This window comes from Plasmodium brasilianum, chromosome 8, assembly GCF_023973825.1.
Source record: "Plasmodium brasilianum strain Bolivian I chromosome 8, whole genome shotgun sequence".
Classification (NCBI taxonomy): domain Eukaryota; phylum Apicomplexa; class Aconoidasida; order Haemosporida; family Plasmodiidae; genus Plasmodium; species Plasmodium brasilianum.
The window spans coordinates 1-144,179 of NC_090121.1; the positions used below are offsets into that span (position 1 = coordinate 1).

At 19.1% G+C, this 144,179-nt stretch overlaps 21 protein-coding genes and 1 pseudogene across 22 annotated transcripts; 6 read left to right on the forward strand and 16 right to left on the reverse strand.

Annotated features, from left to right (window-relative positions):
• On the forward strand, positions 1 to 2,643 carry MKS88_002199 (uncharacterized protein; the record flags this gene model as incomplete). Its single annotated transcript, XM_067215191.1, has 1 exon — positions 57 to 2,643. A coding segment is annotated over one exon (2,587 nt), but the record flags the coding sequence as incomplete, so codon positions are not given.
• A 7,013-nt stretch (positions 2,644 to 9,656) lies between these two features.
• MKS88_002200 (fam-l protein) lies at positions 9,657 to 10,209 on the reverse strand (the record flags this gene model as incomplete). Its single annotated transcript, XM_067215192.1, has 2 exons — positions 9,657 to 9,995; positions 10,123 to 10,209. 2 exons carry the CDS (start codon positions 10,207 to 10,209, stop codon positions 9,657 to 9,659), a joined length of 426 nt encoding a protein of 141 aa, XP_067073642.1.
• Positions 10,210 to 12,838: 2,629 nt separating this feature from the next.
• On the reverse strand, positions 12,839 to 13,660 carry MKS88_002201 (fam-m protein; the record flags this gene model as incomplete). Its single annotated transcript, XM_067215193.1, has 3 exons — positions 12,839 to 13,002; positions 13,091 to 13,424; positions 13,574 to 13,660. The coding sequence occupies 3 exons, from the start codon at positions 13,658 to 13,660 to the stop codon at positions 12,839 to 12,841; spliced, it is 585 nt and encodes a 194-aa protein (XP_067073643.1).
• A 3,501-nt stretch (positions 13,661 to 17,161) lies between these two features.
• MKS88_002202 (uncharacterized protein) lies at positions 17,162 to 18,164 on the reverse strand (the record flags this gene model as incomplete). Its single annotated transcript, XM_067215194.1, has 2 exons — positions 17,162 to 17,935; positions 18,069 to 18,164. The coding sequence occupies 2 exons, from the start codon at positions 18,162 to 18,164 to the stop codon at positions 17,162 to 17,164; spliced, it is 870 nt and encodes a 289-aa protein (XP_067073644.1).
• A 3,725-nt stretch (positions 18,165 to 21,889) lies between these two features.
• On the reverse strand, positions 21,890 to 23,115 carry MKS88_002203 (uncharacterized protein; the record flags this gene model as incomplete). The annotated part of the gene is made up of 3 exons (XM_067215195.1): positions 21,890 to 22,033; positions 22,208 to 22,948; positions 23,095 to 23,115. The coding sequence occupies 3 exons, from the start codon at positions 23,113 to 23,115 to the stop codon at positions 21,890 to 21,892; spliced, it is 906 nt and encodes a 301-aa protein (XP_067073645.1).
• A 5,186-nt stretch (positions 23,116 to 28,301) lies between these two features.
• On the reverse strand, positions 28,302 to 29,150 carry MKS88_002204 (uncharacterized protein; the record flags this gene model as incomplete). The annotated part of the gene is made up of 2 exons (XM_067215196.1): positions 28,302 to 28,943; positions 29,064 to 29,150. The coding sequence occupies 2 exons, from the start codon at positions 29,148 to 29,150 to the stop codon at positions 28,302 to 28,304; spliced, it is 729 nt and encodes a 242-aa protein (XP_067073646.1).
• A 3,262-nt stretch (positions 29,151 to 32,412) lies between these two features.
• On the reverse strand, positions 32,413 to 33,423 carry MKS88_002205 (fam-l protein; the record flags this gene model as incomplete). The annotated part of the gene is made up of 2 exons (XM_067215197.1): positions 32,413 to 33,210; positions 33,337 to 33,423. 2 exons carry the CDS (start codon positions 33,421 to 33,423, stop codon positions 32,413 to 32,415), a joined length of 885 nt encoding a protein of 294 aa, XP_067073647.1.
• A 2,645-nt stretch (positions 33,424 to 36,068) lies between these two features.
• Positions 36,069 to 37,018, reverse strand: MKS88_002206 (PIR protein; the record flags this gene model as incomplete). The annotated part of the gene is made up of 3 exons (XM_067215198.1): positions 36,069 to 36,239; positions 36,374 to 36,853; positions 37,013 to 37,018. 3 exons carry the CDS (start codon positions 37,016 to 37,018, stop codon positions 36,069 to 36,071), a joined length of 657 nt encoding a protein of 218 aa, XP_067073648.1.
• A 3,782-nt stretch (positions 37,019 to 40,800) lies between these two features.
• MKS88_002207 (uncharacterized protein) lies at positions 40,801 to 41,745 on the reverse strand (the record flags this gene model as incomplete). The annotated part of the gene is made up of 2 exons (XM_067215200.1): positions 40,801 to 41,535; positions 41,665 to 41,745. The coding sequence occupies 2 exons, from the start codon at positions 41,743 to 41,745 to the stop codon at positions 40,801 to 40,803; spliced, it is 816 nt and encodes a 271-aa protein (XP_067073649.1).
• Positions 41,746 to 43,740: 1,995 nt separating this feature from the next.
• MKS88_002208 (uncharacterized protein) lies at positions 43,741 to 44,642 on the reverse strand (the record flags this gene model as incomplete). Its single annotated transcript, XM_067215201.1, has 2 exons — positions 43,741 to 44,424; positions 44,556 to 44,642. 2 exons carry the CDS (start codon positions 44,640 to 44,642, stop codon positions 43,741 to 43,743), a joined length of 771 nt encoding a protein of 256 aa, XP_067073650.1.
• Positions 44,643 to 48,306: 3,664 nt separating this feature from the next.
• On the reverse strand, positions 48,307 to 49,547 carry MKS88_002209 (PIR protein; the record flags this gene model as incomplete). The annotated part of the gene is made up of 3 exons (XM_067215202.1): positions 48,307 to 48,471; positions 48,608 to 49,387; positions 49,530 to 49,547. The coding sequence occupies 3 exons, from the start codon at positions 49,545 to 49,547 to the stop codon at positions 48,307 to 48,309; spliced, it is 963 nt and encodes a 320-aa protein (XP_067073651.1).
• A 10,042-nt stretch (positions 49,548 to 59,589) lies between these two features.
• On the reverse strand, positions 59,590 to 60,199 carry MKS88_002210 (uncharacterized protein; the record flags this gene model as incomplete). The annotated part of the gene is made up of 2 exons (XM_067215203.1): positions 59,590 to 59,804; positions 60,016 to 60,199. 2 exons carry the CDS (start codon positions 60,197 to 60,199, stop codon positions 59,590 to 59,592), a joined length of 399 nt encoding a protein of 132 aa, XP_067073652.1.
• Positions 60,200 to 69,368: 9,169 nt separating this feature from the next.
• MKS88_002211 (uncharacterized protein) lies at positions 69,369 to 69,674 on the forward strand (the record flags this gene model as incomplete). Its single annotated transcript, XM_067215204.1, has 1 exon — positions 69,369 to 69,674. The coding sequence occupies one exon, from the start codon at positions 69,369 to 69,371 to the stop codon at positions 69,672 to 69,674; it is 306 nt and encodes a 101-aa protein (XP_067073653.1).
• A 5,458-nt stretch (positions 69,675 to 75,132) lies between these two features.
• On the reverse strand, positions 75,133 to 77,707 carry MKS88_002212 (annotated as a pseudogene). Its single transcript has 3 exons — positions 77,698 to 77,707; positions 76,404 to 77,506; positions 75,136 to 76,263 (listed from the first exon to the last, which is right to left on the reverse strand). Coding segments are annotated over exons 1-3 (2,241 nt in total).
• A 9,984-nt stretch (positions 77,708 to 87,691) lies between these two features.
• Positions 87,692 to 88,601, forward strand: MKS88_002213 (fam-m protein; the record flags this gene model as incomplete). The annotated part of the gene is made up of 2 exons (XM_067215205.1): positions 87,692 to 87,778; positions 87,918 to 88,601. 2 exons carry the CDS (start codon positions 87,692 to 87,694, stop codon positions 88,599 to 88,601), a joined length of 771 nt encoding a protein of 256 aa, XP_067073654.1.
• Positions 88,602 to 91,528: 2,927 nt separating this feature from the next.
• MKS88_002214 (fam-l protein) lies at positions 91,529 to 94,081 on the forward strand (the record flags this gene model as incomplete). Its single annotated transcript, XM_067215206.1, has 4 exons — positions 91,529 to 91,580; positions 91,671 to 91,732; positions 91,918 to 91,972; positions 93,906 to 94,081. The coding sequence occupies 4 exons, from the start codon at positions 91,529 to 91,531 to the stop codon at positions 94,079 to 94,081; spliced, it is 345 nt and encodes a 114-aa protein (XP_067073655.1).
• Positions 94,082 to 99,599: 5,518 nt separating this feature from the next.
• MKS88_002215 (STP1 protein) lies at positions 99,600 to 102,219 on the forward strand (the record flags this gene model as incomplete). Its single annotated transcript, XM_067215207.1, has 3 exons — positions 99,600 to 99,620; positions 99,753 to 100,844; positions 101,062 to 102,219. 3 exons carry the CDS (start codon positions 99,600 to 99,602, stop codon positions 102,217 to 102,219), a joined length of 2,271 nt encoding a protein of 756 aa, XP_067073656.1.
• A 5,127-nt stretch (positions 102,220 to 107,346) lies between these two features.
• MKS88_002216 (uncharacterized protein) lies at positions 107,347 to 107,923 on the reverse strand (the record flags this gene model as incomplete). The annotated part of the gene is made up of 2 exons (XM_067215208.1): positions 107,347 to 107,637; positions 107,846 to 107,923. The coding sequence occupies 2 exons, from the start codon at positions 107,921 to 107,923 to the stop codon at positions 107,347 to 107,349; spliced, it is 369 nt and encodes a 122-aa protein (XP_067073657.1).
• Positions 107,924 to 111,555: 3,632 nt separating this feature from the next.
• MKS88_002217 (uncharacterized protein) lies at positions 111,556 to 112,417 on the reverse strand (the record flags this gene model as incomplete). Its single annotated transcript, XM_067215211.1, has 3 exons — positions 111,556 to 111,971; positions 112,076 to 112,199; positions 112,328 to 112,417. 3 exons carry the CDS (start codon positions 112,415 to 112,417, stop codon positions 111,556 to 111,558), a joined length of 630 nt encoding a protein of 209 aa, XP_067073658.1.
• An 8,728-nt stretch (positions 112,418 to 121,145) lies between these two features.
• Positions 121,146 to 122,586, reverse strand: MKS88_002218 (uncharacterized protein; the record flags this gene model as incomplete). The annotated part of the gene is made up of 3 exons (XM_067215212.1): positions 121,146 to 121,322; positions 121,597 to 121,815; positions 122,542 to 122,586. The coding sequence occupies 3 exons, from the start codon at positions 122,584 to 122,586 to the stop codon at positions 121,146 to 121,148; spliced, it is 441 nt and encodes a 146-aa protein (XP_067073659.1).
• Positions 122,587 to 127,311: 4,725 nt separating this feature from the next.
• Positions 127,312 to 127,980, forward strand: MKS88_002219 (uncharacterized protein; the record flags this gene model as incomplete). Its single annotated transcript, XM_067215213.1, has 3 exons — positions 127,312 to 127,457; positions 127,645 to 127,804; positions 127,885 to 127,980. The coding sequence occupies 3 exons, from the start codon at positions 127,312 to 127,314 to the stop codon at positions 127,978 to 127,980; spliced, it is 402 nt and encodes a 133-aa protein (XP_067073660.1).
• Positions 127,981 to 133,199: 5,219 nt separating this feature from the next.
• On the reverse strand, positions 133,200 to 138,473 carry MKS88_002220 (cytoadherence linked asexual protein; the record flags this gene model as incomplete). Its single annotated transcript, XM_067215214.1, has 8 exons — positions 133,200 to 134,675; positions 134,846 to 135,612; positions 135,777 to 135,935; positions 136,164 to 136,481; positions 136,621 to 136,683; positions 136,820 to 136,873; positions 137,003 to 137,578; positions 137,681 to 138,473. The coding sequence occupies 8 exons, from the start codon at positions 138,471 to 138,473 to the stop codon at positions 133,200 to 133,202; spliced, it is 4,206 nt and encodes a 1,401-aa protein (XP_067073661.1).
• Positions 138,474 to 144,179: the final 5,706 nt, after the last annotated feature.

The window sequence follows — 144,179 nt, forward strand, 5'->3', positions numbered from 1 at the left end:
GAATACGTGCCATACTATTTTTATGACTTCTTCCTCGCACACTATTCTTTTCAAAGTAATTATAATAATTGCTTAGATAAAATTGAAGCGTTAAAAAAAATGAATGATAGTATAGGAAATAATGAAATGAAAGCGGAACAGATAATAGGTAATAATTTTTTTTTTTGTTCATCTGAAGATAACACATTCATCATTAAAAATAGAAAATTAATAATTTATGATAAAAAAGAGGAAAAAACGCACATATATTGTAATAGGGAAGCTGTTCAAAAAGGAATTTTCATTCACAACAACTATGATAAATACGCGCCAGACGCATTATGCACCACTACAGATAAATGTAGTACACATTACGATAAAGCAGTTTTGCATTATAATGAGGTAAACCATATGAACATTGATTCATTTATTAAGTTAAGTCTAGAAAAAAATTTTCGCATGAAATATGTTACTACTGTTCAATATTGTTTATTCCCATTTTTTTTAAAGAATTTTGATGTCCTAGTTCATTCATTTAAAGGTACTGGAAAAACGCTAGCTTATTGTATACCACTTTTACATAAAATAATAGTCCAAATAAATAATTTGAAAAGAAATTGTACAATAATAAAAGAAAATTATGTTCTTGCGCTTGTTGTTTGTCCAAATATAATTTTAGTTGAACAAACTTATGCAATTATTAAAAAATTAATTATGTACCATCCATGTAATATCATATGTCATTATATACATGGAAGAAAATATATGAACATGCAAGACGAAATTAATGAATTAAAAAAAAAAAAGCCACATGTAATTGTAACAACACCTGTATCTTTTATAAATCATATCAAGTTTTCAACAAATTTTTCAAGAATGTTTTTTTTATGTGATACATTAATTATTGATGAAGCTTATTTTCTTTTAAATCCAAACTATCTTAAAAATATTTTAATTATAAAAAACGTTTTACCTAAAGGACATCAGACAATTTTATTAACATGTCTTGTTAATAATTTTTTAAAGCATTTAGCATATAGATTTTTACGATTAAATTATGTGCATTTAAATTTTGTTGACAATTGTATTTATGACAGCAATATTTTTCATGCAGCTGCTCTCATGAACATAATCAATTTTAATTCAAATGAAAAATTAAACTACATTAATTATATTAGTAAAAATAAAAACAGCCGCCTTTTCCAGTTGCACCACGAGCTTAATGCTAAGTTGATAACTATGTATAGACATAACATATTGAACTGCGACGATTTGGGAAAACTCTGGCATTGCAAAGACGCTACGACATTTTATCAAAACGTCAACGCGTTTAACTCGTATATAGTGAACAGCTCTGTAGGCAGTTCATCTGATAAGCAACTGGACTTTCAAAATGATTTTTTGGCGGGGCACAAAAGCGGTAATAAGAGCATTAGCATCAATAGCAGCCGTAGCGGCAACATCAGTAACAGCAGCTGTAGTACCAAGGTTGATATTGGGCAAGGTGAACAAATCAAAGAGCATTTAGGGAATGACGCACCTGATGGAAAGGGAAAAAACAGTAACACCGAACACAGTGTAAATGAGAAAAATAATTTAAACTTGTGCGATAAAAGAAACGAACTGATGGATGAAAATAACAGTAAAATAAATACTAAAAGAAAAATAAAAAGACGGACGGAAGAGATTACGGAAGAGATTACGGAAGAATTCATATATAGAGGTACTCAAAATGATGAAAAAATAAAAAAATTAAAATTAAATAATAGTGATTATAATAATTACACAGTTTATAGTAAGAACTGTGTGAAATATGAAGAAAATAAAGGGAAAAATATACCTACGCACATATTTTTAAAACAAGAATATTTAATATACGAATCGGACAAACTTGCTTTAATATTATTCAATATAATTTGTAAAGAGCTTTTATCAAATGATAATATAAATATTGTTATTTTTATGCCAACAGTTAAAATGGTACAATTTTTTTATGTCATTTTTAAGCATTATATATTTAAGGGGTACATATTTTTACTTTATTTAAAATTGAATAATTCGTTAAAAAAAAAAAATTTATTTTTTATATCCCATTATTATGATAAGGAAAATGTAAATTTTTCTGTTTCTTCTGATCCTTTTGTTTCCATTGATCATGTCTTACCTAATTCGTCAATCGAAAATTCCAAAAAGGAAGTAAACGATTTAGGTAAAGGAAAAGATGCATTTTGTTACTTTAGCGAGGAGATTTATGCTAATTGTAGCAAAAGCAGTGAACAAAGTGAAATTCAATCGGACTGTTTAAATGAACAAAATGAATATAAACTTCAGGATGAAGAAGAATTTTGTTATGAAAAAGGAGGAGAAAACAATACAATATATCAAAAAGAATATGAACAATTGAAAGATATGTTAATTTCCTGCCTACACAGCAAATTGAGCTTGGATAAAAAAATATATACATTGAATAATTTTAACAATTCAGAAAAAAAAAAAAAAATTTTATTTTCTACCTCTATGGTATGCCAAGGAATTGAAATAGATAATGTAGACTTAGTAATACAGATAGGTGTGTGTGCAAGTATTGATGAATATATTTTAAGGACAAACATTGCTACAACAAAAGCTATGCAAGGAAGAAGCTTATTATTATTAAAACGATAACTTTACTTAGGAACATTATCATCTATCGATTTTGTTATAAATTTTTTTTTTATTTTTATGATTCTTAAAGCTTTATGCTTTTATCCAACGGTTTTTTTTTGTTCAGAATTATTACAACACTTCTTAAATTCTGCGGGTGCCTTTTTGTGCCTTTGGTTGGTTGTGTGTGTGTTTTGTGTGGTGGTTTTGTGGGTGTGGTTGTTGTGGGTGGTGTAGAGAGGTTTGGGGGGTGATAGTTGTTGTGGACATTAAATAATGGGTTATGTGGTTATGGGAGTGTGGATAGTGTCAGTGTGAGGGTTGTTGTTAATACCAAAAAGAAATAAAGGGTGGAAGGAGTGGGTGTGGGTTCCCCTCTAATTCGGTTGGGAATTGGTAATGGGGTAATTAGTGGTGAGGGGCTTTCTTCGTGGGGGGTGGGGGTGTGAATAGCCTGTGGGGTGGTTTGTGGGTGGTGGTGGATGTGCGATAACAGAATATTTTATACTTAATCAGGTCTATTATAGATATAAATGTTAAGTTAATATTTATTGTGAAAGAAATTAACGTACCTATATAATATTAACATAAATATTATAAAGATATAAAATCTGAATATAGTCAAAACTCAATTTTAATCAATTATTTTATAATATTATTGATATTCTTAAGGGAGCTATTAATAATTTTCTCCATTCCTAATAAGTAGATTATCCCTATTATTAGTTACAATAGATGTAATTTATATACCTAACATAAAATATCGAATAAAAAAAAAAAAATGTATATATTATCATAATCACTAATATGAATATATAATAAAAATATTTTGTATTTAGTTTTGTAATATTTATTTCTCATTATAATTTTTATTTCAAAAAAGTGCTTGTTAAAAATACATTAATATAAAAAATAAATATGAAACAAAAAAAAAAAAAAAAAAAATTAACAAAAATAATAGTAAAATTTTCTCTATTCTGCTCTATCTTGTAAATGAATTAATTATTTATATACATAATTACATGCCAGAGTTGTTTATATACAGTCTGCATTAATACATATATACATTTCCTAATGTGCTTATTTTTTGGTGTAGAATATTATAAACATGGGTATCTACGAGTAATTCCACGTCAGAATATTTATACATATATTCATATATAAAGGGTGCTACTTCGATTTAGACTAAATTAACTTTTACATTTGTATTTATACGTTTGCATTTTTTACATTCTTGTTTCATATTTCCCAGTTCTTACAATAAATGTACAATATAAAAAACCCTCTAAAAAAATTATCTATAAATGTATTCAAAAGTTTACAATTTGGACGCGATATAGAATAGGGATACACTTGAATTATTAATTTTTACAAATTAATTTAAACAACTTCCTGTATAGGTCGATTAATGTATATTTTTGTTCTTAATCGTTTTAATTATTAACAATATTAAGAAAGCATCTCTTTCAATAAACTTCATGCATTGCTGATATTCTCCTTTCGTTCATAAGAATTTTATCATATGTTTTATACTTTCCTATTCATATAAACATACAATTACATGCAAATAACTAAAACGGGAGAACATCAGAAGGTAGTCAGAGACATAACGAGTGAATAAATTTTCAAAACACAACATTTGTATATATATATTTATTTATTTACGTGCTTCCTGTTATGACTTTTCAATATAAACAATCTAACACGCGCAAGAAAAGCTAGTACATGAAAAAAAAAAAAAATATATATATAAACATGCTATATGCATACGTAAGCATAGATCTATGAATAATGATATTCGATGAGAATACACAACATGAACGAAATTGGTAACCCATATTTTTTCATTTATTTATATACTTAAAATTACTTAATGACGATAAATACCCTATTCGATATATTTTATTTTAAATGATTTTAATATACTTTGGTGTCTTTATAGATGTATTCTTCTTATGAGATCTTTCGTTCGTTTCACATATGTACGGTACAACATAAAAAAAAATCTACATATATATATATATATATGAAGCTCATCCATCAAAAGGAACTGCAATAATGATTTCATAAAACGAAATAGATAAATGAAGTTGTAAAAAATATATTTTATTTGTTTTATTAGTTATTATTATTTTTATGTACCGTCTGTTTACGCAGGAAAACACGCCTCTATCAACCGTATTATAAATATAGATAAATAATTCAATATATTTTTCAAGTTTAAAAAAAAAAATACGTCTTTTAAAATGTATAAATATACATGTATTAAAATATATAAATGGATACATTACATTATGTAAGTATACATATTTATATATAGGCACGCGCCCATGCGCATTAACATACATGTATGTTCATCGCCAATGTATATATACATGGTATATCATAATAGATGACATATATAAATTTTTTGAAAACAATAGTTATCAACTTTTGTATCTTTAATTCCCAACAAATTATATAATTAATTGCTCAATTTTTCTATTTTTCACCCTTTCATTCATGCTAAGGAAAGAAAAAATAATTTAGGAAAATGTTGTAAAGAGATACACAACCATTTTATTTCTGTCTCCTTTTCATAAAACACTTGTGTGTATATCCATTTTCCTTTTTAGAAAAACATCTTTGTAATTCCTGTTTAAACTTAAAAAAAAACGGAAAAAAAAAATTATCTTAAAATGTCCAACTATACATATACATTGTGTATCAGTATTAATCATATTTTATTATATTTTACCTTTTTTTATTTTACTGGAGCCACTTTTCCATGGCCTTATCAGATAATGTTTATCTCCTTTTTTATTCCTCTTTTTTTAACATAACCTTCTTTCAGGATGATTAATTTATCTTGATAAAGATACAGTTAACCTATAAAAAGAAAGCGTATTATTCATGTACACAGCGATAATTCCCTCAATTCTCATATTTTATATTTATTAGAATTTATGCATTTATATTTCTTTAATATTTAAGACTACAACGAAAAGCAATATATCAAATGCAAAAAATAAAATAAGTATAACAATTAGTATTACGTACTTTAATACAATTATTATAACAGTTCTATCTTATACTTACCATACATTGACTTTTTTACAATTGTAAAGCTAAATTTATAATTTATCATATTTTTAAAAATTTATACACAAGGAAATATTATTACAATTTATTAATATATTATTTTTTTATTTTAATTTTTTACATACTAACTTCAAAAAAAAAGGAAGACAAAAAGTTAGGTTAAAATGAGATAAATGGGAGAAATGAAAATTTGAAATAAAGAAAATTTTAGGGATATATATACATGTACATTTTATATTATATCCTCATTCATACATGTATATACATAAAAAAAGTTCAAAAAAAATGAAATAAAAAAAGATAAAACTCTATATATAAATTGAAGAGACTCCAAAATGAAACAATATGTATATAGTAAAATCAAACAGAAATTAAAATATACACATCGAAGTATATAATAGATATGAGAAAAAATCTAAAAGAACAAGAAAAAATCAATCGTTACTAAATTTTTATTGTAAAATACATAAAAGAAAAAAAGTGAAATTTTTTTTATGTTTATACCTTGTATTATATGCATATTCTTCAATTTATCGTTATATTTAAAAAAAAAAAAAAACTTATTATAACATTAGAACAATGCTATATATTGACATACAATGTTATTTTATATATAAAACTTTCATTAAAAGAGTGTATTATATGTTGTTTTTTTCATATGGTTATATATGACAGTTCAGTAACTTATATGTCTGTCTATATTAAAATGTAAAAATAAAAAGAAAGAATATTTTTAAAAATTCATAATATATGAATTGAATTCTTATATAATACTCTAATAATACATATGTAATTTGTTCACAGATTTATATTTTATTTATTTATTTATTTATTTATTTATTTATTTATATATTTGTTCTCCTATACTAATTTTTGTATATTGCAATTCTCCATAATTAACAATTAAAAAAGTTCCTTTTAAATATCGTTTACAGCTGTTTTTTAAATAATATACTTTATACGCTTTGCTTAAATTAATGTATTACTTTATTTCGAAATGTCACATTTTTTTAAATTATAATATTATCTAAATTTGAAAAACATCATAGACGAATATAAAATGATTGTGCGTTACTATAGTAATCCTGTTTAAAAGTCAGTGCAACTAGAAATAATAAATATATGTAACTTTGTTTTCATATAATATAAAAATATAATTTTTATATATCAATATCAGTTGACACAAAAGGAACCATAAAAATCATAATCAAAAATATATTACACCACATCATTTATAATTACAATAAATAATAATATTTTAATTATAGTATTCTTTGAAATATATATTCTATGAATTAGGTGGAAACGTACAAATAATTACAACAAATATGACTTCTTATGTGTAATGTTCCTTTTCTATAATTTTCATCCTATATTCAATTAAAATAATTATATAAAAATATAGAAATATTCAAATTGTTCTTTGATTTATCCACAGTATCTTATATTTACATGGTTGTCTGTAATAACCTTCGAAGTCTAGTATATAATTATAATTCTGATAATATTATTTTATAGAATATTTGTGTAAAACTCGTAAAATATTTTAAACAGTTTTTATAAATCCATAAATCATTTTTATTATAACATATAATCTAAAAGAATTTTAAATTCATGTATACATCAAATTATTATGAACAATATAACAATAAATATATAGGTTATTTTATGACATAAAAAAAATGAAACAATTGTAATAAATTTCATTTCGATATTTCTTCTCAAATTTTTAAGTAAATAAGTATCGATATTCTCAGTTTTTACATTGCTTTTAATTAAACAATAACCATATAAAATAGAATCGATTCTAATTTAATTATTTATTTTTTTTTAATATAGTTGTAAATGTAAAAGTAAAAAAATACATTATCACAATAATTTATGCCATATATATGCTTATATTATATTCATAGAAAAAGATATTCTATTCAAATAAAAAAACATTTAATGTTAATAATATATATATAAATATATATGTTTTTCATTTAAACAATAATTAGAAATATTTTCTCTCTCACACAGAATTTTCTATATATGATGTTATTATGATCTTTAATATATAAGTATGCATTTATATAAAATGGTAAATTTATGCGTTATTTAAGAGATTCCACGATATATTTTTAAATTTATTCTATTATTGTAACTAAAATATAATTAAAGGTATATTATGAGTTTGATTAGAAAATATGAAAAATCAAATTTAATATGTGAATTGTATTTATTAATTTTACTCAAAAACGGTTGATAGCAGAAACTTATGCTTTAAATTTTTTAACTAAACGGTAAAAAAAAAAATATATTAAATTTTAAATTATACCTTATTTAAAAATATATAAGAAATATAAAAAATATTACACATTCATAAGTTATATATTAAAACAAAATATTCTTTAACATTTATTTTGTTGAAAAATTGTCATTATTTTTTGAAGAAATTATTAATTAATATAAACTTTATTATTATATACATTTTAAATTATTTTAACAATTTACATCATATATATATGGAAGGAGTGTAAAGAGCACGAATATGTAATTTTTTATTTACAAATAATTACATGTTTTTACAACTGTATATATTTTTTTTCATTATGCTTAATTAAAATTTATATTTTACCCTCATATAATGTATTTTTCTAAATTTACTATTACGAAATAAACATAAAAATAAAACTAAATTTCGACATACTAATTAATAATATCTGATTAAATTCAAATCTTTATTTTAATGATTCAATGACATAGGATATGTGTAAAATTCGTAATATATTTATATAAAAATTTTCAATATAATATATATAAAAATAGTTTTTAAATATTAATTAATAATTCATTTAATCATTATAATAATGCGATATATGCTTTTAACTCTTTAATTGCAAATAATTAATTTTATAAAGATAGTAATCTATTATAGATCATTCATATTATAATATGATATTATTTTTTTTTAAAAGTAAATAACAAAACATGCGTATATACACATGTATCGGAACAAAACACTTTCAGTATATTTCATTAAAAATAAAAAAAATCACGTTAATTTTTACCCAAAAAATAACAAAAAATATTTATAATTTAGTCAATATATAATAGTTTTACTGTGAAATATTGAAAATTAGAATGTACAATATTTTATAATTCAAACATTAACACCCTATTTAAAGACAATTATATAAATTGTCTTATAATATATGAATTATAATATAAAAATATATATTTTTCATAAGAATCCATTGACATAATCACATATATTTACTAGTTCATAATGTATATTTAATAATTCTATAATAATTGCAGAATATACATGTTTAGAAAAAAGAAAAATTTTAAATTCACAAAAAAACAATGAACATATATTTTAACTGTTGTATCCTAAAAATACCATATGTATATGGATGCAATTATAAAATATAAGAAATTATGGGAATGTTTATTAGGCATATTAATAGGGATGATACATATATATCAGTTCATATTGAAGATTACACAAACTAACATATTACTTATTAGAGGTTTTACCTTTTCCTGAACTTAATTTCTTGATATTTTTTTACTTTTTTATGGTAGTAAAAAATTCCTAATATAATGCTGATACCCAGTATTAGGAGAGGTATACAATAAATTATATAAATTAGAAATGGTTTAGTTATAAAAGTCCAATTTATAGGAGTTGGACTTCCTTTTTTCATAATCTTAACCGTTTTCTTATACCACAAAAAGTCTAAATTTAGGTTCCGCACGAAAGCACGCAAAGGCCTAGACCATTTAGTTCCATGTGCGTCTTTCAGTACTTTTATCAATCTCCCAATAATTCCATAACCACAAGAAAAATCTAATATTATTGAGATTGATAAAAACAAGAATAAGAATAAAGGTAAACAAATTCGTACTTTGTATTTTTTAAATATTATTTTTCTGAAAAACTTATTAGTAATAGTTCTGTTGTTTTAACGAAAATCTAAGTAATCTAATTCTTTGAATATTTTTTTTTCTATACGAGAATATGCTCTTGTTTCAAACATAAAAGATTTATTTTTCATATGTTGCTTATGACCTCCTTCATTCACTAATGCGCTTCCATTTGACTGCTTTTTTGTTTCTGTGGTTTTTTCTTCATTATTAGATATGTACCTTTTTTCGTTTGATGGATATTTTGGTATATATTCTTGTAAATATACAGCACATGAATCCTTATCCTGTTTATAGTTTGCTAGTATCCTATATCTGCTTGCATCTATTTTTTTTTCAAGCTTGTAATTATCAACCGCAGACATCTTAAATACACTCTAAAAAAAACAAAGTATACATTTGTTATTTAATGAATGAAATATTCTATGCTAAAAAAGCTTATTAACGAAAATAAAACACTAAAAATGGTAATAACCAAAATATTTTCAAATAATATTTTCATACTACGTCATTTTTAAAATAGTATGTCCAGGATAAAAGTATAAACGCATAAATTTTAATACGTAAAAGTATCATCATTTTTTTTTCCATGATATAAAATTTTAATACTATAACTTATTCAAGAAAGAATAAATAAACAATAGTATAATATTATTTTAATGTTAAAAAATAATTAATTATATATTTAGTATTTTTTTCATTTTTCTTTTATGTATTTATGATGCGATAAAAAAAAAAAGTACATATAATATATTTAACAGTAGACACAATGAAAAATATCTTTAATAATATATAATAAAATTCTTATCTTTATTTTGCTTTTAATAAATTAATTTTTATTAAAAAAAATAATTTGTATACATTTATAAATATTCAAAAAATATAGTTTAATTATTTAATGTGGAACAATAATTAAATATTTTTTTATTCATCACTTATAAATATGTTAAAATAAAAATAAGTTTACTGAATATTTCCAAAAATATATTTCATGTAGTAGCATATAGAATGTAGAGAATATAGGCAATGAATTTTCCCTGTATTTAGATAACCAATTTTAGCAATATTTTTATTTTAATAATTCTAATTTTAAAAACCATTTGTTTTCAAAAATTGGAAATTAATGTTTTATAATATAAATTATTATAATATTCTAATAATAATAAGGTTAAATAAAGCATAGTTAATACAACAGTTTATATTATATTAATTACGGTAATTTAATTATTTAATGATCTATAATGTATCTAGAAAAATATAATTTACTAGATATTACAAAATATATAATTTAATATATATTTAAAAATTCAATAAATGAGAATTTTTTATTTTTGTATAATAATTTTTGTAAATTACGCTTTTAAATTAAGTTTAATTCATATTACTTGTAAATGGATTTTTTTTAAATTCTACTCTATAATTTATTATTTATTTCGTTTTTTAAATAAATAAATATATATATATATACTTAGAAGAAATTTTAATATTATATAATAAAATAAAAGTAAGAATATATATTAATACTTACATAGTTGCATAATTATCAAAATATCATTGTTTCATTAATATATTTTTTTATTCAATAAACAATAAAAACACATATATTTTATTCTTTACGTTTTATTACATTAAGCAAATATAATTAATAACTATAAAATACAATTAATTAAGGAACTACGTAATAGTAATAATAAAATATTAAAAGTATGTATAAACTTATATATTACAACAACTTTGTCATACACCATATAAATAATAACGCACATGCATTTTATAGTAAAAACGAAATTACACTAATTTGTGGTGAACCGTTCTTAGAAGTAACTTGAATACTAACTCGTGCATCTAAGCCAAAAATATATTTGTATATATGAATTGTATATAAGAAAACAGTTTGTGTTTTTTGTTTTGTTTTATTTCATTTACAAAATGAGAATTTAAATATAAGAGAGTTCTTATCAGTGAGTATAAACTATATGTATCATTTTGCATTCTTGAAATAATATTAAATCTTTACTTATATATTTATAAAAGACCATGAATATAGTACAAATATATAAATAAATACCTACATATAATGAAATGCTTGTACAAAATATATATTTATTTCGATTACTATTGATGATAATTTAGATTTTTACAGATATATATATTATATTTTTATCATTGTACAATTATTAGAAATCAAATCCCCCCCAAAAAAAAAGAATTTTACGTATTTAATAATAATATATGATTAAAATTAACTCATTAACATAATCATTGAATAACATAAAAAATAATTTCATAATATATAACTTAAGTTTATTAAATGCCAAATTAATATATATTTAATTAATTTTCACTAAACTTAATTAACACTCTAACTTGGAATAATAATAAAATAATTGGTGTTAACTCTTTTCATAATTGTTATTATATTTAATCCCTCAATTAGTAAGAAGTTATAAGCATAATTAAAAAATATAATTTTTTTTTATACATTTATAACTGTACATTTATTAAATCTATAAAAAACAAAATATCTGTTAAAAAGGCGTTTACAATTAATATATTTTATATTATATATTACACAAAACGTATTTTATAGAATAAACATGTTTTTTACTAAGCAATATATATCAATACTTAAATACATAAAAATTAATCTCTATATTTTTGATTCCTGTAATTAAGTGCAAAACAAGACTCATTTATTTTTAATTTAAAGCTAATATTATATTTTTCTTATTATATGAAAAAATAGTCAATTTATAATAGAGTCAGGTATATAATATAAAGAATCATATACTAGTACAAATATAAATTATCACAGATCTACAAAAATTATATAAAATATGCTAATAAATATTCATTTAAAAACAAAAACATAAATATTCCTACAAATATATATAAAGTTGCAAATATACAAATTATGCCATAAAATTATATTAGGCTACCAAATTAATTTAAAATATAAATTATAAAATATTAAAATATTTAATTTCAGAAAAAATGAATATAATGTTTTATTGTTAGATATCAAAGAGACCACGTAGGAACATGTGCATTTATAATATATTAGAATTATATATAAGGTTCTTAAGTATATCACTGAAAATATTAAGGCTATTTTTACTTATTAAAGACGTTCTTACACATATATACATATTCTCTAATATAAATTTAACTCAGTCATCAACTTGATTTTTTTATACCTTTCGTTATTGCAAGAGATCTTCTAAATGCTTATCAAAAATAGGATATCTGTCATAGTGATATGTATCCCAAAGGCCATTATACTAGTATAGGGTTGTATTGTGTATACATCTTCCAACATTACAATTAATTTTATAAGTTCTATAAGCTTCTCGTTTACATTATTTAAATATCCCATTCTTCTTACTGTTGAAGAAGTTATTCATGACAAAGAAAAAAGAAAAAATATAACTCCAAATCCATAGCTTCTACATTTTATTTTTTAATGATATACCACGAAATCTCCTCTTTTTTTCAATCAAATCATCATAATTTCTTTTTTTAATCCATTTTTTTTCAAAATGAAAGTGTTTTCCATCAAAAATTTCATTATTATAATCTACATTTTCTGTATAGTACTGCGACTTATTTAATAAACTTTTATTTGATTTTTTATTTTTTCTTTTCGTTACTTTTTCATTATGAGATATGTCTTTCTGTTTATCAATTTCAGCATTTGGGAATCTTTTTTTTAAAAGTATATTATTTGAATCTTTGTCATGTTTATATTTTTCTAATAATCTATAACGTTTTATATCTATTTTCCTATCATACTTACAGTTTCCGTCCTAAGATTTGCCAGATATACACTAAAAATTCAAAGTAAATGATTATAATTAATAAGAATAAATAAACTAATGGTAATATATTGTAATGATTAATACAAAACAAAAAAATTATAAATAATAAATATTATACTTATATGATATTGTTTTACCACATAATTACTAAAATTGCTTATCCATGATAGAATGATAAACTTAGCAATTTTAATAAATATTTTTATATTAATTTTGTGTCCCATTATATATATCTTTAATACTATATTATATTAAGGAAAATGTTAACAAAAATATAATGTACTTCCAATAACAAACAGTTCTATATTTATTAAATTTTTTTTTTTTATAATACTCTCATAAAAATATAATAAAATATATATAATTATAATTAATAATACTACATATAAATAGTAACATAACTTTAGAAATATATTGTATAACTAATAATGTTATATTAATATAAATATAAGTTTTATAAAAATAAATTAACTAGAATTTGTTCGTATATAATTAAATATATATTTAATTTAATGTAGTGTATTAATTAGGTAATGCTTTTATTAATTATTTTCGGAATAAAATAAGAAATAAGTAAGGGTTTTTATATTGTATGTAAATATTGAGTTTATCTACTACATAGAATGTGCAGTACATATATAATATATTCTTCAATATATTAACGTAATAATTAATAATTTTAAGGTTGTTATCATAATAATAATTCTAAATTTGTAAATATTGTATTTAGGAAAATCTAGATATATTTTGTAGAACATTAATTATTATAACACTATAAAAATAATAATAACAAAATAAAACAAAAACTTTGTGTATTATTACAATTATAGTAGGGGAATTAGTTTCTCCTTAATGAATATATTTTATTGTGTATAATTCTCTTAAAATGATGAATTTAATCTATACTACCTAATCTATAAAGATATAGACACTATAAAGCAAACAGTAATTCATTCTTTATATTTGTGCTATTATTTTTAAAAATTACAATTTTTAATTTTGATTTATTCTATCATTTCTCAATGAAAAATCGCTATATTGGAGGACATTATACTTTAATTTTTTATTTATTATATATATATTTAGAAGAAATACTAATATGGTAGAAAAAGGATAAAAAACAAATGTTGTTAAAGATAAAATGTTTATAGAAATATTGCATGCAATTATATTAATTAATGAATATTCCAGATGAAATGAATTTACAATTAAGTATAATATATATAATGAATAATTTGCACACAAAAAATAGGATAAGACAAAATAATTTACTAAAATGTATGTTTTAGTAATTTTTCTATTAATTTCAGAAGGTATATATTATTTTTTATTTATTCCTTTAAAAATATGTTATGTCAGGAGCAAATATTAAAGGTGTACTAAAATAAATAAACATAAACATAAATATAAAAACAAATAATCATTTATTAAAAAATTATAAACAAAAAATATATTATACCCAAATACTTGCCTTCTTTATGTGGAACTCAAACAGTGATAATTATGAAAAAGTTATACTCACAAGATATTATTGTAATAATCTGAAATATATCGTTATATTGTAGTTATCTTTAAAATAAATTATTTATACAAGGTAATAATAAACGGCATTAGAAAATGTTAAAATATTACAAAAATTAATATCATTATATTTTTATAGTTTTACATTATTTATACTTTTACCTCAACATATATTCAACCTCCTTATCTATCTTTTTATGTTACAAGGATTTCGGTATTTAACGTTTTATATCACATAAAATATTGCCATATAAAGTATAAGCCATTCCATTTTTAAAATGTTTAAAAACAAATATATACGTATTATGAGATTATTTATGAAAAATAAATTCTCTACCTCATATATTCCTCTTAAAAATTTAAATATAAATACAAGTTTTTTGTTTTTTCTATATTTATTATTTCTAAACAATATTTTAGTATTTTCTTTTAAAAATAAATCATATTTTTTTAAATTATTTATGATTTTACTCAATTAAGCAGTAATATACAAATATATTAAGTTCCTTATAAAAAATATATTTTTGTCCTTAATATATATTTACACAATAAATGAATTATGCTACTATATATATGTAGTAGTATAAATATCTTATTATATCAGCATTCACCTCTAGATCCAATATTTTTTTGTTTAATCCTATCTTATAAAATTATTATGTATACTAATATATTTTATTTTTAGATGGTAATGTGTTCAACACTAAATGCAAATAGACTAATTCATTTTTTACCTTTAGTATTATTGTCTAAAATGTAATAAAAATATTTTTACTTTTACAAAGAAAATTTTAAAAGATTTTTTCCTTTTTTTTTTAAACAGTAAGTAATTTATTAATATTTCCAATATAAATTTTTATACTTATTTAATAAAATCTTTTAGAATAAAATATTGAAATTTTTTTAATAAAGCTAAAATAAAACATATCTAATTAAAAAAAAAACAATATAATATGCATATGAATTATCAATAAAAAAATAATGCTTCATTTAATATAATTCTATCTAAAAATTTACATTATAAATATAAATGTATTAGTATTTGACAATATAGTTTAAATATATTTTTTTTATAAACCTTTAAAATAATAATAACTCTTCAATTGATATATATTTAGACATAAAAAAAGAGGAAATAAATATAAAATGTTACTTGCAAATTATTAGATTAATGCAGAACAAATTAATATTTATCCATTACACCTAACTATAATTTACTTTTTTAGTGATGTATTGATATATTTAAAATTTTACTATTATGAAAGGCAAAAAAAAAAAAATAATTCATATTATCTATTAATATATAAGTAAATTTAATTCATTAATATAATCATTTTATATTTTAAAAAATAAAAAATAATAACATGAAATATTTATAAATATTCAGTATAATATATATTTAAGTAATTTTTTAAAATTAAGCTCAATTATAAAAAATGAAAAGTGTTTAGCCATACATTAACTGATCATATGTAGAAATCCTAAGTTAATCGATTATAAACAAAAAAATATTTAATAAAAATAATAATTTTATATATATATATTTTCCCTTTAAACCATTAAAAAAAAAATAAATGTTTGTTAGAAGGACGTTTAAATAAATAAGTTCTATAACACAATATTTATAAACATATTTATATAATAAATATTAAATATTTCCTTATATAATATACATGTATCAATACAACAATATACTTTCACATTTAAATGTTAAACGAAAAATGTAATACATCCTTTTTTAATATAAATCTAATTAAACATTTATCTAAATATATCAACAAATAACCATTTTAGATTAGAAAGAGATCAAATAAAAAGAAATATTATTATAGTTAAAATGTAAATCACCACAAAATGTTGATAAAATTGTATAGATTATCTTTTTATATAGTAACAATAACGTACAAAAACATATACTTATACGAATTTACTGGAATACATTAATATACCCTAAGCCATTATTTACATTAAAGCTAAAACTATAATTTAAACTACAAGTAGAAATATATTAACACATTCTAATTCACAAAAAAACTAAGATAGAATTTTTTTAACTTGTTCATCAAGAATTCCCTTATCTGTATGTTCATATACAAGAATTAAGCAATTATTGATATGCTTATTATATATATTTATATATATTGTAATAATTAGTTCACTTGATTATTTTATTACAGAAAATAGTATGTAACTCATTATTAATTTTATCTTTGTCTGAACTTTATTCTTTCATATTTTTTAACTTTTTTATGATAATAAACAACCCTTGATATAAGTGTTATACCTAATATTAAAAACGGTAAGCCATATATTAGAATTCTAAATAATCTTAATAATACATGCAATTCACTGATATTTCCAGACGTTACTCCAATGGATCTCCAAAACCCTTCTACTACATCTTTCAGCGACACATAAACAGGATTCAACCACCCATTATTTTGTCCCGATTTTTTTAAAATATCCGAAAATCCTATTGTACCCCACAACCCATTTTTTCCATCTGCCAAACCCCACGATAAATCTACTATGGGCAGCACTGATAACAAAAAGAACATTAATAAAGGTAGAACAAATATTAGTACGCATTTTTTACGTATTATTTTTCTGTAAGACTTATTAGTAATTGTCCTGTTGTTTTTAAGAAAATCCATAAAATCCATTTCTTTGAATATTTTTTTTTCAAAATAGGAATAATTTTTTGTTTCAAACATACACTTGTTTTTTTTCATATATGATTTACAGTTTCCTTTAAATTCGGATGGACTTCCATTTGAATGTTTTCTTTTTCCAGTGTACCCTTCCATATTATTAGATATATCTTTATTTTTCTTCATTTCATTATTTGTCATTTCCTCTTTTAAACCTAAGGCATTTGAATATTTATCCTGCTTATATTTTGCTAGTAATCGATAATTTCTGGTTTCTGATTTTCTATCAACTTCGAAGTGCTCATTCATAGACTTGCTAAACGGCCTCTAAAATAAAAGAGAAATGCAAATATTTACCATTTATTAGAACCTAAAATCTAATAAATAAAAAAAACTATTAATAAATATAGAACACTAAAAATAAAAACAATACAAATATCCTTAAATAATATTATCATACTACATCATTGTTAATATGACAGATCCTTGTTAAAAGGATAAACACGACAATTTTAATAAGTACTATTATCTTAATTTTTCGTTGCAAGGTATACATTATTATTATTTATTTTATATATTAAAGAAAAAAAACAATAATATTATAATATATTTGCAAATATAAAGTATGCTGTATTTGTTGAAAAAACTTTTTTTTAATGCTACGTGAATACTTAATCAAATATATATAACTATAGTGAATATTATGTTTACAAAAAGAAATAATCGAGTCATTGTTATACAAAATTTTTATGTTAAAGTTATTAAAAATAAAAATAAATGTACATTTATATAAAATAACTTGAATGCATTCACAATAATTCAGAATATATTATTTAATTATTGAACTTGATACATCGATTAAATAATTTTTTATTTAATCCTTTTCACTATAAATTAAAAAGAAAAATATATGTTCCGTTAATATTTATAATTATTGAGCTTATATAGAATATATAGTAGGATAGAATGTATATATAATACATTTCTCAAGTTATTAAAACATTAAATACTAATTTAAGGGATGTTATCCCATTAATAAAGCTAATATTATAAATCTTATATTTTACAAGGACATGCTAATATTCTTAAAAATATTAATAATATAATCAACATAATTGTTATAATAATTGATAAAAAAATAACATTATATATTACGATAATTATTACAGATAGTTTAGTTACTTCTTAAGAACGTACATTACTTTATAGAGTATACTGTAATTAAAAAAATATAATGAATTTTGTACTATATAATTCATGAGAAAATATGTATTTTAATAAAAAACAATGACTAATTTTTTATTATTGTAAAATAATTTTTAATAATTATTATTCTTAATTAAGTTTAATTTATATCATTATTTCTAAATGAAATGATTCCAAATACTCGACTCAGTTTTTTTTTAATTAAATATGTGTTTAGAAGAAATGTAATAAACAAAAAATAGTAATTCTAACATAAAATATATTAATATCAAAATAAACGTAATTCAGTAATATGTTTTCTTGACTCTGTCAATAATAAAAATACATATCCCATTCGTTATCAATTTATTTTATAATATATATTTAAGTAATATTTGTAAAATTAAATTAAATCAATAATTACGTAACCACTCTAACCGTATCATAAAAATATGTATCATTTAATTTATTTCTGAAATATTTTATTGCATAAAATTAACTCTCTCTTACATACATTACTAATAAAATTTTAAATTATACTAATATATGATAAAATTTTTTATCTGTATTTTTTTTCAATGAATAAAACTTTTTTATATGCATATTTACATTGATTGGAGGTAGTAACATAATTAGTTAAAGTGTTACAACATTTAATACTAACAAAAAAAATAAAATAAACGTAAAATTATTATAAAATAACAATTTTAGAATTTAGTGTAACCTTAAGAAAAAGACCAATAAAATATCATTTTAATAGAATAACTTAAAATATAAAATAATATTGTTAAGAAATACGAAATGTTAGTATATAAAATATTAAATAATATATCTTAAAATAATCTTTTATATATCGATATTTTTTATTAAAATATTATGTAGAATAGATCGAATTATTTTTATTTTATTCATGTATAAATAAACACTTCTCGAAATTACATATAAAATTATAACTCATATGAGACTAATATAAATGAAATTAAGGTAATATTTTACGAAATGTTCCATTAAAAAAAGATATATTAATATCCCAAGGTTTTTATTCATTACTACTTGTAACATATTGTGAATTGTGATAATCTTAAATATATTATATAAATAGTATAATATTAAATTGATAATTATTTTCCTAAGAAAAATTACCCATATAGAAATTAATTAAAAAAAAAAAACATTACATTTCTAAAGTATATATATATTTATTTAATATATTTAAGTTATTTATATATTTTGATTGTTTTGTAGCATCTGTGATATATTTCTATTACATATATTTAATTTTAACTTAATTTATTCTATTTACTTTTATTCGTATTATTCAAATTTTGATTAAAATATGATTCTTGATATTTTTTTCATTTTTTAATATTTATATATTACTAATATACCAACTTTATGTTATATATTTTCTATAATTATATATATTTTAATCTTTAACAATTTTGTATTCTATTTTAATGTAATTACACTATTGTTATATACCTTTCTCTAACAAAGGTATCAATTAATTCATTATTATGTATAAGTAATTCTGTTCTATTATACAAATTATTATATATTTTATTACTTGGAATTTTATTTGTTTTCTTTTTATATATTATTATTAAATTTAATAATGCAATCTTAAGACATATCAAATATATTTTATTAACATACATTTATACTTAAATAATATATTATACATTGTTATGAAACAGTATATATATATATAATATAAAGCTAATATACAATATAATATATTTAATATTTTTTTATTTAATATAAGTTATCTTTATGCTTAGCAGAACTTTTTATATCAAATAAAAAAATATATAGATAAACTTTAGATAATATATTAAATGATTTCGTCTGAAACATGTTAATTAGGATAATCCTTTTTATGGATAAAAATACTCAAATTTTATTGTTCTATTGATTGTCATAAAATTTTCTCGATTATCTATACTTTTTCTATTTTCGTATAATAATTTTCTTTAATAGGAAAATATAATGTACATAATGTATATATAAAGATTATTCATGAATAATTATATAATAAAAATTACTTAAATTATATTTACCATTTTTCCTATTTCACCTATTATTATGAGCTCATAAAGTACATACATTTTCATATTTATAAAAAAACTTGTGTCATATACTGTATTGAATCAGACGAAATTACCTCTATAATTAACCTATTAATTTTATGTTCCATAATATACAATATATATAACCTCATATGTTATTGTTTATTTTATATTCTGTTATTCGTATATATTAGATGATATGTTATGAAAAATATTCTTTTTTAATATTATAATAATATTTGTTTACACTATATTTTTCTATTGAATCAACTGTATATATTATTCTTTTTACTACATTAAATTATGAATACAATTATGTCATTGTACAAAAAACGTATTAAATTTTGATAAACTTCATAACTGAAAATCTTTCATATCTTAATTTTATCTTGAATTATATGTAAATTGGCAACCCAAAAATATGCCAAATACTAATTTGACCTTTTTCATTTTTTTACTTAGTTCTCAATATATGTCAAATAATTGTCTTTTTTATAGAGATATATCAAATGCATATACTTTTTTATATTATGCTATAATATCATATACCACACTATTATTATAATAAATTCTATTCATATTGTACAATTTCTAAAATTTTTTTCTTTCTATATTTTGTAAAATATCTCTATTTCTTTGTGCGTCATTATATATATAGGCTTTTAATTTTTTTAATATACAGATATTCTATATTATTTCTTATTATTCTATAAACAAATAAGTTTCTGTTAAATTATCTTGTATTATGAATTTACTTTTTTAGATGTAACCCTTTTATTTTCATCATATATATCCATATTCTAATGGATTTTAATTTTATGAATTCTTTTAACAGTAATATATTTATATTAATATATTATGTCAATATGTTTTTTATTATTACAATCTAATATTTTCATCTATATATTATTTTTTTTTAATATCTGAATTCACAATAAATATCTAAACTTATTTATCTTTTAATGTAACATAATATTCCATGTATTAGTTCAACTAATTTTAAGTGTTTATTTTTTTAATATGTATTTCATAATGGATGATAACGTATATGACGTCTATCTGTGCGATAATTTTTATTCAAATGTTCTTGTATATACTCTTCGTCTTCGTAAAACTGAATTATTGTTTTTTTCAATAAATGAGATTTTAACCATGATTTAAATGGAGTAAACTAATTATAAATTAAAAAAATATAATATATAATATTTTATTATAATAATAATTAACATGCAATAACATAAATTGTCGTTATTAATGTAAACTATTTTTGTTTTTACGTGCAATTTGTATTTACTTTACACAAAATGAATAAAAAGAAAAAAATTCCTAGAAGTGGGAAAATAACTGCCATGATAATATTAGAAAATGGAAGAGAATATTTTTGTTTTAAGGTTTCAGGTGGTCCTTCTTCTCTAGATAGTTCAAGATGTTCTTCCATACGAACAGAAGTTTCTAAGCTTTTTACTGTACACAATAATCTTTGTAAATTTTCATGTATATACGGTTCTTTAAGATATTCAAATACCTTACAATAGCCAATATTTTTTCTATCAGCACTGTTACAACTATTTTTTGTACTAATATATATTTCATAATTTCCATTAATATAATTGCTCAAATTTTGATTGCATATAAAACTTTTATCCTTCAGGTATGTCTCAACTGTACTATAATTTGTAGCATAATCATACACACTTTTCATTTTATCAAAATCCTCCTTCAAATGAGGAAAATTAAATAAATCACATCCTTCAATTTCATTATCTTTCTTAATAATTGTTTTTATTTTAGGAATAATCTCACTAATATCATTATTGACTTTTTTGTCTCTCAATGGTAAATTAAATAAACGATCATATAACCAGAATTTCACAATTGTACAAGAATCATGTTTGAATTGACCAGTAAATGACAATTTAGCAAAATTTTCGAAGATTCCTGTATAATTCTCACAAAATTCGAAAACACCATCGTAATTATTTAACTCATTGTCTAATTTTCCACATTTAACATCGGATGTATAGGACTTATTAATATTTAATTTATTATAATTAAGTGTAGAAGGAAGAGAAATGCCTAAATCATCCTGATAATTGATAAAAAATAAACAATATATATATATATTTATAATAAAAAATCTTTAATTTGAATAAAATCTTTTTTTCTGTTTCTGCACACTATATTATATTAAAGTAAAGAGATATAAAAGAATAGTTTTTAATGAATATATACCTCATCCGACATTATTAACATTTATCCTATTTGATAAAATATATACTATGGGGACAATAATAATATTAAAGAACTAATAAGTCTTTATGTTTAAAAAATTATAACTCATGACTTGTGTACCCTTGTTTTATTTTATTTTATTTTAATTTTTATAAATAATAGAATATTTCTTGAAAAAACATATTTCTCAATTTTAAAATATTTAAAAATCATAAGAACATAATTATGCAATTATATAATAAAAATATTTAAAAATAAAAAGAAACAATAATAATATATAATAATTAATAATCAATACATGTTTACAAAAAATGGTGAAAAATAATTTTTTAAAAATTTTATTTATATATATATTTATCAATTTTTGCCACATTTTACTTTTTTAATGTAAGTATTCTTTTTTATAAAAATATACAAAATACATGATTCCAGTAGATATATGTATATATATTCATTCATCATTTTAAATACTTATTTTATTAGAATAAGCCAATTCTTTAACATTATAAAAATGATCTTTATATTAATTTGGCAACTGTTTCTTATGTAAGTATGCGCTTTCACTATATTAATTATGGTTATATATAACTTATAATGAGTCATATACAGATGCATATAAAATTAAATTATAATTGCTTATAAATTAACGTAATTTGCTTATATAAATATCTTTCATATATATTGAAATAATGTAATTAATCATATTTTTATAATAAGAACTAAAAAGAAAGTAACATACGGTCATCCCTGTATCATTAAATTTATTTTTAAGAATAAATGACTATAATATTCAAAATAATTTTTCAATATCTCTCTATTTCATCCATTTATTATACTCAAAGTTTATTAGTATTATAATACTATTATAACATAACTTGCCAATCATACATGTTACTATATAAACAAATTTATTATTACGTACATTTCTAATTAATTGTATGTTTTTTTATTATTCACAAATAAGTTAAAAAATAATAGTATTATTATAGAAGTTATGATATCTAATAATGATTCTTAGACCCCTATATAATGAAGCTAACAAATATATCTATTATATATATATATTATGGATTTTTTTTCTTATTTTTAAATACATTTATTACTTTTTTTTTTTTTTATAAACTTTAAAAGGATTAATAATACGAATTTTTTATAAGAAATATAACTAAATTGTATTTTGCAAAGTTATCTTTTTTTTTAACCAAGTTATATAATGCAATGAAAATATTAATTAAAAGCAATAAAAAATATTTCATTACACTTATATTTTTTTAAATTCTATTATGTATTTTCCATATTTTAATATATATCATTGACAGTAAATGTTCAATACTATTCTTTAATAAAGTGAGTAAACCATTTAGCAAGTATAATCAACATTAAAAATAATTACTTAAAATATAATTCTAATATTTATGCTTCTATTTATTTTTATTAAAATATATAATTTTTTATTGATATTTTTTGTTATCAATTTATTTTTTTTTTCTTATAATGTATATAAGCTTATTTTTTTTTGTCACTATTAATGTTGAATATAATGAGCAATTATATAATTCAAAGCAAATATTAGTGATTCAATTTGTTTATATATGTATATATTTTTTCTATCATTTATTTATAAAATAATTCATTCTATTCAATGCATCAACAATTTCTTTGTTGATTAGTACTTACATCACCTAAAATTTTGAACGTTCATGGACGTTTTTAGAAATAATATTATTTCTTAATATGTTATTAACGCATTATAACAGTTTATTTTTAAATAAACATTAAATTATATATATTCTTTCTAAAATTATATAACATTACTATTAATAATTTAAAGATAAATTTATCATTTGCATATTAATGTAATATATATCATTAATGCATATACTCAAAAAAATATATATATTACACCACAAATTTTGTCTCATATTATAAATATAATTATATATATATATAAATGAAACTAAAGCATCAAAGAACAAATTATTATATAGTAATTTAGTGTTATATTTTGATTTCACTTTTTCAGTTATAATAAATAAAAACCTTATTTATTCTAAAAATTATATTTATAAAATTATCTGTATATAATACAGAATTATTATTTCCCTTTATGTTCATATAGCACAACACAAATAATAAGTTTTTACTATATTAAATTAAAAAAATAATAATTTCACAAATATTATATCCATATTCACTATAAAAACATAAATGAATTTTTAAAAATGTATATGTATTCCCATATATATTAAAATAGTATAAAGATTTATTTTATATTTTTTGTTGTAGTAAAATTATTTATAAATTATCACTATTTTTTTCTAAATCCTTAATATGTAGTTACATAAATTAAATCAAAATATATTAAAGGATTACGTTATTAAATATAATGTATTTAAACAATTCAAAATTATTATATATATTAATGAAATGATGGTTTATTCATAGAATAAATAATAATATTATTCAATGAATTATGCACATTTAAAAATTAACAAATTACGAAAAAAATGAAAAAAAGAAAAAATATGGTATAATTATTATACTTAAAAACATATATATATTAAAAATAATATTTGTGTATTAAAGTTATTTGTATTATCCTATAAACAAATCGTAAGATAAATGATTATAAAAAGTAAAATTAATAAATTCATATAATATATTATATATTATTAATTAATTAATTAGTATATTAAAATATTTGAATTAGAATAATATTTTTAATTCAGTGATCTCATTTAATAAAGTTTCTTACTTTTTATATTATATAGAGCTCATTATATTAAACATTTCTTTACAACTACCATAGTTAGTGTGAAGATGTACTTATAAATATTTATTTTCATATATATTAATATCTGTAATACATCATCTTTTATCATGTGCATTATAGTTCGTTTAATTATTATAATGATTATATTATTTCTATAGATATACTAATACTCCATAAGACTTTAAATAGGTATTTTCTGCATTTACTACATTAAATAACAAGAATTATGCAAATATGAACAATACACAAAATTAATTTTCTTTTATTGCACGTTTTTTTCATCATCCTTATAAAAATTCTCTATTATATATTAAATTATCACTTGGTGTTACATTTACTATGTTATATTACAAGCAATCTATATATTATTTATGTAATTTACTGATTTGTACCTTATCAAAGGTTTCCTTTTTATATGTGTTTCTTCTTTATAGTTAGAAATAAGTTATCTTTGACATTCCGTTCACTTTATGGAAGCCTGAAAAATGAATTAATTTTTTTTATTCTATGCCCTTATTAAAAGTATCATAAAAAGTGAAGTTAAAATTAGTATGCATTATTCTGCTACTTTATGTTTTCTTCTCGAATGGTTTATAAATTCGTATATTTGTTAATATACATTATCCACAATTGTTTTCTTTTGCTTATTTCAGGAATTATGAGATAAATGGTGCAATATGGTACTCAAAAAAAAAAAAAAAATGTACTCTCAAATTTGCATTATTTATATGATATCATTATCTATTAAAATTTAAAATACAAATTGTTATACACTATTAATAATTTGAATGATTTTTTCATTGACATTACCAAAAATAAATTATGCTAAAACTATTAATAATATCATAACCATTCTTATTAATATGGTAAATGCTCTATATTCCCTTTTGCTTAATGCTAATTTTTTTTTTTTCATTTATTAGGATATGATATAGTAATATTATTTCTATAGTCCTAAAAATATTTATTTCCTAAATATACGTTATTATATGTATTAGAAAAGCGTAGGTGTATCGTATATATTTTAACCCTCAAATATATGTCAATATATGTTTTATTACTACAAAGTATACTCTTAATGAAATATTTGTAAAAGTATTCCTAAAGAAATATTACTTTTTAATGATTTCAAAATTCATAATTGTTAATATATTATATAATGTTTTTGTTTTTATATTTATTGTAATCATTATACATATTTATCAAATTTTAGAACAATATTAATAAATCTTATTTAGATATTTTTATAGGTGCTCCATGGATCTTATAGACAGTTTTATAAGTATTAATTCTTTCATATATATTATAAAGATGAAAGCTTTCTTATAAATAATTTAAATATGTAATGTTAATCATAAAATTATTAAAAAAAAAAAACATTCGTAATAGCTTAAAAATAATCGAGATTTTCGTACTTATATGCATATGTATTTCTTATCAATAAATGTTTGTATTTAAGAAACAAAATTACAACGTAATAATAAAAATTAAAACAAAAATTATAGTAACCAAATAAATAAATAAATAAAATTTTTATGAATAATATGCTTTTCTTTTTTATGAACAATAAAATATTAAAATAATATGATTTTTCCTTAATATAATTCAATATATAAATATAAAATTTTATTCCTTTTGAATGAAATATCATATCTTTATAAAGTCAAAATTAAATAGAATAATAAAATTATATATATTTTTAATTATTCTTTTAATTTTAAGTGCCTAGAATACTGAACTTAATACACTATTATAAATATTTCATATTTAGTTAAGGTCACTATTTTATCATATATTTACAACACCACATTTATTTCTTACAAGAAAACAAGTAAACATATATTAGAAAATTTTTTTACAACTACATTTTATAAAGTATTTTTCATCAAACATATAAAATAAGTATTCTCTTTTAATTATATACATATGTATATAATATAATACATTCACCTTTTTTCACCAAGTACAGGAAAAGACACATTCATTTTTAATTTTTGAAAGTATAAGACTTATTACATTTACACATAAAATAATTCGTTCTATCTCTACAAAAACATAAAGTAAAAAAACATTTTCAAGTTATCCAAAATGAAATGGAACAGTACATAAATAAAGTCATATAAACTATGCCTTTTTATATATTAATTTTAAGTTTCATACATATAATTTTCAAAATAATATTCAGTAATATAAAAGTACATAAATCATCCAAAATATTATGCTATGAGAGAAATTCTTTAAAATACGAAACGAAAAACATTAAAATATTTAAATTAACAAATAAATATATAAGAGCTTATTTATACAGTTGAGGATCATATTGATAAGCTGCATGTATATAGATTTATCATATTTAATCAATAATAGATATCATTTCTATTAGAGAATAACACTAAAGAATTTATAGAATCTTACAGTTATGAAATACTACTTTTCATAGAGAAGGATATTCAGTATTATGCATCTTACTCTTTATATGTTTTAATTTTCCATACTTTACAATTTCTCTGTGCAAGCATATCATTATTATAATACCTATAAGCACAAATATCGAACATAATATAAACATTCCATTATACCAATCTAAAGTAAAATTAAATTTTACACTTTCATGATCAAATATATATGAAACACCTCCTATTATTCCAATTATTAAAAAGAAGCTAGTCGCAGCACTGATAATACTTTTATTTACTTTTATATCATTTTTTAAAAACAAAAAATCAGAATTAGTAAAATTCCTAACTTTATTTTTATAATATATTTTGTCTAACACTCTTTTTTCAAAATATGAATTTCCTCTATTGTATACTGAAGCTTTACTTTTCTTAGTCTGATCATAGCCTACTGTATTATTTAATGGACATTGAGGTGGTTTTTTATTTTTTACTTTTTGTACTTTTGCATTATTAGTTGTACACTTTTTTTCGTATTCATTGATAGTTGGTATATCTTTCATTAGGCTTGTAACAATATAACCTTTTTTTTGCTTACTTTTTGCCAGCAATCGATGAGTTCTCTTATTTAGCGTTACTTCAATAGTGTATTCCCCATCCACATATTTATTAAAGTTACTCTAAAAAAGGAATATTAAATATTCAAAAAATTAAATAATTTTACAGTTAATCAAGTATTAATAAAAATAAAATTCAAAAAATACGAATAATATAAATATTTCTAAATAAAACCATCATACCATATCTTGATAAAAATGATATATGAAACTTAAAATGATATACGAAAAAATCTTAATAAAAAAGGGTAACTTAATTTTTTGTTCCATGTTATAGTTCCTTAATACTGAAATACATACAATATACTACAAAAATAAAGAACAATATAATACTTCAGCAATAATAAGAGTTACTGAGTTAATTTTTTTAATTTTCCTTTTGTTATTTCTTTATAAAAACATAAAAAAATATATAAAATTATGGTACATTTTTACTTCATGCACAAAAAAAAATAAAGAAATTACATTTAGAAAGCCATTATAAAATTTTAACTGTAAAATTATTTATAAATAGTTAAATTTAATAATATTTATATAATTTTAATTTATTCATATGTGTTCAAAATGTATAAGTTAATTATATAACTTAGAAGAATTATAAAATGAACTTTTCTATAAATCAAATTCCAAAAAAAAAAATATATGTTTTTTCTTAATATTTAAAATTATTCGTTTTATTTACCATATGTAACCTATAGAATAGAGATATTATACTGTTCTATATATTAGAAAAATAATAATTAATTTCAATTATACTATCCATTTAATAATTATAAATGTATTCCATTATAATTATAAAAATGTGCTTATTATCGCTAAAAAATATTTTCTGTTTTAAAAATATAATAATAGTAATAATAAAAAATAAAAAAAATTTTACAACCTGTTGTAATACATAAACAATATAATATTTTTTAGATGATACTTTAATAAATATATTCTATTATACTTTATAATTTATCCAGAGAATATAACATACAATTTACTATTTCATATAAAAATGAATACATATTTTACAGGGAAATAAAAAATATCTTTTTTTTTTTATCATAAATTTTGAAAAATGGAATTTTTGATTATGCTTTTTTATACTTTTATTTTTATATAAAATGTTTTTTAACAGTCTAATGCAGTTTTTTTTCTCTAAATTATAAATATATATAAAAAAAATATTAATATGAAAAAAAGAAATAAATAATAACGAAGATTAAAATAACATTAATATATTTCATGCTAATTCATCAATTTAATAATATTTTAAATAAAATAAATTTTAAAATAAGTATGATATAAAAGTTATAATACATTCATAAATCGGAAAGACTAAAGATAAAATTTACTGAGATATGTGATTTAGTAATTTTTATGTTGACCGTTTTAAAAAAATTATATTAATTTTTATTTATTTTTTTTTACACTTGCATGTCAGGTACAAAATGTACAAATATATATTAAACAATTAACATAAATAAATAGTATTCTGTTAAAAACATATTTATGAGAAAACATATGACGTGTTTAAATTATTCTGATCTTAACATACAATAACAGAACTACAAATAATTATAAACATATTATGTGTATAAAATATTATGGTAACTAATTAACATTATAATATTTCATTTTACATCTAAAATATTAGTCTCTTATGGAAGTAATTAACAAAATAAAAAACTAAAAAACAGTTAAATATTTAATACTTTTTTGAATTTCCAAAAAAAAATTATAAAAATTAACATAATTATATCTATGTGTTTTAAGCGATTTATAGTGTTCTTGCAACATTTTCATAAGCATTGACATAGTTACATTGGTATTTTTATGATGAGTTGATCATTTCAATTGTTTGTTTAAAGTAAATATTTCCATATAAAATACACATTAATCCATTTTAAGAATTCATAATAATACATATATATAACTATTAAAAATATACACTATATATATAAAAAAAACTTACTAAATATTTACTTATATAAAGAATTTATCAGTATTACAAAGATTCACTGATTCTGAATATACTTTTAGTCTTCTTTGTTTCTTAGTTATATATATATTTGTCTGAAATACGTTATAAAATGAAATTATGATGTACAAATAATTTATTGTTCATAATATATTCAGTTTTCTGCATTGTATATAACTATACAGTGTATTAAGAATATGTATATATATATATCAGTCTTGCAATATATTTATTATTCAAATGAATATTCAATATTTTTTGAGTTAATATATTGTTGTAAATACATCATTTATATTAATATATTGTTCTTTTAACGAAAAATGTTAAATGTTTATACATATAATGTATTTCACATTTTTATCTTGAATATTTTTTTCTAAGATATGGTAAAAATATTTTTACAATTACAATATAAAATTTGTTTGTATTTATTCAGTAATACATAATCCTTTTATATTTATACTGTAAAAATGTTACCCTTCTTTGTCTATAACCTTAGACTTTAAACATTATTATATCCATATAATAATATATATCTTAAATAAAATAACCTGTTAATAAAATTATATAATTTATATGGGTCTTTTACATTATCATGATTTCCAGATATATATGTTTCTTCATATGCCCTTATTATTCTTATTAATCCATATAATAATTCCCCCTCTAAATATATACATACGTTAGCATGCATATAATAAGTTATTTAAAAAGAATATTGCATCCTATTTATATTATACATATAATTTACACTTGATCCCCCAAAAAAGAATTATTTGTTCAAACATTTTTTTTATTTATATATATTATTTATTTAATAACCTTTTCATTTATTTTACTCTTTACATAGTTTCGATAGCATTATATATTATACTAAACAAAATTCTTATTTAATAAATCATACATATTAATATGATAATTTATTTTATTCACTTTTATATGTAACATCTATTTGCATTAAAATATTAATCTTTTTTATTATATAAGTTTCGATATATAAAAACATAACTTTTGTAGTTAATTTTAATGAACACTATATATATGTAAGGGAAATAGAGTATAAACAGTTCATTTCATTAAATGCAAAAAACAGAATTATATATTTAAAAAAAAAAAATAATAGTTTTTTTAATTTTATCAAAAATTAATAACATTAGACCAATAAAAAAGAAAAAATACAAAACTATTTCATATTGTTTAAATATAAATTAACACTTAAATTCTGTAAAAGTATATGATTTGTCCTATTATATATAAAAGTTAACGTGCATATATGTATGTTTCTTCAAATTTATTTTAATACAAAAATGTATCTGTTAACAATAATATATTATTATGATAAATTCATACATTAAAATAAGAAATGAAAAAATATCAAATATTCAAATTCACAAAAAAATAATAAAAATATATTTTTTAATGTTGTGTATCAAAAATGCTATATTTAATTAGATGAATTTTTTAAATGTAAGCAATTATATTTATGTTATATAAATAAGGATATTACACTTATTATTTAATATTTATAACTTCTTTACCGAAAGAACTATATCCTCACTATATATTTTATCTTTTCCTGAATTTAACTTTTTCGTATTTTTTAACCTTTTTATGATAATAAAAAATCCCTAATATAAATGTGACACCTAATATAAATAAAGGCACAAAATATATTAAAAGATTAAGTAAGCGTCCTAATATGCAAGCGCTATTGATTGTGTCACCAGTGCACAAAACACATGTACGGGTAGACCCCCAAATTTTACTCTCACTCCAGAAATCTTTTAACTTCTTTAATATGTCTAGAATGGGCGAAATAATACCATTACTGGCCCACGATTCTAAAAGTTCCTTTGTTAAACCAAGCTTAAACAGTAAGTTCTCTTTACCTGAATATCCCAGTGAAAATTCTGCTATGACTACTGCAATAAAAAACAGGAACAACAATACAGGTAAAGAAAATTTGAATACTAACTTTTTTCCTATTATTTTTTTATATGTCTTATCATTAATCGTCCTGTTGTTTTTAAGGAAATCTACATAATCTAATTCTTTGAATATTTTCTTTTCCATATGAGAATACTTTTTTGTTTCAAATATACAAGATTTATTTTTCAAATCTTCCTTATGGCCTTTGCTATTCCTTAATGAACTTTCATATGGCTGTTCCTTTTTCGTTGAGGTCCCTTTTTTATTATAACATATATCATTTTTTTCGTTATTTCCATTATTAGTTATATTTTGTTTTAATCCTACAATACGTGAATCCTTGTCTTGTTTACATTTTGTTAATAATCGATAAGTCCTCATATGAACATTTCTTCCATATTTGTACATCTCATCCAAACGTTTGTTAAATGTACACTGAAAAAAGGTAATTATATATCATTTAAAAGAATAAATAATTTCATGTAAAATTGTTGTATTTAAAAAAGAACATAAACAAATATGTACGAATAACGCAAATTTTCCTTAACAAAATTATCATACCACATAATTGTAAAAATAACATATCCTACATAAAAATACAAACGTAAAAATTTTAATAAAAAGTTTAATATTTAATTTTTGCTCCATTTTATAAATCTTGAATGTTGTAATGTATTCAACATAAAAACAATTAACAGTAATATAATATCCTCTTACATATATGATATACTATAATTATTTATATAATTTGTTTTTTTTCTTAGAATGTTTTTATTAAAAACAAAATAAATTAAATATAAATGTTATGTTTTTTACAACAGAGTATATGAAAAGAAACCTTAAACATATACTATGAAATATTTATATAAATGTTCTTTATAAAAAATTAACGCATTAGAAAAATGTAATTTGTATACATTGATGCATATTAAAAATATATAAAATAATTATTTAAATATTAACGTATTTTTATAATTTTTTATTTAATCCTTTTAAAAATAAAATATTAATGTAATATATTATTTTTTTATATTTCAAATTATAGACTTTATATAGAATATGGAATGTACAGAATATAGAGAATATATTGTTTTATATATGGAAATAATAATAATAAATTTTAACAATGAATCTTTATTAATAATTTTTATTTTTTAATAATAAAATGGAAAAATATTTTATTGTTATAAAACATTAATAATAATAATAATATAACAAATATAATGGTAATTAGGAAAAAAATATTTTGTACACCACTCTATGATATATTAATTATAACATTCTCAATTATTTACAGGATGTAATATATTTAAAATGTAGAATATAGATTGTACTATCAAATAAACAGAACAATATATTTTTTTAAGGTAAATGAATTATATTTTTTTTATTTTGGTATAATAATCTGCGAAAATTATAATTTTCAATTAAGCTTTATTCCTGTTATCAGTAATTGCAATATTTTAAAATACATTGATTAATTTTTTTCCATTTTTTTTTAATTAATATATATTTTTAAAAGAACTGTTAATATAAGGAAGGAAAGTGGATAAAAGGAATAAACAAACATATGTTTTATTATAACAATGTTCTCTACAGGTGTTACTTAAAGTGGATTTTACCTTCCATATAGAAGTATTAAATATAATTTCATATAAATATATAGTATGATATTATAATTTTTCGTGCAAATATTGAATATATTATATTAAGTATATCTTTAAAATCTTAGCTTTATAAAAATATTTTTATTAATACCACGTTTTATAAATTCTGATACATTACCTAGTTGTCCATAATATGTATTATATATGAAATTCTTTTTTTTTAAGCTTGAATGTTTTACATGGTGATTATGAATTTTTAAAAATATTAATTTTTTATATCAATTAAAAATCATGATACCATTTATTTTTTATTTCAATAAAATATATTAAAAGTTATTAAACTTTTTCAACTTAAAGAATTATTCATCAATACAGAAATTTATATTTTCTTTTAATAATTTGTGGTAATTTTGGATAACAATATAATTCATAAAATAATTCATTTCCTATATATGTATATTCTCTTTATATATAAATAATGCATAAAATATGAACTAATACCTCATATATAATTAATAAAGGTATATTAAAACAAATGAAAGACATTATAATTTTTCATTATATGCGGATATATATTTGCTGTCTATTTTCTTTTTCTTATTTCATATTTTTCATTTTCTGATATATTTATGTAAATCGAATAAATATATATATAAAAATATTTCATATGTACATGTAGGAAATAAATGAAAATATATTCGATACAAATGAATTAGTAAGAATAATAACTCACTTTATATTCAAATAAAAATATACAGTTATACGTTTAAAAAATATTAAGATAATTAAAGCATAATAATACTGCTATGCTGTATGTATAATATATAAGATGAAAAATAATAGTATAATTATTGTTACATTAATGTATTTATAAATATACATTAGTTTTATTCATTATTATAGCTATTATATACAGAATAAATATATGAATAATATAAAGAAATGTAAGTGAGAAATATGATAATATGAATTATTATATTTATTTCTGTATTTATAAAAAATAAAATATATGTTATTTATATATCTTCTTAACAAAATATAAATTCTATATATTATATAAATAATTAACTAATTTAAATTCGAAAGTATATTATTCGAAGCTTGGAATATAAAACATGTTTAATCATGTTTTATTTTTAATATTTGGAATTATTTTAGGAACGTAATTATAATTTTTGCTTTAAGATTAATTAACATATCCTATTTATTTTATTTGGATATTCAAGAAAATAATATTGGACTCATAAAAATCATAACATATAAAACTCCTGATTATATAAAAAATAGGATTTCCCATATGTTATAATGAGAATAATTGTCACATAAACTTTTTAGTTAAATATTATGCAGAATTATATAATTAATAGATTTATAGTTCACAATAATTCGCTTAGGAAATATATATTTTATTAAAAAAAATACGATATATTCATCATAAATTTTTATTTTAATATATAATAAAATAGAAATTGTTGTACTAGATTATGTTCAAAATAGTATTAACATTAATATCTTATATTAATACGTATAAAATATTATTTTCACGATATTTGTATATTCTAATTATATGTCTACTATTTTATTTTTTATAATTTTTACTGCATATATAAATATTTATGAAATAACCTTTTCATTCCTTATATCAATATGAAAATAAATCTCTTATTGTGTATTATATGTATATTGCTAATTTCCTGCAGAATTATAACCTATCCTAATTCTTCCGTCTTCTGTGGGTGAAATCACATTTTCAGAAGATCTTTCTAATAATTCACATGATTCCTCTAGAACGATGTTCTTCGTTATTCTTTTATTTTTATTTAGACAATTGTGAATCCATAGTCCAATGGGACTAAACTATTATATAAAATAAAAAAGAATGAAATATGTTATATATATATATATATATATAAATAATATTATTTTATTCAAAATTATGTACATTTTTTGTCCTAAATTTTGATAATTTTTAACGATAATTCTTATAATACTTTATACAAAAAATAAAATGTAATCAGAAAAGTTCCCAGAAGCGTAAAACCCACAGATAAAGCAGTCTTCAGCTCAGGTGAAACAGAACATTTATAGATTGTTGTATTTCTTTTGCACGAATATCTGTCCTCTATATCTTTTTCTAATTGTATCCAAAGTTCTTCAATGTATTTTTCCCATAATTTTATATTACCTTCGCATTTGGATCCACTAAATATATAATCAATTTTTTCTTTATTTAACCATTCATTCAAAAAATCACAGTACTCAGTATTACTAACACTATAACTTGTGCCTATCATTGTTCTTATTACTTCTATATTTTTATAATTGTGATCAAGCTTACAACCAATCTTATATAAATTTTCATTATCATTCTTTAAAGGATTTAATAATGTAAATGATTTTGATAAAACTTCAAGTTCAACATCATCTTTAAAGTAACTCAAAATTTGATCCTTCTTACTTGCTTCTAAATTCTGAAAAGCAAAAGTAAAAAAGCAAAATGAAATAAAAGCACGAGAATACAAGTATATTAAAAATATTAAGATATTAATACTAAATAATCTATACATTATAATATTCAAATTAGTTCAGAAAAATTATTAGGTAAATTAAATGTATAAATTCATACTTACAACCATCTTTAAAAAATTCTGCTAAATGTGAATACATTAACAATCAGAAATTCTAATATTTCCACATATAGTTGTTCATACATTATGTAAAAAATCTGTCAATATTGACATTTTTTACTTTGACGTCTAAGAAATTAAAATATAAATTTTTTATTAATTATCAACAATGAAATGGACATAACATTTTTAATAATACTTCTTTTAAGTAGTGAAGGAATGAATAACAAATTTTATTATAAAAATATAAGGAAAAATGATATTTATATATTTTTTTGTATTAACTACTTATTCTATATATGTTAAAGAATGAATAGATATTTATAAAAAATTTTAATACAATACTTCTTACAATGAAATTGTATTTTATCTAATAAACTTATTTCATATTTACTTTTTAAATACCATTTATTTATAATAATAAAAATAAAAACGATGTTTTTTTTTATTTAATAATAGTTCATATACAATGAATAACACATAATTATAGTAAATATAAGTGCTTTAATTTACCATTTATTATGACATAATTAAGAAGAATGTATAGAAATCGTAAATATATTATATAAATGTACTTATAATAAGAAAAATATAATATAATAACTGAATAAATCGATAATTTTGTTCACTTATCATCATGTATAATTTAAAAAGTTTATTCGTCCAAATTCTTCTATCTCACTAGTATATGCATATTTTAATTGTAAAAGCGATTGCCTGATCAATTTATTATTTAAATCTTTTAATTATTTTATGCATATGTATAAATTATATTCATGAATATAGAGATTAATATATTATATATGACTTTCTAAAAAAAAATTTCATAAAAATAATTAAAAAAAATTATTTCGGATTAATTATATAATTTTAAAATGATAATAACTTTAATGTTGTAAAAAACAGAAGAGCCAATAAAACATATTTTATTACATAATATCCAGAAAGAAGTATAAATTTCTTTAACATTATTATTAATCCTATTATCAATTTTTATAGTGATTCCAACATAAAATATATTAAGTTAAATATACTGATATTATATGCATTAATGAAAATTTGTAAATATTGAAATTTTAAATTTCGAATTTAAAATTATAAAAAATTGTGAATATTTTAAAATTTCGTGTTATATTTTTCTATATAAAGATATAGGATAAAATATTATGCGTGACAAGGTATAATTCTTGGTCTCTTCCAAATACATAATATTTTTAATATTACCAAATATGGCTAATAAATATATAAAGCGTTATTTTTATAAGTCTTTTTTATGTTCATAATATCTTCTAATTTTGCCTTCCATGTATACTATTTTTTTATTAAAAATTGAATTTAACCTTTATATAATATTCTCATATATAAAGTATATTATATATACTAACATAACATTACTTATACTTTTAGTTAATTGTAAAACTTCAAAGAATACAAAAAAGGTAAAAAGCATTAAAATTATATTGACTCTCTATTTTAGTAATGAATAAGACAATTCCTAAAATATAATTTCATCAAATTGTATTTTAAAGCATTTTTTACTAAAATTCTCCAATTATTTTATTTATGTTCTTTTTTTTAACCAAAAATAAAAAAATTTTTTGATTGTAATTGATTCATTATCAAAAATAAAACATAGGATTTCTAAAATAAAATTAAAAAAAATATATATATATAATCTAAATATCCCTATTTTTTAAAATTCGTACATTTTAAATTAAACTTACGCATATATAAAAAATAAATATATTTATTTTCATTTATATATTTAGACGATGCAAACATTTTTACTAGTTTTTACTTTCTCCGTTATTTATATGATAAGTTTTTTTAAATAAATTAATAAGGATGTTAATATAAGAATAATACAAAATTTATTTACTAAATCAATTATTTATGTATATAACAATGTTCTATTAAAATATAATGACTAAAAAATTCTGTGTAATCATCATTAAATATAAATATATATTAATTTTTGAAGAATTAAATATTTTGGTGTATATTTTTCAATATATGTAATAATTAAAAAGAATAAAATTTAATTTACTCTTACTTTATTATTAAGAGTATTAAAGTAGACCATTTAAAATTTTTTTGCTAATAATGTAGTAAAAAATTATTTAATGTTTAAAGCAAAATAAAATGTATAATTTAATATAACATAATATTTTCTCTATAAATAAATTAGTATCTCTTTAAAAATATTTTTTATTAAATACATTTTTCAGATTAATATATACATTTTTAGACTATCAACTTACAGTTCATATAATTAGTGCGCTGTTTTATATTTATTTATTGTGTTCTTATATTATTAAATATGGAATTTAATTATATTCAGAATAGCATTATATCATAATTTGAACGTTAATGTTATATATTTTGTAATTCCATTTCCATTCATCATATAATTTTTATATATAAATTTAAGAATAGTATAATTATATATATTTTTTCCTTATTCATAAATATTTTTCTATTAATTTAGAACATTTATTCATCTTAATTTTTAATATCGTTCGTTCGAAGGAATTTCTACATATATCTGTTATAATTTATATACTTTCATTATTTATATTTGTCTTTTTTCACTCTATTTTTAATACAAATAGAAATAATAATATATTAAAATTACAAAGAATATGTAAAAAGTAATATTTTAAGATTTTAATATTAATAAGTTTAAGTAACCTAAAATATCTTATAATATCATATACCCCTAATAGTTTATATAATATAAAGTTATTTCATTATATCTAATGTAATCGTTAGTGGTATACGAAAATAATAGCACAGATCTTATCAAGAAATGCTATATAAAGGTTACATTATTTAGTCTAAAATTAATGATATTTAGAAAGTATCCAACAAATTAACTATTAATATTTTCTTAATTATAGTTTAATAATTTAATCTTTTAACTGTATAATAAATTAATATATAGATTATTTAAATATAAATTTTATATACGTTATATATTCAAATAATTTATTAAACATTGAGTAAGCACCACAATTAAGTACACAAATAATGTAAAATATGGTTTATAAACTTTATATTAATGATTTAGAATACTCAAATTTATAAGCAGTTATAAATTATCCATAATTAAAAAGTACATTGTTTTATTATATATTTATAATTTCACACTTAGACTATGTACAAAATTAAGTTGTTAAACAGACATTTAGAATTATTACTTAAAAAATATTTTGCATATAACATATTTAATAGAATAAATAATAAGATTTTTTTTTTTGATTAAAAAAAAATATACATATGTACTACTCCAACAAAAATTATTCATATTCATAAAATGAATACAAAAAAGCGTCATATTTTTTGTTAACATGACTATAATAATACATTTACTTATATAACATAAGAAAATTATCATTTTAGACGTGATATAAAAGAAAAAAAAAAAGTTTAGTCAAATTGAAAATGCCATACCCCATTAAAATTACATAAATTATTCTATTATACATTAATTTTAACGGAAATATATATATATTATTCATGTATTCTATTCTAACAAGAAAATGTATATGTGGAGAAAACATATTTAAGTAAGCTGAAGTCATTGCATAAAATATAAATTAAAAATTATTCAATCAGTAAAATATTAAAATTAACAAAAGAACTAATAACATAATTTTTTACTATTTCCCGAAAAAACAGCGGTATATTTAGGATTATTTATGTAAAATAAATAGTTAGTTTTATGGTTGGTATGTATACCACAAAAAGTAGTATTATACTTTAAATTCATCTCTACGTAAAAACACATATTACTTCTTATTTATTCTTTTTCTGAACTTCATATTTTCATATTTTATAACTTTTTTATAGTAATAAATAATCCATACTATAAAAATGACAACAAATATAAGGAAGGGTACACAATAAAAGAAAATAATTGACGCACATATCTTCTTTGAATTGCTCCATCCATCTATCATGAACAAGGTACTCAAAATACCATTTACCGATTGCACACCATTATCTGTAGTTAAGTATAACAATCCTAACGAACCCAATAGACCACCACCTACTAATTTCTCTAATAAAAGATCTAAAATTGGTATCGTCAATACCAAAAAAAATAATAAAAGTAAAATAATTCGTATTCTGCGTTTTTTACGTGCTACATTTTTATATACCTTGTCGTCGATTGCCTTGATGTTTTTAAGGTAATCTATATAATCAAGTTCTTTAAATAATGTTTTTTCAAAATTGATATGTTTTTTTGTTTTAGCTATACCAGATTTATTTTTCTCAACATTTTTTTGGTATTCTTCAATATATAATGTACTACCACATGAGGGTTTGTGCTTTCCATTTTTTCCTTTTTTACTATTAGATACACCTTTTTTCTTTTTCACTTCATTATGTGGCATTTCTTCTTTAATATTTGCAATATATAAATCCTTATCCTGTTTATATTTTTCTAATAATCTATAATTTTTTGTATTTAATTTTTTAAGAAGTTTGCATTTCTCATCCAAATTTTTACATAAAAAGACCTAAAAAAAAGAAAAATATAAATATTCTTATTTAAATGGAAAAGTATTCTGATTTTAAAAAAAAGCATTAATAAATATAAACAATTAAAATATAAATGATACAAATAACTTTGAATAATTCTACTACACCATGTCATTATAAACGTGACATATCCATGTTAAAAGTACAAACGTTGAAACTTTAATAAATAACATAATTTTTTGCTCCATCATATAGTATTCTAATATTTTAATATATATATAGAAAGAATTATATTTATAATAACGTATTATACATTTAACGATAAATCGCACTACATATATTTTTTCAATTTTTTTTATTATTTTTTCAAAGAAAGGTAATAATATATATATATACCTAAAATGCATTTAACAGTGCAAATAAAAAAAAAAATTCCTTTAAAAAAATATTATAAATATTTAATATTTACCTTATAAACAAAAAATAACTTTAAATAAAATGCTATAATTTCAATTATTCCATATATAATCAAAATGTATAAGTTAGTTATTTAATATAATCAAGTTATTACCAGTTTTTTTGATAGAAAATTTCCAAAGTAAAAAACAAAATATGATATATAAATATGTCGAAATATTCATTTAATTTACTGAAAAAAGCGTATAGAATATAGATATATTGCAATATTTTGCATATTAAGATAGTATTTTCTAATTTTAATGATGTTTTTTAATTATTATTTCTAATTTTTAAGATATTACACTTTGAAAAAAAGTGTTATCTATTATATAAAATATTAATTATTATAACTATACAATAAATGTAAGAATTAATAAAGTAATCAAATTGTACAACTATCTGTTTTTGTAAAATATAGTACACTATTTATTTATCACATAAAAAGGTACATTATTTTATGGTTTATAATATATATAGTAAGTTCAATTTATAACCTCCTATTCCTTCTATGAAAAACAATAAATATTTAAAAAGTAAATGAAGAATTATTTTTTGATTTTATACCATATTTTTAAAAAATTTTATTATTAATTAAATTTTATTTGTATCATTATTTCTAAATGTAAATTTTTTAATTAATCTCATTAATGTTTTGATTTTTTACATATATATATATGTATATATATACATGAACCAGTATTATTATATTAGAAAAATAAAAATAAAGGACACATTGAAATTAATATATGAATGTTTTATGCAATTACCATAATTTAAAAACATTCAAAATAATATAAATTTACCTATGATACTAGTAAACAGGTTTTATATGTAAATTAGAAATAAGAAAATGTAACAATATAATTTACCAAAATATATTTAGTAGATTTTGCATTGAAAATTTAGAGATAATGTAGTAGTTTTTGTTTGATCATTTACTAATACATTTTTTCAGTAAACTAAATTTAAAGGTACATATTAAGCAATGAATACAAATAAATAAGAATTCCTTTTCTAATAATACTTTTAGCAACAAAAATAAATTACGCAATTATTTCTTCTACCTGTGTGATGTAAACTATATAATTAAAATTATAAAATCATTATATCCACGAAAAACTACTGTAAAAATCCTATACAAAATTTTATTATATTTTTTTTTTAAAAGTATATTATAATTCCAGCGAATAAATTAAGAAATTTATAATAGTGAAAAAAAAATGAAATCTAAAATACTATTTTAAAGTACAAAAAAAAAAAAAATAATACAATAAATATAATCACTTCCTTTTATTATTAATAAAACAAGGCATGTTAATTGTTAATTTACAAAATATTAATTCTTTTTCTTAATAACCTAAAAAAATAGTAATTTTATACTAGAAGATGATAAAAAAATGTAAAGAAAAATTAATTATACTTAAAATCAAAATTAATAAATGAATTTAATAAAATTATATTAATTGTTGTATTATATATAAATTTGAACGTACAAATATATATTTTGCATGGAAATTTTCACATAAGCAGAAATATATATATTAAGCTATAATAATTAATTCATATATAAAATATATAAAATTAAAAATTGAAAAACTTTCAAACGTTTAAATTCAAAAAAAAAATAAAAACATATTTTTTTTAAATTTACATTTAAATATGACTATATATATGTATGTTCATATATAAAATTTAAGTATTTTTTTTTATATTTAATATATCATTAATGATATTAGGGGGAGTACGTAAGACAAAGAACTTCTTTACAGAAATAATCATATTCTTTACCATTCATTGAAAATTTCCAAAAACTTAATTTTTTTATGTTTTATAACGTTTTTATAATAATAAAAAATTCCTAGTATAAGTATAATACCCATTATTATGATAGGTAAGCAATATATTAGAACACCAACTGCTTTATATGTCTCTGTAATATTACTTCCATCACATATAGAAAACGCTAAATTATCCGATCCTCTTGTAAGAGATGGACTCTGCGAATTAGATGGTGTTTCACTTACTAATTGACATAATAAATTCAATAAATTACCTAACGTTTCAAATTTCCCTAATGATAAGTCCAATATAGGTAATGTTAATACCAATAAGAACAATAATAGAAGTAAGACAATTCGTAATCCGTATTTTTTACGCTTTAATTGTTTGTAATCAATATCATTAATTAAAATCATTTTTTTAAAAAAAGCTTTATCATTAAGTCCATTCATTATTTTTTTTTCATAATGATTATATGACTTATGTAACATGGTACATTTATTTTTCATAAGTGTCTTAATTAATTTTTCCTTATATAATAAGATTCTATATAATTTTTCGTTCTTTTCTTTTAAAGTTCCTACATTTGGACAAATATCCTTTTCACAGTTTCCTAATAACCTATGAATTCGTGTATCTAACTTTCTACCAAAATCAAATTTCTCCTCAAAAAATTTGTTAAACGTGCTCTAAGGAAAAAAAAATATATAAATTTTTCTTAAATAAATGTATAAATATTCCGATTATAAATAAAATAATTAATACAAATAAACATTAAAAATGCGAATAATACAAATGCTTCCAAAAAGTTTTAGTATACCAAGTTATTATAAAAATGACATATCGAATTTAAAAGGATAAACATAGAAATTTTTATAAAAAAGATAAACATTATACTTCGCTCCATATTATAGATCTCTAATATTGTAATAAATTCAACAAAGAAAATATTATCATTAATTTATACAATTCCAGCAATATAAAAATACCTCTTTTATTGTTATATTTATTCTTAAAAAATTAACAATTATAGCATATTTTACTATCTAATCAAAAAAAAAAACAAAAAACAAAAAAAACCTAAAAAAGTATGCTATCAAATTTTATAATTAACATTACTATAAAAGATTAACTTGAAGTAAAATTACACAATTTCAGTTAATTCATTTGTATTAATAATAAATAATTTAATTATTTATTAGAGTAATTTAACAAACTTTTTTTTATATGAAGGTTTTGAATTTATTTACAATATACAACGTATAAAATATAGATCTATGTTAATGTTCCAGGTATTTCTAGAATAATTACTACTTTTAAGTTTTCATACTAATTATTCTAATTTTATAAATGTTATATATAGGAAAACGTAGTTATTATTGATAAAAAATATTAGTATTTACAATAATGATGAAAAAGTATTAATATATTCTAATTATATATATTTTCTGAAAATTTCCCTGTTTTACTAAATATAATACATGCTTTTTTTTTATGGTTTATAATATATTTAAAAAAGCAAATTTATTATACAATACATAATTTATGAAAATATCTACTTTTAAAAATATAATAATAGATTATTTTTTTTTTTTTGTATAATAACCATTGAAATTTATTGTTTTTCGTTAAGTGTAGCTTATATGCGTATTTGTAAATAACATGTTTTTATGCTAACAACCTAATTTTTTTTTTTTAATTAAACAAATATATTTAGATATATTATAATAAAAAAAAAAGCATGGTATAATACACGAACATATAGTGTTAAAATCAGAATAATCTTGCTTCAGTAATGCATTTTATTAATACTGTAATAAATACAAATAAATATCTTTTTTTTTCTTTATTATTTCATAGAAATTAAAATAATTTTTATTAAACTAAACTAAACTAAAAAATTTCTTAACTTCACTAATATTATTATTGATATATTCATCATTTAATATATTCGTGATATATTTTATTAGTCAATGTTAATGATCTATTATATATATTATTACCAAATATTATGTTTATAGTAATATATCTGAAATTTCTTACGAGTATTTGGAAACATAAACTAAAATTATTTTATACACACATGTATAACTTTTGCGGAAAAGAATATAATTAGGTAAAGTATTTTAACATTTAATAATAACAAAAAAAAAGAAAAAGTATTAAAAATATATTAAAATTTTTTTTTATCAATGTAGTGATCTTTTCTATTTTAATTTACCCATATATCTGCCTTAATTCGTATAGCTCGAACTATATTTTTCCAAAAGAAACTTAAATATATAAGCTGTTTTCTATTCTATACAATGCATTTTTATGTATGCAAATTGTACAATTACAAAAAAAATGTTAACCTTTATATTTTATGTCAATTTATGTTTGCAGAATAGCATTTTTAAGAAAATTAAACATATAAAAATCTCTTACGTAAATTTAATCAAAAATCACATATATTATTCTTATATAATTAAGTCATTTACTCAAAAAAAACAGCTTAATATTTTAATTAAAATATAATGGAATTTATATTATTAATAAAAGAATGATTTCACATAGAATAATTTCCGTACAAAATAATATAGTTTTAAAATACGAAATTTTAAATACAGAAAATTTAGTAAAACTTAGAAAATTATTTTATGTATGAACATTTTTCTTTAAATTATTAGCTACATTGAAATAAAACATTTATGATTTATACATAAATATTCCCGAAATAATATATTAAATTGTAATTCTTATGCAACTAATATAAATGAAATATATTTGATGTTTTACGAAATATAACTTTCAATGCAGAAATATATTTATTTGAAAGTTTTTATTCCTTAATTCTTGGTGCATTTAGCATCAGAGGTAATTATAAAAATATTATATATTAAATATATTATTTTAATACAATAATTACAATGCATAGCTGTTTTTCTACGAAAAGTTCTTTTAGAAAAAATAAATGTTTAATAAATAAAAAAAACTGTAGGACCAAGATGTATATATATCAAACATTTTTTGGTTACTTCAGTATATATATTTCTCCTGTAATATTTGCGTATTATTTTTAGTACAAATTTTATATTAAACTTAATTTATTTTATTTATATTTATATATATAATTCAATATTTGTATAATTAATTTTTTTCGTTTTTCAATTTGTGCACATTACTAATATCCTAATGTTATATTATAGATTTCTTATGATAATATATATATTAAACTTCAACAATCTTGTAATTTATTGCAAAATAAATACATTATTGTTTTGTTTTTATCATCCATAAATAGTTTAATAGGTTCAGTGATCTGTGAAAATAACTCTGATTTTTTAACAGAAACCTGATAAATTTTATTTTGTAAAATTCTATATTTTTCTTTTAATATTTCTTCAAAAAATTGATAATACATTATTTACATATATTAAATATATGTTATCAGTGTGTATTTATATTTTTTCTATGTACTACATATTTAAAAAAAAATATATATATATAATATAAAATTAAAAGAACAATACTATATTTTTAATTTTTTTTATTTAACATGATTTAGAATTTTCTTTATCATAATTCTAATATTTAATAAAAAAATAAGACACTAATTAATGGTAACTATATGCATTAGTTTTTTTTAGAGAATAATAATTAGAATAAACATTCTTAACTACGAAAATGCTAAAATGCATTTTTTCCATGGTATCTTAAAAAATTTTTATAATTATCACTATTTTTTCAATTTTTATATAGCAACTTTCTTTAATATAAAAATTTAAAGGATATAATATAGAAGTTATATTTATGTATATAAGTATTTATAAAAAAAATCACTTAAATTATATTTATCTTTTTTCCTATTTGACTTTTTTTATGAGTATTAAGACTCATAAAAAACTTATGTTTACATATTTATATAAAAAGTTGATGCACGTAACATATAAGCATATTTTATTTTCAAAATTAGCTTATATATTGCAAAATTTACCATATATATAATGACTTATTTTATTTTTTATTATTCATTCTACCATTTGTGTATAATATATGATCTGTCTCATATATTCATTTTTCACATATTATAATAACAATTATTTTCCTTGTACCTATCCAAAGAATCAACTATCATTTTAGTCCTTTTTGCTAGTTTAAATAATTAGTTTCTACTATAATATATATAGAATATATTTAATTTTGATAAATTCCAAAAATTCAAATATTTTAATTCAATTTTAATTGCATTTTCACTAATGATGTATAAATTTAAAAAACGAAAAATATGGATATTTCTAATATAATACTCCAATTTATGATTACTTGTAATTCTCTATATATTTTAACCAATAATGATTTTTACAGTGTTAATATACACATAAGGCATGCTTATTTACCGTAAATTACAATATTAGTTGCTATATCATAATTTTATTTCTATCGGTTTATGTGTACTAATTTAAGGATTCGTTTTCTGCTTTTTTTATTTTTCGTTATTTCAATAGAATATTAAATGTACAATTATTATTGATAAAATTATTATTATTAATATTAATTCAATGTATTCTTTTCTTTACGTAAAAGATAACTCATGTAGCATTGTATGCTACATTTAGTTGTCTTCTACCTAAATTTGATTTTCTTTGTTCGTATGTGTGTTGTGTTAATTCTAGAGTATCCATATAATCCAAATTACGCCTAATTGATTTATTTCTTAATACTTTAGTACGTATCCACGACACTATTGGAGTAAACTATTATTCAAATGATATATATAAGATGATTATAAAATAATTATTTCATTGCTAATTCTTATTTATATATATATTAAACAAATATAAATATAAGAAAATTAGAATATTTAAATTTATAAATGATATTAATAATTACTTTATATAGGAGGAAACCAATGAAGAAAATTCCAATAAAAGGTAGAACAAAGAAAAGGAAATTTTGAGATGAACTAAAGGCAGATCCTTTAATTACATATTCTTGATCAATATGAGTAGTACCATAACGGCTTGAAACTCGGTCTTCTGGGGACACTTCCTCTATTTTACATGTCAAAGGAGATAGCGTTTTTTCAAAACAACTAGAAACATGTGTTTTAAGCTGCATACAATACAGATCAAGGTTTGTTTTTGTACAATTATATATTTCATTATAAGCACTATTAGCTTTAACAAGATATTCATTTAAATTATTGTCACACACATTATTATATTGTTTCAGTGTACTTTCAATGCTGCCACGATCTTTACAATAATCATACACAATTTTCATTTTTTCAAACTTCTCCTTATTAATATCTTTAAAAAAAGTACATTTGCATTTACCAGGATCATAAAGAACATTTGAAATATCATTAAGTATTCCAATAACTTTAGAAAATGAACTTTCCTCTAAATTACTTAATAACAATTCATTACCTAACCAATAGTACAAATTACGACACTGTTCTTTACATTGCTCGCCTTGGTTATTAAAAGCCACGTAACACAAAGCCCTCATAAGCTTGTCTTCTATATGTTTAATGTTATCATAATTATTAAACTCATTTCTTTTTTGTATAAATTTGTCCTTATCATTGAACCCGTTGCAGTATTCGATGTTTGATTCAAAATGTTTTCTATAATATAATTTAGATGGCAATGCTTCTATAAAACTTTTCTTAGAGACAATAAAAAAAAAAAAAAAAATTTGTATGCAATTAGAAAATCATTATTTGTCGAAATTATTTTACTAATGTAATTTGTAAGAAAATGAATATTCCATTCAATATGTATAAATCACAATTTAAGGGGTTATGAACCTCCAGAACATCGGACATTTTTAAATGTTTCTTCAATTTTAGAATATTCAAAATACAAGAATAAAAAACGTTTTTTAAGTATATTTATTTATATATTATATATAAAAATACATAACATATTCGCAATTTTCTTAAATTCTATTAAAAATTTAAAAAGGTTAAAATATATTATCTACAAGAAATTGTTTCTAAATTTTTTTAAAGTATAAATTCTTATAATATAAAGATTCTTATGTAAATGCATCATTTAATTATGTTACATAATTCAGAGGACAACATTACAGAATTATAAAAAACATATAATAGTATTTAAAATTTTTTTCACATCTTCTAATGGTACAAGTTTTAATTACATATTATCAATTTAATGTTTCTCCTAATATACATATACATAGCACATTTTCTGTAGGATCGTATACAATTTTATAATTTAACATTCTTAAAAATATGTTATTGATTAAATTATGTGTTCTATATTAATGTAAGAAATTCTCATCTTACATATCCAGCAAGCTATGTATACATAGACATAGATGCACCTACATGATAAATCACTCATTCAGTTTCGTTACTTATAATATTATTGTAAATTTTAAAATTAGGAATATGTGAATTAAATTCAAATTTAATTTATATTATTCAGAAAAATTTATATATTTAAATATTATTATAATAATTAATATCAAAAATTGCAATATACTAGTATTAAACATTAACATAAAGATATCTAATGTAAATATAACTTAACATATAAAAACTTATTTCTCTGATATATATTATTTACCTTCAATATCTCTCTACATTACATAATATGAATATTATTTATTTATAACTATAAAATTTTAAATCTTAAATATATTTTCATAAATTTTTAATTAATAATACTAATATATATACTATCATGCTATTATTTATATTAAAGTTTATTAATTAATATTTTCATATAGATACAGTAAATAGTAGAAATAATGATATTATAATTATATTTATCATTTTGATAAAAATATTATACCGTTACATATAATTTATTATTTAAAGCTATATTTATTTACATTGTACATAACTTTTAATTATTATATTACATTAAACAAAAAATTGATATAAATGTATTTAACATAAAATGAGGATAAAATTTTTTGTTGTATAGTTCGCATTTCACAAAAGAAAGCATTTAATAAAACAAATTCCTCAAATATTTTAGTATTAAAAAAATATAATTTATTTATTAAATCCCTTTATTATGAAAAGATTGTTACTATTTTTTGACATTATTAAATTAATGCAGTTATTAATATATACATTAAATAGTTCTTTATATTTTGTATCATACTACGTACAAAGGAAATTTTCATTAACTTTCACTGTCATATATATTGCACTGAATATATTATATTTTGAATAAATAAATAACTTAATTTTTATTAGTTTTATATTTTGTAATTTTATTTTTTAAATATATATATGAATAAATAAAAATCTTTTGGATGTTTCATCATTAAAATCTTTAGAAAATGATAATAGTACTATTTTTAAATAGATCATTAGAAATGAATTTTATTATTATCTCTTTTATATTTCTCTTAACATTTATAATTATATTTAATTTATTTCTTCAAACAGTTCTATATACATATACAGATTACTTTTTTAGCTAATATAATTTTACTTATCGTTTTTATTATTTCTAATTCGTAGTTATAAAAAAGAGTAAACTATTGTTACACAAATTTAATTATTCTTTATAATGCTCCTATAGTAAAAAATTTATTTTTTTAAACAAGTCAATTATTAGTAGATAACAATATTATGGATATAATTACATCAATGGGAATGAAAATAACCTAAAACTTAATATCATTCTTGCAAAAAAAAATTTCATTCATTAATCATTTATTTAATAGGATATTTATTGTATTAAGTGCTTATATTATATTATTTCATTATTTTTGCTTATCTTAAATTCCTCTTAACTTTCTATTTGTTCATTAGTAAATATAAGCTTATATTCATGTAAAAAAATTTTTTTCTTATTTAATTTTGTTTAGATATGTGTTATAATCTCTGAATTTATCAAACATTTATGCAAATTTTCTTATGCAAAATAAAAATTTACTCAAAATTTTGTTATATTTAATATCTCTAAAAAAGTTATGGTTTGTATAATAATATATATAATAAAAAATATATAAAATAAGTTTGTAATATTTCAATTTTACATATTTTTTTGTTGTAACATGTAAAAAAAAAGAGAAAATAATTTTACATAATCACTTTTTAAAACGTATATTTTTTTTATTTTAATGATAATATAATATATTCATTATTAGACTCTTTTAATATAACTAGAAGTACCTTGACAAATGTTTTCTTTTTGTATTTGTAATTTATAATATATAATAAAAATTGAATTTTATTATGTATATATATATATTTTCTTTTTCTTGTAATTAATTGATAAAAATTCATTCCTTAAAAATTTCATAATAAATAAAAATCTTTTTAAAAAATGACATAGAGAGAAAAACATACACATTCTTTCAATATGTATTTTTATTTATAACATAGTTATAATTACATTTATATTATAATTTATTTAATGTTTTACATAGTCATATAAAATCATATATTAAATATTTTTATAAATTAATTTACTAATTTTCATATATTATTTATTTTTAATTCAGTTACAAGTATCATTTTTAGTTAATTTTCCATAATAATTACGAATGCTACATAAAAATAAAAATATTTCGTGTATATTAATATATTTTTTATGTTAATAAAAATTTCATCAGGTTATTGTTATGAATTTTCTTATATTAAAGTAATTTATAAAAATTAAATGTAATCATAAGATCCGTTGAATTTTCTCAGAAATTTTCTTGTATTGATTTATTTAAGAATTCAGCTAATGCAATAATTTATTAAATAAAAGGAACCCCCTCAAAAAAAAACTAAAGAATAATATCAAAAAATATACATGAATACTAATTATTTTACAAATTTAATAAACGTAGTTATATAAATTTTATGTTTAAATAGTTTAATAATATTTTTCTTATTATTTAAGTTCATTTATAATTATTGCATAGCATAATTTTGTGGAACAAATTTATTATTGTACATAATATTTGGTTATTCTATTTTCTCATTGTGATTTCAGTCAAAATTGTTTATCATATTTAAAATAAGTACATTGCATATAATTACCTATAATACAAATTATAAGACTTTTTTTGTATTACCTGTAGTTTTGTAGTTATATTTATAACAAAATTTCTTAAAAACTCTAAAGTTTATACTATATAACTAATATTTATCAATATCTTTCTAACTATTTGTTGATAAAAATTTATTGTTAATTTTATGATATATAAAATATGTGTCATTTTGTATTATTAATTTAAGGTAAATATATTTAATGTACTTTTATATTATATAGTTTGTAATATCATAAAATTATTTTATGTTTATTTACTTTCTTTTTTAACGATGTTTTAATTTCTCTACAATATCGCTATTTGAATATTTCACAATATTTTTCACATATTTATTGTATACTATTTAAACATATGTTTGCATCCTATTAATTGCAACTTTTTATTTTTTCCTTCTTTAATTTAGTTCTTATAAATTATTGCTATATATGGATTTTGAGTTATTATTTTTCAAATATTTTTATTTTAATTTACCTCGTTAAATGGGTTACATTGACACAAGGAATCTTAAGTTCGAGAACAAGTAGTAATTACTCAATGTCTTTTAGTATTTCTACTAAGAACAATTGAAATATAAGCTTATTATGGTTTCCTTATATTGCTATATAAATAACCCTTCGTTTTTCTTTTTTGTTCCTCTTATATAACCACGATAAAAAGGGAATGAACTAATATGATAATGTACAATATAAAACAAATATAATATAGTTTTATTTTATAATAATAAATTTTTAAAGAAATTTCATTATATATAGAAATACAAAATATTTATATTTTAATATGATATTTATATATACTTCGTAAAAAACAAAAAAAAACTATAATTAATACAAATATACGAGTACATTATATATCTGGACAGAAGTGAACATAACTAGATATATTATATAGACGTACTAAGGTATTAGTATTATCATGAATAGTACACAAAATTCTTTTAACTTTTGATACGTTTGTTTTATAATTCAACATTAATTTAGTGAATGCTGTTTCACAAGCGTCCATTTCTTTTAATCTTTGGTCTCGTACTGACGCCGAGAAACTTAATAAAACTTTTGATATAACAATATCTAACAAATCAGAATGAGCTTTTGATCTAATGCCTGACGAGAAACTTTTAGATATTCCTTTTCTTTCATATTTTTTCACGCTTATTTCCTCATACGATATTTTACTTCAATCATTTACGTTTCCCCTTACATAGCTGAGCACTAATGCTTTATGAGCAAATTCAGAAACATCTATTTTAGGCTTTCCTTCAATGCTTTCTCTTATATTTTTTAAACGTTTTTAGTGTTATTGGAATACCTTTACAAAACTATATTGACCTACCATGAAAACCATCCATCTGATTGTATCCGCTTAAGCAAGTACTGATGGTTTTTTCTAGTCCAGAATTTTTACATTCCTTTCTTCTATCAACAAATTTATATTTAATAGAACTTTTTGAGAATATGAAATATTCTTTTGCTCAATTAATATCATAAGTACGTATTAAATAATTGCGATTATAATCTTTTCGCAAATAAAATAATCTTCGCTAGTATCTTTCCCAATTTAATTACAGCAATCCACTTTGTTCTTTTTATATAGTTATTTAATTGGATTAAGGTATTTATAATATTCCTTGTAGATAGAATCATTAGAACTACTAAAGCAAATATCAATAGCATTGTGAACTGCTATATAATTATACAAATCCTTTTTTTCATTCTACTTTTTCAAAATGTCATTTGGATCGTACTCAATCTGATAATAACATTTAGATTTATGATAATATTTATTTTTGATATCGAAAAGTTTACTAATAAGATAATCATAATCCTTTGTATAACATGTATAAATCATTTTCTACAATTCATAATATTACCAGTAAGTGCAACATAAGAAACGAATATTACTATTCTCTTTGTTCAGTAATGTAGATAAGTTCCTAAAACTTCCCGTAGTTTTAATATATAGTTCACTTTTTCGTTGACATTTTCCTTAAATTTTTGAAATATTTTACAGTTTTCATTAAAATCTTATCTTTATGTTCCATTAATATATTTTTCATATATTTTAAATACCGCTAACTCTCTCTCTAATTCATTCTCAAAATTGAGGAAAAAATATGAATTATATAAATATATAAATAATTTCTTTAGAAAAAATGTCATTGTGCTTCAAAAGAAACGAATATTTATAATAATAACATTTTAATATTTTCATTTAGTAAAAATTTAATATGTTCCCATATCATCTCCCTTATAGATTTCATTTTGTAATAGCATATCTGAAATTAATAAAAAAGCATTGTTAATTAATATATGTTCCTAGTTATAAAAAAGAATAGCTCATAGTATTTTATCATATTAGGTATAATTTTATATATATGTTAAAAACAAAGTTAATGATTATTAGTAAGGACTTCTTTTCAAAAAATATACATGAGAATTAATTTAAAACTGCTATTTTTATCATATAAAACTCAAGAATTTAATTTTGAAAAAAATAATATTACAATTAAGTGAATTATACTTTAATAAATTATTATTTCGTAAAATATTAATATATATCAATATTATATAATTCTGTGCTAATGTATAATAAAGCAGTATTAGTAAGGTTCCATAAACATAAATGCCAATTTTTATAGCAACATATTCATAACAATTTTATTTTACATATTAAAGTAATGATTATGCATTAGTATATTTTTTCTTAAAATTGTAAATATTTTTTATGAACAATGATAACAATTCAAGATGGAAATTTTAATATACTTACTAACATATTTATTCAAGTTTGTGGATTATTCTAATACATAATATATTTATAATATTAAGCTAAATTCTTTTATAAATATAAATATTTTAATATAAGAAAAAAAATATTATGTTTTAATAAATGTATACATAATAAATAAATTCTAACATATGATATAAGTCCTTCTTAGGAAACATATTATTTATTATATCCGTAATACCTGAAAGGTATCTTATATATTATAATTATAAAATTATACACACCACTTTTCTCCTTTTAAAAATTGTAAAGTTAAAATGTTATCTTGTTGCATGTTTTAATTGTTTTTATATAATATTATTTATTTTCCCATTTTAAGCTAATATATATACGATTGTAAAATGATATGATGAATTATTTTAAATAAGAAAACACATAAATAAAAGTTAAATACGATCATCTTTATAATATAAAACACTTCTTGATATATATATACAAAATTTTCAAAATAAAAAAAATATAACTGCAGATATAAATGAAAGCATATTCTTTATAATATACATTATTTATATAAATATATTTGTAACAATTTTTTTAAAATTACCTAAATTCTTAATAATTATGGAAATATATGTTATGTGTTTTTTCAAATATATATATAATTATATGCTTTATTTACTTCAATATCAATACTAAAGGTAAAAAAGCATATGTACGATCTTTATACTTCTTATTATATATTTCTTTAATATAATTTTGCAATTTTTTCATAATGTTTATTAATGTAGCTTTCATTCGAAAGACAATATTTTTAATAAGTTATTACCAAAATCGTCAACATTATACTCTATATTATATACATTATATTTTTTATATGAACTCAAATCATTTAAAATATTTTCTTAAGAGTGATAACAATATAATTATATAAATAAATTTTCATATGAAAAAATAATACATTTTACTTTGATAAAAATAAAACGTTTATGAAGATCTATTTACAACTACTATCATAATAAAATCAGATATAAACATTCATATTTATATTATTTACCTACTAAGTTCTAATATATATTTATTAAATAAAATAAAAAAAATTTGAATATAAATATATAAAAATAAAAAAAATAGAGTAAAATAAATTCTATTCATTTTTATAAACACTTAAATAAATTTAAAAATTTACATAAATCTAATTAGCAATAACATTTCTTCCATTAACTATTAAGCTTAAATTATAGTAATACTATTAATTGAGCACAAAATAAACAATCATAATTATAAAAAAATGAAATGTATTTATATATTATAATATTACATAATAATATAATATTATATGTTGAAATGTCAAATAAAAGCGTATGCATTTGTATATATATTATATATGTGTATTAAATTTTTATTATATATTTTTTTTTTTCAACAATAATATATATATACGCTTTAAAAAATAAAATTTGTAAATAGATTTCTTCTTTATTTTTAAATTTTTATTATATTTTAAAAACATTTCATAAATTATTCTTTTATTTATCAGAATCCTATGTATAATTTTCCTCTAAATATATAATATTCTTCTTGATTAAAAATAGCCATAAATTAATATATAATTTTTGTGCATTATTTTAATGCACCATAGTTAATAAAAAATAGGCACATTTTGTATATTAATTATTTTTACAGATTTTTTATATAATGAAAAAAAATCATTTTATATCCCATGGTGCTAGATAATAATACATTCAAATAAATATAATCATAAATAATATTATACTACTTTACAATTAAAATAATGGAATACTTTTAACGAACTTTTTAAATTTTATATTCTCTATTTTAATTTCAAATAATCAAAATAGATAAAAAAAAAAAATAAAAGACCTTATACGATATCTTTCAGCTGTACAATTTCCGCATGAAAACTAATAAAGTTTATTAGTTATTAGTGCCATGAAAGAATTTTAATTTTTTGTTAAATTTTCCTTCTTTAAAAATTCAATTTAATTTATATATAAATAAGCTAATAGAACATATAATATTAAGTTAAAAATTTGATACTATACTACCAAAAATAAATATATATAATGTAAAATATTTTAAATTGCTCTATACTGTATTTTAATTATTTATATAAGGATAAATAGATTAAATGAAATTTAAAAATATAAATTCTTTTGTATATGCATATTTTACTTCATAAATTTTTGTTTTGAAATAAATAAAAAATATGAAGTACAACGCACAAAAAGAAAAATGTTAAAGTGAAATTTCTACCATTATGTATATTTTTTTCCTATCAAAACAAATATATATAGGAACATTAAATATATAATTTATTCCTTCTCAAAATAATTGGATGTGAAATTAAATTGGTTGTGTTACGATCAGCAAGTTTTCCTTATTATATTTTGCAATAAAGTATTAATATATATATAATATATAAAAAATTAGGTGTTTTAATAGAATATTGTAATATTTAACTAGAAAGTAAAAAAAATTAGTTTATTTATTTTACTTAAATACTTATTATTATGATTATAATTTTTACAGTTAGCAATACGTTACTAGTTTCACTTATTGAAGTTCCTAAAGTCATACATACATAAATAAGGCAAATATATATAGCGTCAATGTTAAGAAGTTAATATATAGATTTACATAATAAAGATAAATAATACAAATGATAATCATAACTTTCATTTTTATTAGAATTTATCACGTAGCAAAAATAATTTATTAAATAAAATCATATATATATCTCATTTATACATTTTATACAAAATGTTATATTTCTCCTTTTTTTAAGGAAAAATTTTAATAAATATATTGTTATAAATTAATTTAATACTACTACAATATATCAAATTAATAAAATCAAAATGATATAATTATACATAAAGCACAAATTACATCGGTTTATGTTTATTACTTTTTATTACATTAAAAAAGTATCATTATTAATATCAGAATATTTGTAGTTTTTTAATATTAATTTTGCATATATTAAAATAGATGCAAGTCCTTATTAATATTAACTTTAGATCATATACAGGCAAATATACACAATAGAACAAATAAAAAAATAAATATATATATTTATTTACCTAAATATATCAAAAAATTTTATTTATTTTTGTTTTTCTTATTGGTAATGCAAATTTTATTTTTTATAACTTATTTGCACAAAACTATTGCTATCACGAAGCAAAAAAAAGTATGTTTCTATAGTAAAAGTTAATGAAATTTTAATTTAAGTTTATCAGTACACTCACTTGATGCAAGTAAAATAAATTATTATATGGAATATAATATAAGAATAAATTTTCATAATATTATATATTCATGTAATTTTTATAATTTGAATTAAAGACATATTTTAAGTAGACATAATTTTGTGCACTTATACTTTATTCTTTCACAATTATTTATAATACTCAAAATTATTGACTTAAATATGTAATTTATTCTTAATAAAAATATCATGCTATTTCTCAATTATCATACCAAATATAAATCACTTTAAGATATAAACATACGCTGAGAACGCTTTTGTAAAATACATTAATTTAAATGCATTTAAAATAATGATATTTATAACAAATATTAGTTAATTTTTTTTTTTTTACAAAAACAAAAAATTACGCTGTTTTTGTTATATACTAAATGAAAAAGACATGTACAATTAATTTAAAGCAAATCATATATTTTTTTTAATTGACTCACGAACAAATAGTTTTTTACTAAAAGATAAAAACAGTAATGAAAACAAAATAAATGTATCTTATAATGTAATAATATGAATTTCTTACTAATTCAAGGAAATAATAAGAAATTCACTTTTTTATGTGAGTTTTATTGAATACGTATATTTCATCAAAAACCTATAAGTAAAAACACTCGTATTTCATGCATATGTAATAAATTAAGAACAAAAAATTTTTGAAAATACGAATTTATAAAATAAGATCATCCAATTCAATAAATATTACGAATATATGTTTTTATAATTTAGATCGGAATAGACATGTATGTTCAATTAGTATTATAACAATTAATTAAATGCATGTATTCTTCTTAAGAATACAATATTTTTAAGAATACTATATAAATTATTTTTAGAACTTTAAAGATTTTCTAACAAAAGGACTTAACTCATTGTAACAAATTTTAGAATTCTTTTCCTTTATCATTTTATATTTTAGAATTTTTATAAAAGTATAAATTATACCTATTACAGATAAGAAGAATGCAATTGTAAAAACTGCTGAACCTACTACCATAAGAATCATAGGTGATGTACCATTCTTAAACGCATTTGCTACTTCCTCATCTGAGTAATAATAATATATTAATACAACATTTAATAATAAAAATACGATTTCTGTCAATAACACTAATAGGAAAGGGGTAAGTACTGAAGATTTCTTTCTACATATCATTCTATTTGTAATATTTCTTATTAATTTTCATATTATTTCTAATTTTATAAAAGGAATCTAATAGATTGAATATTTTTCTTTCAACATAGTTATCGAATCAACTAAGTAAAGAAGACATTTTTTTCTTAGAAGCATTATCCCCTTCATCCCTATATAATTCAATTGCTTCTAAATCTTCTATATCTGATACATTATCTTCGTCACTTTTAGATATATATTCCTCTTCATTTAGCAATGGAGTATTCCATCCATTACGTAATGTATCATCATATAATTTTACATACATTAAATCCTCTGCTATTAATCAGTTATATATTAAATTTAAATTGCCTTCTTACATTTCTTACCTAATATTTTATTACAATTATTCTAAAGAAAAAACGTAAATAAACATTTATAATTTCTACAAATATATATTACTATACTACGCAAGTATTTTTAAAAGCAAAACCAAATAAGAAATTAAAAAAAAAATGTAAAAAAATATTGAATATTATTATAATACCGCATAATTGTTATAATAGCATACCAAAATTAAAATGATAAATACAATGATATTAACAAAGATGAAATACTTGAAATTTTCTTTTATTGTTTAATATAATTCTTATGCATATTGAATAATAATAATATTAACCATATTAAAAATACTTAAAACGAAAAACATTACTGATTTTTTAATTATTTCTAATTTATATATTCTTAATATAATAAATTTACTTTATATTATATATATCCTATAAAATATTACAATACAAAATAACAATAAAATTGATTTATCATAATTTCTATATAGGATAATTATTAAAAAAAAAAAAAAGCTCTATAAAAAATAATTTAAAAGAAACGAAATGATAAACATTTAGGTATTTATATGTAAAAGGATAACAAATTTTCAATTTATTAATTTTATTCAGAAATATAAAAAAATTGAAAAAGAATATATTAGATAAAATAAAGAATTATTTAATCAACGAAAACAAACTTTTGTTTATTTAAAACAAAGCATATCTTGTATTAAGTGTATACTGATATATATTTAGAAACTAGCTATTGAAATTTATGTTGTACTCAATTTTTAATTCTTATGTTATACAAGTTTTTTCTAATGTGCTGTGTTATAACTAAATAATACAAATTATAAAGAAAGTGAAAATAATAGTAAAAGAATATAGTGTTATAAAATTTCGCTTTCATTGTATTATATATATATAATATTACATTATTAAAATATTATATTCTTTTACAACCTATTATATATTGATAAAATAAAATTTAAGTCTAGTAAAATATATTCAATATATGTATATATTTAAATTACTCTAATAATAAAATATATATTTTTTATAATTTATCATATTATGCAATTTACTTAAATACTAATATTATTAATTGTTATTTAATAAAATATTTTAAAATTTATAAATTATATACTTTATATTTCTTGCGAAATTGTAAAAAATTTTACATTTATTAAAACATTAATACATCAAAAAGGAAAAAAAAGCAAAAAACATATTTTTCTAACATAAAACTATTGTATGCATTTCAGTAATTTTAAAAATAATTATAGACATGTTAAATTACAAAAAAATATAGACAAGAATAATACAAATTTAAGTTATATATAATGATGATAAATAAAATTATGAAAAAAATAAGACAAACTAATTTTTTTTATGAAATTTTTGAAAGAAATATTATCATACTATTTCATATATAATTAAGTAATAAAAAAAAAAAATTTAAATGAACTATATAACAGTTAATATTAATATATAATATAAAATTTTCCTATAAGAAGATATTTATTTTATATACTCTTATTTTTACTTTTTTAACATTACAAAACAGTATTTTAAAATTATGAATTCATTATATTAAAAAAATTATTGTTAAATAAAAAAAAAAAAAACAAAGAAAATTATCATAGTTAAAGTGATTTTTTTGAATTATTAATTGAAGTTACAAAAACTTAATATATTTTTATTCCATTAATTTATATGGGCATATTTTAACGTTCATAACTACATTCGCTTTGTATTCTACAGAAACTTTTATCATTACAACAACAAAAATTTTATTTAATTAAAAAAATTTTTTTTTACATAAAAATTAGTTAACACATAAAAATTTATAAAATAAGCACATAAAGTTATACAATAAAATATATTATAATAAAATGAAAGTTCCATATAATATAATGAAGTAAATACTCTAATTTTTTTACACCCTCAAAAATTCATTGGAATGTTTATCGATCTTGAATTTTTTTTATTTTTTCATTTTACATATTTAACTATAATAATAATGTGCAAGATTTTTTTATATGCTTACCTTATCATGAATATTTACATAATATATTTAAAATAGAATTAAATCAAAATTACTTATATGTAATAATGAAATAATAAATACACGAATAGTATGATTTACTGGAACATTATAATTAGCACAATTTTAATAATCCCATACATTCAACTGCTACTAAAACTAAAATTCCATCAATAAACCTTAACTATCTCTTAGATATAACCTGAAGTACAAACATATATTTATGAATTATATTAAAGAAAAATAATTCGATTCTGTCACTATTATTTTATTAAAAAAATAATAGTCACATTATTGATAAATTTGTAATGATAAAGGTAAACTATATATATTCATATATTTTTCAAATAATATTAATCATTACATAATTTATTTGTAAATATCCATAAAAGATAGGATAAATATAAAAAAAAATACTCATAAATAATGAAATCGTAGAAAATACTTTTATATTTTAATTAATTATAATTTGTATTTTTGTATACATATAAAACATTTATAGAATATTACATTTATTCATGAAGAAATTAAAAAGGAATTATATATATTATCATTAATATGTGATTAAATTTAATTTGTTAATTTAATATTTGAATGATACAATAAATATGAATCATATATATGACCTTTATAAATATTCAATATAATTTATTTTTAATAAATTTATTCAAAATAGAAATAACACTACAATTAAGAACAATAATAAAATTATAAATATTCTTAACTTCTCATTAAATTGTAAGGATATAGAATTCCGTAATTAATAAAATATTATAAATAATCCATATATAGTAAGAACCTTACCTTATTATATATTAATAACTCCCCCAATATGTCTCTCAAAAAATAAACATAAACATGTTTTAAAAAAATTTTACTGTAAATATGAATAACAAATATATCTAAAGACATATTTTACAAAGTAAATAAGTTTTTTTAAGTAAATATATATATATGAACGCAACGATATATACTCACTTCATTTCATTAAATACAAAACAAGGAATATATATTGTTAAATCAGAACTAATTTTATATTTTTCTAATTACGTAAACAAATTGCAATTTTCTCCCAGAAAAGGCAAAAAAGAGTAAGAAGCATTTTTATTAGGACAAATGTAAATATAAAAAATGCTCTTTTAAAATTATATTAATTATATGGTTATGTTTTCATCTTAAGGTACATGTAAATATTCTTCATAGAAATCTATCTAAATACACAAATATATGATACATGCAGTAGTGTACAATTAAACTAATATAATAATTTAAAATACAAACTTTTAAAAATTAAAACATTCGAATTCATAAAAAAACTAAGAACATATATGTTTTGTCTCTGGAGTGAAAAAGGGCGTTAATATATAATTGCTTCTCTAAAATTTCAGCAATTAATTATATGTTTACTATAAATATAACTAATAATACTTTAGACGTTACATCATATTAAAAGATACTTGAGGTAAAAAAACATATTTCTTATTATTTATTTCACTTTTTATTTAACTTAATGTTTTCATATTTCTTAACGTTTTTATGGTAATAAAAAACCGACGATATGAGCGTGACCCATAACATTAAAAAGGGCATAATATATAAAATACCACTAAGTGGCCCTAGTACAGTAACATAAATAATATTTTTCCATTCAGTCCCTAGACTATTCAATATACTAAAGAAAGACAACAATTTTTCCTTAATTGGAAAAAGCAGGTATATATCTACTATATGTACAGCTGATAACAATAAAAACAATAATAAAGGTAAATCTAATAGTAGTGAGAATTTTTTACGCATTATTTTTTTGTAAAACTTATAACTAATATTCTTGTTGTTTTTATGAAAATCTATATAATAAAGCTCTTTGAATACTTTTTTTTTAAGACGAGAGTACTTTTTTGTTTCTAATTTAGAATATTTATAATTCATATCTTGTTTATGGCCACCATAATTATTTAATGAACCTATATATAACTGATTCGTTCCATATGTGCGCTCTTTTTCAGTATTATATATATCCTTTCTTTTTTCACTCCTTTATTTGGTATATCTTCTCTTAGAATTGCAACATTTAAATCTTTATCCTGTTTATATTTTGCTAGTAATCGATATGTTCTGTCATCAAATTTTATAAAAAGCTTATAATGTTTGCCTAGGTACTTGTTAAACGTAATCTAAATATCCAAAATAAATAAATGATATTAAAAAAAAATACAACCTAATGATAACAGCAGTATTCATTAAAATACAAAAAAAAAAATATGAATTATGCAAATATACTTAAAAAATATTACCATACCACATCGTAGCCTAAATGGGGTGTATACGTAAAAAAGATAAGCACAAAAATTTTAATAAATAAGAAAATCATAATGCTTTTTTCCATAATGTGCTTTCTAAATTTTAACATATTTATTAAAACATATATTAACAGTTATACCATATCCTACTAAAAACAAAGAATATTACATTAGTTATTTAATTTTAATTTTTTTTTTTTTATATGTAATTAATAAAATTTGTATATATATCGGGTATTTTATAACATGTACATAGATAAATAATATTAAAAAGTTATTATATAATTTTTACCATAATAGTTTTTATTAAAAAAAAATAACTTTCATATAAATAAGATAATTTTAATTTATACAAAAATATTCACAATATATTACCTAGTTATCTAATGTAGTGTATTAACTAAATAATTTTTTCTATTAATTTTTTTCAGAATAAACTAAGAAAAAAAGAACGTCTTCATATTATAAGTAAATATGGAGTTTATGTACCATATGGAACATATATCATATATATATATATATATATGATACAATGCTAAATACTCTAAAGCAATAACTAATTAATATCTGGTCATTAAATATTATAATTTTACTAGCATAATATTTTGAATAAAAATTTTTAAAGAAAAATTTTAATTATAAGAACATAATAGTATTGATAATAAATGAAGATAACTATGTTTTCTATAATATTTTGTTCTATTTTAGTATATTGATAAATTTTATTTATAAATAAATAGCGTACACTCTTTTATAGTCTATACTATGCGTAAATAATCTAATATATATAGAAATGCCTAATCTCCTAAAAAATATCTAAAGTTAAATAAAGCTTCATTTTCGTTTTTTTACGAAAATTTTTTAAAATTATAGATTTAATTAAGATTAATTTATATCATTATTTCTAAATAAAAAATATTTATACTGAACTAATTAATTTTTTTTTTTTTAATTAATTGCATACATATAGAAGAAATATTAAAATAGTAAAAAACTAAAAACAAAAAAGAAAGGAGGTTTAATGTATAATTAACATAAATATTGTACAAATAATTTGATTAAATTAGAAACATATTATATAAAATAAATTTATAAATGCTATGCAAAATACAAATGATTTAAAATAAATGGTAAAGAATAACAATATAATTTACTAAAAAGTATGTTTTATTAATTTTTCTATTTATAATGTTCGAATAAATTCATTATATTGCGTTTATTTATTTACAAATACGTAATGCATTGAATATATATTTTACAGGTACATCTTAACAAAACAATATAAATATATAAAAAAAATAACATTTTATTAAAAATTCTTTTAACGGAAAAAACATATTTTTTCTAAATAATTTTTTTTTTGTAACAGATAAAATGAGGATTATATTTATAAAAATATCATATTCGTAAAAATTTATTGTAATAATCTTATATATAATTTTATATTGTTCTTATTAAAAAGTCTTAACCTGCAAGTTAATAATTTTAAAATTAAAAGATAGAAAATTTTTCCTAAAATTAAAACGCCATTTTTAAATTACAAAAATTAACGTTATTCTATATTTATTGATTTAATGTATATATTATTATCGTAACAACAATTATTAATTTTTTTATTTAGTTTCTTTTAAGTTATTGCTCAATTTTATTGCCTCAATTTTTTACTCTCATTTAATTTTTTTTTATGTAATACAATTTAACCCATTTTAAAAATATGTAATAATTCCCATATATATAAATTATAAAATGAATTGTGAAAAATAAGGATATTACCAAATAACATCCTCTTAAGAAATTATTTTAAAATAGTATTTTTCCGTTTTAAAAATATTGATATATTCTAAACATTTTTCTGAGTTTTCAAAAAAAAATATTTTTTATTTTTCTAAATTATTTATACCTTTCCTAAGTTAAAAACTCATAAATCAATACTATAACTTCCTTGTAAAATAATTATTTTTTTCCTTATTAAGTATATGTATAATAGATGAATATTTTTGTAATATATATATTACATAATAAAGTTAGCGTATTTATCATATAATGTCCATTATACATTTAACATATAATAAAATTAATATTTAATACATATAAATAAAAAAAGTTAAATATATAATAATATAAAATTTAAAAATATAATTTTCATCCTTGCACTAGATATTTAATATAGTATCTATAAAAAATATGATATCATTTAAATGTTCAATAATTATCGAATTTAATGCATTGTTTATATTGTTTCATCACAAATCATATAGAGAAGCACACTTTTTTTCCTCTATACAAAAAAAAAAATATTTGAAATGTTTACTCTTTTATAATTTTACATAAAAATTATGTGTTCCACTAGGTCAAAAAATTTCATACTTCAAATAATAAATGCATTGATGGCATACACCCTTAAATATATAAACTTTTATATACTAATCATATAGCTGGATGTCTTAAACAGAAAAAATATAATATTTTTATGCAAGCATAAAATTTTTAAAATTAATAAGGCACACATAAAAATTATATTATTAGGTGCATAATTCTACCATACTTAAGATTTGTTAATATTTTAAGTGAATATGTTCAATAATAGTGAAATAGATTTTCATAGTATTTTTATATAGAACAGCGATATATACCAGCAGAACTATCTCCTCTTACTGCTGGTTAAGAATTTATCTCTTAATTTCCAATAATTATACTAACATTTTATCCAATAATTTTCATATTTTTTTCTCTTTCTTAACATTATAAATTATGCCAACTAAAAGTGAGAATACCATTCTTCAATCTTTCCAAACTATTACGACAATAAATTATTATTTTGATAGGATATTATTTATATATATATAGTTTTTAATAATACAATTTTACTCCATTAGGACTTTCCTAATGCCTTTATTAAGAATAAATAAAAATATGTTGAAATGTGTAAATGAACAAAATGAACAAATACCAACATATAGTTTCTAAAATAACTGTATATATTCGGCTGCATTCAGACATAACATATCATATAGTACAAAATTATAACTTCAAAAAGTTCAATAATAATAATCATTGTACATATATAATAAAGTCTTAAACATATTATTTGAAATGCATTAAAAAAGAAAATACAAAAAAAAAAGTGCCAGGAATTTTTTTTAATTATAATATTGCAAACCTAATCGTATATAAATGACTGTGATTCTAACAGAACCATAAAAAATTCTTATATAAAGGAACGCATGAAGTATTTTAATAAGGTAATGAGAAAATATGAAATTAAAGGATAAATATTCTATGGAAATTTATATGTTATAAAGAAGATATAAAGAAAATATAAAACTGCTTTAATATTATTTGCATAATTAATATTAACATTATTTTGCAAGGATTATTTCGGACATATATAATTTATTATAAAAAATAATACCTATTATACATTATGAGAACTACTAAAAAAATCAATTTGTATAAAATTATCACTAGGTATACTGCAAAAATAAAGTTTTCATTATATATTCTAAAAAATTGTTACAATAAAGATATTACATATATTAATGTAGTTTTATTACATTAATAATGTTTTCTATTCTATGATAAATAAATTGTCAGAAATACAATGAATTATGGAATTCAACTATTTGAAATATCAGTGCTAGAACAATGGAATTTGATGCTAAATAGATTATACAGAGAACATTAGTGCATAATCCAATACGTGAAAATTATATTAATTTTAACGCATTTGTAATATCACATATTTCACATTAAGATAATATTGATACATATATTATATATCATTATGCATATAATTACGTATAAAAATAATTTTTTTCTATTTATATTCTTTACATAACAGATTAAAATTGTTTAACTGAAATTTCTAATATAAAGAAATTTTTTCTCTTTTTTTGGTGCATACAAGATGGAATTAGAGAAGGGGCAATTAATAAAGTTTATTAAAATATTTTTACTCATCTTAATAAAAAATGAAGTATAATAATGCTAATTATAATTATAATAATAATTATTGTTCATTAGTTATAAAATAATGCAACATGATATAATACTCTATTTCTTTATTATACTATGAAATCAAAGAAAATAAATAATATACATAACGCAGTTATTTTTATTAACTAAGATACATTAATATAATCTATAGAAAACATATATTTATGTTAAAAGTTTTTCAATTCAGGAGGACACTATATTTTATATTTTAAAAAAAATATATTAGTTGAAAGTAAAAAATAAAAAAATTATTATAATAAAAGAAATATATATTTTTAATATTAGTACCAAAATATTACTTGCATAGTTAATTCTTATTCATTATGTTTTATAATGAGCAAGTAGTGTCTTATTATACTTGCAATATAAGAAAATACATATATAAAGGATACAAATCCATATATTAATATAACATATAAAAAAATAATAGAATGAATTTTTCTTTAGGAAAAAAAATTAATCATCATGCATTACAATAAAATAAATCTTTTTTATGATTATTTTCATGTTATATTTATTATTTAGTTTTATTTATTACATATATTATATTTTTTATATAATCATTTGTAAATAAAAATGTTCCCAAAATAAAAATATATTTTGAATTTAGAATTAGTATTTTATTCTGTTAAGTAAAATTTTCAAATAATAATTCTTAATTATTATTATAATTTCTTGCATTCATAATTTTCTAGGTTGCACTCATTTATATGAAAAATAAAACTTTTTTTTCTTTTTTTACCTTTGGAAACAAATTTTAGATCATTTCTCTTTGGACATTTGTTATGTAAAACTTAATGAAAGTAATGACGTACATTATTAAATATGTCTTTTTTGTGTACTATATCTTCACATAGAAATAGTGACCGTAACAATGTCTATATTCATTACGGAAAAGTTGAGAGAAATTTCTATGCATTATACAAACTTGAACATAATAATTATTTTATCAAAACTGTTATAAACACTATATTTTGTTTTAATGATCAAAAAATAAATAATGTGCTATTAGCTTTTGATATATTAAAGAAAAATTGGGTTAACATTAATGAGAAACATAAGAAAAATATTATATGTAATATTTATATAATTTATCCAATTGATTTTCAGTACATTAGTGTTATGTGTTAAGTGGAACATATAGAAAAGATGGAACCAAAAAATTCAGATTAAACAAAATATATAAATTAACAAATTAATATTTTAATTACACAATACAGAAAGTAAAAATAAAATAATAAATAACTTCATTTAAATATATCTACAGAATAAATGAATGTTAAGAAAATATTTTTTTCATAGTATAAAAGAAGTAATTATGTAATATATTTATTTTTAAGTTAATGAAATTATATCATCTGAAAAAATAACATTTTATACATTAATAGTAGTTTTTTTAGTAAAAAAAGAATATGAAGTTAATTTATTTTTAGTTAAAACAATTCAGCTCTTAGATTACCGTTTATCATAAATAATATCGTTCTAATTAAAATGTAATAAACTACTATAAACATCCACTAAACATATTCACATTAAAGGGGGAATTACCAAACTTCATAATCATATATGTTTATATACTTACGTATATATTGAAAAACACATGAAAAAACCCAAAAAAATGGAATAAATTATTAAATTATTTAAAAAACTAGACAATATATGACTTTCCTATTATAATTTAAACACAGATCTCTATTAGTTTTTCTACATATATAAATAAAAAACATTTATGATTAAAAAATGTATATTTTCTAGTAGAATATATAAAAAAATAATTACGTAAAAAAAAAAAAGAGGAATTATCTATTTACATTAATGCAAATAAAAACAATAATAGAACCTCTTTGTATAAAATATGAAGAGAAAACAATTCCTGTATCACATACATAATACAAATTTGTGCACATATGTAATTTTAAATATATAAAAATAATATGTTCATTAAAATTAAAGCACTATATTAAGAAATTTAAAAGTAACATTCCTTTATATGATTCCAATTCGTATTAAGAAAATTATTTATACTTTTTTTATTTTTTATTATTACAAATAATACTATGTTTCCATAATTTGTAGGAAATATAAAAAAATATGAGAAGAAACATTGGAATTAAAATATAAATGATCGGAAGAACAAAACCTGAAATGGATTTGACATTATCATTTATGAATGGTAAAACTATTTTGATAATAAGACATGTCATAATTGGATTAAGGATCAAAAAAAATCTTAGAAACTTTTCTTTATATGTAACTTTAAAATTCTCAGATCTATTATATGAAGAAATAAATGCCTTTATTACCTCTATCTCGAATAATGCATCTAATTTCTTTAAAGTTTCAAATATGAACGATAATATATTTTTTTTTGTTGGCATATTTTTTTTCTTTTGGAACGATTTTTCTTTTAATTTTCCATATTCTCTTTCTTTGTGATCGCACACTATTAATGAAATAGATGGTTTTTTATATTTTTTATGAAGTTTTTATTTTGAAGGTAAGACTATATTTCTGTGATTTTTATCTCTTTTTCCATATAACAATCTTTTTACCCTTATATCTAATAAGTTATTCTGGTTGATTCTCATATTCCATGTTTTATCTGAAGAAGCTGACTAAAAATTATGGTAAATATATATTATTTAAAAAATTATCTGCATTTCCATTTAAATAAAATATTCATTTTATTATGAAGAAGTAATATTAAAAAAAAGTATAAAAATTATTGAATATAATAATTACGTACTTTATACGAATAGTGGCATATCCACATTAAAAAGAAAAATAAGAAAATTTTAGAGAAAAGTAATTTATTTTTATGTAACATTGCATGGAATTTATTTATGAATGCTAAATCTTTTGTAATAATAGAGTTTTTAGCAATATCTTTTTTTCGATAATATTCAAAGGAATATATATTATAATTTTTCTTTACTGTTTTCTGTCATTTAAAATTTTTAGCTTTCTTTAGTTAATGGTAAATATATCACATAATAAAATGTAAGTAAAAAAAATGTTATATTAAACAAAAATATTAAAATAATTTTTTTTATCTAAAATTATTATTATTTAATATTATATCTATATAATACGTTTAAAGAAAAAATTAAAAGATATATAATTACAATAAAATAATTGCAACCATATAATCATTAAAAAACATGTTTCAAAAATTTTATTTTTCATTTACATATTTTATATGAATATTAATAAAATATTTTATTAATATGTTGTTATGATAAATCATAAATGCAAAAAAATTGCATGATGTAATATAAATATGTTAGTTTCCAAGCAAATATTATTTTAAAGTTATATGCTACCATTAAGTTAATGAAAAATATTTCGAAGTTAAATTCTTGTTAAAATTTTTTTTCTAATAATTTGCAATAAATATAATGTAATTAGAACAAAAAAATAATATAAATATATATATGATTAATGAATTAATATAATTTTTAATGTATTATATAATATGTTATCGTCTTATGTATTTTAAGAAAAAATTATTAATAGATAACTAGAAATAATACATATATTATTATAAAAGTTATTGCTTTCGATGTTATATAAGATTAATTAAAGTTTTATTTTTTTAAATAATATAAAACAGAATTTTCTTATGTAATGATGGCATAAATTACTTTTAATATTAATTCAAAAATTTAAATAATACAACAGTTTAAAAAATAATATTAATCAAATTTTGAGGATAAAATAGTTTTTTTCTAATATACTTAAGATAAAAATAGAAAATATGATTCAAAAAAATAAAAATAAAAATAAAAAACTCTATACAGTTAAAAATGTTATAAATATTACATATAGATAATTAATTAAGGTTTTAATGATTCCTTAAGATGATATTGTTATGGACTTCACATTACATAATAAGAAAATACATATATCAAAATATAAAAATAGTTTCAATAAAATACAATAAAGAACCGAAATGAAAAATATAAAATAAAAAAAAATTAATCACCAACATTTGAAGTAAAATATTGTTCAAGTTATATGCAAGTTTTTAAATAAAGTATTAAAATTAAAATAGTTTTTAAGTATTTTTTTCATATAATATGGCACTATATTTGTTGAAACAGTATAAATATATTTTCTATTTATTAAATATATATGTTATGTAAAAAATCGATAATTAATAAGTTATTTTTGCTTTTTATATATAACTGCGTTTTTCAAAAATCATAGATTACTATATTTAATTATTTTCTACTTTTATATATATATTTACATATATTTTTGAAAAAAAATATTTTTATATGTTTTATGCGTCAAACAATATATGCAGAAAATTTTCCCTTATATTATTATTTATAACTATTATGCATTTAATAAACATTATAATAATGTTCACATAATTTTACCGTATAAAAAAATTTAGCATAAAATATAAGAAAAAATATATAAAAAATTAATGGATGTATTATTTATGTGTGATACTGAATAACAAATACATTTACATTATGTCTATTTAAAAATTTAAAAATATTTTCTAACTTCCTTATAAATAGTCATTATATTCATATATGAATAATTATTATTTTTAAAGAATATTAAAATGTATTAGTATGTAAATACTTTTCTCATGAATTTTTCTAATTTTAATATGGTTAATTAATAAAAATGCAATTATATTTATAACTGTTTATACTATATATTATCAGTTTGCTTTTTATTCTACAATTACTAAAAAATTAGTCTCAACTTAAATTGTAATTTACAAGCTATAAACTTGGGTTTAATGTTATAGTTTGTTAATGTTACTAAAATGTAGTTTTAGAATATTACGTAATTCATGAAAATTACATATAAAATATGAATTGATATAATAAGTTACATGACAAAGGTTACATAACTGGAATTAATTATAATACTGTAGTTCATTTTTTATTGATAATAAAATGTTTGTATAACTTCTAAAATTAGTTAGTAAAAATTTTGAGAGAAATTACAATTAAGTTTTTTCTAATTTAATGTATAATAAAAATAATTATTATATAAAGTAGTTTAAGAATATTTCTTCTGTCTTCACATACAATTATATTACTTAAAAGAAAAAAAGAAATAAAACAAAATGAAATGAAAGATATAACATTATTAATATGTTCCATAGCATTAAAAACAACTCACTAGAAGAATAAAAATAAAAAAAAAACTAGAAAAATTCAATATAACTACTGTTACGTCTTTAATTTTTGAATATCTATACAACATTAATAATATATTTCGGCAAAAAAAAGAATATTTTATATATAAAAGAATATTCTAATGTCTCATTTATATATCTGCGAATAATAAAACTATTGTATATATATTTATATTTATTTAATTATGAAAATTAAGGCCATATCATTTTTTATAATTGAAATTTAGAATTCATTTAACACCAATGATACTGTTTCTTAAGTACATAAATAAATTTACTATTATTCATTTTATATAACATACATAGGTATAGGAAACAACATATCTATATAAGAAACATGAAAACGGAAAATACAGAAGACTTATCCTTTTTTTTTTTTTTTTTTCATATTTAAATAATATAAAATAACGAATATAAAAAACTATTATTAATTCTACGGTACATCTACATTAAAATTTTTTTACATTATGTATATTATTATCATATTTCATATTAATCAAGGAATAAATATATTATGTTTGTTAATTTGAAAATTAATTCAATAACAAATTTATTAAACTTTGTATTAAATTATACAAATTTAAGAGTGCTCTTTCATATATAGTGTAACTTTATATCTTAATATTAAAATAAAATAAAATGTCAAAAAATGTAAGAATTTTTTTTTTCTGTATTATGCATTAAAAATAAGCATACTATTAAACGTAGTAGTATTTATTACTCTTATAATAAAAAAGAATATTAATCTGTTACAAGATTTCAATATTAAATTAAATAACGGAATCTCAGACAAATTATTTATTTAAGAACAAAACGTACATAAATGAACAAATGGTTTAACATATATATGTCGTTATAAGAATTGTTATTTAGGGCCTTAATTTTCCCTTTAATATTATTATTTAGAGATTCTAATTGCCAATGTTATGCTAAGTATAAAGCTAACTTATAAATACATAAATATAAATATACTTTATAATTATAAGTTATAAATTCAATATATATTTATATTTTTATTTAAAAAATAATTTAATTAAAAAATAATAAAAAAAAGTATTGCTTAAAATTTCATGAATTAATATGGTAATACTTAATATAAAATAGTTCAATTTTATAAATGCATATATTAAAACTTGCTGTTTTTATTAAAATAAGCTCTAATAATATATTCTTCTAGAAATAGAAAAAATTATATATAATCGGTATATTTTTAAAATAATTACATTTACGTCTTTGTATTTCAAACCTATTTTTCTCTTCTGAATTACTCATTAATATATACTCTTCTTTTTATTTCTTTCCTTTAGGTATGACATCATTTAAGAAATTTATTTCAATGATATCCTTTAATTTTATGTGAATATGGTTCTATTATATTTTGAGTGTATTATTTTGAATTTGCAGCAAGTATAATTCTATTATTTAATCTAATTTATCAATATTATTTTCTTTATATGTAGAACATACATCTGAATCATTGTCTTTTATCCAATCTTCTAGCTCCTGCGTAAAACAGTTCTGCCCTTTATAAGAACGAATTTCCTCATTAAGTTTATGCTCTAAAACGTAACTTTTTTCTTCAGTTGTTTCTTCTGCAATTTTCGATTTTCTATCTGAGTTTTCCATTGTAAATGATTCATTTATGGAATTATCAAAATATGATTCCCTATTATCTATACGCTCCTCTTTTATGCATTCCTCTAATATCATCATAAATACAAGTATACATAGTTTTTCTAGTAATTTTTTTTTAACATATTTATATAATTCTTCACAACTTTTGTTATGTTCCATTTCTTCTACATTTATTAGTGACACACTATTTTTAGTTTCTTCATTTTCATATTCATCTAATATATTATCAAATTCATCTGTTAATCCCATAAACCAGTACTGTTCCAGATAGTGCTCTACAATTTTACTCTTGTTTGATATCCACTGTCTCCATATATCTTTTTCTCCTAAAAATGAAAATTTTTGATTTTCGTTTGAAGATTTATTTTTTAATTCTTCCATTTTTTTTACCTTAGATTTTTCTTTTTTCCATTCATTTTTCAAATTATTAAACCAATCTTCTTTTTTAAATATTTCAGAATGATTTCTGTGTCTTTCTATCCATTTATTCCACAGAATATTTTTTTCCTCATTATCAATGCTGCATTGAATACTTTCCATTTGATAATCATTTATCAAATTAGAATAGGATCTACGTTCCTCATTTTTGAATATTTCTAGACATATTGCTAAAAATTCTCCTTTGTTTAATTCCCATTCATCATTTCTGAATTCCTCGAGTACTTCCATATGTACTTCTATAATAGTTTTAGATCTTTCTTTTTTTCTCTTTAACATATTTGTATTTTTTATGGTGTTATGTTCATATATTTTTAATTTTTTTATTATTTCCTTATCATCACATATTGGCTGATCTAAATGACCATCTGATAAAAACTTATCTTTCTTGTCAGTATCTGAAAGTAGTAGTATTCTGAGAAATTTAACTTGTCTTCTTCTTATATATTTTTTTTTTTTGAACTTCCCCTTTAAAGCATACTACAATACAAAAGAAATATATTTAAAAATTAAATTATTACAATAATCAAATGTTTATAATATTTTTAATAATTTTATATTACTTTAATAAAAAAGGAAAGTACAATAATAATTAGAAATGATATTAAAAATGATGATACATATGGGTTATGTGAATTTGCTACTGGACCTGCATTAATTTTATGTATATATGCAATAATTTGTTTAGTTATCACAAAAATATAAAAGAAAACATCATTAATGTTACCTTGAATTTTAGAGTCTGCAGGATTATGAGGGGTTTTAGCAATTGATACTTCAGAAGCTGCTAGTATAGTTTTAATATGACTACCTGCTTCTAATTCTGGGCTACCTGGTAATTTTACTATAGAACTGCTTAACGTTTCCTGTGTAGATGAAGAATTTGTAACATCATCTGGTTTTTGAGTAATTGAATCGTGTGTATCTGTACCTAAATTATCTGAATTTACCATTGTGGTGCCTTCAATTGCTGCTTCTTGTTGAGCTATGTCTGAAGGTGGACCGTCTGGAGAATCAACAAGGGAACTATCAGGTGAACTATCAGATAGATGTTTCACTTGATGTGAAATTCCTTCTTGAGGTACAGGCAAAACTTCTGATTTAATTTGAACTAATTCTGGTTCTCTTAATATTTTTTCTTTAGGTGCAGGTTGACTAGTTTCCTCTGGTTTAATACATATGCATTCAGGAACTTTATTTAACATTCTAGTATTCAGTATGTTGCATTGTTTTGTAGGAAAATGCGATGATAAACTTTTATATATGCAACTTTTACTAATGAGATTTCTGGTATTCTGGAAATGTCCCTTCTTACTTGTAAACCAATCCTTATATTCCGTACAATGCTTTAAACAATCAGCACTACTATTACAATTATATGTTCTATTACCTCCTTCCTTGAAGGCACTTAGTTTTTGTTCATATACTTTAATTGTTTCACAGAAATCTAGTGCATCATATTTTAATTCTAAAAGATCTCTTTCATTCTGCTCGAAAATCATGGGACAACCACCATGTTCAGTAAGCTCATCAAATTTACTCTTAAAATAATTCCTAAGTACTGGGACCCACTGATTAGGATTCGTATATTTTGGAGGTTTATCCTTTAACTTAATTAGATAATCATTCAATTGTAAGCATTCTTTCTTAAATTCATTTTTATCTTTCTTTTTCTTTAATGAAGCTAGGCTAGATAAAATTTTTCTTTGAGCTTGAATAAATTCTGGTTTCCGAACGTATCGTAAGGCCCCATAACCCAGACCAGCGTAGTTTTATATTAAAAAAAATATTAGGAATTATGTAAGCATTAGTTTTTTGCGTCATTTATATTATAATTTTTGTTTATCATAAACAAATAATTTATCCACAAATTTATTCATATTAAAAGAATAATGAATATTACCGTGGTAGCACAATTTTCCATATTGACTCTACATTATTACTCCAGTTCGTTTTAAATAACAAACTGAAAAAAAGATACAAATATATATCTTTCTACTTATAAGTATCATAATTTTAAAATAACAAATATTAATATAAAATAGAAAAATTTGAGTTACGTAGGAATTTATATGTGAACTAAAAAATAATTTAATAGATTAATATTCATTTCATATAATTCTAGTATTTTTTTTACTCCAAATAAATGTATCAAATCTAAAGATATATTCTAATATTATATTTATTTTAAATCAAGTTCGAATAATTATTTTTATGTAAAATTTGTACGGAAGTTATTGGAAAAGCTAAATAACTAATATAAAAAAAATTATAAATAAGTAATATTAGCATGTGATATAAAAGTTATTGTGCAAAAATTATCATTAATATATGTATTGTATCTTCTTTTTCTTACCGCGTACACATATATACATATATTAATACTTGTATTAATATGATTTATTCATTTTGTTCTTTTCTTTTTGAATATAAATAATCTATAAAAAAATTTGTTATTAGAATGTCAGCACGTTCCCTTTTTCCTAAATTATATTTATTATTTATTTTTGATATAATGTATTATGGTGTTATTATTGTTATGATAATAGTTTTTTATATTTACTATAACATACTATAAAGAAAAATTAAGATTATATAAATTATACTATGTTGTTTCTACAGTTTTTGAAAGTATACAATTGAAATTTACGTGACTTTTAATATTATATATGCATATAAATTACCTACAAATGAATTATATACGGTATTTATTATTCCTCTGAATATTTTAAAATAGTATAATTTATTAGATATATAAGTTATAATGTATATGTATAATGCTACATATGAACATGATTTTTCTTGGACTAAACTTGAAAATTAAAATACATATTAAGATGCGTTAATTAGCGAAAATTACTCCTAGCACTTTATTGAAATATTGAAAATTATAAGGACATACTTATATAAAAATTAATTATATGGTTTTAAAAAAGTAAAATGAAGTATAAAAGTTTTTAGAAAGAATTATATTATCGTAATTCCGTTTAAGTGGAATAATATACAACATTAAATAATAAATAAAGTATTTAAACATTACAATTATTTTTTAATAGTTATTAGTAGATATGTTCCAATAAATAGATTAAGAAGATGTTATTCATTTTTTTTTTTTTTTTTTTTTGTATTTTTCTTTTATTGATAATAAATGATAATAATTTTTTATCAATATTAATAAATATTTATTTAGCATGCAAAAAAAAGATGGGGTATTATATTATAGCTTTCTAAGAGTTGAACTTGTAAAACCAATTACAACATAAATTAAAAATATTACAAACAACATAGATTACTCTACTATAATATAAATATATTATCACTAATTTTAATACTTGTTATGAAATATGTACATAAGAAATATAAATTGGTAAGAAAAAAAAAAATATATATATATATATATTAATTGAAAATTAATTTTTGTAAATAATTACTTCATATAACAAATTAAGCTATTATATATATGTTTAATAAATCTTATATCTTAAATAATTATAGGTTTCATCTATTTTTAAATTTTGAAATTAGTTATATATATTTTTTTTGTTCTTTATTATACTCTTTTTTTTTCATTTTAATCGTTTACATTCTATTAGTTTCCTTTTAAAAATAAATTGGTTAATAACTATATACTGGGGGAATAAACACAAAACTTTTTTATTATTTTTTAAGATATTATATATTTAAACTGTTATATTTGATTATGTTACTTACATATATGGTAAACATAATACATAAAGAATATAAAATAAATGGCTAATATATGGAAACACTAAAGAATATATTATTTTGTCAAATATCTGAAAGAATATTGGATGAACTACATGAAATTTGTTTTCAAATATTAGTATAACAATATTTCTTCTTTTTTTTTTATAATATTTTATAAATATATGAACATTTTATTTTTATTTTTTTTATTAATTTTTTATTGATTATTTTGTTTTAATATATTCTGTAAGTTAATTTATGGTGATTCACTTTATTCATAATATTTATTTAGAAGTAATACAAGATTAATAACATTTCATATGAGCCATTGATTATTTCCTCGAAGTACTTTGAATATATTATTTATTCGTTTATTTAAAAAATAATATTTACCATTAAAATAGATATGTTGAGTACGTACATTTTTGATATAAAGCACACTAATATAATATATATATATATATATAAAGGAGCACAACATATAGCTGAAAATTTATATAAAAACAATCCTATTTAACATTATTTATTTACTTTAGATAACGTAATTCTTTCTTACATAATATGTAATAATCGTTATATAAATTATTATAAAAGACCACTTATATAATTAAATTTACAATTCATATTATTTCATACGAGAATGCCCAATTGTGGATGAATTCTCAGAGTTCTTGTTATTTTAAATAATAATATATATTAAAATACAATAAAAAAAAATTATTTTATGATAAATATATTTTCGTATTACATATATGCCTTTAGTTATACACGTAAATATAAAACAGAAATACACTATATATTGAATGAATATTTATAAGTAATTTCATTCAAATTACAATAAGTTATATTAATCCGTATTGTCTTAATATAAAATATGTAATATTAGCGTTGTTTTAATTAATATTTTTTAATTCTATTAAAACAAATATCGTGGTTCTTTGTATAATATACTTAATATCAGGTTATATTGTTCTCTCACTTACCTTTTGAAATTATATCTCTATTATATATCGAATTTCTAATAATTTAATAATTACAGCACAAAAATTATTATATATGTATTAATATCACAATAATATATAACGTACGCTTATTATTACAAATTTTTAGTAAATTTAATAATAATACTTTTTATCCATTACATACGCTGTTCATATTGCGCATATTTAATTATTAAATCATTCTTTTTGGTACATGTCTATTTATACATATTATATTAATGAATCACCTATAAGAAATATTATGTACCCTAACTATATCATTGGAGAACAGTTAAATGGACTATAGGTATCCATTAAAAAAATTAATGTATTTTTATATTTTCTTTGTTTTAATTACTTATAATATTGAGTAGGTTATTTATCTTTTAATTTAATATATATATTATTTTTACCTTGTTAAAATATATCTCCTGTTTCTTTATATATGAACTTTTTACAGTTATCCTAGTATTGTACCTATATATATTACAAACTCAGTATATATATTAATAAAAATGTTTAGTAACACTTCTTTTTTGGTATTTTTCAAAATACCATTCAGTTAACTTATTCACTAATATAATTTTTATTAAAAACAATATATTTTTTTGAACATTTTTAAATTATAATTGTGTACAATACGATAGGATATATAGTATCTGATATCAGCGGAATGTGTATTATAATATTCAGAACTATTTAGAGGTATATGTCCATTATGTTCATCTATATATTTCAATATATTTTTATTTTTTCCTATTCAAGATGATTTCAAAGACAGAGTGAATTAAATCATTGTTATAAAAATTACATATTTGTAAAAACAGCACTTTTACAACAATAACTTCTTGTTATAGATTAAAAGGTTGTAGAAGAGGATTTATATTACTAAGTGAAATAAACTGTAGTCTTCCTCAAAAAACAAATATGAAAAATATTGTAATAAATTTTATTGTAATTATTAAAAATAAAGAGATAAATTCATATCCAGTAACATGAGAAGAATTTTTCATGTAACTGTGATTATACTTGCGAAAATTTTACAGGAAATGGGATTTACATAGCATAAAAATTCTCATACACATAATAAAATTTAAGTATGGTACATTATTTCATTTAGTTATATCATTTTTATTAGTACTACAATTATATTAAAAATATTGCAAATACGTACAAAAATTATTGCCATATTGTACAACATATCATTTTATATGATTATTATATAATAAATATTACTTTTCAGAATACATGAAAATAAACTCTTCATTAATTTAAGTATTATAAATGTTCAGGAATATTGATACAAGTAATATATATTAGAAATATATAAAAAAAAAATTTTCTAGCAATATTTCTTTGTAGGAAAACAAAAGCATAGATATATTTAGGTTAATTATAAATGAAATCATAAAAATAGTACATTTTGTTTGTTACAAATTAACCCCATGAATTAATATTCCATTTTTTTATTTATTGATATATATAATTATTATAAATAACAGAAATATTTTGAAAATTGATATTTAATATTATTTTATATATATATTGTTTTATTTGTATGTATCAAATAATAATAATAATATTATTCATTATAAAATAGACATGGAAAGCATGAATATTTATTTTTATATATACATGTCATTAGCTATACCATATGCTTATAGTGTATATAATTAGGAATTGAGAAATTATATACTTTACTAGTAAATTAAACTATTTTTTTATGATTTCTTAATTTAGATTAACAATATATAATTTAGAAAAATACAGATTTATTTTTTAAAAAAGTACTCTATAAAAGTGTTTACAATGCTTTTTTCTAAAAGTAAAAAGGTAATATATACATGTAAATATTTAACAAAATTTTATTATATAATGAACTCATTTTACGTATTTTTTTTAGTAAGTTATATGGGGATTATTATAAATTTTTAAAATGAATTGTATTATATGTAAATATTAACTGAGTTTAAAAAAAATGAAACTATGAAATTTCACAAAAACCTAAAAGAAACAAAATAATAGTTTTCATAAAAGTTTTTACTAAAACAATATATATATTAAAACAACAAAAATATAATAATGCTAATTTTTTTTTATATTATTTTTTTTTTTTTTGTAATTTAACAATAGCATTATTAAATTAGCTATTTTTTTTCTAATTACTTCTACTATAATAATAATTTATGAATATCAATATAAAGCCTTATTTGAAAATATTACAATAATATTTTGCATATATATTATTATTATAATTATCATTCTCTGGTTTACAATACACAGTAACAAATATATAGGGAAATAATAAATAAAATTTTCTTAAAAGTATTTTAAATAAATTATTATTTATTTATATATTTAGATTTTTTTTATTATTGTATACCCCTAAAATATATTCCTAACACTATGTACTTTTAAGAGAATAAATAAATAATAATTTATTCATTCTAAAATTACTGAATCACAAAATTTAGTACATAATGTTGTTATACTTTCTCATTTGTCATTTAAATTCTTTATCTTGTATTTCATTTCTAAATTTATTTCATTTGATAAATTTTTACATTAATGATTTTATATATAATATTTTTAGATCATTTATATCTATAATCTCTCTTTTTTATGTTATTTTTTACCCATATTAATATTTCTTCAAAAAATATATAATGAAATAAAATAAAATAAATATATGGATATAAAAAATTTTCACTTAGTAATACTGGCATAAATTAAACATTATTCAAAATTATAATCTTCAAAAATTATTGCAAAAAAAAAAAAATTAAATATCAGTACTTATTTAACTTTATACATATATTCAAAGAATAATTCTATATCTATTCTTTTTTTTTATGCATGCATTAGACTATAAAAGGATACATTACTTTAGGGAATAACTAAAGAATGCGTTGTGATTAACATAATACAAAAAATTGTATATGTTATATTTTTCTTCATTTATTATTCCTATTGTTTCATTCATGTATTAATTATTATTTTTTTAAAAATATTAAGTCCTTCCAATGTATGATGCTTATAATTTTTGAATTTTTAATGAAAAAACATCAGCAATATTAGATATGTTCTTAACGTATGAGTTAATGTATTACATGTATATTCTATACGTACTGTATAGTATATAAACTCCTTATATCCTTAAAGTATGAAATCACATATACCTTTCTTTTATTATTATGAAATGTATTAATAAAAAATATATTTAATTAGAGTACTGTACTAAATAATTTAATTATATATTTCTGAATATTTATTAATGAATCCAAATTATTTTATTTTAAAGAATGTTAAATTTATTTCTAAATAACATTAAGATAAAAATTATATAATGCATTCTTAAGAATATTTTTCTATTTCTACGTTGTAAAAAGTATCATAGTTATATAAATATAATTCTCATAGACAAATGAAAAATAACTAAAGAAAAAAGAATAAATGAGTAATATGTTTTCCATTATTATCAAATGTATGTTATATTATTGTTAATATTTTCCTTAATATATTATAATATATAATATTCATATCATGAAACAAAAAATTACGTCGATCTCTCTCATTAATATTTTTCTTATTTTTTTCTGTTATGTTTGATATACCTTTTTAACAATGACATCGTAATAGAATATTACTAACGTATACTAGTGTTGTTAGTATTTTCAGTATTCTTTATTAATACCATATTTTATAATAAGATTAATTATATTTTTAAATAATGAATATTTACTTTGTTTTTTAGAGTACTATTAACAAATCTTTGCATGCAACCAACATTATAGTTAAAAAATTAAATACAAGATCTTATCGATTACTAGCAAAATGTAAACAACAAAGGAATCCATGTATTGTAAGTTTAAAAAAGGAGATACCAAGGAATGAAGTTAACAAAACAAATTATATATCTTATTCTGAAAAAAGCTCTACAGCATAGAATAAAAAGTCAAATGGAGGTTAATCAAGGAATCTGGCGTTGCTCAAAAAAGATATAAAAAATAATTCTTATATATTTGAAAAAGAAAAATGTTCCTTTATGGAAAAAAAAATATTCAAAGAACTTGATTTTATAGATTTTCCTAAAAAAAACAGCGCAATTAATAATAAGACTTTCAAAAAAGCAATACGTAAAAAATACGGATTACGAATTCCTACACCAATATTATTGTTCTTCTTGTTATTCGTATTAGTTATAGTAGATTTATCATTAGGTATTTCAATTCAAAAGAGTTTTCCTATATCATTGGCGTTGTGGAATCCATTAGAAGTTTCGAAATTGGATTGGTTTAAGTCCATTTTTAATGGGTTGAAAGAATAGAACTGGTTCTCTAAACCTCCAATATGGAATATAAGTGAATCAATGACGCACGTTATCAATGCCAAAAAATTGTTAGGACGTTTTTGTGGTGTTCTAATATATTTCATACCTTTCGTTATATTAGGTGTCACATTTATATTAGAAATGGTATATTATCATAAAATAGTAAAAAAATTTGAAAAAAATAAATTTAGGCGAAAACAAAAACAAAAACTATGAAATATGATTTTGCTATAAATAACTTATTTTTATGAAGTAAAAATTGTAATATATTTAATGATATCTTCGATAAACATATCTATAATTCCTTACGTCTTATAAATATACCAAAATATATATGATTTCCTTGATAAACAACAGTAAACATGTATGTTATTAGTTATTTTGCGAATTTGAACATTTTAAAGTTTTTTAATTTATATTATTAAGAATTTTAGATTGATTAAATAGTACGTTTCAATATGTACATTTTTATGTTTCAATATATTTTCGTGAAAAATATATGTATATGATTCAAAATGAATATATAATAGAAACATTTATCTAAATTTACTAAATTGTGCTAATTTCTAATTGATATAGAAACTATTTATTTTTGTTTTTTATTTTGTTCTTTTATAAAATGTTTATGTTTTGTTTATTTAGAAAATTAAACCATACTAAATTAGCAATAATTGTGTCTTGTTTAATAATTAATAAAAGGAAGCATATATATTTCTTTGCTTTTACATGTATATATTTAATTTATCTATTAAGGAAAATACTTACAAATTATTTCATAAAATATGTCCTATAATAAATGCGCCATACAAATCTTTTTAATGTGCTTTTAGTATTATTTTCATATTAAAAATTAAAATTTATAAATATATAATAAAATATATATTCATGCAATATTGTTTACTTATAACTGTTTACTTATTATGGATTTATTATATTTAGAAAAAAATTAATACTTAATTATATTCATTATCTTATTATTAAAATGAAATATTGAATGATCCTAATTTAGAATAAATTAAGTACATATATATATAAATGAAAATTAATTAATAAATAAACAAAATAAATATATTTTTTTATTTTTTACATTATTAAAATACAATATAAATGAAATATATGCAATAATAATTTTCATAGATATGTATATATTCTTTTCTTCACCTTTTCATAATAGTAAAATAGTAATTATGTGTTTATTTCCATGAAAAGCTAAATTATTATTAGCATTAATTAAAATAAATATATATTTTCTACTATTAAATATTAATATTTCCACTTTGCTTATTTATATACATTTTCTATTTTAATTTATATAAATATATTAAGGAAAGTTAATATTATTTTAATTTTTTATAAAAATGTATATAGTTTATGCTGAAATTCAATAATTTCTTTAGATTTATAATAAGAGTTTATTAAAAAAAAAGAAATTAAAAGAAAATCTCCTTATATTTACATATAATTTATAAGTAAATGACATTGTTCTATTTGTTACTTAAGCGTTAATAGTTTATAATTAAAAAATTATTCTATTTTTTTTTATACAGTGTTTAATAAAATAAATATAATGCATAAGTGTCCCCGCGCAACAGAATTGATAGTTATTTTCATTTCTTAAATTATATATCACATATAATATACAGAAAGTTGTAGTGTAACATCAATATATGTTTTATATATTACATTTATTTACATTTTAAAAAGATTAGTTTAGTCAGTACAAAAACTCATGCATTTTATTTTCTGCGTAAATGTATACGTATGAACTAATGAAGATAAGTCTGATACATACGAACAGTTATGCAGGGGAAGAATAAGAACATTTCTAATATGAATTTAATAAAAATATATATACATATATATTTTTTTTTTGTTTGTATTCAATATAATTATATTTTATTAAATATATTCTTATATGAAAATAATATATATTCATATGTATATATGTGGAATAATTCTACTACGCTAATTTTGCTTTTTGTTTTTTTTTATACTATATTAAGGTTTTTTTCAAATATATATAACTAAAAAAAATTATAATAAAAATTAAGTAAATGTACATGACTAATTTTCATTTAGAATAATAGCATAAATAAAACTTAATTAAAAATTATTGTTTTCAAAAATTATTCTACAAAAGTAAAAAATTATCTTTTTTTTAACCTTAAATTATATATTTCCTCATATATTATGTAATAACAAATTAATGCAATTTTTTAAATATATTATAGTATATAAAAAATTATATGTAATTACGTAGTAACTAAATAATATGTTATAATTAATTTAATGAAATATGTTCCATTCTTCATTTATTACTATTATATTATTATAATTATTTATATTATTTTATAAGTTATAAGTTTTTCCAAAATATAATGTTTATTAAATTGAACTATTAATAGGATAATATTCTCAAAATTAGAAAGTATGGATTGAATATATATAACAATGTGTTACATATATATTCTATATATTCTATATTGTATATTAATTCAGTAGTTCCATATAAGAAATCACATATATTTCCCCTTAGATTATTATAAAAAGGATTAATAAAATAAACATTTAATTAGTGTACTACATTAAATAATTAAATTATAACTTTGAATAGTTATAAATATGTACATATTATTATTTTTAATGGAAGATACTACCTTTTTAAGTAACATTAATATAAAAATTATATAATATAATTTTTAAAATATTTTTCTTTGTATATGTAATGAAAAAACAATACAGTTATATATATTTTATTAAATTCTTACAAAAAAATTATAAAAAAAATATTTTAAAACAAATATAGCATCCTTTGTCATTAAAAGTATATTTTATTATTATTGATTTTTTTTTTTTTTTTGAGTATATTAATATATTATTGATTTATAACATGGAACAAAAAATTAAACCAAGCTCACTTATTAAAATTTCTGCGTTCATTTTTTTAACTTGGATATCTCATATTAACGATGATATAGTATAATATTATTATTTAAGGATATTTGTATAGTTTATATTCTTAGTGTTTTATTTTTATAAATACTTATTTTTTAACATGATATAATATTTTTTATTATATTAAATAATAAATATTTAAATTTATATTTTTTTTTTAGATCACGTATAACAAACTCTCGAATGAAAGCTATAGCATTAGTAAAAAAATAGGTTTACTAAGTTATCGTTTACTAGCAAAATACAAACAACATAAGAATTCATATTATACAGAACTAAGAGATGATATACCAAACAATAGAGATTGCAAAATTAAAGATATATCCAATTACGAAAAGGGAGCCAAAAAAAAAAACAGACAATCTATTCAAAGCTCATTAAACAAGGCACAATACTACACAGAAGTTATGGATTATAATAATGGGATGTTTGATGGTAAACATTTCCATTTTGAAAAAAAATTGATCAAAAAAAAACATTATGACGATTTCTTGGAAAAGAATAGGAGAATTTGTAACATGGCTTTAAAAAAAATAAAATTTAGAAGTTATGGATTTGGAGTTACTACATTTTTCCTTTTTTTCGTGTTAGGAATAGGAATACCCATATTAAAAGGTCTAGAATCAGTAAAGGATCTTTTAAAGGTAAAACCAATTGATCAAGTTTGTAATCTTATAAAGAAAATACCTGGTCTAACAAACTTAGAAGATAAATATATTTATTTAATATTTTTTGGCGTGCTTATTATTATATTAACAATCATACTTCTAATAGCGATTCCTAAAATATTAAGCAATAATGAGAAATATAAAAAAATTAAGTTGATATCTCAATTAAATGAATAATAATAATATTTATTTTTATCAAACATATACATATAAATTTATATTTTGAAGATCTTTTATGATGCATTATTAATAAACATATCTATACGAGATATAATTTTGTGAATGCACATGTTTATGCTTAGTCTTTTCATTACACAACTGAAAAAAATTATATTTTCTTTTTTTCTGAGAATATGAAAGTTTTATTGTTTTAAAATGTGTATTTCAAAGCATTATTTAAGCTTAAATATGTATATATGGTATAATATATATTTTTCTGTATTTATATAGATACTTAAGTATTATATATATTTGTTCATTTAAATGAATATTTGATAGCACAATTCATATAAATTTATTGAAATGTAGTGCATTATACTTGAGCTAAAACATTCTCCTTTCTATTTTGTACCTTTTTATAGTCTAAAAACATTATTTGTTCTGGTAATTATAAAAACATTTTTTTATATATAAATTAAAAATTAATGTGTCTTCTTTTGTGGTTAACTATAGAAAACAAATGTATGCCTTTGCATTGATATTTACATATAAATAAATATATATATATATATAATTTAAGTTTTAATGGCTAAAATAATTTTTATGAAAAATATTCAAGAGAAAATATTTACTGTAAAAATATTTTCAATATAGTTATAATTTATTATTGATTTTTTTAACTTGGCCTAAATATGTGAAGTCATATATAATAAAACAGTATCTTCATAATATATAAATTATTCATAATTATTTAATAATATAGAAACTTTAAATCATTACAACTCTGTGATACTTTAAAAATAATTATTATGTTATTATTATACTTAATTGTAGTTATTATTCAACTCTACAGAAATTAATTAAATATATATTAAATTTTAAATTTATAAATAAATATATTTTATGTTCTTATTATTTTCTAAGTCATGCAGTAACTAGATTAAATAATAAAATTTAACAATATAATAATAAATAGTATAAAAAATTAATTTTTTTTTTCTCACTTAACTGTAAATTTCTAAAAAAAATTATATCTTTGTAAATATGCACATAATCATTAGAAGTCATTAAAACAAAAATGTATTTTCTATAGTTTCTTCAACATACATAGGTCTTTATTTATATTGCTGAGCTATACTTTATGCTTGCTTATAAGTATATTAAGTGGAGAATTAGGAATATTATTTTAGAGCTATATAAAAGTACGTACAGTTTATATCTATCTTACTAATCCATTTATATTTATAAAACTCAAGTTTTAATTAAAATAAAAGTAAAAAAATAAGAAAAAAAGAATTTTATTTTGTATGCGTAATTCACAAACAAATTTTTAGCATTGTGGTTTAGGAATAAGGAATCAGGAAATTCCTAAATATTAGACAAAACTTTTAAGTGTAATTTTTTTATTTTTTGTAGAAATTGTATCTACGGGGTTATTAATTTATAATTTCATTATTTGTTGAAATAAATAAGAAGATATATTATTCATTATTACCAATTTTCAATGTTTAAATCAATTATATTTTATATAAATTGCATGAATATTTCTTTTATAATAAATTGATAAGTACAAAGAATAATCATTTTTATTAATTATTTTAATGAGAGTTAAAATATTTAGTTAAGTTTACTTTGTATTCATATATTTTATAGAACAAGGGCATTTGATTTTTATTTCTTATTACATTAATACTACTTACAAAACTTACATACTTTAATTAAAAAAAAAGGAAATAATACAACTTGTGTAATTTAAAAACTTTTCGTTTGAAAATAACTTATGAGTCCATCTTAACTAAAAGTTACAATTTTCAAATATTACTATACCAAATAAAAAATTGTAATTTATATATTTTTAAAATATAATTTTATAAATACTGTAGCACGCTACATATTACATTTTAAGAAAAATATTATAGAATATTAAGCAATGAAATTGTTATTTTTAATATAACACAAATTTTTATAGAAAATATGGATTTTTCCATATATCATTAATATTATTATATTATTATTATTATAATTAACTATTTATTAAAAATAACCATTTTCTCCAAAATGAGGTGCTTATAAAACTAAAACAGTTAATGTGAAAACATCATTTAACTTCGAACTTATTTTCTTAATATAGTGAAAAATGTATTATCTATATTATTTACTTTCCATATTCCATAAAATATCAATATTTCGAAATGTTATAAAATAATATATATGTTTTTTTATTTTTAAAAGTGTTTATAAAATTAATTAATTAGTCTAATATTATACTAATTTATTTACATATTTTTAATACTTAATAATGAATAAATATTTTATAATTATAATGAAGTTATATTTTTATAAATAAAATTAAGATAAATAAATTTTAATAAATTTTTAAAGTAACTTCTCATTGTCCTCGTAAAAGATATTATATATATTTAATTAAGTTTCGACTAAATCATAAAAAATAATAAAAAAAAAAATAACAAAAATAATCACTCTACACTTTTTAATTTAAAAGATATGATATTATTCCTAATTTATTTTTTTGTTTTTTGTATTACAGTATTAATAATCTATATAATGAAACAAAAAATTAACTTCTCTGTTTTAATAAAATTGCTACATTTATCCTTTTCTTATGAATGTTCCAATTTTTCAATGATATGATAAAAAAAGTTTACTAATGTAAAATTTTGTTATTAATATTATTTACTGTTTTATTTTTACTAATACCTTTTTCATCATCAGATTAACGAGCTTTTTAAATGTCAATATTTACACTATTTTTAAGTATATGTTTAATAAATCCATGGATGTAAATATCATCATTGTTGAAAAATTAAAAAAAACATCTATAGATTACTAGCAAAATGCAAACAAGATAAGGGTTTATGTATTATAAATTTAATAGAACACATACCAAATAACGAAATTGACAAAAAAAAATTATATAACTAATTATGAAAAAAGCTCTACGGAAAAAAATAAACAATCAGAAGGAGGTTCATCAAGGTGTCCAATATGGCACAAACAAGCTAAGAAAAATAATTCTTGTATAATTGAAAAAAAAAATGTTTCTATATTAAAAAAAAATATCCAAAGAACTATATTTTGAAGATTTTCTTAAAAATAACATGACAATTAATAATAGAACATACCAAAAAGTAATACGTAAAAAATATGGATTATGCATTGTTTTACCCGCATAAAAGTTCTTGTTTTTGCTAATATTACTCATATTAAAATATTCATTAGTTATTTCAATTAAAAATCCTTTGCTTATATCATTAGTTAAGTTGGTCCCTTATGACATTTTGGCGTCAGAATAATTTTCGTCCATTTTTTCTAGGGTAAAATATCAAAAATGTCCTTGGGAGTCTCCATTATTGGACACATCTACACAAGTGGCACATAATATAAAGGAAACTGTATTATTTGGGCATTTAATTGATGTTCCATTATATATCCTATCATTTCTTATATTAGTTGTCACATTTATATTTGCAATTTTTTACTACCAAAAAAAGTTATAAAATTGGAAAAAATTAAATTCAGAAAAAGGTAAAATAAATTATATAAAAATATAATTCCTTCTGTAAATAAATTATTAATATTTAGTAATATTTGTATTATCATTAGTGATATACCTTATAAGCATACACTTACTTCCTTATATTTTATAAATTTACCAACATATATATTAACTCTTTGATTAAAAGCAGTAAACATGGATGCTTTTAGTTATTTTGGTAATATGAAATTTTTAATTTTATTCATTTTCTAATATTTGTGTAATCTAGATTAAAAATTATGGTTTCATATATATATTTTTGTATTTGAAAAAATTGTAATGAAACATATATTCAAATTCTTTAAAATGAATATATAATAGCACTATTTATTTAATATTACTGGAATATCCTGACTCATATTTGATATAAAAATTGTTCCCTTCCGTTTTTTATATTATTCTAAGTCTCAAATTATTATTTTTTTGTTATATTTTCGAATTATAATCCCTGTTTTAAATTGGAAATAATTACGTCCTTTTTTTGTATTTAACGAAACATATTGAATGTATTTCTCTGAGTTGATATGTATATATGCATATTTTTTTTAAAAGAAAAAACACAATTTTTATTCTATAAAGTAATTTTAAGAGAAGTATTGCAGAAAAATATTTATTGCATAAAGTTTTTTAATGTACATTTAGTTTGTTATTTTATTATTTTATTTTATTTTTTTGTAAGTTTTATTAATTATTATTATTTTTATTGGGTAATTTTGTATGTGAATTAATTATATTATTCTGTTCTATTATATTTTCTTGTTTTTTTTTTCGGTTATAAGCAAAATGTTAACAACTACATACGGCTTTACATACGTTCTTTTTCAGATATTTTCTTTAGTTTATTGTTAGCTATATATTTAAAAATACTATATTTCTATAAAATAAAAAATGTATAATCATAAAGTACTTTATTTTTTTCAAATGTTATCCAATAATATAACCAAATTAACATAAATTCTTTTTTATATTTGCTAGATATATTCAATTACACATGTTCAAGTTGTATATATATTACACAAGTATATACTATATACATAAATTAATTTTATGTATAAATTTTTTACAACATTTAAAATTACTCATTAATATAACATTTTTAATGCTTACTAAATTTTATTTATTTTAATTTATTTTAATTAGTAATGTACTTTAAATATATTTATATATAATATTTACTAAAATATATGTTTTTTTATTTTTTTTAATGTATCTTACATTAAATATAATTATAAGAACATAGAAGAGATAAAATAAATTTATATTTTAGAGAAAAAAAAGTTCTAAGAAACATAGTATCTTAATTGCCATTTATAATTATTAAAAAAGTTACTTGTAGAACTGAAATTTTTACTGTTTTATATACATTGACTCATCAAATAAATATATTATCTATGTGGGACAAAAAATGTTATTTTTTATTAAATTTTTTGCTTTTAGCCTATTAATGTGGAACATGAAACGTTATTATAAGTTTTAATATAAAAATAAAATTTACGAAAATTCTATACCTTTTAGTAGTTATCTCGTTATATTTCCATTTTTAAATGAACTTTTATTAATGCGAGAATAAATATATTTTTCATAATCATTGAATATTTATCTTAATTTTTAGTTCACTGCCTCTATCAAATTACTTAATAACAAAAACGGGAAAAATACTTCATTAAAAGTGAATACCAGCAAGTAAACATTATGGAAAGAAATAGAAAAATTATATTCAAGACCAAAAAGAACAATTGTAACAATAAAAAATAAAATTAAAAAAGGTGAAAATAATATCTCAGAACATTCAAATATATTAAAAAATGAGTACGAATATGAAAAATCGAACAAATTATCACATAATAACAAGTCTACAAAACCATTTAACTCCCTCGAATATATTGATAATTGTGAAGGGTCAGATGATATACATAAAGAAAATAATAAAAAATACAATTAATTCATTTGATATTGGTGATATAGAAGTACTGATGCCTCAAATTAATATGTTCTATTATTCCGTTAAATCTTTTATCCGAAGTATTATTAAAAATAGGAACAGAAATATGAAGAACATTTAATAAAGTTATTAAGAACTTATTTTTTTAACCACAGCTATGATGAAGAAAAAAGAACTATTAAATGACAAGAGAAATTTTTTTTTAAACATTTTATCTTTACTTCTACAATTTTTTCATTAACAATATTATCTGAAGTATTTTATGCATGAGGATAGGAATACCTTATACATGCAATAATATATCTTACTAAAGTTACTTTAACAGAAATTTATTTTATTTATAAATTAATAAATGTAATAAAATTGTTAAAGCTGAGGATTCCCATAATACGCACTTAAAATATTTATATTTTGAACCGAATGAAAAAAAAAAAAAGCTTTTTATGTTTGGATTAAGAAAAAAAAAAATCTGATAATGAGTATAATAAAGAAAATGCAGCTATTGATATTGATAAAAAAGATATTGTATTAATGCAACAAATTTAATTTATGTATTTGAATATATGTAAAATTACATAAGTCCTCAATAATAAGAATATATAAATTCCTAATATATATATTGTATTTGAGTTTTTCTCTATTTTATTTGTTACTTAATAAAATTTATTTGTTATAATTTTATAAATCTGTCTAATAGATATAGGAACTTTTGTTTTCATACTTATTCAGTTAATTAACATTTGTAATTATTATGAGAAATTATACTTCTTAGCAGTTTTGTTTTTTTGTTTATTGTTTATTTTAATATGTAACAAAAATATTCATATTTTTATTAGCTTTCCTATATAACATGAAAGCCTTTCTCACGTAATTAGTATAAATTTTATGTATTCATTTTATAAAATAAATAACATTTTTTAATTTTATTTATAGGATCACACTTTAGCCACTATTTAAAGATCAAAACTATTTTAATAAAGATAAATAAATTGTTATTATTAACATTTATTAAAATTATATTTATGAGCTATTAGCTTATAATTTCAAGCATACATACATAGATAAGATTATGTTATTACAGTTTAATGGAGTCTAAATTCTTATTAATACAGATAGTTCACCATCAACTAAATTTACTATTACGGTAAATATTTTAAAAATATATTAGTTTTATTACGTATTTAGTACCATTTATTTCCTACTCATATTTTATTTTTAGTAATATCTATTTTACCTATTTGTTTACATATAAAGAACACATAATTTTTACCATTTTGTCCCATCTTTTTACTTAAAAATATTTATCATAACTTTAAATTATGCATATTACACGTATATATAATTCTATAATTATATAAAATATGGAAATTATCTTCTTATATATATATGTATACGCTATACTCCATGTTATACTATAATAATTTTAAAACTTCAACACTAACCTAAACCTTAAACATATAGTAACTTATTTATTTTGTTATACATAACATGTGATCATGATGCAGTTAGCACACTAAGTTCTTACATCTACTCTAAGAATTGTGATGTACAATGTAATAGTTATATAAATAGATATATTTCACAAAATGCAATAATTATTATACAAAATTATAAAACTTCAGTAATGAACATGCTACTCTTAAAAATCATATGATTAAGTAAAAATGTATACAATTCTTAAAATATGCTAATAAACTTAAATGAAACTACTGAAACATAACTAAATTCATTTCCCAAAAAACATTATTTCAACGTTCACTATCACCGGCAGATGCACCTTTAGAAGATATTGTATATGAATTTGTACCTTTATTTCCAATAGTTATTTTAACAATTACTCCATTTTTGTTCATACTCTTTTTTTTCTTTAATAACACTATAAATTATGTCGTTTAAAAATTTGACTGTTCTACTAAACACTCCCTAATATATTTTAATAAGAAACTGTAGTCGTATAAGTGTTGTATCTGCATATATGCAAGTTTCGCAATATTTATTAACTCTGTTTTATATTATGCTTTTTCTTTAATAAGAAAAAATAAAAATAAGTTGAAATACTTAAGTGCGCAAAATGATCAAAAATATTTAGGAAAAATCAGGTATTATATATTATGTCATAATGTACAAAATCATAATTTGTAAATGTCCAATAATAGATTTATTTATACCTATAAAATAAACTTCTTGACATTTTAATTAAAGGTTATTTTAAAATAATACCAAAAAAAAAAGTTAGAATAAATTTTTTCATTAATAATACTGCAAAAGTAATAATATACATGTTAGGATGATTCCAAAAGATAAAAAAGTTCACTTAAAAGTAATAATGCAAACCAGTTTATTTAGGTAAAAAAAAAAAAATATATATGAAATTATACGAAAATTATTTAATTCAAAACTGTTTGTTATAAAAAAGAGATAGTGAAAATATAAAAGTATCCTAATATTAATTACATAGTCAATATTAGTGTTATTACCAAGAATCACATAGTTTAGATATGTAATATATATTATGAAATATTCATCCATATAATACATATATAAGGACAATTAAATTAATATATGCTTATGACTTTATCTCTAGTTGTAGTGGAAAAAAAATTTTACTTTGTATTATAAAAACTGCTTACAATAAAGATGTGGTATACATAAATGTTGAATTAACAAATAAATAATAATTTTCATACTATGATAATTAAATTATAAAATATGAAAAAAATTATGAGATACAATTTCTGATATATCAGTGCTAGAAAAGTTCGATCTGATATTGTATAAATTATACATAAAATGTTAATAAATAATCATAAAGAATAAAATGACATTGATTAAAACTTAATATTAATATCACATATTTTGTACGGAGATAATGAGTATATATAATCTTTTGCTTTATTTGTGATATCACATATAAAAATAAATCCTGTGTAATATGATGGGACACTATATTTATTTATGCGACTTAAAGAATACACGTAAAATTAAAATATATATATCATAAGAAATTTTTTTTTATAATTTATTCGTATATGATATTCTTTAAAATTTCATGAACTTTTAGAGCATAACTATAATAATAAACTATATTATGATATAAAATGAACTATAAATTTAAATACATAAGTGCCTTTTTATAATAAATTTTATCACAGTTACTACATTGTGTATATATTGTATATTAAATAAAAAAAATTATTAATATGTTATTTAAAATAATAAATAATTCTAAAAAGACTTAAACATATGTGTATTTTCATCTGTATGATGCGTTTTTATACATATAGCAATTATATAAGTACATATTATGCTTAAATATTAGATGTTAAAAACAGAAATCTTATTGTTAAATATTTTTTTTAAATACATAAATTATATATTCATAATTTTTTGGAGAAGTCTTCAAAATTTTGAATTATTATTTATTTTGAATTATGACAAATTTTAAGTATAAATTGTTCTATCATATAACTTTAATCGTATTTAAAAAAAAAATAATATAAATTACACCAACGATAAAGAACTATTTTTTTTTTTCATAATATAGTAAAAAAAAAAAAAAGAAAAAAATATATAATAATAATAAAATAAATATTGTTATATAAATATTTGAAAATTAATTTTACTTACATCTTTTCATATGCCTTCAGATATTTGAGAAAAAAATATTTTGCCTTATGTTACCATATATTTGCTCAATATAATAAGAATATTATATATTATGTGTACCATATATATGCTTAGAATATATTAAAATACAACTATTTAAATATAAGAAATTATAAAACGTAATAAATTGTTTTTACATATATTTACCCTTATGTTACTATTAAGTAAAATATTTTTAAAGCAATAGAACATTGTATAGGGGGTCAAAATAAAATGAAAACGAAAATCAAAAAACAAAAATATTGTATAAAAATAGATGAAGACAAAATTTTTTAAATATAATTCGGTTAAACTTAACTATAATAACATAACGGTTTATGTCAAGTAATTATTTACAAAATTTTTTTAATATATACATATATATATTTTATTTTCTCACCATTCACTATCTTTTATGTACTTTCTTCAAATTAATCATTAAAATTAGAAATAATATATCTACATTATAACATAGTAATCTTTGTAGTTGGTAATACATTTAAATTGTTTTGTGATTAAATTTTGCATGTTTATGTCTCAAAAAGTTATTATAAAATAGTACATAAGCTTTTTTATTTTTCTTGCTAAATAAATATTTATTTATAGTGATAAGAAGATAACTTCATAAAATTATCATATACAGTAAAATTCAAAAAAAAAAAAAAAAAAAACATATCCTTAATCTATTTATCCAAATATATCTACAAATAATCACCGAATAACAATTGTGAAGTTTAAATGTTGCTTATATTACTTATTGTTGTATATTATTCCAGTTACAAGTAATTATATTATCATTATTATTATTCAAAAAAGCTATATTTCGTTTTATATATATTTTTAAGCATATGATACAATTAATTTTGCTATAAGTATATCCTAATAGTTTTTCATATTTTATAAAAGTGGCCAAGCTTATATTTATTGATTAATGTATCTATATATGTAAATGAATTATTGATATTCAGTTCAAAATAAATAATAATCAAAAGTTGCAATAGATATATACTTAACAACATTTATATCTAATAAAACATACTATTTTAAATTATTCAATAGCCTAACAAACACCACAAATAATTAACATTTGTGTAACATATATATATATATATATATATATATAATATTAAATGTTATATATATATATCATTGGTAAGTACTTTCCACAACAATAGCAACAATTTAGTATAATTTATATAATCTTAATTCTTCTCTCTATAATATCATATTAAATATAGAAAATGACTAAAATAATAATAATAAAACCGTAATGGTTTGTATCAAAAATAAATAACAAATATGATACAATAAAAAAGTAACATATTAACATGCTAATAACAATTTCTTCTATAGTTTATTTATTTTCAAAAAAAAGAAAAGAATAAAAGCAAACAATTATATTGATACAGGTAGCATTATTTATATTTATATGTCTGGAATAAGAAAAACAAAAGATAAAATAGGTATATTAAAGATAATTTTTGCACAATAACTTTTATATAACATACCATTTATATTACTTATACCTAATTTTTTAATGTTAAACATGTAACTTTTTTTAATAACATTCCTACAAATTTTACCCAAATATAATATCTCACCTGTGATTTATAGTTAGAATACTATTAAAATATATTTTCTGTTGTAATATATTTATTTAAGGTAAAAAATATTGGAAGCAAATAAAATGAATATTAATCCATTCAATTATTTTTTAGTTCACATATAAATTTTTAAGTAGTTCATAATTTTGTAATTTATATTAATATTTTTTAGTTTAAAATTACTCTATTCATAAGTAGAAAGATATGTATTTGTAATTTTTTTTCAGTTTTTTATTTAAAACAAACTAGAATGATAATGTAGAGTCAATATGGAAAATTGTGATACCACGGTAATATTCATTATTCTTTTAATATGAATAAATTTGTGGATAAATTATTTGTTTATGATAAACAAAAATTATAATATAAATAACGCAAAAAATTAATGCTTACATAATTCCTAATATTTTTTTTTAATATAGAACTACTCTGGTCTGGGTTATGGGGCATTACCATACATTCGGAATCCAGAATTTATTCAAGCTCGAAATCAAATTTTATCTCGCATTACAGCCTTAAAAGAAAAGACCCTTAAAGAAGAATTTAGGAAGGAATGCTTAGAATTATCTAATTATCTAATTAAGTTAAAGAATAAACCTCCAAAATATACGAATCCTAAGCAGTGGGTCCCAGTACTTAGGAATTATTTTAAGAGTAAATTTGATGAGCTTACTGAACACGGTGGTTGTCCCATGATTTTCGAGCAGAATGAAAGAGATCTTTTAGAATTAAAACATGATGCACTAGACTACTGTGAAACAATTAAAGTATATGAAAAAAAACTAAGGGCCTTCAAGAAAGGAGATAGTAGCACATATAATTGTAATAGTGATGCTGATTGTATAAGGCATTGTACGGAATATAAGGATTGGTTTACAAGTAAGAACGGACATTTCCAGAATACCAGAAATCTCATTAGTAAAAGTTGCATATTTAAACATTTATCATCGCATTTTCCTACAAAAAAATGCAACATACTGAATACTAGAATGTTAAATAAAGTTCCTGAATGCCTATGTATTAAACCAGAGGCAACTAGTCAACCTAGTTATAAAGAAAAAAAATTGAACGACGTAGAATTAGATCAAAATAAATCTGAAGATGCGCTTATATCTCAAGATCAAAGTCTACAACAAATGGAACATCCACCTGACGGCCCACCTCATAGGCCAACAGAAAGGCAACCGGATAGTTCACCTGAAAGTTCATCTTCAGATCCATCTCAACTTCTAACAAAACATGAAGACAAGTCGATGGCAAATTCAGATAATTTAGGTGCAGACACGCAACATACACATCCTGAAATAACACCAGCAAATACACATTTGGTATCTACAAAGGAAACAATACAGACTTCTACATTTCAACCTCCATTTACTCAAGAATTACAAAGTGATAGTGATTTAAAAGTTATTCCTGCTTCCTATGGAGCATTAATTTCTGAAATCCATCCTTCTACACCTGTAGATCATAAAATTCAAGGTAATATTAATTCTACTTTCTTTTCGATTTTTGTAATAACTATACAAATTGATATATACATATATACAAATTTAATGCAGGCCCAGTAACACATTCACATAACACATATGTATCATCATTTTTAATATCATTTCTTATTATTATTGTATCTTCCTTTTTTATTAAAGTAATATAAAATTATTAAAAATATTATAAATATTTGATTATTGTAATAATTTAATTTTTAAATATATTTCTTTTGCTTTGTAGTATGCTTTAATGGGGAAGATCAAAAAAAAAAAATATGTAAGAAGAAGACAAGTTAAATTTCTCAGAATACTGCTACCTTCACATTCTGTCAAAAAAGACATATTTTTATCAGATAATCATTTGGATCAGCCAATATATGATGATGAAGAAATCATAAAAAAATTAAAAATACATGAACATAAAACTATGAAAAATACAAATTTGTTCAAGAGAAAAAAGGACAGATCCAAAACTATTATAGAAGTACATATGGAAGTACTCGAAGAATTCCGAAATTTAGAATGGGAATTAAACAAAGGAGAATTTTTAGAATTATGTATAGAAGTATTCGCAAATGAGGAATATAGATCCTATCCTAATTTAATAAATTATGATCAAATGGAAAATATTAAATATAGCACTGATATTGAGGAAAAAAAAATTCTGTGGAATAAATGGATAGAAAGACACGAAAATTTTTCTGAAATACTGAAAAAAGCAGATTGGTTTAATAATTTAAAAAATGAATGGAAAAAAGAAAAAGGTAAAGTAAAAGAAATGCAAGAATTAAACAAGAAATGTTCAAACGTAAATCAAAAAGTTTCATTTTTAGAAAAAGAAAAAGATATATGGAGACAGTGGATATCAAGCAAGGTTAAAACTATAGAACAGTACCTGGAACAGGACTGGTTTAAGGAATTTACAGATGAATTTAATAATATACCAGATGAATATAAAAATGAAGAAACTAAAAATAGTGTATCACTAATAAATATAGAAGAACTGGAACACAACAAAAACTGCGAAGAATTATATAAATATGTTAAAAAAAAATTACTAGAAAAACTATGTATACTTGTATTTATGATGATATTAGAGGAATGCATAAAAGAGGAGCGTATAGAAAATAAAGAGTCATATTTTGATAATTCCATAAATGAATGTAAGTTAGAAGAAAATTCAGATAGAAATAAACAAATAATAGAGCATATAATGGAAACTAACTGCAATATTTTGGAAAGTAGAAGAAATAAGAAAATTCATGATAACAAACGTCAAGAATGTTTTAGTGAGAACGTAGAAGACTGGATAAAAGAAGATGACTCGTTTTCAAATTCTACTCTAAATAAAAATGTTCTTGACAAATCAAATGATTTTAGAGAAAAATACTTTTTATAAATTGATGCATATATATCCAAAATAAATTCTAGCGGAACTCAAGTAAATCAAGTAATGTTTTTGAAATCGATATCTTAAATTTTCTAATATTCGAATGAAAAAAACGAAAAAGAATAATTCATTGTAATGAGTAATATAAAAGGGGAAATCAGACCTTAAATATGACGATCGAGAAGAAGTTTTAAATATATATATATATAGATTTTATGTATTTTTTCTTATTTTGATAATAATATCTATTAGAATATTAAATTAAAATTTTATTCGATTAAGTAGCAAGCAGTTAATACATATACCAAAAAAATAAAATTAATATTAATATTTTCCAGATATATTAATGTTATAGCTTTAAATCAAGATTATGAAAAATAAAAAAAAAAAAATCAGAAATTTTTCAAAATTATTTTTTAATTAACATAATGTTACTACTTAAAATTAGGTAATTATATATCATTATATTATTATTTTGTGTGAAGTTTTTTTCATATTTAGAAAGATCAAATACTTTCTATTCTTCGTACATTTTCATTATTCGATCGATATATGTTTTAATTAATATAAAAAATTTGTTAATAAAAAAAAAATATATATATTAACACATTAAAATAGTGAAAATACACAAATAATTAATATAAATAAATATATTATAAAATAAATATACTAAATACTTAATGAAAATTTGTTCAAATGTTATGATATAATATTTATTTCTCATATTAATAGTATACATTTATTATAAATTTGTAACACTTTATCTGTTATATATATCAGTATATTTTTTCTGAATTATTTTTATGCTCGCAAAATGGAAAAATCATATTTAAATATTCTATCCACTAATAAAGAATTTAATTTTTTTGCGTAGCAAATATTTTATGTTAAATGAAAAATATTCATATATATTTATTTATATTGTTAATATTAATTTTTTATTTCTTTTTTTGATTTATATTACATGTATAAAAATTCGGTGAGTAAATCACCGAAATTATTAAAATAATGAATATATGATAATAATAAAATTAAGCTTAATATACAGTTTTCTACACTAACATGCATTTAATACTCGCTTTTATAAAAATATATAAACAAATAATTAAAAAAAATTCTTATTTATTTTTTACTTTTCTTAATTTATAAATTATAAATTATTAATGTTTTCATTAAATCAAAGAAAAAAAAGTTAAATATTGAAAAGTGAATTAAACTTCAGTAAAATTATAAGCTTCAAAAATTTTTTATATCTAAGGGGAAACACAGGGAAAATATGATTATATTTTTAGAATTTGAAAAATATAATATATTTTCATTTTTTCTCTTTTTATCAAATTTCCAATTTTACATATTTTACATTATAAAAATAAAAATTTTTCAATAATTTTCCTTTTAGGATTTAAAGAGAATTACTAAATTTAGATTTTTAGTTTATTCTTTTTTTAATTACAGAATAATATTTTTCACTTTTCTATATAGTTAAAAATATTATTCGTTAATTTTATTTTTATAATATTTTATTATTTTATCTATATATATACTAATATTTATAAAATAAATCAATACAGTGTTATATGGTTGAAATTATAAAACCCATTTTGATATATAATAATTTTTTACTGTTATTGTATATTATAAAAAAAAATACATTCTAAATTTTTATTTAATATTTTGTATTATGTAAAAATGATAAGAACAACATTATGTTTATATTTATCCAGTAACATTATTGAAGAAATAATATTAATAAATAAAATAAAAAAAACATTTTTTTCTGATATAATGATAATTATTAAGAGAAGTTAATACAACACTAAATAATGTATAGTATATATGAGAATTATTGTAATATAGTATCCTTATTATACATTAAAAAAATAGTCTCATAAGTATATTTAGCATGAAGCATCAAAAAATATGAAGAAATTTATTTTCTATACTATTATAACATATTATACTAATAAGAGTATATCCAAATATTTAGAAAAAATATAAGAGATTTAACTAAAATAAAATATTTAATTTTTCCATTCAATCTGGTATTATTTAATTTTATAATATTTTTAAGTACCTAAAAAATTCCCTATATATATTATATAGGACAAATAGTTATAGTTATTTGCGTTTCTATTTAATTCTTTAAAAAGGTGTTAAATTGTATAAATAAAATACAAAGATAAAGTAAAAAAAAAAGATAATTTTAAAAATAATTTTGTAAATATTTCCATTAATATTATTTATAAAAAAAGCAACAACAAAATAATTTTTAGTAATACTGGTCATTTTAATAAATCCACAATATATATATATATACATATCTTAATAGTATAACAGAACAATTCTAAATTTAATTTATCTATACTTTTCAGAAAAATAACAAAATAAAATATCTATTTCTTTGAGGATCACAATTTCATTTGATAATAAGAATAAAAACAAATATATATATTGTGAAAACAGTTACATATGCATACATTTTTAATGTAACTATTAATGTTTTTGTTATATTCCTAATAATAAACTTCATTCTTTGCACATACTATACTTCTAAATACTATTTTACAATTGGAAAACATAAATTATAGTATATAATATCATAGTATTCACATTATAAAAAAAAGAAAATAAGAAAAGATAAATTTATCATTATAGCATATATTATTATTTAATATATTCAATACATCAACGACAGTTGAACTTTTGTACAGAAACAATTTGGAAATTCCATTCTAGGCATTAATTAACATACAATATACACAATTTTTAAAAGGTAAAATCCAATTTAACTCTTTTATATATTTGTATTATGTAACTAAATATGTGGTACTATAACTACATATAATTGAAAAAAATTAATTATATGTAACAAGACTAAAAAGAAATTTATAAAATTTAAGAATTAATTTATTGTTTTTTCCTTGTCTAAAATATATATTTGTAGCTCCATAAAATTATATTATTAATAAAAAAAATAAAAATGTAAAAGAAAATATGGTAATAAAAATATTTTTAGTAATTATGATAATTTAAAAAACATTATATTTCTAGGAAATAATAACAATTACATATCACATGGAACACAATGAAATCTAAGAAAACATTTAAGGTATTATTTTTCTTTTTATATTTCTATGGTAGCGATATATGTGTATATTTTTTATTTATTTACAGATAAATAATACGAAAATCATGTATTAAATTACAAATTTTATGCATATTATATAAAATAAAATAAACACTTTATGAATATACCAATAAAAGAAGAAACATTTATATTACATAGTGTATGTTCAATATAGTGTATGTATTTAATTATAAAAATATAATAAATTATATATATTACCATAACTGTATAATAATATATTGACACTGATACATATAAACAAATTACTTTTCTAAAAAATAATTAATTAAAAAAAAATATGTAAAATCTTAAAATTTTCAATATTCTATATGATGCATATTACCCTACAGTAAAACACAAAAATAAGGTAATTATTGTTTTATATTGTTCCTTCGCGTGTATTATATATATAAACATACTTTAAAACATTCTTAATTCTGGACTCCTAAATTATTCTTTTATTTAGAAGTTCTTATTTCTTCCCCATATTATAAATTCTTGCTTATATGAAAAAACACAACAGCGCATCTTAATTAATATTTTTATCTATTATTAATGATATATAATGATAAAAATTACATAAAAATATATGCTTCAATTTTATAATTATTTTCTAAATATTCATGTAACTAATATATTTGATAATTTTTAGAATTGTTTTTCCTAAATTATTTTATTCACATTTGAACTATTAAAAATATTTACGTCAATTTAAAATAATTATATATATCAAGAAAAATGAAAGAACATTATATAAATAATTTTCATCTTTTTTGAAATATTCTAGTTCCTAAGAGAATTCATATGACATAAGAGAGTAGAATTATTAAATATATATATTTATTCCATACTTATATATCTATTAATTCATATATATTTACATTAATCCCTTAATATTTTTTAAATCATTGTATATATAATGTTAATTGTAATAATTATTTAGCATAAATATAACTTTTCTTATAATATATTAGGTACCTTTAATTTAACATGTTCTTAGTGTTATAATAATTAGGCATACGAGTTTTTTTATTTTGTTATTTTGTTTAAAAATTAATTAAAGCTTGCTATATATATATTCAGAGAAATTATTATTTTTTTACTTCTTCATTAAGTAATATTTTTACAGTCATCCTTATTATAAAATTACTAAATCTTTTGTACAATACTATTATTACAATGATGTCTCATGATGTATTACCACACAAACATATATATGTTAATATAATCGCTAAAACCACTACCATTAAGAGTTTTATGAATACATGTTTCATTCTACTCTAGAACATTATAGATATTTATTTTTTCTAATTATTTTATCTTTTTCAAAACATATTTAATGCTTTCTTATTAAAAATAAGTTTCCTTATATATATCTAATGTAATTCTTACAAAAAAAAAAGACAACAAATTAAAGTATAATTTTTTCCCTTTTCTATATTTCATATGAATAAATTCATTACATAAAAACTTGCATATGTAATTTCCTTATGCATATTATTTATTATTACATGTATACACTTCCTTGGATACTTGATTGTCTATAGTGAAAATTATGGATATATATATAAACGCATAAATACATATATGAAATGTTTTCTGTCAAACTATGACCAATTAATAATTTTAGTGTTTTCGTTTATACATTTATCTTTCATACTTTTGTATTTTATATATATTTTTTTTTTTTATTTCCTCTATATTTATAATGAATATATTAATTAATCTCCATATAGAGATCTTTAATATAGGTAATCAAAAGTACTTTAACAACTATGACATAATAAAAAATGCGTCCCAGTTAAACGAATTTACTTTCCAACTAATTAATTTGAACATGTCATGGTTCATTTGACTTTTATTGTTTAATCTTTTTTATCCCTTTTCTTTACTAGTATCCTTAAAAGAAGTAACTTCTTCAAAGAGCATCACGCCGCGTTGCTATTTTACGTTCTTATTTATCTGAATTTTTCAAGCGTTCCAATCTCTCTTATGTATAAAAACTTATTCTAAATATATAATAGTTTTTCAAAGAAATTATCTATCGATATAAATGGTTTACATATAACTGACGCGTATTCCTTGCCTAACTTGTTGGATGAACATATTGAATTATCTTTGCCTGTAGATTCAAGATTATCTTCTTTATTTTCTGAATTATAATATTCATTTCTAAGTAATGTATCTCTAAATATTACATTTTTTGTTTTGCATTTACTTTCTGATAATAATTTGTCATTCTTTGAATTTAATGTTCTATTTTCATAATTAATATAATCTAAAGATTTATCAATGATGCACTACAAGGAAAAGAACATATTTTTGTATTTATAATATGATATATTTATTTACTGCCAAAGAAAATTTTCATATAAATTTGTATATTTATCTATATATTATATGATATTCCAATAACTATAAACAATATTTTCTGAGAAGTTATCATTATTTCTCAAGGTTGAAATTAGAACATAGCCAAATAAAAAGGATAAATATAAAATTTTTAACTAATATAAAATAATTTATTTTCCCATTCATATTGGAATCATTGGATGTTATAATATCTTTAATTAGATAAAAATTCATGGAATATTCAAAAATTCCTCATAAACAGTATTGTTATATGCATTATTAAATTTTCTTTTTAAAAAGGAATTAAATTTCATAAATAAAATACAAATGTAAATTATATTACAGAAAAGATAGTTTTAAAAATATTTTAGAATATATATCCAATAAATATTTATTTATGAAAAATTAAACATTATTTAAAATAACTGTTTTTTAAATTTATCATGTTAAATAATCGCTCAATATATATATATACACTAATCATCTAATAGAACAATTTAATATATTGTTTATTAATATTTCTCAAAAATAAAGTAATACATATTCATTGAAGTTTAAATTTTTCATTTTGCATTAAAAATAATATATATATATTAACCGAATACGTACATTAATATGTATTAATCATATAGCTATTAAATTTTCCCTTTTTTTCTATAAATAAACATAGCTTTATGTACTTACTATACATTATAAGCCTTATTTTGTAGTAAACATTATAAACAGTTATATTGAATGTAATAACGCTAACAATATGTAAAAATAAAAAATAAACAAATAAAATTTTTTATTGCACAAATTATGAGCTTATATGTGATATATACCAAGGATATATGAAATATTGATTTACTTTTATTTTGTTAGTTGCTTTCTTCGAAAGCATTCACCTAGCAAAATTTTTATATTTAAAAAAAAAAAATCTAAATTAAAGTTTTTATAATTTTTAATCAAATTATTGTATATTTAATATTATAATTATTACATATTTTAAATAACTGTATTTATCATAACTGACAGTAAATATTTTAAATTTGAGGATTCCATTATTTTCGACTTTTTTCTTTTTTTCTAAGAATAAAAAAAATATGTATATTCAATATATCTATATCAAAAAAATAATAATCATAATCATAAAGTAAATTTTGTAAAAATTTATCTTTATTAATTATGATAATTTAAAAGAATATTACATAAAACAATTAGCATCAAAAATTAAACCACAAACATATGCTAAAGTAAAATATATGATAAAATTTAGAAATATATTTGATATAATAATGCTTTTCTGAGAATTTTATAGAGCAGATAACTGCTATTTATTTTTTTTTATTTATAAATAATTAATAATCTCGATTAAGTATCATATTACAACTTTTATTCAACTAATTTAAATGAAATATGTTAGATGCATTATGGAATATACCTATGAAAGTAGAAATGTTTATAACCATGTACTTGTTCCCCTTATTGTTTATTGAACATAGTTAATTGTGATAATTATAAAAATTTTATATATTAAATGTATTATTTTAATTCTATGCTAATATGTTCGTAGTAATTTTTCAAATCATATTACTGTTCTAAAATATATATAATTAATTAACAAAAAAAAATAAAAAATATATTAAATTTATTTTATGCAATATAGCTCATATTATCCTATATTGTTAAACAAAATTAAATAATTATTATTTTATTAAGCGCTTTTTTATTCTTATATTATACATATATAAATATACATAGTTATAATGGTGCATAGAAGGATATGAATTTTCTTACCATAAAATGTCATATTACTTGAATGCTGACTTAGCTAAATGCTATAAATTTGTATTTATATAAAAAAAATATAATAGCTTATCTTAATAATATACAATATATTTTGTGAATAATATATAATGATACAAATTGTACAAACCTATAAGATTCCTTTTGTTAAAACTTTACTAAAATGTCGTCTTACTGATTGAATTAACAATTTATAGGAATATATATTTCGTCTAAATTATTTTTGATATCTTATGTGTATAAAAATTATCCATGATTATTTAAAATAATTAATTATTCATATTCATCCAAATGAAAGAATGACCTATAAATAATTTCGATTTTTTCTTGAAATATTAAATTTGTTCTTCAATAATTGCATGCAATATAAATGAATAGTATTATTAAATATATGTATATTTGGTAATATATATATGTATATATTTATATTAACCCCTTAGTATTTTTGACTTCTAGCATATAATTTCACTTATAAAAATTATTTCTTATTAATACGTCCTATACAATAACAGATTATACTTCTATATAGTAACGACCTTATTTTTATATGATGATGAAGAGTAAGTCTTTTTGCATTTCAGTAACTTTAGAAATATATGATAACATAATTTTTCATTTAAATTTTTTTTTTCCTATTGTTTCATTTATTAACAGTTTTACAATTATTTCTACTACAAAAATATTGAATATTTTGAACTATGCAAATACTAACAAAAGGTCTACTAAATTAAGCAATACAGACTTATACACATTAATAAATTACGATCAGCAAAATTTCGATTTCATTTAAATGCTTTTTTACAATGATATATTTTTCAATTTAAACTAGTACTTTATTAATATTAACTTTATATTAATGAAACTACTATCTTCAAAACATATGTAATGCATTCATTTCGAATACAATTTACATACATTTAACTAATATAAAGTTAACAAAAAAGAAAGTTAAATTAATTAATGCTCTTATGCAAAAATATATAATTCAGAAGATATATAGAACAAATACAGGAAGAACACAAATAAAACAACAAAATTCTATTTTCTAAGTGTTATTTCCCTTATACATAAGGGTTATTAATATAACACATAGAGAAACAATTAAAATAAACAAATATAACAGTCTATGTTTAATATAAATAATTTAATCTAATACTAACCATGCATTGTAAAGTATATGAGCATGTAACTTATAATAATAGTATTAACAACTTAAAGCACAATAAAAATAAAAAATAAAAATTATCTTTTATCTACTATTTAAAATGTCTTGAATGTAGTATACCTTTTTGCATCTTACATTACATTTTAATTATTAATTAAACAAATTATTTCGTAACTACGAAAAGACACCAAAGCTAAATAAATAAATAATAATTACCATATATACTATTAAAAATAACTCGTATTAACTATTTTATTAAGCTCCATTGGTTTCGTTTTTTCAAATTTATTCTTAGCTGTTATAAAAGGAATATATATTTTAAATAAAATAAAATGTATGATGGTAACACTCATAATACATGTGATTCACTTGTTCTTTAAATATTAACAAAGCAATAACAAAACAAATTATAATATAACCATATAACTATGTTTATTTATTTCGCTATTTCATATGAAAAACAGGATATATCAGTTTGTAGTTCAAAACAAATCATATATTTCTTTACTTATGTCATCAGACAATCATCTAAGACAAAAACCCATTAAAAATAAGAATAATCTTTAGATATAAAAATATATATTATCTTAATATTTTAACAAATTTATATCAATTGAACTTTGGAACATCAATATTTAAGCAAAAAAATATATATATAATGAAAATCCCGTAATATACACAAATATTTATATGAACGACAATATTGTGTTAATTTAATAAACTATATTAAAATAGTAGTTGAAAATACTAAAACGTTCATATTCAAATGATGTTAAATGTTTCTATTTTTAATTTTACTTATCAAAAAATCCCCGCAAATGCAATTGGATATATGATATCTAAACAATTATATAATTATTTTTTACGTGAGTATATCGGTTAGTAATTTACAGAACTTACTTATTATAAACGACTACATACTAGGGAAATAACTGTAATCTCTATCATGAATATCATTCATTATATGCAATGAATCCTCATTTTTTTTAATTTTTTTGCAGATATATGCAATCAATAATAAAATTAAAAAACTCAGTATCAAGATAATTACTACAGTTACCACAATTGATGTTACAGAGGAGGAACCACCCGAGTTCGAGTTATAATTTGATATATAAGAAATTAAATAAATTACTAACGGAAGAAATACAGGCAAACAAGAAAGCATTTTATATTTATTATTTGTCTTCTTTCTTAAATTCTCTATATTAGCATTCGTAGCACCCCTAATACTATCTAGAAAATGTATATTATCTAGCTTTCTTTTTTCAAAATATGAATCTCCCACAGTGTATACAAAAGATTTATCTTTTCTTTCTGCTTCATAGCCTTTGATATTATTTAATGAACATTCATTTTTTTTTTTTTTTTTCCTTTGGTTAATACATCATTAAAAGTATCTTTCTCTTCATATTTTCGCAAGTCTCGAATACTAGAATTCAACGTGTCATTATTTAAACCATTTTCTTGTTTATGTTTCGCTAGTAATCGATGAATTCTTGTATCTAATGTTTTACTTATATTGTAGTGCTCAAGCAGGTATTTGTTAAGCATACTCTAAAAAGATTAAGAAAATACTTATTGTTTAAAGGAAGAAATATCCTCATACTAATAAACAGTACTATAAAAAAACAATAAATAAAAAATACGAATAAAAAAAATATACTTAACTAATATTCATATACCATATCATTGTAAAAATGACATATCCAAGTTAAAAGGAAAAAAGTACCAATTTTAATAAAAAAGATTAACTTAGTTTCTTGTTCCATCATGTAGCTTTTTAATATTACAATATATATTCAAATAGGAAAAAATTAACAATATTTTAATATTGTGTATTTCTAATTATAAGGGCTACTATATTTATCGAAAAAATATTTTTCCATTATTTTTTTATAAAAACATAAAAAGTATAGAACTAAAACATATATTACAACAAACACAAAAAAGTAACTTACGTATATAATATAAAATTTTTATCATATATTTATTTATAAAAAACTTCATTTAAAGTAATATAATTTCTACATATATTCATGAATATTCAAAATATTTAATTTAATTAATTAACAGTATTGTAATTAAATAATTTTTTTATTAATCCTTTTATAAATAAAATAAAATAAAATAAAATAAAATATATTATCTATATTAATATTTTGAAACACTGAAATTACAGTATAGAATGCATAAAATATTGATAAAGCATTGTTTTACATATCAAGAGAAAAATTACTAATATTAATTATGATTTCTTACTAATGATTCTAATTCTGCTTAAGCTTTATATTTTTTAGGAACTGATTACTTTTAAAAACTTTTAATTATTATAGCGGTCAAAATAAATGGATAATAAAATACTTTGTGTAATATGTTTTATTATATTAATATTATAATTTATTATTCTTTCTGTTAAAACAAAAGTATTCTTTTATATACTAAAATGTGATTAAAAAATCCATTTTATAACATAATACAAGATCTGTAAAATATTTTTTTGAATAGAAAACAAAATTTTCTTTTATTTTTTCTTCATTATTTTAAAAAAAAATTATTTTTATGTATCATATATATCTTTGTTTTAATATGAAAAATTTGTTTATTAATTATTTTATTTCATTTATATTTTTAAATAGGTATATTTGTAATAAATATCATTATATAAAAACTGTACAAAAATTAGTGTAATTATATTTTTATTATTTAAAATTGAATATGAAACTATCCTGACATTTAAAAATATTACATAGTATCCATGACTTCTTTCCATTTATTTATTTTCTTATTTATTCACAATTATTTTTCATGTAAAATATATAACAAACTTAAAAAATTTATAATAAACATTATATAATTTATAAAATATATTATATCCTATATAATATAAAATTCTACGTAATATTTATATATATGAGGATTTTATAAATTTTAGGAATGTTCATTTTTTATAAACATTTTTTGAAGGATTTTTTTCATTAAAATATATACATGCATATTTGTCTTTATTACTATTTTTTTTATAAAATTAAAGGATAATTTGCAAAAATTTTCAATTCTTTATAATATATTTAATTTTCTCACTAAAAAACTATATCATACGTTAATTATTTTTATATATATAAGTATATAATCTCGTAGTATTTTTCTAATTCATCTGAATATTCATTATAATTTTAGTTCTTGCATTCTTCTAATTATATCATATATATATAATAATGTAAAATACTATTAATATATGGTATATGTAATGTTATACCGTATAATGTAAATGGGTTATGTTCCTTCAATATTTTTAAGTGATAAAAAAAATATTTCTATATTTACTATGGAATTTTAGTTCCTAACTGTAGAATTATTGAAATTCTTTAACATTTTGATTAAATAAATGTTACATTTTTTCATATATCCCCTTGGAAATTAAACATTCATAATGCCCATAATAATATATATTTTAATATTCCAAGGGAATAAAATTTTACGTTTTTATTCAAATTCTTTCTATAATATTGTAATTCTGAGTTATATCTGTTTCCTTATTGAAATTTATTTTTACATTTGATACAATGCATAGTATAATATATTCTACGAGTATATAGTTCATTCAGGTCAACATTCATTTATACAAGTGGCATGAAAAAAATATTATGTCATGTAAATTTTGCCATTATAATTTATACCTTCATCTTAGAACTCTTTATTTTTTTATACATTTATCGTATTTAAATATTATTATAATCAAATATTTTTTTATATATGAGTATTCTTCCTATATATATTGGCTGTATTATATATTTTACCATTGCCGATTTTTAAATAGTAACTATATACATCAGTAGGATACTTAATATTTCTCATTCACATAATATATTTTTCATTGTACTAAAAATTATTTTTAAGTATCTATAATTTGTATCTATACATATAAACATTACATTTACAGATGATTTTAAAGAAATATATAAATAAATATATATATATGTATATTTTTTTTTTCTTTCATCATGTATTTCACTAAGAACATTTCTTGTTCTTTTTTTTTATCAGCACAATGTTTAAAACAAAAGTTCATTTATCAATATATAGCACTTATTTTCTTTTTGGATAAATTCAATTTTTAAATGCCATCCAAAATTTTATTCATAATTCTTGCTACCATTTTTGTAGTTCATTATACAAGATAGATATAAACATGCACTATTCCATTTCTAAAACATGTATTAAAATCTTTCCTTTAATTTTTTCAAAAAAAACATTTTTTCTACATCTGTTAAACTACATTCCTTTCTTTTTCCTCTTTTATTATAATTTCACTTTTTATTTCATTATAATATGTTCTCGTAACTTCTTATTTTTAAATTCACTTATATTATTTTTATATGGATATTTTCATTTGAGTTTTAACCTTATTTGAACTGTTATTATATTACCTTAAATTTTTTATTAATACACTTCTACTTCAACTTTTGTAATATTGGTTAGGTTTTACTAGATAATTGCTAATTTACAGAAAAATTAACTTCGGATGTTTTTAATTTTTTAATTTTTTTTTTTTTTGATATATAGAGAATAATTCAATACATCATATTTGTAAAAGACAAGAAAATACCGTGAAAAAATATATTAACACAAATAAATACATTATATTCATATATTTTATCTTATTTTTTTCTTGGGCGTTTTTATTATATACCTAGAATTATGTTATCATTTTTTCATCATTTCTCTTTTAATAATATTTCATTAAAGAATATTTATATATAAGAAAAGACAAATAAAAAATATATATCTATGATGAAAAAGTAGTAAAACAAAAAAGCCTTCATTGGTGAATTCCCCATTGTTTAACTTTCAACTTATATTTAATTAAATTTTTTAGTTAATATCATCAGGGAATAATTAAAATTATTTTTTTAATTACACTTAATTTAAAAATACTATTTTTCTTTACCTATATAAGTGCCTTCAATACTTAGTATAAATAGTATTTGAGAATTTATCATTTCATAAAAAATAGACATAATGCATATGAAATTTATTGAACATTTCTTAAAAATTCATAAAACATTTATATAAGAATAGATAATCTGATATTTAAAAATACAAATATATTTTTACAAATTTGTATTTCATTATTACTATTAACAATATCACATTTAATATAATAATAGTCATAGTTCGACTTATAAGTAACAAAAAGATAATAGTAAAATTTACCTCTATATTTTTTTGCTAATTTCAAATAAACATATATATTTAAAATTTATCCATTGTTACTAATTAAATCTCTATTATACAAAATAGGTTACATATATTCCGTTATAAATAGTTATATTGCTTAAAATATTTCATAATGTAAAAAATAAAGATATGTATTATTATAATAGAATTATACCATATATATATTACTTTAACAAAAAATATTTTAATAAAATACAGTAATAACTAATATTAACAAAAAAAAAAAAAAAAAAAAAAAAAAATGCAAGTTATAACCTTTTAACGTATGATTACATTTAATTAATTTAAACTTTTAAATAAAAAAATTTAAAAAAATATACATTTTATATATTTTTAATTTTTCAACATTTTATATAATTTATTTTTGTATATTTAATTTAACATAATTAAGATGCATAATAAAATGACTGTTTTTAATTCTTTATTCCTTTGTAAATATATGGAATCAATGTGTTAAAAATTATAAAAAACAGATATATGATAAAGAAACGTTGTTATTATATATTTAAAACATCAGGATTTATCCCTTAAAAAAGCTTAAAATCTATTGAGGAAATTCCTACAACAAATGTCTTTTATAACATATTTCTCATGAAGCAGAATTTAAATAAAAAAAAGAGTACGTTCCTTCCTATATATAAATATATATATATATTATTCCATACAACAAAATATATTCACTTTCATTCATGAAATACAAAAAAAGATAAATTTAGTATGATCCTAAAACTAATAATACATGTTTTTAATTATGTGAACAAACAATAATATTAGTCTTGAAAAAGATAAACAACAGAAAATACCATTTCTTACTGTTTAAATATAAATTAACACGTAATTAAAGAAAATTATAAGAACTATTCTTTTTTATATCAATTTTAACGCACAAAAATACAAACTTTAATAAAAATCCATTTATATATACCAATATATATAATATGTCATAATATTTAATTAAAAACAAATAATGCTTTTAAATATATATTTAAAAACAATGTAATATTCAAATTCACAAAATTACACAGAAAATATACTTTTACTCTGATGTATCAAAAATGCCAAATATGTGCTTGTATAAATAATATTTAAATCATTATATGTATTTTTAATAAAACATATAACTAAAGGCATTATAGATATTACTTCACATTAAAGACTTCTCTACAAAAAGAAATATATGTCTTACCGTTCTTTTTACATCTTCCTAAACTTAATTTTTCTGTATTTTTTAACATATTTGTGGTAATGAACGAATATAGAAATAAGTATTACACCTAATATACAGAAAGGTATTCCATATATTCGAGTTGTAAATAAATAATGTTATACGCACTTTGAAGTAATTACAAATATTCCAGGCCTTAAATATATATTTCTGCAAACATTTAGAACGGGTGCGAAAACAATCAGGAATATCCAATCCCTATATGTAGAATTTTTATCCTATTAAATCCCACAGCTTGTCAGTCTTTCTCATTCTTCATATTGACATATCTTCATTATGTACTATTCACAATAGCAATAATAATGTAAAAGGTAAAAAAAATCCTAATCCTATTTTTTACACGTTATTATTTTGTAAGACTAATAACTGATTATCCTATTATATTCAATAAAATCGATATAATCTAGTCCTTTGAATATTTACTTTTCAATATATGAATATTTTTTTGTTTGAAATTCAGATGATTTAACTCTCAAATATTTTTTATGGCTTCCCTTATTTTTCCGTAATCTACCATTTAATTTTTTCATATTTTCTAAGATCTCTTTTTAATTATTAGTAATATCTTTTTTTTTCGTGTACTTCATTATTTGGTATCTTTTTTTTACCTCCACAATAACTTAACCTTTGTACTGTTTACATATCATTAATAATCGATATGTTATTACACCTGATTTCATACCAGTGTTGTGGTTTTCATACAATAATGTATTAAGTTTATTCTAAAGAAAAAAATTTAGTATTCATGATTTAAATAAATATATAACTTAACTCTAAAATAAAGTGTTAATAAATATATAACGATAAAAGCATGAATAATGTAAATAGCCATCAATAATATTTTCATATCATATGACTCTACGAAAATCGTATCCAGATCCAAGTATAAATGTAGAAATTTTATTTTCCATTATATATATTTTCATTATAGAAATACATTTCGTATAGTAATAATTAACAATAATATAAAGTATTTTTAATCATAGCGGATGCAATAATTATTTATTTAATATTTTTTTAGTACTTTTTATTTTTTCTTAAAGATTTAATAAAATGTATATAACTATAAGGATTTTTATAAAAGAAAAAAGGAAAAATATCTTATTAAATATATTAATAAATATTAATTTTAATGTTATCCATAAAAAACAAATATAATTTAGAAGAGCGCAATTCGAATGCATTTATAAATATTAAATATAGCTAATATAATTATTTAATATATTAGAGTAGTCATATAATGTACTAATATTTTTCAAAATAACATAACAAAAAAAAAACAATACAATATATAATATTATTCTAAATATTATATATGGGGAGAATACAGATAACATATTGTTCTATGTGTCAAGAAAATAGTAACTAACCTTAATTATGTTTACTTATTAAAAATGTTAATTTTATAAATATTATATTAGCAAAAAAAAAAGTAACCTCTAATGAAATATTTATTATTAGCATATAATGATATTATTAATAATAAATAGAAGAAACATATCTATTCGCATATTCATTTATTATCATATTTATAGCAATTCCATCAATTATATCATAAACCTATGAATTCTTCTATTTTCTAAATTATATATTAAAAATAAAAGTTAATATATACGAACCGGATCAGTAAAAAAATAAATATTTTAAAGCTAAATAAACACTGAATTTCTACTTTTGTATCATTATATTTGAAAATTGTAGCTTTTAATTAAGCTCATTTTATACCATTATTTCCAATTTAAAAATCTCTAAAATAAACATAATTTTTTCTTTATTTAGTTATATATATATTTTTAGTAGAAACCCAATACAAAACAAATATAGATTAATTCTTACAGAAAATATAATCACTTTTGAATAACCTTAGTTCAAAAATATATTTGTTTAATTCTATCATTAATAATAATACATATACATTTTAGTTATCAATTTATTTTATAATAAATATTTAAGTAATTTATATAAAATGCGATTAAACCGACAAGTATACAACATTGAAAAAAAAATAATAAGTTCATCTAACCTTTCAATTATTAATAAAACACTGCTATACTCAAATTAAAACTTCTCTACATTCGCAACTACTACAAATAAAAATTGCACTAATCAATTTTGATAATATCCAACCAATAATATAAAGCATAAAAGAAAATTCTTCCAGACATATATATATATAGAATATATAAAAAAAAATTGAATTTTATAAAATATTATAATTTTTAATAAAGTCAAAAAAAAAATTAAAAAATATATTAATATTTATACTAACAATTTGTCAATTTTTTATGTATATGTTTCCAAATATTAATCTTAAGACATATATCTCAAGCTATAGTTTTTCAAAAAATAAATACTTCATATGTTTTATTAACTAAGAAATATATTTTCAAATTTACTTGCCATGTTATTAATATATGAAATATTGATCCTAATGTCGGGGTTAAATTTGGATTTACGGTAAAGTTGTTTAAAAGATATAGTGTTCAATGATATAAAAGTCTCCTAAATAAATTCAGGAAAAAAACATATAATTTATCCTCACATAATAAATCCTTTATACAAAATATAGCCTAAATTTTAATTAAATTATTTGAGAGGTCATAAAATTAAAAAAATATATAATAAAAATTATATAAACTAGATGGTACTTATTATATAAATTTTCTTTTTATATAACATTATATTAATAAAAGAAGGATTATAATATAAAACAATTCTTTATAATTAATATAAACTCTCTATATATTAGGACATAACTGATATCCCATTACTGTTGAAGTAAAAGCATATATTGCGCAATGATGCAAAGTATTACAATACATAAATTATTACACATATATAATGATGACATGATAAAAAATGTATTTACTCTTAAATATATTTACATTTTATTAAGTCATTAATTTAATTACATTTTGAATATATTATTTATTTTTATTAAGGTAGTTCTTTTCGACAAAATAAAATGAGTATTTCTTGTATGATAGACGATAATATCTGACTAATTTTAACTCAAATATTTATTCCTTAAACATTATCAAAAACAAAAATGTATAAATTTTTATTATTAATTTTTTCTTATTGTAATTATTTAAATTATTTTTATAAATAGGAATTAACTCCAACATTCATGTATTCTAAAAAGACAAAAAGATACATAGAATTTAATCTTTTCATTTTATTATAACACTTACTAAATTCTACAATGGGTTATGTTATATTAATGATTTATTCTTAACACCAAAAAAATATTAGTATATACAAATAATTTCATATTTAAAATATGAAAAAATATAAAAAACTATTAATATTATTCTTATACGGAATATGTTTTGAAACAGATATTTCTCAATAATATTTTTATAAAAATAATTTAAGTTTAGGTATAAATGAAAAATACATATTTAAAAACAAAAAAAATATATGGGCATTTATTTCTACTATATGAAGAATAATATAAATATGTGTAACCTAATACATCATAACTTTTTTTAAATAGTTCTAAAAACAATCACTTACAATCACAAAAAATAAAAAAAAGAAAAGAATTAGCATTAAAAATGTAAATTCTCTAACTATAAATAAAATTGTATCAATTTTAATTTTACATATTATATTCAATAAACACAAATATATCATAACTCAAATTTATATATGACATATGCACATATAATATTCTCATATAAATCCCATTTCTGCGATTAATATTCAGAAATATTAATTTTACATTTTTTTAAAACACAAAAAATTTCAGTATATAACATATATACATAATTGTGTTAAGTAAAAATGCTAAAGCCTAAAATGAATAAATTATAATACATACTAAAATAAATAAATTTTAAAAATGTTATAAATTTTAAACCCAATTTTTTATTGATGTGTAATCATATATATGTCACTTAGGATTAATAGCAATATTTATTTCTATACAACAGCAATTTTTTATAAGAACATAATTTCATTAATATTTATATATATATTTATTTGTCATGTGAAAATTTTCCTTCTAGAGAGAAATTTATATAAATTTATAACTAGGATTTAATAATTTCATCTTCTAATTCCTTTTTTTCTCCTCCTTCCTCTTTCTCTTCTACTTTTCTCATTTTCTCATTTCCTTCTTCCCTTTTCCCTACACCATCTGCATTGTTCTCTTCTCCTTCTTCCTTTTGTTCATTTCCTTTTTCTGCTCTTACTTGTTTTGAATATTTCTGCATTTTAAGAATATATAAATAATCTTTAAAAAGCATAAAATTCCTGAAATTGTTGAACCTACAGAAACTTCAAAATGTTCAGAAGCAGCTGCAATAACAGAGAATATAACTGTTATAATTATTAGTGTTAAAGATCCAGCAAAAACTAAAGCTAAATTCTTTAATGCTTCTTTCAGAAAATCTGAATTAATAACCGGATCCGTACACGTCTTGTACACATTTACACAGGTAAATGCCGCATTTAATTTTTTTCAAAAAATTTATCTATTACTCCAAAGCATTTAACTAATGGAGATTTTTCCTTTTCGTATGACTCATTATCTTTAGTTTTTCCGTTTTCATTATCTCCTAATTCAGCATTATCAATTCCTGAATTATTATGTTCATTTTCATTTAATTTCTCCTCTATAAATATTGCGTTTTCTGTCACATTTTCAGATTCAGATAATAAATTGTTTATTCTTGAAGATAATGTGTTCTCTGCACTGTTCTAATTATGTAAATATCCATCAAAGCAACACTACAAAGAAAAAAAAATAAATATTTTATTAATACTATGTTATATTTACTAAAACACAAAGATAATTTTCTTCTTATATTTATATATATATACATATGTATATAACATGAAGCAGAAAAAAATATAAGGAGAATTTTCAATGTAGTTACCACTATACCCCACTATTGAAATATAAACATATCCAAATAACAGAAATATATATAACGATTTTAATTAAAATGAAACATTTCATTATTCCATTTATGGTGGAATTATATAATGTTATAATAACTTCAAGTAGATAAAAAATTCACTGAATATATTCAAAGTGGAGAAAATAGGGAATATTTATTTCAGTTGTTATTTTTTTTTATTTTTTTGGAAAGTGTTAATTACCTTAAATAAATTAAACATATACAGCATAAAAAAAATGTATAATTTTAAAAATATTTTAGTATATATTTCCAACGAAGTAATATTTACAAAAAAGGAGCATTAATTAAAATAATTATTGGTACAACTTATTTTGTTAATAAAGTAGAGAAAATATATATATATATATATATTACATTTATATAACAGAATAATTCAAATTTTATTCTTAATATTTTCAGAATATAATTAAAATAAAATTGTCTTTCTGATACTTTAAGATTTTATTATATATTTAAATTAAAAAGAACATATGCGGTGAATAGCCACATTAACACATATTACCAATAAAGCTATTATATTTTTATTATGGAACTTATTAATAAACATATTTTTGAGTACACGTTTTACTGTTTAAACAATAAAATTAAAAACATAAATTATTATATATAAGTATTATGAATGGCAAAATAAAAAATCAGATGTAGGTTTTCTATTGTACAAATTGTAAGCTACCACTCACTATACACCTACAATACATACAGCTTTTATACAGTTTTATTTTAAAAATTGAATTATAATATTTCATTAATCTAAGAAATTTTTATGTTTTAAAAAGTACAACTCTTAATTAACAGTTTTATATTTTTATAATATATTTCGAAATAAAAAATATTATAATTTTTATTTAATTTTAAAAAATATATTTTATTATTATTCGAAAAAGAAATACTTTCTTAAATTTAATAATTCATTTATCTTCTTTTTCTTATTTTCTTCTTAACATAAAATACATTTATAAGTTTGATACATATATTAAAAAAAAAAAAAAAAAAAAAAGTAAAAGTAACAATGATAAGAACATATTTTTAGCAATTATGATCCTTTTAAAAAAAGTTTCAATAAAAAATAATTACAAAGGAAAATACGTTTTTCATATATAAAAACAGCTCTTCGCAAAAAAAAAAATTATATTTATGTAGTACAGTATTATATACAATTTGATTGAATGACTTACAATTCGATCCCTTTTATTTTATACTTTAAATTACCTGTTTCTTTCTTCAAGATAAAAAATAAAAATTTATTATATACATTATATTTAGAATAAAGAAAAAGTTATATCTATAAAATTTATTTAAATTTAGATTTGTTTTCATTTATTTCACCTAAAAGATAATATATAATAATATCATGGATTTACTATAGTTAAGAAAATACAAGTCTCCTTTTATTCCATTATATATTATTATATTTTTCAATAACTATAATGATGTACACATATGAACGCTTTTTATAAAAGTATCTATATACGACCATTTATCCTGTCATAAGAATTCTAGTAATGATATAGGTGAATGCTCATATATTCAGCATACACCTAAGGAATAACTTAATCTCTAAAATGATAAAATTTATAACTTAAAAATCTATATATAAATATTCTTATAATTATTCAAATAATATAATTAAAAAAGTGTTCATATAGCATAACATTATTCATATTACATGAAAATTTTAGTTATGGTAAAAGTATTTCTATGAAAAAACAAATGTATATAAAAAACGATAAAATATATATTATTTAATAAAAATAATAATTTATTAATACTCATAGAACATATATATAACAAGAAAAAAAAAAAAAAACGTGTTACTATATTATAACCATTAAATAAAATTTAAATAATATCATTTTAATAATATAAATTTGTGTCTTAATTGTAAAAACTATCATATAACAATAATTATCAAAATTAACAGGGATACTACTATAAATTTCTAAGTCTATAATTACTATATATATTTCTTTCATCATTAGTTTCCTCATTAACTTATATATTTTGATATAACTTATCTAAGGATGTTTTAATTCAACAGGATACAAACTATACATAACATTAGTACAACCCTAGAGAAAACACCATATCAAAAGAAAATTTAATACATTATTATATTCCTTGATTTGTTATATTATGCTGAATGCAGATTTTACTTTTCAATATGATAAATTATGAAAAGTAAGCTCCCACTTTATTATCTTTCCTTTTCATCTTTATAATAAATACAAACATAAATACTCGTTATTTTCTCTATTCAACTGATTTTTTCACATTCTAAAAATATATTCTAAATATATAATGAAACAAACAACATATATATATATTATGCTAAGCATTAAATCCTTTATAAAAGTATTTTATTACTATATTATTATTTCTTTAGCATTTGTGCAATATTCTACAGGAATACTTCATTCATATAGCAACTTGTACCATTTTAAAAAAATTATGATTATCTATATATATATGTACTTATGCTTTATCTATTATTAAATATAAAAAAACTGTTAATTTTTATTGTTCATTCAAGAGAAAATGTACAACATTCAAAATTATGCACAACGACAATGTATATATATATAATATACACATAAAATAGTGATAATTTATACAATTACTGCCTGTAGTGATTAGAGGAAAAAATTAGCCAAATATCCACTCTTTTAAGCTTCTTATAACTTAGATGATTTTTATCCCCCTACTGAAATATATTTTTTAAGTTTCCTAGTTCGTTAATCTGTATGATATTTTTGTATATATAAAGATTTATAACACATTATATTAAATTATACATATAAATAATTTATAACAATATAAAAGTAAATTAAAACTTTATGTACAAAGCATACATTTAACAAAAACAGTACAAAATAATCATTATATTGTTTATAGTACAAACTATTGGCTTAAAATATTTATCTCCATGAAACGAAAGGTACAACAATATAAAAAACAATAATATATATATTTATTTATTTACAAATCATAAAATTATCTAAATAGAATAATATTTACTAATATAATGATATATTCACCATATTATGATTAATCATTAATACTCATTTCTCTAATTAAAATATGCATTTATATATAAAATGGAACACCTTGTTTGATTACGTAGTGCGTATCTTTTTAGATAAATATAAATTATAATAAAAATAAGAAAGTATTATATAATTATATGTTCCTCGTGTTTATTTTCTAGTTTTATTTCTTTATATAATATGAAAATTGCATTTATTCCATTAACCTTTTTTTTTTTGAGTTTACTCACAAAATAAATTTACTCCAAAAAAATTATCATGAATAAACTATAATTATTATTAAAAAAATATAATTTTATTTTTGCTCTGTATTGTTTTAACAGATACATATTAAAAGTTATTTTATTAAATTACTCGTAATATTATATTTATCATAAATATTGGAAATTGCAATAGAGTAAAATATTTTTAATCATATCACATTATCATATTTCCCACATATGATACGAAATTTTCCGACTGCTATTTAAAGTTAAAAAAATAAAATTCAGAGATAAAAGTACATATAATTAAAGTACCTTATACTTAGTAACCCAATTAATTTATAATTAATTTTACATTAAAATGTTAAATCTTTAATTTCATAATTAATTCATAAATTTTTACATTTTTTTTTAATAGAAAATTATAATTTCACACATTCATTTACACGGCACAAATATAAATTTCTTCTTCTATTTCTGTGTTCTATTACTAATTATTATTTTATGTTTTTTAAAAATTCAATTTGTGTACTTTTTTTGAAATAATAATTTATGTTTTTTCTTTTTTTAATTAAATATGTAGAATATTATTATTTATTATATTATTTCTAATATATAATTATTGTAAAAAATTCATTTTCATAATTTTTTGACTTTTATTTCCCTATATATATTTTTTTTTACTCTTAACTTTTCATTATTATTGCTATGCTTAGTTCATATTCAAAGATTGTTACAAATATAAACAGATGTGATTTTATCAGTTTGTGAAGATTCAAAGATTTTACTAAAATTTTAACGTGTAATTTAATATAAAATTTTTATTTATACCCCTAAAATTTATACTCAGAATAATATATAAAACTCCCATTATTTTCTTTTAAATTTTATTATCCAATTTATATTTAAAAAAATACAAAATATTATATATAGTAATCCGTTCATCGTTATTTATTTATCATTTTGAAATAATCATATACTTATAACATTTATTTCATGGTCCTTATAATTACTATTACACAATAATACAATTATATAATTACAAAATTTAAATATTTATCAAAATTTGTTCTATTTTATAATTATATTAACTAGAAATGTTTTTATATAAAATTTTATTAAAAAATATTTATATTTAATTAAGTTTTCGCTTTTTTATAATTTAGTATATGTTTTATAATTATATTAACTATTATGAAAAAAGACCCTTGGTATTTTTATCATATGAAAAAAAGTAATAATATGTATAATGAAAAAAAATCAGAATTTAACTCTTATAAACTATTATCTAAATTATTATTATATATATCAAATACATAATATTAGTAATGTATTAAAATATAGAGCAATTATCATTTTGAGAAAAGACGGATAGTATACTTTTTTTATTGAAATTTGATACGCTTACCATAATAATATGGGTATCTCAATATTCTATTCAGATAAAATATTTTCCATCTAATAATTATTTTTTCCACCTTTTTTTTTCTTTTATATATGCATTTACTTTTTATAAATAACTTTTTATTAATATTCGAAATAATATAATTTATTAAATATTTTCCTTAATGCTTAGTCAAACACCTTTGGTAAATCACGGGAAAAAAAGAATTAATAAAATAACTCATTAAATGGATTGATTATCAGGGTGAAAAAAAAAGTTCTAAAAGAGGAACACAGAAATACATATTTAAAAGTAGCGTTAATGGAAATTCTAGATGAGGTAAATATGTTACATTTTAAAAAATATTTAGTGCATTATTACAACAGATTACTCTCCAAAATGAATTAAATAAAAGTGAATATTTTGATATTTTGTTGAAATAATTTAAACTTTATGATGACTTTAGCATTACACATATTTTATATATATTTGTCAATAATTATTAAAAGAAACAAGATACAATAAAAATGAATAACTCGGAAAGGACAAATAACGCATTTAAATTTTATAAGAATTAAAAAGGAAACCAAACATACTGTAATTTAGTCGCCATTTTGACAAGAATTTTAATATATTAAAAGATGATTCATTTTTTAGATAAATTATGTTATTGGGATACATGTAGTGATTTTTCTAAAACAGAATTTAATAATGGAACTTTAAAAAAATATGATTTACGTACTAATTTAGACAAAACATTTAATTATTCAAAAATAAATACTGATAGGTAAATACAGGATACTATATATCATCAAAAAATATATTTCTTCAATATAGAACAAGTGTATTAAAATTTGAATAAAAAATCAAAAAAACTTCTTAATAAGCTGAAACAATGTTCTAACATCTGAAGTGCAGATAACGAATTAAAATATGATTCAAAAAAAAAAACTAATTGATTAATTACTACAAAGTGATTCCATGGAAATATTATTTTATATATTAAAATACTCAGATAATTCTAAATTAATAATTAGTGAATTAAAAATTGGTGACAAGATAAAAACATTATATAATTCATCAAAATTTTATAATAAAAATAATAATAATACATCTGAAGAAAAAAAAAAAATTGTAAAGAGTACAATCCAAAGGAAAGAATAAATTAAAAAAAAAAAAAAATATTATTATTATATATATCTAAATTGTTCAAGAAATTCGATGAAATATATGAAAATCACTTATTAAATATATTTAAATCTTACAAGACTGAAGTCAAAGATACAAATCAATTTAAAAAAATAATGTGATTTGGGGAAAATTAAAAAATTTTTCCTCTATTTATATAAAGTCCTATAATTACATCATTGTTGAGGATAGTGCAAAATTGGTAATATATTATCAAAGTATTTTTATCAGTTATTTAATTAGTAGGGATTACTATGTTAAAGCAATGTAATAACATTATTAACATAAAGTTGCAAAACAGAAAAATGATAATGAAAAAAATATTAGAGACTCTAATTAATATACTAAAAATTTATTTTAAACATCCTTAAAGTACATGTAGTAATATGAGTATTTCTGAAATTTTATTTAAAAATCAAGTGTAAATATGAATAAATTATTTATCCTTATACAAATAGTATTTCAGTTGTTTATTTTTTCACGTTTGTTCTTAAAAGGTATTTTTATTACAATTATAAATATTCCATAATATAAAATATACATTTTTAATTCTACATATTTAAATTGTTCGTTTTGTATAGTATTAATGGGGGAAATGTAACCTTATATAAGAAATTTTTTTATTTCTCTTAAAAATATATTTGGGAACAATATAAATGTTTATGTATTTTTAATTAGTATACCAATATTATGTTTTATACATTCATTAAAATAACTTATTTTTTATAATAATTGTAATAAATGCACTTTTTCATTCCTTTTTTAATCTACATTTGTATGAAAATTTGTAGTATATTTATTAGTTTTAATTTACTGAAGTTATATCTAACTTGCTTTATGTTTCACTCAATATTTGTTTAGAATATTTTTTATAATATCCTTATTTTTATTTTATATTACATATGTAATAATTTAACTTATTGTTAATTCTTAATATTTTATTACTATGAATTAAAATACATTGAAAAAGTAACTATGCATAAAGATACATATTTAATTATGACAGATTTGCTAAAAAAATAAAATAAAATATAAGCAGAGATACACTTCAATTAAATATAAGAAATTATAAAATTTCATAATACCTATTAATAGAAATAATATTTTACAGAATTTTAATATATTTTAAGTGATTTATAACCTTATGATCAAAAAAAAATAAACATATTATAAAATTACTTTTATTATATCATATACTATAATTATTATTTCATATTTATATTTTTAATATAGATATTGTATGAGTTTGCTTATACATATTTTTATCTTTTATATAGAACTATGTTAATAATCCATTTTTGTCTCATATGGTTTTTTAAATATAATTATTTAGTTTTAATTTTACGTTTATTATCATGTATAACATTAATATTATTGTGAGCGAAGCATAAATAGAAAGCACATATATGGTTTTACTCCTGTCAATTTTATATTTATTCCTATTTGAAATTATGCAATTATTAAATAAGATGAGATTAAAGATACATTATGTCGCAACGTACATGAACAAAAAAACCTTAAAAAAAAAGAAATGCTAGGAAACACAGTAAAATGTTAAATAAAATATAATTTGAAAATGATTCCAAATATACATCTTAGTTAATATATATATATATATATTCATGTACAAAGTCATGTTCCATATGGCATTTTCTTTTTAGTTACATTTAATTTCTTTGAATTATGTAATGATATGTTAGAAGAATCAACATATTAATGAATAATTTTTTTAACTTAATATTAAAAAAGATTATTTTTAAATCTTATATTTAATATAATAATAATTAGGCCTTCTTTTTCCTCCTTTGTACGGATTTTTGATATCTAGTTAAATTACCAAAAAATTAATTTGTCTATCCCTGAACTTATGCATAAAAATGTAACATATTTAGATTCATAAACAAATAAATCTCAGAACAGACATCATATGTACTTTAAATGACGTAATTAAATAATTTTAAAAACGATAATTTTTTATTTATTTTTAATAAAAAATATTATATCACATTGTGTACTACTTCGTTATTTTCTTTAATAAATTATTCTAATATAAAGAAATACCATTTTATTAACATTTAAATATTTATATCTTACAAAAATATTCATATTTTTAGACATAATTTATAAAAATTAATTAAATATTTATACTAATTCATAATGTCATTTAAAAATTTTTATTTATTCATAAAGCTTAAAAACAATAAAATTTGCTACATAATTGAATATTTAAATGATTGTCAAATTTTGATTTAGATTTTATCAATTATTCTCTATATAATATAAAATAATGCTTTTAAGAGTTAAATTTTTTAGGAAATTTTTACTTATAAAAAAATTATGATATTATAGATTAAGATAGCCGTCATAAAAATAATATTCATCCACATTTGACCATATATATTAGCACGCAAAACTAAGAAAGATATATAAAATACATAACATAACTTAAAAAATAAGTCTATGTAAAAATAATATTATCTAATATTATTTATTTTCAAAACTTATATTATTTTAAAAATTTTATTACATTGTATTACTGTTTCAACACAACCTTACACCTCATTTTTACTATTAATGACTAAAAGGATATAAAGAATACTTTATTATAAAATATTTAATTTAACTATAAGAACACAACATATTTTTTAAAAAGAAACCTCAAATTAACAAAAATTAACTAAAATAATTAATTAAATATATATATAATATTCATACCAAGCGTTCAACTAATTCTACATTTTTATTAATTTATAGATTATTATAATGCATTTTTTTTTAATAATTATAATATGGACAATTTGATTTCTAATTCAGTGATATGGATAACTTCTAACGATACAAACAAAATTAATTGTAACAACCATATAAGATTCACATCATGATCCACTTTCATTATAAAATTTTTTTTTCTTATTTTTCCTTTCTGTGAGTATTATAATATTCCTATGTCTGCATAAAAAGAAATCATACCAATTTTTATAAGTTCCATAAAATTTATTTAAAGCTAATTCCTTCCAAAAACGATAATATAAATTAAAAATGAAAAATATAAAATATAAATTAAAAAATGATTAATTTCATAAAGAGGTTATACATTTACTAAAAGAGATATAATATATACAAAATATGTATTATATTCAACTGATTTAATAAAAAATTATAATATTCACTATCTTCAATTTTTTCGTGAGCATTCATTCTACGTTTACACGTTTGACTTTAATTAAATAAAATAATTCTTAGTTTATACGTATTTATATATGAGATGTAGCACAAGAAAATTCAACTATATATTATACATCGCTTTAATTTTAAATATATGTAAATAGTTATAAAAAAATCTGCCTTAATTAGCACTTATGATTAAATTGTAATATTATTACTAATACTACACAATACGAATATATTCTATTAAAGGTAGAGTTCAAGAAAAAAAATATTCATAAAACAAAAATATTGCACCAAAAAAATAAAAGGTGATTTGATATTTTGTTACATTATCATTTATATTTTTGTTAAATAATGAATAATAATGTTATCTAAAATAAAGTAAATTATTTTAAATTTACAAGCGTAAATATAAATGTGTATAGATATATTTATTTATGCTTTTGTTTTTTTTACAATAATTTTTTTATATATAAAGTTGGTTATAAAAATTCTTTGTTTATGAACATATAATTATTTTTCAGGTTCAAAAGGGCATTATTTAAAATTTTCCACTTATATTGATATGGAAATTATGTTAATCATAAAAATGATTCTTACCATTATTACCTAAACTCTTATTCGAAAAAAATAAAAGTTTAAATAAATAAAAGAAAAATATTATTAAAATTTAAATTAAATACTTCACACATATAAGCATTTTTATTATATAAAATATACTTTATTAACACACATTTTTCTATTATATTTCCATTATTTTATAAACGGAACTCACATTATACATAAAACACTACCTCAATTTCATCCCATTTAAGCAATAAGAAACTTCTAAATTCGTATTATTTTTCAGTATACATATCACCTTTAACATGTTCAGTCACTATTGTTAATATCTTTAAATGAAATACATAAATGAAAAGAATAACAAAGTTATTTTGAATGGAAAAATTTTAAAAGAAATTAGTCTTCATAAAAATGTAAAATAGAAGTGCTGGTAATACTTTTATTTATCTAACATCAGAAAAATCTAATAACAGTTTCAATAGAAAACCAAAAAAATTAATAGTTATTATATCATATATTTTAACCTGAGGAAATATATTCAGAACAATCAATATATCGTGGACCCTAAAATAATTAAGAAAAGCAACACTATTATATTGTGAAAATTTTAAATATTTCTTTGTATTTCATAATTCCTGTATTTCACAGATTTTAAACAAAACAATAATATTTTATATTTTAAAAAATTAATATAATTATGAGTAATTCTTACAATTTATTGCATTTATACTTTTGCAAAGCACCAAAACATATATATATATATATTATATATATACCGTTTGTATATATTAAATTATCCATATAATGGCATCATATATTAATCATTTTAATATATATTTAATGTTTTACTAAATTCAGTTTAATAAAAATTTTCGAAATCAAATGAAAGAAAATTATTCTTTTTACTAATATTTAAATATTATGTGAAAGAGTTTTTCTTTTAACTGTATAGTATTCATAGGGGAAAATGCATGCAATTTATTCTTTTTCTTTGTCTTCTTTTGTATGACTATTAAAAGAAGATTTGTAGTGGTTAAAAAATTTTCAAACATAAATATATTAAATGTAATATCTTCTTTTTTTTTTTTAAGTTTAAAGTATTCTTAGTCCAGTTATTTCGTTTTTAATACATTTTAAAGGGAATTTTTTTCAGCATTAAGGCTATATCATAAAAGAAAATAATTTATTGACTTACAAAAAAAGTGTACACATTTATAAATATAAACAAATTTATTTTATATTTCAAAGGAAAAAATAAAAATTTTTTTTTTTAAATTTAAGAGTATTGATTAAAAACGTTCAAATTGATAATATAAATATTAAAAAAATCTATTTTAAAAAAACCAGAAAAAAACAAATTTTATAGAGGAAATTAAATGAAATATTACCATGTAAAACAAATGAAAGAAATATTTTTTTAAAACAATATACGTAGATGAAGATACATTTATTTATTATTTTAATTATAATTACAGTTGATACAAGTATATGTCTATGTATATATGTTTGTATACATAGTTTTTAAATAATATTAATACAAAAAATAATATTATAAAGCCAAATTTTTCGAGGAAATATACGTTATATTTTAGGGTTTTAATAAAAACATTTACTTTAGTTGGTTTGGTGTTCTTGTAACCATCAGGACCTCATCGAACACGCCTTCGTTATCATAAAGTTCATTTTCATCATCATCTCTGTGTTGCTCTTTTATATAGATATCATTACCAATCATTTCTTGATGCTGCTTCTTTGTTTCTTTCATTTCTTCTTTTTTATATTTTACTTCTTTATTACTTTTTTCGTTTTCTTGTTTCTGAGGTTTATTAGACTTTGATGATGTACTGGACACATCTTCTAAATCATTGGAACGTAAATAATCTTTATCATTTAAGAATTTTTCTTTTTTATCTATTCCATCAAAAAATGAATTATCATCTACGTAAAAAGAGTAATCAGCTTTTGTTAAACGATCATATTCTTGTGGTGTTAATGTAGGTATATTCCCATCCAAATTTTTAATAACAGGATGATATTTAACCTTTTTAGCTTCAATCCTAGCTTTTAAAGACTCTTTCATAAGACCTCTTTTTTTAATATTTAATAAAGTTTTCTCTGTAAACTTTATTAATTCGTCAGTAGTATATTTTCTAAAATTAGTTTTAATAATGTTATTAACATAACGTTCAAATACATTATGAAATCTGTTCATAAAACGAATAGGTTTTATAAAAAAAAAAGAAAAGTTCTGATAAAAAGCATAATATCGAAGAAGTGGAAATAAAAACATAACACAAGATAATCCGTTAATCAGTTGTAAAATAAGAATTTTTGAGAAACTAAAAGTTAGTGGTTTTAAATTAGGGTTTGTAATTGTAACATGAGAAGTTTGTTCATTTAATTTATGAGTTAGCGATACAGGAAAAAATCTTGCACTATCAAAGAATAAATTAGTAGCCATATGTATACCAAGGAAAAGTAGAGGATGGTTAGGTTTTGCCTTATCAATTAGATTATTTCTTATATTACTATATTCACTGGGATTATCCATTACATCGTTAAATCTCAATATTGCAAAACCTACAACAAGAGGTACAAACTTTTTATCAACAAATTGATCCATTTTCATCGAAGAATAATAAGTAGAACTAGCTACTGCTTGACTTTCACATAAAAGACTTAAATTATTTAAATTTAATAATGAAAACACTTGAGAACATAAAATAAAATAGTTTGAGAAAATAAATGTTTTTCCATATTTTAATTGTGTTATTGGTTTTTTCGCATAAGGAGGCAAAAGACTATTTGTTATGTTATCCATTATACTACCATAATATACATACGCAAATTTAAAAAAGGCTTTTTCATTTACTGTTAAACCAAGCATTTCTTCTTTCCCATATGTTCTATCAAGCTCATCTGCATAATTACTTAATTTTGTGGAAAACATCATTTGAAATGTAGAAAATAACGTTTTTGAAAAGAATCTAGATGCCATGGAATTATGGAGTTCTTCTAACCTTTTCTCCTTACTCATTTTTGAATAGTTATTTGAAACATTTAAAAAAAACAAATTATTTAAACTCTGTCAAAAAAAAAAATAATATAATGTAATTTATATGTCATCTTTAAAAAAGGTGGACAAATATGAAAACTGGAAAGAAGAAAATTCCAGAATGAAATAACATAAAAGCTGTGCGAAATTAAACCTCAAATATTTATATATATATGTATATGTGAAAATATATATCTTACTATTTTATCATTTCTCCTATGTACATGAAAACTACTTTCAATTTTTCTAAAGAGTAAATAAACAGACTGTAAAAAAGAGATATCTGAAAAGATATTTTTATTCATTTTATAAATTGAAAATAATTCATTACTGAATTCCTTCAAATAGGTTTTATTTATTGTGAATCCGTATATCATACCATACTTATAAAAATTTAAAGTGTTACCAGCAATTGAATGCATATAATAATAAAACTTATTTGTAAGCTTTATTGCTCTAGGTGTAGCTGTTAAATATTTTCTTAAATTAAATATATCTGCAAAAAAAATTAGATCTTTATAATTCTTTTCATACATTTCATAGGAATCCTTCATTAGCATTATTTTATTATTTATATTGAAAACATTATAATCCTTATATAAATTTTTTACATGCCTTTGATTAAAATATGATTCATATGCTTTTTCTATATACTTTTTCATATGTAAAACCCAATTAGAATATTTAGGTGCTTCAAATCTTTGTGAAAGGACTTTTTCATGCATTCGTCTTCTTATACTTGGGTCATCATAGCATAAAAAAAAGAAACCTAGGCTAGAATTGTAAAACCAGTATAAAAATTTGTTCTCAATTAACATAGATAAAGGATATAAACGCTGTTCTCCAGTTGGTGGTTCATTAAGATTATGAAAAAAATCTAATTGTAAAAAGGAATTTACATGAACCATGAATCTAATACTTTTTTTCATTTTCTCTATGGCATCAGAACTTAGCATTTTCTCTAATTCTAAAATGGGAAAAATGATAACGTACATTTTTAAAAATTATATATACATACATATATATATGCATAATTATTCAAATATGTATTAGAAAAATATAGAATAAAAAAGTAAAAATAAAATTATAAATAGATGAAAAATATAAATCTCCCTTTATTTTATATCATACTTTCTACTAAATTAACAGCTAAGTTACTTCTTATATATAATGTATAAGCTTTTTTCAAAGGAGATGGAAACCAATAATTTGTAGTAATAGTTTTATTGAAGTTGTCCTCCTTTTTTAGATTTAAATACATAGCTTCTCCTATATTTTTATTGGCAATGTCTACAGATTAAGAAAACACAAATTTTTATTTTTTATAATAAAAAATTGTAGAAATAATTTCAAAAAAAATTCCATTCATTATTTTTCTCTTTTTATTTATTTATTTATTTTTTTAATGACAGTATAAAATATTTTATATTATCATCATAATATTATTTAATATTTTTTTTATTAATTTCGTTTTGTCCAAAAAAATATATTCTATGACTTTTACTATTTGTTTTTTACCCTTATAAGAAGCAAGTCTAAGTAATAATAAAAATGTGTACCAATTTATATCATTTGTTAAAAAATTATCATATTCCTCATAGATGTTCATATTTCTTATTAATGTACTTATATTACTTATGTTAATAATTTTTGTGGTGTAAATATAAAACTTTTGCAACATTGATGACGTATCCTCATGTTTCGAGTTAATATATGTGAATGCTCCCAAGCAAATATTACACTTAGTAGATTTACTCAGTTCATATTCTAATTTCGTATTATCTTTTTCTTCTGATGCTATATATTTATTTTCTGATGAATTACATTTTTCAACGCCTATAAATTTACAATTATTCATATTTATATTTTAGTCATATAAAATTGTTATTATTATATAAACAAAATTAAGAAATTCTTTTTCTCTATTATTAAATAAAAATTTTTGTACTGTTTTTCTTTAATCCTTAAAATTTACACTGCAGTAAATTATCAATCAGATCTGAGATATTAGATTCTTCGTCAAACGATAACTCGATAGCTATAAACAAATTAAAATATATGAATGATAACTAAATATCATTTAAATATATTACAATATGAAAACTTTACCTAATTTGTTCATAAATGAAATTAATGCATATCGATTTCAAGTATTTTTCTCTTTTTTCCTTTACCATTGAAGTATCCAGGTAAGTAAAGAGAACTCACATAAGCCATGCTTTCATTATCTGTTAAAAATTATACATATTCATAAATAAATATATATTATTATTATGCGAGAAAGTATAAAGAATTAATAAAAATAATATAATGGAATAATTGTATAGACAAGATAATACTATGTATACAAAAATTACTTAAAAGTCCAGTTAAATTTAAAAAGTGCATATATAAAATTTGTTTTGGAGTGAACTTATTATAACATCTTGAAAAATACACAAAGTTGGTGTATATGCTGAATGGGTTTAATGAATCATTATCAGATTCGCTGCTGTTTAAAATAGTTAAGTCTTCATCCTCAACTGCAAATTGTCTACTCTTATATATGTTACAATTAGTTATATCCGAGCATATAAATTTGAAAAATTCACTCTTTATATGTGTATGTTCTAAAAATAAAAGAGGTTTAAAATCCTCTTGATAAGCATTCGTAAGGAGAGACATTTGATATTTATTAAAATAGTGTACCAAGAACTCTAATATATTACATACATCGAATTCTGACTTTCTTTTATCCTTCAAATAATTTATTCTTCTTTTTTCTTCTACATCATATATACCTTCTACATTACACATTGAATCAAGTGCCCTAAACCTGTCCGATATGTTGAAACTTAATAATTTTTCCCAACTAAAAAATTTGAATTTTCCATGTATAAAAAATTTATCATATTTACTAAGAGCTAACTTTAGGATAAACAAATGTCCTAATGCTATAAAGATAAAAAAAAAAACAAATGAAAATAAAAAAGGAAATTAAAAAAAATAAAATAAAATAATCTATTCTATATTTACAAATACTATCATAATAATACCTATAAGATGAGAACCAACTAAGTTATACATCGATATGCCAAAATGAGCAGACAAATTATCTAACTTGTTCATGAAATCAATATTATCATTTGTTGTAAAAAATAAATCATTCGAATTCTGTATTTTTAACAAATCATCACCTATTATTAAATATGAATATACATTTTTTTTTGGATTTATTTCCTTTATATTATTAATATAATTTAAAATACTTTGAAAATATGATTTAGAATATAATTGAGAATTCTCTTGTTCTTGTTTTTCATCCTTTTCCATGAAGATATCATTTAATATCATCAGTGATTTTTTTAAATCTTTTGTTTCTCTATAAGAATTCATGGGTATTAATAAAAATATAACAATTTTTAAAGATCTTAAAAGTAAACTTCTTTTCTTATATAAATCAGCTTTTTCTGAGTTATAAGTTTGCACCAATTGCTGTTTCGTAATATGCTCATATTTTATTAAATCCTGAGCGTCAGCCCTTACACTAGGTATTACCTTACTAATTTCATTTTCTGTATTAGCATTATGCTTAATTAAGGTAAAATTAGACATATTCAGATATTCTGAAACACCTGGTTTTAATATGGGTAATTGTAATTCATCATGTTTGAAAAATTCTATTATTAGCTTTTCTGCTGTTAATAAATTATTATATAAATCATCATTGTCAATCATATATTTTAACTGTTTAATATTATCATTTTCACTTAAATAACATGTTATCTTTTGTTTTATAAGTATAACCCCAAGCAAAATGAATATAGGTACATTAAGAAGTTGCATCATATTTTACAATTATATTTCTGTATAATGTTTAAACTCAACTCATATATTAAGTTCATTAACGTAAAAATTTTAATAGGAAAAAAAAAAAATACTAAAAATATACTGAAGTGTGTTCCATAATATAATGTTACAGTCGCATTGAAAGAGAATAAATAGCTGTAAAAGCTTTTTTTGTTTCTTTATTAATTATATATATTTTTAAGAATACATGTCTTCTTTTGATACATTAGGGTTATATCAAAATACGTACAAATAGCTAAAGTACAAATTGATTTTACTCTCTTTAATTTTTCCTCTATAACCATTATGCACTTATAAGCTCAAAATTGTTTCATTTAAAAAAATATTAATTTTTCAATTCTGAATTAGTAAATTTAAAAAAAATATATACTTCACAACCATTTTTTATATAAATTAAATATTTTTAAGAGCAAAAATATCTTTTTAATTCTCAATACAAAAAAATATTAATAAAATAAACTAAATTTTGACATTTATTTTTTAAAGCAAAATAAATAAAAATATTATGCATAAACAGTACAATAAATAAAATTCATACGCATTTAACTTTTTTTTTTTTTTTATTGAAAAATTTCCAAAAAGAACTCTTTTTGCACACACTAATATTTTTTAGTATTTTAAGTGAAATAAATTATTACGTTAATTCTGTGTTACAAGGTAGGTATTTTATTTAATTATGTATTTTCCCCAATTTTTTTTTTTTTTTTACATAAGAAAAATATATATATACCAATATATTCATATATTAAGGCGTGTAATGTTATTTTAAATTGGTTTTAAACATAAATTCTTTTAACTTGAATTATATGGAATTTTATAAAAGAAAATAGAAAACGAATTAAGGATATTTAGTTCTTTAATATTAAAAAAACATATAAATATATAAATAGTTGAAATACATCTTTTATTACAAATATAAGAAAAAATAATATAAAATATAGTTATTCTGTTATCATATTTAAACATTGTAAGTATATTTACCAAAGAACATAAGATTAATGATGAAATAAAGAAAGTTATTAATTCATAAATTATATTTCTTAATTTTTTTTTTTATTTACTTTTTATTAATATACTTTTAATACACCGTAGTTTTCAACTATATTATTTTGACTTTACACATATATGATTTTTTCAGTTCTTATATATTCAGTATATCTTATGTTCGAAGGGTAACCCAATAAAATAATATTCAAATCCTTTAAGAAATTGTTATTTCCTTCTATTTCAATTAACTTATTCTTTGTTTTTTGCCATTTTTTATATTCCCCTCAATATATCTTTTTCTGCTTATTCTCTTTTTTATTTTTTCTCCTCTTTTTATTTTCTTTCTTTTTGTATTATTATAGATTTAAATCTACTTCCGTATTTTCCTCATCCTGAAGAGTCATACTTTTATTATTAATATATTTATTAATACTACTATCATTTGAACACGAATTATTATCATAAGTCCTATCTTTATATTTAGTTTTGTTATATTCTTTAGAATTCCATAACATTTCTAAAGAGTGTCATATTACTCATAATACACAACATTAAAGCACACATTACATGTTTTTTTTATGTATCCTTAGCTCAAAACTTTCATATTGTATTCTTAATTTTAGAAGATGTTGACTATATTCAATATTATACTAAAACTGTACTCACAATAAATAAATAAACTTGTATAATAATTTACCAACCGTGCATATCTTAATAACAGTGTTTTGTTTATTCGCTCTAATTTTTTTTTTTTTATTTCTGTTTTTATGCAAATTGTTAGAATTCATTTTAAAAGTTTTATCCGTAGTATTGTTATAATTATATATTTTTTCATGAATAAAATTGTATTAATATTAACTATCATGTTTTCCTAACTTTTTCTCAGTGATTTATCGAATGGTTTTTCTAAAATGCTCCTATTCATCTTTTAAAATTCGTCACGTATATCTCGTTCATTTGAGGAATTTTTCCTTTCACTAGAATTTTAGAACCTATCAAATTCATGTTATATTTTTATTTATAACATTAACTGAACTAGATCGACATTTCATATGCAATTTTTCACGCATAAACGGATAAATTTTAAACTTAAAATATTGATCATAGTATGTGTTAAAGTTATTGTTTGTTTATCCACTAAAAATATGGGAATCAAACGAGAATTTAAAAAGTTTATTTTTCTTTCTCTAAGCTACCATATTTATACGTTAATATTTTTCATAATCCAATTTATTTAACTTTAATATTTTTAATTTATGACGGTTTTTATTAAAATATATATTGGAGCTAAAAACCTGAATTCGTAGTATATTTGTTTATATTTTTTACAACTGCAATAATAAAGTCTATATGTTTTTCCGTATAAAAATATATATCAATTTTTCGTGCATCAAAAAAGATATAATCATTTGTCCTATTCATAAATTATACTTGTAAAAAATATCATACATATCCGTCGTTTCGTTAATATCATTTTTACGTATAATAATATAAGATTAAGATAATATTTGAGTTTAGATACATTTTCATTCATCTATAAACATTTTCAATAATATATTATTATAATAGTTTCATTCATGGTGACAAAAAAATTTGTCCGAATTTTTAATACTACAGTGTCCATTATTTATTCTCCCATTATATAAAAAAGGAAATTTCTAATATTACAAAAATTTCAATTCTTATACCATAGAGAAAATGGTGACCCTGAAAAAATTAACTTCAAATTAAAAATTTTAACCAATTTTTGGACTCATTAATTTTATTTCTATTTTATTGCCTTCTTAAATGAAATATGAATTGATAATATATAAATATATATAATAAATATATCATTTAAAATATTTCTTTTAAAAAAAATACATTTTTTACTTTTCAGTACCTACGAATAAATAAAAACCCTTGGAAATGCATACCAATATTGTTATATTTATACATAATTCTTTATACTATAAAATTATCTATATATAATGATTTATTACCCATTATCTCATGACTATTATAATATTTGCCATTTCTATGATATCTCATCATATACACTTAATCCATGGAAAAAGCAGTAATTATATCCTTACATTCATTATTTTTTTCTCATATAATTTTTATATATTTATAATGGTTATTAATGATATTTATATATTTTATGTTTTCATATCTATATTAACTGCATAAATTCATAACATTTCTACATTATTAGTAAATTCTCAGAGAACAAATCCAAAAATTTCTTTTTTCATTTATTATCCATGCTAAACAATATAAAATCTTTTAATTATTTATCAATCCCTCATTATGAATCAATTAAAAATATATATAAATATATATATATATATATATGTCCATATATATATGTCCATATATATATGTCCATATATTTACTTATTTAATAATTCTCTTAAGTTATAAAAAATAAAAATAAATAAAGTTCAATGAACTTATTAAATATATTCAATTTTAATTAAAATAAGTATTAATAACAATTAAAAACAACTAATAACATTATAAAAATCAATTATTATATTTTTAACTTTTATTTAATGAGTTCCAAAACATTATTATCATTTTTGAAGTTCCGCGCATTTTACAATTTAAGCTTTAAAACATTTGTTTACAATAATAAAAAAGTGTTCAGAAGTATATTTTAAATTATGTATCTTTTTTTTACCATAAATAGCGTCTAATTGTGAAAATTTAATAAAGAATAAAATTTTGATACTATATTATTTGGTGAATTTAATGACTTAAATTGAAAATTTTATTCTAAGGCCTTTTATTATATTGCATATATACTATAAGAAAATATTGCTAAATATCAAAATAAATATATTTCTAAATATATAAAATATATGTTCATTTTTGAAGTAAAGCTTTTTCAAAAATAAAAAGTTAAAATACAAATACTATTATTTAAAAATTAGAAAAAAAAGAAATAAATAAAAAAGAAAAAAATGGTTGAAAACAAAATACATATTTTTAAACTTTTATTTATATTAAATTTTTTTCTTTGAAAGGAGATATACGATTTCACTATATATATATATATATATATATATATTATACAAAGTTTTAAACGTGAATTTTCCATCTACAAGTATAGTTGTTTCATAACAAAACAATATATCCTATATATAATAATGATCAATTATAATGAAATATTTTATAATTTTTTACTAAATGCTGAGCTTAAAATATTGTTTATGAACACTAAATTTTCGCTTTTTAAAATATATTATGATGATTACAACAAAATAAAAATTATATCGTACAAAATTTATTACAATTTATAAATTAATTTCTTTTGTACATTCTTACTTCCACATGCTTAAGTTAAATATCACATACATCAATAATTTGTAATAGTTAATTTCCTATAAAAAGCAAAAATTATGCGAATCAGATTATAAATACCTACAAACAGATTGCATTGAACTGGAAGTATGTACTGTATAACCCTTTTGTAAATTATCAAAGAGTAAAAATATAATACACTACAAACATATATGGAAAGTCAATTATACAATATTATAACAAATATATTTAATATTTCACATGAATAATGTATTAAATGCACTATTCTAAATTATATGGATTCGTAGTTTAGTATTTGTTTTATGTGGTTGACGTTTTTCGTGTTCATGTTTATGTTTAGATTTGAAGGTTTAGAATTAAAATATCAGATTATGCATTATAAATTGTAGATAATTATTGAAAGAATATATACAAATAAGTATTTTAATTAATTATTAATTGTTCCATCTAGGGGATTTTCGTTAAACTATCTTAATTACGAATTTTATATATTATTATTTTAAAAATCCTCTTTTTAGTACATACATAAAAATAATGAGAAATGATATTTGATAGTTTACTATTATTAGTAATATTTTCAATAGTTATATATAGATTCATACTGCTTAATTTAATAAGATAAAAATATTGTAATTTTATGCAAACACAACATTTAAAAATAAATATATCAAGCATAGTAAAACAAAACATGATATAAATAATTAGATAATTCACAAATATGTATATATATTCCATTGTAATAAAGGTGATTATTTCCAGTGAAAAAAAAAATATATAATCTTAAGAATAATTATTAACTTAAAATTTTTAATAATAAATATAAAAATTAACTATCTACAATAATATATAAATGTTACGAAAACAATATATTATCAAAAAATTGTAATTTTATACAAAAAAATATAAGAACAATTAAAAGTACAAAAATTTTTAATAAAACGAAGAGACTACTACTACTTACATATTTTAGGCAATACAACAAAGTCCCTATGAATAATTAAAGTAACACGTAAATATATACATATTTGGAATAAGTTCTTATTAGTTTTACATTTAATACAAAGTATAATGGAAAAAGTAAATATCTTTGACAAAATGCGAAAATTATAAATTATTTAACGTAAACTGAGAGCACCAAACAAAATAAGAACAAATTAAATTCACCAGGAAATACCTAAGAAAAAAAATTAATTACAATAATGATAATAATAGAAAAATTACATATGGGTACATAATTTACACAGCTTCTTTTTTCTCTTCTTTGATAAATGTATAATGTTAAAAAATTATAAATAACTTCTATATACAATAACTATACCTTAATTCATCAAAAAATCACAAAAGGAAATTCATAATATATAGTTACTAATATATTATTGAGAATATTGA